We start from the raw sequence: 140,362 nt of genomic DNA, 5'->3' as shown, positions 1-140,362 counted from the left end.
CATGCATCCCTCGACAATCCGCACACATCTGCATAGTGTATTCTCTGTGACTGCACCTCATGTGATAATAACAGGCGCAGCGTATTCGTGTAATGAACATTTATGTTGCTTTGGATACCAGTTCCCATAATTCTGACGGAAACGGGTCAAGTCATCCCCCAAAATTGAAACTCTCAGTGGTCAAGTCGTCCCCTGGTCAAGTCGCCCCCCACTAGTTCTTACAAGTGTTGTCTGTGCATGTAATTTTCCTTTTAGGTGCATCAACCATAGAAGAGAAAGAAAAACAAGACAGAGACACATACATGTAATCACAGTTGGCATTCGTTCTATGCAGCCAGCTAGCTGGTGGCTTTTGAAATCTACGGTGACCAAGATGTGCCATATATATTTATTAAAAGGGGATGACATGACTCGGGGATGACTTGACCAACATTCATTCCAACTACTCCCGCTAAGATTATGTATATGTATAGAGACGTCTGGGAAATCTGTGGTCAGGGAACCACACTAGTCACGTCGCGGCTCGACCATTTTGGAAGCAGGAGGGAGGCAGCAATGTCAGGGTGCACTATGTCAAGCTAGCTGTTTACATACGTTTTAATGTTTGATAAATACGTACTTCAGGGAGTGCTAATATTTTGTGAAGATAGTATGGTTGTGAAGTTGTGAGACGAATAAAGTTTCTTTTTTCCATGCTGTTCGGGGATATATTTATTGTAAAATGGTCGAGCCAACCTTTAATTAGGCATGCATTTACAAATGTATAGGGGCTCGTGGCTATATGTCTGATTGCCTGTCTGTAGTTTTGATATCAGTTGATTGTTCAAGGTGGTGTTTGTGCCACGTACCAATCAAGCCAGTGTTGTCAAATTGTACCCCTAGAAACTGTGGGATCATTGTCTGCTGCACCCAAGATCAGTTTACAGATTAACTGCTAATTATTTCACCCGTTCAACCAAATAATGTTCTTTTATCATGCCGATTACCATTTCTTTTTTCCATTCAGAGGTTTCGCTTTTGTGGAGGGCTAGACTGCCCAGATTGGGTGCTAGCAGAAATTAGCATCTTATCCAAAATTGTGAGTATGATTTCCTTGAGTTATAATGTCAGTCTGAGAGGTTCAGTTAAAATAAAAAAAATTACATTTTATATAATGTTTTAAAAATAATGCAATTGAAATTACGGCATAGTGTCAGGGCAGTTGGTAAGAAGTAAATTAGCAGTACAGCAGTCAATGTATCCATGTTGCATATGGAAAGGACCATTCAAATTGTCTTGAAGTTTTGTACTCAAATTTGCCTTTAACTGAAGCAAGGACGTTCAAGTTAAAAAATTTGTAAACTTATCAAAATAGCCTTCAGGGTGTGCAAAAAGACATTCAAGTATGACTGTATCTACTAAACCTTGGTTTTGAGATGATGGCCATCACTGCAATTCTTATTATAGAATTTTTGAATAAAAATTATTCTAGAATTCCTTATTTTAGGCAGCCTCTAACCATTAAAACATGTTTTCGGTATCTTCTGATTTGCAGACGTCAGTGAAGATGAAGTTACTGTGTGCACAAGTCATCAAGGATCTGCTTGGAGATTGCATCGATGTGAGTTGTTACCTTTTTCTGAGGAATGCTTGTGATTCTATTTTGACCGACGAATTCTTAAGGTGTTGATCATTGTGAACATCCGTGACAATTCTATCCTAAAACACAAGTAATATCTTTAGATTTGTATCAAAAATTTGTAAGTGGACAATCCCCTCCTCGGTTCTTCAGTTCCAACCCTCATGTCGGTTTTTCTTTCATTCGTTCAGTATGAAAAAGTATACAAGCTCACAGCTGATGCAAAATATGGTGAGTCTCAGATTTGTTTTTCTGGAATAAAGTTATGAGTATTCTAGTAGTTTCTTGTATTCTGCGAGGTTTTTGTTCCTTATGAAATGATTTCATCTTACCTGACCTGGCAATTTTATGCCATAAATTCAGGTCCTGAAATCTTCCAAAATCCACCATTTGGTCTGGCATTATTTTGATTTATTCGGGACTGTATAGGTCAAGACCGCTTTTAGTCTACATAAGGGCTTGGTTTGATTGACCTACATGTACATAGAAATTCACCATTAGTTCCTTACACAGGGTTGTTTTTAAAGATGCAAGAATTTTTCCAACAGAATTGACCAGGACGTCATTGTGTATGAATATGAAATTACTTCATACAGTTGTCTCATTTGATTTTTTGGCTATCTTTAGAAACCGGTGATGTAAAAGCCAGCATAGCAGCTCTGAATTTCATCCTATCCAGTGCGGCAAAGTACAACGTGGATGGGGAATCTCTGTCCAATGAACTGCAGCAACTTGGTCTTCCCAAAGGTGAGTTGAGGGTGTAGTTAGACCTAGGAGACTGGAGAAGTTGTGGATCAGAATGCTCTCGGGAGTAGGGAGGTAGTGTAAGGTTAGATGTGTTTTGCTAAAATTGTAAAGCTAGGTGGTTTCTTAGGTATATTTCATATATGGCCCATATATCTCAGACAGAAATCAGAATATTAACCCTAACCCTCCTCAATCCTTCACCTGTTGGAGGACTGAGGAGTGTTAGGGTTAAGAATATCAAGAAATATGGTGATAGGAGGAATACAGAAGAGCTCTGTTGATACAGAGGTCTGGCAGCTTGGCTCATGTCTGATGTAGCCAATGTTCAGATCTTTCCTCAGCAGAAACTGTCTATCAAGCAATGTTTGCTTTAAGCAAGAATCAGGTGAAACCAAGTCCCAAGTACTGTCCATTGGAAAGACGTTTTGCTCAGCAGTTTTGTGTTGGGGGTGGGAGAGGGGTTAGCCACGTGAAATCTTTACTGTGCTTAGATTTATTTCCTCGCCATTCTCAGAGCACTCCGCAGCACTCTGTCGCTCCTACCAGGACAAACTAGAAGTGCTGCAACAGAGATTCAAAGAAGACAGCTTAAGAGGTAAGCATTTGGTGAAAAATGATCTTGGAAATTTTCAGAGCTCTTGAACACTATCTTGAGGAAAGGATAGACATTTTTTCATTGGAACCTGAAACGATTCTGTGAGAATAGGAGATAAACACGTAAACCGTGGATGTAATCTCTCCCCAGTGTCAAAGCTGGACAATGTGGAGTGGAGAGTGGACTACATTTTGGGTTCCAGCGAACTGAAAGATGTGAACGAACCCAGTGTGTGTCTTAGACTGCACATACGCAATCCGGACAATGGCTCTGTCAAGCCTACAAGCTTCAATATGTCGGCTGATAAGTTTAGGATCTTTCTCAGCGGTAAGTAGGTTAATAGGTCATCATTTGAAAGTGGAAAGAAGACTGAGAGAAGATTGGTGAGGGTGTACCATTTCATTTCTGAGGCCCTCATATTTTGTCTCTGAAGTAAGATCAGGTCGTCAGCTTAGAAGTCAAACAAAAATAATTTATAGGTAGACGCAATGTCTGTGGTGAAATGAACTTGACGCCATTCATCTCGTGAGTTTACTGAGAGATGATGCCAGTGAAATAAGTATTTACATTTATATATGTAGCAAGACATCTTTGACTTGAATACACCTAGACCATGTAACTTGCTAATCTGTTGCCAACTGGTAGCCATGATATAACAGTAAATATAGATCTATTCTCTTTTGGGATTGCCATGGTTGATATGATATTATGTTGTTTCATTTAAATCCATTCTTTTTCATAGGATGGAGTGGGACAACTCCATTTTTTTGGTGGGGGGTTATTTCTTGGCAGTTAAGATTTAAGACAAGAGGCAGTAATAAGAGTTTCTTTTCTTGGGTTTAGAGCCTCGGGTCCGTTGGAAAAAAAATCATAGAATGATAATGGGAAACTCAGTGTCCGAGCGGCATTTAAGTCGCTTCAAGGATATCCTCGCAGCCTGTTACAAACGACCATGGGAGTTATGTCGTGAGTCACCAAAACCTCATGAGTATCAAAGCTCATTTCCCAAGTGCTGTTATGCAGGTAGAATTTAACTCGAGAGTCACCTGATTGTGTTCTGCTTTCTCCTTGCAGAGCTCAGACAGACACAAAAGCTGATGGAAGGAATCACAACGTGATGCTGTATATTCCCAAAAAATGCATCTACCAATTAAGGGTGGGGCGTTTACATGTTTAAACAAAACAAGTTCCAAATCCATTGACAGATTTTCCCTAACATTTAAACGGAACTGCCCTTTAAGAGGTTTGACGTTTTGATTGATGCAATTTGTCATTTAGTTTTATCGTAAACAATGCCTATAAAAGGTAATCTGATTCTTGGAACACTTTTCCCTTTTGGCATCTATGTACTTGTCGAGAAAAAAGAGGATTCTAAAACACTAAACATTGCTTGTTTTAAATGCCCCACCATCAGTCTATATTGGTTTGACCATGTACATTGTTGAACTATATAATTATGCATAAATAAAAACTCTGAGGTAGGTGGCGGCAGCGTCTGGAAAGTGTTGGTTAAATGTTTAAATGGCATGGGAAAAATTTCTGACCATTTTTCAAATCAAACATAAATTCCCACCCTTACCACCAATGACTTTTTATAATTTGCACTTTGTTTGGAGATATGACAAGTGACTGTATATTCATCCATATTATGTAATCGCATGACTACAATTCTCTATGCTATTATGTAACTTTGACCATCAAATATAATTGCTGGTACGGTGTAGTAACCTCAGTGACATTGCATCTTTAGCCCTGACGGTATGTAATGTCATAAATGTAAGGGATTGTAAACAAACAAATCACAAGATGATTGTGAAATAAAATGAAGCTTCTTTATTTCAGGAGCAAAAAAACTTACAAAGTGCAACACTGTGATTAAAGATACATGAACAATCAAGCATAAAGCAAAAATATTCTTTTAAGTGGAAGCACGGATCTACCTTTGATAACTGATATATACTACAACACCTTGGTAAAGTTAACAATCTGCCCAGCACCAAGTGTTTCAGAAATGTATGGGCTATTATGTCAGGGGCTAGTATATTTTTTTCACAATACCCATCCTGCCTACAGGGCATTTTCCAACAGGGGACTTGGAATGCCGACAATTCTCTAATTGGGAACACACACTTTCCTGAGATTCCCCTTGTGACATCCCGACCTATTCCGCAGTCTGGTCCACTAGGAAGCTTGATCTTGATTACCAGCAGGAACATGTCTTCCTCAAAAATGAATCATTCCAAAAAGAAACAAAGTCAGTCTAAACTCAAAGCACTCTGTCCCAACATGACTTAGTTTGGGCTGTGCCTTGTTAATGTTTGAAATCGGCAATTTTTTTTCTCCTTTTTAACTGTTAAATTTTAACTCCCATTAGATTGATTAAGGACTGCTAGGGTTTAACATTATGCCTTCAGTAGTTCTTTACAAAAAAGGTCAGAAATGAATTTCTAACTGAAAAGGATGATTACTGTGCTAGTTTACAATAAGTTTCAGATAAATGGCAGGTGTAAATATGCTTATATGCTATTTGACAATGACAACTCCTGTCATTTGTATTTCTTCTTTGGCATTTCAGCACAAATGCATGCAGCTGGAAGGAAATCAACGAAATCTGGCAAAACATGCTGCTTTAAAATATTCTTTTAGTTACGGCATTAATCTGTCATTTTAGCACTCAGTAGCTGTACAGCTGGTAAATCCAAGAATTCAATAAATTAAATCCATTAAAGGAAGCTCAAAGCTCAAAGGAGTAGAAATAAAGCCCACATAATTCAAATTAAATGATACAGAATGGCAGATAAGCATTTCAGCTAACACTTTCTAATGCACAATTTCAAGCAAATCACACTTTTGTTGTCAAGAGTACAAGTAAAATCCTTGCTTTGAATTTTTTCAACGAGGTTATAACCAAAATATGTGAGGTTGAATAAAAACCTACATTTATTTTTCATTTTCAACAGCCCAGCAATTTTGTTTCCCCTCAAACTTTAAGACAGGAAGAAATAAAACTATAACAAATATTTCCGTCAGATTATTTGACCAATGCAGAATATCTTAATCTTTGCACCTTTTTTTTGTACTTGCCAGTTTATACTTCAGTCAAATGCAAAAGTGAAGTGCATTTGACGTCACAGACAATTTGCAGCAAAATTTTGCTCATGTTAAAGGGTGTTCAACTTTTACAAATTTGCGAAGCGAATATTTAGTCTGACTTCACAAATTTACTTTTATGTTCACTTTTACGTGAAGCATGAACCAACCTTTAAACTGTTGTGACTGGCCGACTGTGATAGTGGCGAGGATAGAAATATTTCAATTATACATAAGGCCAACATTTGTACTAGGCAGAGCTAAAATCATAAAGGGAACAAAAGCAGAAATGCTGCTTAGCAAAACCAAATGCCATTGCGATGTCCACAGGAAGCAAATTACAAGCACTACACTTTTGTAACAATCTGGCTGGTGGTTTGTATTTAGCAAAGTTTAACACCGCCTGGTCTTCTGCTTTATAAACAAGTGCTTCATACATCTTCACTTGTGCCAGTTCTGCAAATTAAAGAAACAGCAACACTTTGCCTTCTCATAGACATCCACAGACAATAGAGGGTTGCATGGCTGCCATCTTGCAGGCCAGTGCTTTTGTTCTACAGAATCAACACAAAGGAGGTTTCTCTGTGGAACAAAAGAAGTGCCCTGCAAGATGGCTACCACGCAAAGCCTCCACACTAACTCCAACAATAACCACACCTCATCTCATTACTTCACTTGAGAATCTTTCAGCTTGAAGCAACATGGCCAATCCAACGTCAAACAATGGAGTAGTGTCTGATTATAGTGTTGTATACTACTATTTGACTATACATTTCCAACACTCAAGGGGGAACCATAATGATAACCCAAGATTTCTACACTTTGACAACCTTGTCTTCCATTAAAAAAAGTCATTCTGAAGTATAAAGATACCTGTGGAGAATACTTATCACCGTGTTAATTGTACAATGCCTTACAATTTAAATCTGAACATTAAACTGGTCACTACTAATTTCCTTAAGAGAATGATTTAATATATTTTAATGCCCAAATGCATCTCAATAACGCTGTCAATTTAACAGCTGTCACTCTTGAAAAAGTTATAACTTGAATAAATTTCTGAAAACTGAGTTTGTCATCTTGTATTGACTACAATTCTATTAGAGATGTTTTTGCTATGTGATGCTTCTCAAAAAGCTATACCTTAAAAAGTTGTTTAGGATCTTGAGGTACATATAAACCACCAAGTACTTCTCAAAATGACTCATCCGGCTGTTTGTGATCACCTCATTTTATTCAATGAGGTGTCATTTTTGCTATCAGCCTGGATGAGTTTTCTTGAACGAACATGCCACCTCGGGGTATTGATTAGTATTTCAGTAATGACAGTTCTTTGTGTAAATGACAAATGTTTCTCACGAGCAATGATGAAAATGAGTAATACCTTGAGGTGACACAGAGATGAGGTAAAATGTTTAGGAATGAGCAACAATTGTTGGAAAGTGATAAAATTTGGTGAGTAAGCTATACTCAAGTGAGTCATACACTTGGAGTGAGTTTCATGTCCAAGAATGAGTCATCCACAATTCCCGTGCCGGGACTAAAAGTTGTCATATCCCGGCATGGGGAACTGTGCTGCAAAGTCCTCCACCTCCTGACGCAGTTTGGCGATTTGCTCTACAATATCCTTGTTTGTCTCCGCAACCTCATAGAAGGCCTTGTCATCAGCACCTACAGAACAAACAATAATATACATGTACTGGTCAAATCTCCTGTAAGTTTGCGCAACTTTCTCCAACCTCTGTAAATACACAGGACATCACTGCCAACAATCGTCCACTATTTTAAAAAGATAGAATCTGAAAATTCAAAGTTCTTGTCAATATACCAGAGATCTTCTTGGCATCCTGTCCAATACCAATGCTACGATCAATGAAATCAATGACTTGGATGAAATCGCCTTCCTTCAACTTGCGGGAAGTCAGAGCAGGGGATCCTATGAACCAAGCAAAAAAATGAATGGAAATAATGGAATGGATACAAATAACACCGATCATTTCCCCACAAATAAGTTGATCCTCAATTTTAAAATCAAAGGAAACTTATTGTATTGTGTCATTCTCAAACTAACACACCAGTCTTTCCAAGATTTGTAAGCATCAGGATTTTGATGACATAAAAAGCACTTTACTGTGAAACGAACCAGACCCGAAACACCCAATTCACTGCTTTGGAAGACAAGAAGTTTGCCTGTTTTCCATCAAATGATTCAGGCCGATGAGCCAGTGACATAAGATACACTGGAAGAAACTTGGGTTTCAAACAAACCCACATGACTTCTGCTTAGTGTCTTTAAGAACTTTTTAAAACAATATCTGAAAGCAGCGTGAATATTAACCCAGTCGGAGACCGCTTGGATGCAGGGCACTCTTGTCGCCTGGGCATGTGTTCTTGTTGACAGATATGGCGCAGAGTTCTAAGATGTGCTCTGCTTTGGCCCCGTCAATTCCTTTAGAGTGGAGATCCACCAAGACCAGATGGTTATCAGTACCTCCTGCATGAAAAAGGAACACCATGTCAATGCACAGCTATTTCGCGTCCTCTTCTTTTTGATGTTTTATTTGAGGAATCCTTTGCTTGATTAGTCTTCTGGAAGCAGACATGATTCTCTAGACCATGTACAAAGCCTTGAATGCACTTTTAACCTTAACGCGATTCACCCAGATCCAACAAAATCAACCAAGTTTGTGGGATTTTGACGGAATTAGGAAAGCTAAGTACTGCCACTATTCCTTTATGCCAGTGGTGAGTTTGGGAGAATTTAAGAATTTGTCTCGAGAGTTATGGTCAAAGTTTCATGAACCTTTTGGTACTTACCGGACACCAGGGAGTATCCCTTGGCAAGAAGTGCATTAGCCATGGCCTGAGCATTCAAGACGGTCTGGCGTTGGTGATCCTTGAACACGGGAGACATCGACTGTGAAAAATCAGGCAGGGGAGTTAGGATGCTTTCAAATCATTGAGGGGTTCCCAGCATTCACTTGTTTTGACTCCTTACGGGAGTCTGGTTCCTCGTGTTCACATATACTGAAGAGAAAGGGGAACTGTTTAAACAAGTTCGTCATCAGAGAATCCATGCACAAATAAAACACTTGACTACTTATTTTCATACAATTCAATTGATACGCATCCAAGCTGCTCCAAGTAGGAATAAGAGATGGCATGTTCTTGCACAGGAACGAATGACACCCCTTTCGTGGGAATTCAGAAACAAGTTCAGGCACCTCTGATGCGGGATGTGGCGACGAGCAAACACAACCAGTTTCTGCCGAAATATACAGTCTGTGAAATCTACTTCAACAATCAGCAGCCTGTCCGTATGTTATCAGGGGAGACTTCTACTCCGTGTAGATAGGCCTACTCATTGGGTGCTATGATGGAAATCTCCTTTTTCCACTGGAAAGAAAGTTAGGGGTGGAATTGGATTGAGAGGGAAGGGGGAGTGAACGTGAACCATCGTCAGTAACTTACTTGCTTCATGGCCACAGCAATGGCTCCAATGTTGTTGTTATGAGGTCCTCCTTGCAGAGCTGGGAAGACAGCATTATTGATTTTTCTCTCGAAGTCATACATGATGTCTTTGCCCGTCTTCTTATTGACTCCCTTCTTACCGCGACGGTAGAAGATCAAGCCCGACCTAGAACCCAACGAATTACACAACAGTGAGCTGGGTATTTGGAGACTTGGAAAAACGTCAATAATGCGAGGATAAGGATCAAATTCTTTTCATGTCTGTCAAATTGTGGGTTTTTTTGCTACCAAATTAGCACTGACGAATTGTTGCATGGTGAACTGACTATTTGGTTGCTCCTTAAATCTAAGCCTGACTACATCAAAACAAACACCACTTTCATTCTCATAGCACTACATTTTGAGGATGCCTTTCATACTCGAGCTCCACATTTTGTGGTATCCTGAAAATCCATCAAACATCCCACAAAGTATTTGAAGATTTGAAAAGGTTACGGGCAACTTGCTGAGCTATTAACATATTTTGCATTTCAAACAATAGTCAAAGATGGCAGTTATGATTTAAGCTTGAGATTTCCAGTGAGCTTGTTGTTACCTTGGCCCTCTAAGTGTCTTGTGAGTTGTGGTGGTCACGACTTCGGAGTAGTCAAACGGTGAGGGAAGAACTTTGGCCGCGACGAGACCGCTGATGTGCGCCATATCAGACATCATAATTGCCTTAACTTCATCACATATCTTAAAGAGTTAAAAACACGAAACCTACTTTGTTTTGAAAAATATTGCTAGAAGAAATTCAACAGTGATTCAAATGGGCATTCATATGGTCTACAGCCATCTCATTCTCAATTGTTTGCCATTAGCAAGTGCCAACTTTTGTCTGTACCCAGACTAATTACTATTTTATATAAAGCATGGCTTTATTTCCTTCACATGAAATAAATCATGAAATCAAATTCCCGTGATAGGACTCTTTTGATTTGAATGTATACTGTTTATTTTGCTATATCCATTTGATTCCTCTATGCTTCTCAAAAATACAACACCTAAACCTTAAAACAAACACCACTTTAACTTTTCAAATGTGCACAACTTGTGCACAAATGTCAACCATGTGTTTGGTCAGCTGTTCCACTGTACATGTACATGTACCCTGGCCAACAAGGTTATCATGCAAATACAGAAAATGTTGGATCAGGCATGTCCTCATTGAGTGTACCTCTCTGAATCTCTTGTAATCAATTCTACGCGGGTAAGCACTGTATCCAGCAATGAGGAGTCGTGGGCGGAACAACCGGGAGGTTTCTTCCAACTTGTCGTAGTCTATCAGACCTGTCTTGATCTGGAACAGCAACAACCATCAACAAGCACCTTTATGAATCATTATCAACCAAATGTCACCAGTGGGATTTATACTTGTTAACTTCTGCTTGTACTTATACTTGTTATTGAACATTTTCTGTCTAAAACTTGTCCTTTATCTTCTTTTTGAAATCCCTCTTCACTCATTTTATTCTCCATTCTCTTCATCTTGTACTTTCTAGTTTTAAATTTGTCTGTTGCCAAGTCCAACTCAAATCAAATTTTCCCAGCTCATTTTTTGTTGCATTCTTCAAGCTCCTCTTTCTTTATCAACATCCACCATTAGTCATTGAGAACAATTTAAAACCTATCTAGGTGGCTCCGATATTATCATAAACGCATCTGAATCAGTGTGTTTACCACGTTGACTGCCGTGCATAATGTCAAATGGGCACTGCCATTAATTGCCAAATGTTGTATGCATGCGTGCATATTTAAAAGGTACCTTCCAGGTGTCTGTTTAAACATGAGCATTTTATGGATGTTTACGCCCTCCACACTGCCAGCAGCACATTCGTTGTGATCTCGGTGATGCTGGTGTATTCAATTTACATAATAATAGCTTTTCCTTCCTATGAGTATACTCACAGGGGCAGAATCCAGTACACCTGTGACTACGAATACATGTATACTCGTAGTCGGCAGTCAACGTGTTAATCTCCTGATGGAAAAGTGGGCATAAATGGAGTTTTGCTTACATCAAGTCTGTAGGGCATGGACTCAAAAAAGATGGAGGTTGCTGAAATTCTAGCAGTGTCGGTCATAAAGCCATGTGTTAAACTGTAAGATTAGAAAAGGGAGGACAGACGCTGAAACAAGTCCATGTTTTGAATGGGTGATGGTTGACTCTTAAATGGCACATAAATTGCTCCATTTGTAGTGTTTGAATTCTGTGCTTCAAAGTCAATGATTACCCAGGTAGGGTGCTTGAATTACACAGACATGCATGTACATGGCAAGTTGCATTACGGTCACTCCGGGTGCAGTTCTCTGACTTACTGTCCTCCATGAGGGAGGTCCAGCCCCATGATGCGGTCGTGAGGTTTCAGCAGGCCAGTATACACAGCCAAGTTGGCAGGAGAGCCTGAGTAAGGCTGGACGTTGACGCCCCATTTCTCCGGATCTAGATCAAAGGCTTCTAGGGCACGCTTCTGGCACAGACGTTCCACTTTGTCAATCACTTCTGTTCCTCCATAATATCTGCAGACAAAGAGATGGTTTCAGTGTAAATGTACTCATTACCCGCCATGTGGTCATGATGGTTTTTTAACAGTCAAAGAAAATTTGACATTTCAACCAGCACTGTGCTTAGTACATTTTATTCTCATGTACTTAATGTTTTTCCTACATACTTTGAGGACCATTTTGAGAAAGAAACAAGAACAAAAACACAATGGATGCAATACTTCGTTGTTCCATCATTTTTGTGAAGACCAAACACTTATCAAAGCTTTAAGACCAAACAGAGAATAGCTTCTGTTTTTCATTTTTCTGGGTCACATATGAAATACTCCTGACTGACAATTTCCACAGCCTTCAAAGGCACTTCCCCTTTTGAAATCAATAATACTCTTTATGTAAATCTGTCCATGAATCAGAATGGTACGTGTTCTGTATTTCCTACGTGGGGGGTAACAGAGGGGGGAGAGTGTGTATTGTTACTTGAAGTTGGAGCACAGACACTAGTTACAGTAACAATGTCAGTCAACAAACATAGAAACAAGTATACATTACATGCTATGCTGAATGTGTAATAAACAAACGCGTTCAATTTGTAATATGCAATGTACGCTCCTGTTCTGCAACACGCTTAGAATGTGCAACGGGCATCCTGTCAAGAAAAACACACTGCATTTCCTGCATGAGTAATACACTCAAGACTGTTGGCTAAGTTATGAAGTGGTTTAGGACACTGCAAAACATAACAGGCTGCAGGAAAAGATAGACATCATAATGGTTTTCCTCTGCAGCATTTATCTTTATATGACTTCTTTTTCACTGAGTGGAGACCTTGACTTTCAAAAAAGGCTACATTGAAGTGGCTTTGCACTTCTTGTTTACGATAAAATGTATTCCAAAATCAATCACACACACTGTCAGGCAGTGTTATATCATATCAATTTGAGTTAGGATTGAGGAGTATGATTTTAGAATCATGTTCCATGATTCATAATACATATATAGTATATGTCAATGGTGTATTTCTACTTTTACGGCCAACTGCAAGAGAGCATTAGTTTACCCTCACTAAACAAAAATAGGCATGGAATAGCATAATTTGCTTTTAGAACAAAGTATCTGCACATCAGGGCAATACTGGATGCCATTTTATCATGTAAATAGGTACATCTGGAAAGAAGTTTCTATAGTTTAATCAAATCATCCTGAAAACTGCGTTTAAAAGTGTCCCATTTCATCCGTTCGTCATTAAGTGAAATTCAATAAGAAATGGCTGACATAAGAAAAACCATGTTAAGCTTGGATATGAAAAAGCTTTTATATAGAATGAATTTATTTTCTGTTGGATCTATCTTGGTGACACCTCTTAATTACCAGTAGTTCTGCTTTCTGCTACAACTGAAAACCTTCTGTCCTTCAAAACATCTTCCTGGAATTAATTTTCACAGTGAAATCATTTGTCACAAAATATCGCTCTCCTCATGAACCGATAAAAGCCTCTACAATTTGTTGAGTATCTACTGGATTCTCTGGGAACAAGTGTCACTTAAAACTTCAGCCTTATATACCCACTGGGGGTCACCTGATTGAGAATCTGTGGAAGGCAATGTCTGGATCATGGGAACAGGGAGACGGGGCACAAGTTCATGCAATAAACTCTTCCCTTGAGGGCCCTTATAATCTTTCCAGACAAGCATGGCTGAAGAACAGTTGGGTGCCCCTGTTCAAGGTTCATCTTATGAAAAGGGGTAATCATGAGTACATATCAGTTGGTCTTTCAATGCTAATGTTTTTGTGTATGTGTGTGTAGATCCTACCGGTACATGTATGTGCAGGTCTGTCACATAAAAAAACTGAATACATGTACCTTTCTCCTTCCAGATGTGACCAGAATGGTAATTCTTCTCCGGCTACATGTAAATTCGCTAATCAAATACAAATTTCTATTGATAATTGTTTTGTTGCAGCAAAAAAACTCAGGATGGAGTGGGGAGTGAGAGTCTGGTCTGTGTATTTTCATCAAAAGAATTTTTTGTCAAAACATTTACTCTTATTTTATTTACAACATGGGTTGCGCGGGCAGTGTGCCAACAAAGGCGCAGCTGTGTTTGCAATAATCAACAACCAACAAAGTCAGAGTTCCTATTCTTGTCTTTCCACAAAAACACGTGTAAGCAGTAAGTACATGTATTTAAATTACCTGTTCAGACTAGGCATTAATTATAATAAAATTACAATGCCTGTATATGTATATAATAAACAAATAGTTTTTGTTTGCTGGGACATGCAAACTGCCAGAGAATTGTTTTCCAATAAATTCACAAACAGCAAACTTTTAATTTTAAAATTAAAATGAGATTCTTTTTATGGCTTTGGTAAGTCCAAAATTTGTCCTGAAATTGTCTAGCTTTTGTCCTTCGTCGCAAAGCGTTGAACAAAGCCTATATGTCTAGATTATTTCTGACCATAAATAAACCCAGGAGAAAAATAGACAAACACTTCACGGGGTGCCACACCACCAGACTTGATATGAAACATGAAGCTATGTAAAGAGTCCAAAATACAAAGGTTATGACAGTGCTTCTCCTTGGTTACAGCCTGGGGTCATGCCAATTTTAATTTTGTATTTTTTTTTTGGCAAGACTCTCTGCCTGGTCTGATGGAAAAGTACCTCGGAAACTTCCAAATTCTTTCCACCCGCATGTTCCCAGGGTCTCCTTGGTGACCTTTGGCCCAAGTATATTTGGCCCTTAGGCAAGCAGTATCCTGACTATGGTGTAACCAATCAGACTCCTTGTCAGGAACAATTAGCATAAGTAGCACCGCTGCTTTTCTAAGCGGCTCTTTCATGACAGCGTCAAGGATGGATAGATTGGAAAACTGGAAAACAATTCCTAACTAAAATGTCAGTTTAGTCCATTAAAAAAGGAATTACGTTGTTCGCGGATACATTTTTATCTAAAGGGAAACTGTATGTTAGTGAAAAATAAAAGTCATCTGCACAACTGCAATTGTAAAAATGCCTGCATTACATTTTTATTATCATGAAACTGATTTCATTGGGAATTCTGAAGTCCAATGTCTGATGAAGTTCCAACTATGACAACAGAATGTAGATAAGCTGTTATTTGTTTTGCTTTTTTTAATACTGAATTTTTTTCAAAGAGGACAGATGTCCACCTGAGGGCTAGCCAAATGAATCATGTAGGGCCTTCATAAAGAATCATTCCAGGAGAAAACAGCTCTCATTGCAGGCACCAAATAACATGAAACTCAAACAAAAAGATTTTTGCATTACTTAAACTAAAAGTTGAGTACAAATAAGAACGCATTATAGGGAATCTTACTGAACATCATTCAACTGAGTTGGTCAAAGGTTACTTCAATGTAAATTATATCAGTAAATTTGTACAAATATGAAAATGTGACAATTTCAATTCAAACTCACCTGTTCCCTGGCAGGCCCTCTGAGTATTTATTATGAAGACAAGAACTGAGCACATTGAGACAGGCTTGGGTGCAGAAATTCTGTACAAAAAAGATAAGCAAGTATTTCACCATATTTGATACTTCACCTTTGACCTCTCGGGGGGGGGGAGCAGCAGGGATACTGATGTACATGCAGTAACAAAAATACATAGTTGATGTGTTCAACAGATTTCTTTGGGAAACTAGACCTGCAGGTTAAATGCTAATTTGAATTTGATCATAGAGCACCCAGCATCTGTACAACTACACTCAACAGCAGCGTAAAAGCATCCAGCCTGTGACTTCCTGAGCTGGTTAACAGGAAACTATGGAAAGATGCATATCTCATGTGTATTTTTGTAGCACTCTTTTGCCCGGAACAACAATAAAGACTGCTGGTTATAAGACTCTGGTAAATGTTGAATAAATGTTTCACTGAAAAAATCCTTGACTACATGGTTTAAATCTGAACGTACACAACATGACAAGTGTTCATAAACAAGAAAAATTTGGGGGCTTAAGGTAATTTAAGAAAATTTGCCACCCTAATTACAAAAACAAAGTAAGCCTATCCCTGAACTTGTAAACCTGCCTTTATTTGCTGACAAAAATGTCCGCTGACCTACCTCCGAGGCAATGAGTTCAAGACCTCGAACTTGTCGTCGTTTCTCCTCCCTGATCAGAGAGAGAATTTCAGGGTCCACCTCGGTGAGATTTTCCTGGCCTGTCCATTCAGGAACTCGCTCACTCTCTAGAGTTGCCTGTTGGCCATATGCTGCTCTGCATACCTGGGAGTAACATGCAGAACTCTTATTTGAAAGATGTGATCCCTACAGCTTTGACATGATATAGAAATTGTTCAACAGAAGCATCGCAGTGCATATTTGGTTGTCTACATGATCATTTTTATTTTGAGAAAACAATAAGATCTAAATATGAAAATTCAATTGTCAGCATTCAAATTTTTGGAACAATCCTGCAGTTTGATGAGTTGTGCATATCTGAGCTACTGGATTTAAAACCACCGTACAAGTGACCTAATGCCAAAATGCCACTAAACACTTTCAACAACAGAAACAGATGTTCATCGTGCATTTTTTAAACCGGCAGATTTACGATTTCAAAATACATAATCAGGCAAATGGCTAGGATGTAAGAAAAGAGGAAACATGATTTTGTAAAGTGTTTTGTAGTATTTGCAACAGCACCCAGGAATAATGAAAGGTAATCGCCTGATCAAATGAAAAACAATAGGAGTATATGACTTGAGAATGTAAGCAGTTAGGCCAGTTAAAAAAGCAGTTTCTTAGATTATTTAAGGGGGAGGAAAATTCCCTTTTGATGGCAGATTGTTCCAACTTCGAGATTATGGATGCATTTTCTCAACCCCTCAATACTTTTGTCTCCATGAAATATGAATATGCTTATCAAACAGGTTCTGAACTTGCATACATAGATTATCATAGCTCCATTCAGAATATTGCAAATGAAAAATACAAAGGATAAACTGAAGAAAAAAACCCCAAAAAGTAGGAAGGAGGGAACATTTGATGGAAACCCGAGAAGCGAAACAAATTTATTTCTCTACGTGACCACGATGTTGAGAGCAAAATGTGCCCAAGGAAAAATAACACAGACGCATCTCAGCCTGGGAGATATACATGAAAAGAAAAACTAATCTCTAGCACCTGGGCCCATGTAGCACATGAAAGAATTAAAGTCTGTTTGTTTTTAATGTGAAAACCAATTTTCAAAGTTTCAGAAATGTGACAACCAAATTTGTCATGAAAAATGTCGAACATACGAGTAGAAACCTCCATCTACAAACACCAAGGCAAGTCACAGCTACAGCCTATCATGTGTAGCATACGGTAATTCGACGGACTGCAGTCATTCGATGAAAAAGACAACTTACATTCCGTGCGGTAGGCACCACTGAGAGTAGCCGACTCAGCGAACGTGAGGCCATGATCCCTGCTCAGAAAAGCAATGTCATCAACGGAGCAAAATTCCACCTCGAGAAGCCTACCGTACCACTGCACTGCTGCTCAAGACGAAAGCGTGGACCGACAGCTTGCACGATCGGTCGGTGGTTTGTGCCGCTTTGCACGTTACGAAACAAACCACAAAAATTACACCGCCGTTTAGCTTATCCCGTACTAAATTCAACCATCAAATAACGACAGACCCAGAAATTGTCACAATCAGTGTCCACTCATAAGTTCACTGAAAAAACTAATAGCTCCCGATTCTCTGACCGGATAACTGTCAATGTCGGTACTATCCAGCAATTACAAGGCGGTCGCTCTTGCCGTACCGATTATTGTGCAAAATTGTAAATATGTTCGCGACGCATGCGATGTGGTTTTCGTTACGTGAGCGCGCTCCTTGAATAGTCAGGTTTCCAATAAATCGAAAACACACGTATCCAATGACGAGACGTTTGGGTAACAGATAAAAACAGCAGACGACACTTTCATGAGGATGACGACAATCATTGACACGTGTGACGAACCATATCGATCGATTGTTGGACGGGTCACCTTGACAGCTTTTGACCAACCAACAAAAAAAAAAAAAAAAACCCGCAAAGGATGACAAGGCATCACTGATGAAAACAAACCGGATAGTTCCGGTTCCGACAAACTCAGGTTCGTGGTATACCGGTACTCCACCTTTGGGCGTGGCACGTTACGAAAGATGTAAGGCCAGGGGTGGAGGCATTACATGCATTATTCCTCCTTCTAGACGCTGTTGCCATGACGCTGATTTTGTTGGAAGACCGCAGAAAAAGTCGACACGTTATTTCGAGGTTCAGGTTAAGTTACAGAAGAGATTACTCCCGTATTTTTTTTTATCCATTCCGAGCAATCGTTGACAGATTATTTTGCCGGATAAAAAAAAGTGGAACCACCCGTCGCGTTTTCAAAATATTTTGTGACAAGCTCCACAGATATCTTAAGTAAAAGCATGACTTACACATCATCAAACAAAAAAAAATAGGGCAAAAACAATTCGTATCCGAGGGTCATATATATAAACTACAAGCTGCTTAAAATTTGATTCGACGGATGCAAATTAGTAATGTTCATGCTAATGTCGTCGTTGTCGTTGTCCATTGACGCAGCACTATGTTTCAGCACGAGCCCGGTTGAGAACCCCCATCAGCCTGTTTGTCCTTTGCTGCTGAGGATGGACTTCAAACTCGTGGCGGATATCCGATACCCAAAAGTTGGTTGTTAGGTAAACAAACATTCAATTTAATATTAATATGTTATCTTGTTATATCACTATGGCATTACGGCGAGGGGGGGATGAACTCTAAAAGCTCGGAGACGTTATGTTGGTTGTCCCTGTACCGTTTCCTTCTTTTAATTAAGTCCGTATGTTCATGAAATAAGAGTTACTGGGCCATTTTCCCAGAAATGTATACAAACACTGGCATATAAGTCATTGGTTTTGTATGTAGTGACGACACATCCGTGATTACATCATCAACCGCCGGTTTCAGCACGGTAGCGTAAAAAACGTTCGATAGTAGAGGATTAATGAATATGCATGTGACGTCACCAGAATCATGATTAATACATGCCACGGAAAAACATGTATAATGCCTAGCAAGCAACGTGTTCGTTGTTCACGCGCACGGCCACCGTTTTAGCGACAATCATTGCTTTTCACAAGTCTTTTTTATACTCTTGCGCCACCACCGCCTACTGTCGCTCCAAAATAGTCATTGGGTCTACATTTGACAAGTTCTCTTTCTACTGTCGCCCCACTACCTTCTACTGTCGCCCCCTTAGCCTTACCCGTACGTGCTGTACAGTATGTGACAAGAATATAGACGTATGACGTCAGGGTCGTGCATATTCATTACGCTCTCTACTGTTGAACCTTTTTACGCTACTTCGCCCACGAATTTTGGATAGTTTACCACTGCTCAACGCCTGATGGCGCTATTCCACGATATTGTTGCGATTGTGGGATGAAGCGTTGGACTCACAGGCACAGTCTTCCACTTTTATTTTCTACACAAACCCTTTCAAACTGCCCTGCTTGGTTGGTGCAGGAAAAATAAACAGACTCATTATTTTTCAAATAAAATGCGCCAAAAATAAGGCCTTTCAGTGGCCACTCAAGGTGAGGGCTACAGGAGAAAGAAAGAGAAGGTGAAAGAGAAAAATAAGGCGCGTCATGTTCATCTTGAAATGATTGTTCACCATGTTCAAACCTTTTAACTGGAAACAGAATGAAGACAGAGAAGTAATTCCTAAGCAAAAGAGTAAGTAAACAAGAGCTGGTAGATTACAAGTTGAAATCGGCTTTGGGAATTGGTACTGCATGTAGACATAAGGTGACTGGAGTGAGGAGCGAAATACATTTGAGACAGCGTGTATACCGTGTTGCTATCGTGCGCTGTCAGCTCTCTGCGTGCTCTGTTGCTTGGGGCGGGGGTGAACAAGCGGGGAGGGGGGGGCACAGGGGGCCTCCCCCCACCATTTGAAATCTGTGCATAATCTCCTTTGGATGTATATAGCTATGCCGTTGCAGCTTATTTTCTTGTAGTGCCCATTGATGTGTGTACACCCGGGTGCCCCGGACATTTTGCTGCTACCGTTTGTGTTTTCCGTACAAAATGTAACAGTTACATTTCAAGCTTTATAGCAGAGGGTGTTTAATGAAATGAAATCAAGGTCTAATTAAATCATTATGTGATGCGAAATCTAGACGACAGCGGCCACACCCCTGCCCTGTATTATTGTGCTTAATGAGACTGCCTCCCAGCGTTAGCAGTATCATGGTAAGATGCCATTCGAGTCTAGTCGAGGCACGTAATTTTTATACGTATACTGACTGCTGTTTTCCTTGTTCAGAGTCATTAACTGAACACTTGGAAAGAATTAAACTGTGATCACTTCTCGAGCAAAAATGAATAATTTATAGAAGCTGACTTGTAAAACTCATGAAATTGAAGGCGAATGGTTCTTGAAACAACTGCTTTTAAGATAAATGGATACAGGTATTTCGATTACACTGCGATAATGGACAATAAAATTGACATCTGCTTTGTTTTTGTTGTTGTTATTGGGTTTTTTTGGGGGGGCTCTGCGTTTTGGGAGGTGGTCACACAGCTGTAAATAAGTTCTATTCGTCCTCACGATCGGGAATACACGTAGATGTACAATGTAAGCCCAACTTCCATGCCTCGGGATAATGTTGGGCACGATCGGTCAATTACTCGCCCCGCGCGATTGGTAAATCAGGGAGCAATTACGCGAAATGGGTAAATTCTATATGAAACGTTCAACAATTTTTTTAAAACAATGTCCCACAACCACAAATTTGACAGAATATGCGACTGGCTGATACCAGAATAATCGAAATCTCGAACAATTGCAAAGATCGGCCGATTCCGCTCAACAAAATATTCCGTGAAATGCAGCCTAGCTTGTCGATTACCATTCACTTTTATCCAGCAGCGAAATATTTTGGGTCCATATTTTAATCCTCGGCTCAAAAGCCATATTTACTGGCAAACTAGATCCTTGCTTCAATTCTTAAACCGACGTCTTCCTCACCATGCGATTTGTTATGCTGGATCCACCTGAAGTAAACTTCAGTATCTTAAGTGCACATCACGACGATGTGGATGGATCGAGTTACGACATAACCTACATTAACCAAATTAACCTGTGTGAAATTCGTACAACCCATTTTCAATCACAATTTTAGTTATATAACATTTATGCTACACATTACCAGCTGGTTATGACCCATAAAGTCACACGTACCAAGCCTCGTCTAACTCGTTCATAGCCATACGCGCTATATACTTTATTATATTGAAACTGCAGTTTCAAGGACGGAACCACTGAGCTACGGACACTTACTTATTAAGCGACTTACCTGACACGATCGAGTTGTGGGTGGTTGGTAAGATTTTGCTGGACTCCGTCCATCATGATTTCATTCCTGGTCTAAATAAATCACAGTTGAACCATGTACTGTGGCCTAAAATTAGTAGAAAGGGCAAAAGAAGGCGTACATAGGCCTAACAAAACACCTGTCCTCCTCAGTCGCACCCATTCCGCCCCGGCGGCCAGCCACACCTGAGCTCGATCCCCTCGAAGAAACTACATTCTAAACAACGATCATTTGTTGGCATTTGTTGTTTTTTCTATGAAAAGAGGATTAAAAATAATTTGACCTATTGGAATTTTTGCTTCAGTGGACATTAGCAGCTGTGATACATATATTTGGTAAAATGTTGATCATGTTCTTTGTATGTACATCACACAAAGTTGCCCCCCAAAAAGTCTGTATTGAGCGGTGGACGGCTTGAATAGTTAGTGGTTGTATAACAAGAAAACAGCCGTTGTACACATGCATGAATAACCGGCGTGTTCCCTGCGCACTGACCAATAGGAGCGTTCCTGAATAAGTTATTCATTGTTTGGACCAATCAACATCGCAGTACTTTCATTCATTCATAAGTTCCGACATTTCCATCATGCAGTGCAGTAGATGTGGCGCCACATCCAGCATGGAATCAAAACCCAGCTGTGAGCTCGTTGCGGTCTCTGTTGCTCGTTTGACGATTAAGGAGTTCGAACGTACTCTGGGAGCCTGTCAGTGTTATTGCTAACCGAGTTGTACATTTTTGTTTCCCAAGAAAATCATTGTATTTTCATTCTTATCGATATGAATGGACACAGGGTTATCAATTTTGCTGCCGGACCAGCTAAGCTTCCAGAACCGGTAAGTGTTTATACTTGGAATGGCTTGCTCGTTCGAAGCGCGCGCCGCACTCAGTCAGGCGGGCCTGGCTGCATCAGCTGTCGGCGCGGCCGGGATGTGTGTTGCTCTAGGCTAGTGTTGGCAGCATCCTGATCATTCTTATTCCCAAGTACGAGGCTGTTTAGGCTAATCCATTACGTCCCTACCCTTTTTGTCCCAAGCACTTGTCTTTGTTTTCTGATTTGAAAAGGAAAGAATTCAGTTTGATGCTACGTTGTACAGAATTTAGCTGTGTAATAACTCAAAATGATGACGACAAAAAACTTCTTAGCAATGCTGCAATGTGGAACTCAGCTTTTTAGCTAGTTTCAGCTTTTTTGTTTAAATGTTGAACCTGAATTTCAGAAGTATGGAAATTTTTTACTTTTCAGCTTTTTGCTAGCTGTTTTCAGCTTTAATTTTATTAAAGTGGCCACTCCTATCCCAGAGAGAAGAAAAGTTTAGTTTATTCATGTTCTGAAACTAAACTTGTTTTCTGTAGGTTTTAGAACATGCACAAAAGGAGATGCTAAACTACAATAACATGGGCCTGAGCATGATGGGTAAGAATATTCATCTTGATGTTGAATGTTGAAGAATCTTAATCACAGACACGACAGTAATATGAAAACACAATTTATGATTTATTTCTAGTCTACTGCCTAATTTGAATAGATTGCTGTGTAAACTGAAAAGATGAGTTTATTTCTAGTTGATAAAGACAAGATACAGTCTATCACATTTAAACTTTCCTTTCTGGTAGAGTATTCTAAACTTTGTCATCATTTTTATCTTAGAACTGAGTCATCGTTCGGCTGAGTTTTCGAAAATTGTCCATGAAACACTTCAGGATCTCAGAGATTTGCTGTAAGTATTGCGTTCTGTCTTTTGAAGGATAGAAAGAAAATTTTAAATTTGTCATTTCTCACTCTACATTTTATTTAGGCCTAGTCAGCAAATTGAAAATACATGAAAATGTTTAGTCTTACAAATGTTGTATCTGCAGAGATATACCAGACAACTACAAGATTCTACTTCTGCCCGGAGGGGGCACTGGACAGTTCAGTGCTGTTCCCATGAACCTGCTCAGAGGAGGTTCAGCCGACTACATCATAACCGGAAGCTGGTCGGCAAAGGCTGCTAAAGAAGCCGAGAAATATGGCAAAGTAAATGCCGTCTTCCACAAGCTGGACAAATACACCGGTGAGTCTGGAATTGATGGCTGTTTAGAGCATAGATATTTGATTTGTGCCACAAATTCCAGATTTGATCCTTGAATTGGATATTTCAATAGCTTTTGAAGATATCTGGCTTATCACTAACTCAAATAACTAAACATGAATTGTTTTTTCTATAATATTTCCTGAGTTTTTTTTTTTTTTTTTACTCTGAAAAACATCTTTCATGTGGTGTTGATTTCAGTAATTCCAAGCCAAGACAAGTGGAACTTGAATCCTGAAGCATCCTATGTCTATTACTGTGACAATGAGACGGTACATGGTAAGCACAGAATGAAATTCCCTAAATGAAAATTTTTTTGGTAAAAATACTCTGTGTAGCTGTGCACATTTCCTGCTACAATCGCATAATTGTTTGCACAAATAAATAAAACTGTATTCGTTGCAGTTTCTACTGTTTCTATTGGTCGTTGATGTTTATGTATTATTATCGGTCTTATACATTGTTCTTCTAATTAAACAAATGACTTAACAAATATATTTATTTTCCATTTCAGGAGTTGAGTTCCCATTTGTGCCTGAGACGAAGGGAGTGCCTTTAGTCTGTGATATGTCTTCAAATTTCCTTTCCAGACCTGTTGATGTATCAAAGGTGAATTTCCTTTATTTCTAGAGAACCATATCATAGCCAACATTGCTTAAATGTACATGGACTTGTACTAAATGAATCCATGGTCTATTCAAGTTAACTAAGGCTAGATTAGGGACACATTTGTGTGTTTTTAATATTTTTTTCTAAATGCCACACGTTCCAAGAAAAGAAATCTGGTATGTTTCCATTTAGAAATAAAATTTTGTGAAGTGTTTTGCTCTTTTTTTAGGAGGAGGGTTGGAGATGAATACATGTAGTATGATTCCAAATTCTGTGTTTAACTTGTGACTAACTGGTTTCCGATGTGATTTTGTGTTCAGTTTGGTCTGATTTATGCCGGTGCCCAGAAGAACATAGGATGTGCAGGGGTAACGGTCGTTATCGTTCGGGAAGACTTGATCGGCCATGCCATCAGGGAGTGCCCAGTTATTTTTGACTACAAAGTGCAGGTTGGGAACAATTCGCTGTACAATACACCACCAACATACAGGTAAGCCACGTTGAAAAACTTTGTTGTCAAGCTTTGAAATTGTTCATGTCTGTGTATCAAGCTTCACGTACTTTATGAAGTCAAGGGTGCCGTTGACTGGTTGTGTTTGTGTGTGAGTGTTCCTTTCAGTAACACTAACAGCTAGTTAATGAGCCATTAGGTGTGAATTAGTGACGAGGCGGCAGATACCAGCACTGTTATGTTCCAAGAGAGGGCACGTTGAAGTTAACTGTTAATATTTCAGGATGAAAAAATTGCTCTTTTTCATGGGCACGAAGTATGAACAGGATTTAGTTCTCATGTGATGTGCTTTATTTCCTCATGGAACTTGAGAAATTGGTGGAGTAGCTGACCTACATGTAATCCCTGTCTTAACTTGAGCTAACTTCATTCTTTTTTCCAGCATCTACATCATGGGTCTCGTCTTCAAGTGGCTGAAGGACCAAGGTGGTGCAGCCAAGATGGCAGAGTTCAGCCGCATCAAGTCCCAGTTGATCTACGATGTCATCAATAACTCGGACGACTTCTATCACTGTGCCTTGGAAAAATCTGCCCGTAGTCGCATGAACGTGGTCTTTCGGATTGGGGGCAAGGACGGCGTTGACGAACTGGAAAAGAAATTTGTTGAAGAGTCACAAAAACTTAACATGGTGTCGCTGAAAGGTCACAGGTAAGAACATTTACAATCTCTCCTACCTCAACCAAACCTTGTTTCTAGTATATAACAGTCAAACTTTGCCCCACGTACCACTTGGGCTGCAGCTCCAAATGTGATAGTTTAGGTGTATGAAATGCATGTTTTGATATTTCCTTGATCAGTAATTGATGCCTGTGCTTCATGGTCGATTAATTTTCTGTTTGTGATGCACATTTTTGTAAAAAGTCCATATGGATAAAAGATTTAGGATTTAGGATTTGTTTAGCAAACTGACAAGATATGTAACTAATTGATGATGAAAATTAACTTCAGACAGAAATACTTGGAATTTGAATAGTTTCCGGTGTACCTTTTGACACAATATTTAAGTATCACCAACAGAATGGAGAAGCCGTTATCATGAATTTATTTTCTTGGTGGCCCTGTTCTGTCGTACAGGTCAGTTGGAGGAATGCGTGCTTCGTTGTACAATGCCATCACTGTTCAGGAGGTCAACAAACTGACAGACTTTATGCTGGATTTTATGGCCAGGCACCGATAAAGACCCTCGCCCACAGAACTCTACTTGAACTGTTCAAAGATTTTATATCAACGAGAGGCCAAAGTTCCCCCAAGATGGACATCGAGAAGTTCTTCCAATCCTATCATCAGCTGTTTCCAATTCATTTGTTTCTCCACTGTTCTACAAGTTTTCTACGTAGCGTACATGCTGTTAGCATTTGAACAGTGCACTCTTCAGTTTATCAAAACCCCCCCCAAAAAAAAACTGTCAGCAGTTTGCAGCGTGGTATAGAGTCATGAATTGGCTACTCAGAATTCAACAAGAACCCCCCACCCCCATCGAAAATTGTAGTTGCTACATGATTGGAATGGATCGTCTCTCACTGGTTCATGCATTAACTTTTTTTGGCTGTAACAGTCACAAGACAGTCAAAAATTCCTTCCATTTGGTGTGCCGCAGTACACAGACACAAAGGGGTTATTTGACTGATAGGACAACTTTGTCAAGATTGCATCTTGGCATAGGAGGCTTTTAAAGAAGAAAAATTTCAACAACCAAAGATCATTTGCATTTGTAACTAAAGGTGTAGATCTACCCCCTGTATTTAATGTCATCAATTTCTTTTCGGCCAAAACGGCCAAAATACACTGAAAAATTGTACTTGCAGTTAAAATTTCTTAATTTATTCAAATGCAAGTGTTGCAGTGGACGAAGCTATGTAAGCAGTGATCGCTGACTCACCCAGTGTTGGTGATGCGATACCTTATGTTCTCGATACAGTCATGTGAGCACCATACATGGTTGGGGCGGTTCCAGTACTTTTCCAATCACTCCGGTATTGGATGATAACCAGGCCAAATAGCAGCCTGGAGCTAGCCAGGTTCCTGCGAGTTGTTGAACTCCGACCTTCCGGGACTGTGCTTTCCCTAGATCTGTCTCTTGCTACCGGGGCAGTTAGTGTTGCATTTGTGCATTATCAGTCAGTGCTCATACTTGGGGCGTCTTGTAAATAAAAGGTCACCCACTTTTATTTAGTATAAAAACGGCTTATGTTTTTAAACACGGTAGAGATAAGATGCTTTACGAATTGAGAACCGAACAAAGAAAGGATGGTAATGCTAATTGTATTCTACTCTTCTCACCCCATGGAAAACACCAGAGACAAATCAGTTGTGTAGATGTGAAAATGGCAAAATAGTACAGAATTGTAGCCAAAACGGAAACATCACCCACATTAATATGTACATATAGTCGTCGGACCTCAAACCTATTTTACAAGACAATAATTTATGCACGGTGCCTATAAAACTTGGAAAAGTGCCATAACCTTTGTATTAACCAGATATTGGACTATATACTGGTGTATCGAGTGATCCGGTAAAGGGGAACTCAAATATTGTACTTGATTCCAGTCCAGTCACAATGTTCTCGGTTGCTTTGACGCAAGTGTGAGTTTTCTGTAATAACTTGTTGAGCACTGTAAGAACCTGTTTGAAAATGTGGCTGTCATGATATTTTTAAAAAGTATTTGTGTATTATGTTATGTACATAATTCAATGAATGTACATTGTGGATGCTTTGTTGATTAGCAGGTGTGCTGGCTGGTATTTGTTAACAAGCCAAAAGGGTTTTTACTTAGGCTTGCGGGTTAAATGGCAAAGATTTCATGCTTGCTATCGATAAATCAGCGTGGCTGAAGGTTTGAGGTTTACATATATATAGCAGTTTTGTGAAATTCTATCTTGAAAAACAACAAACAGTTACTGCTGCTTCTAACTTACATAAGAATTTTGTACGCAAAATATGCTGCATGAAGTTTGCCATATTTTACAAGTTGATTCTAATAACTATTGGATGTGAGATGTGCTTTTTGATCCAAGCTGATCTTTTAAAAAGTAGCATCTTTCTATTTACAGCTATCGTGAAATTTGAAAAAGAGTAACATAATATCTGCCACAATCAAATTGTGATTTTAATATTTTGTTTCAGTCGATGTATTCTTGAATGTAAAAGATGTTCTATTTTTGGAAATATGGAGACGCGAATATTGCGTTGCTTGAAAGTTATTGTTGCAGGTGGCTTTGTATCTGGTTAGTTAACGTCGGTAGACACATTTTGCTTTAATTTGATTTGAACTAATTAATTTGATTTTGGACATGTTTTTAGATCTATACATTTAAAACTCATCAAATGGTGGAAATGAAAAAGTCTGATTTAATTAACCTGTTTGACCTGCACGCGTGTGGCAGCTCAGAGTATTTTCTATTCAGTGTAAAAAATTACCCTAAAATGTGGCATGATTTTGATGCGCACAAAAATATATGAAAACTATCGCAGAACCTCAACACTAATTGTTGAGTTATCACGAACCGACGCCTCTAACATCTACTTGTACATTGAAAGGTTCCACAACCTTTTCCAGGGTATAGGGCTTTTTCCCAGGCGTCTGACCTTCAGCTGAAATAGCCGTTTAGTGAGTTGACACATTGCACTACTTAGCAACTGCTATCGTTATTTGTATTTGTGCTAAGCCTATCGCTTTTTTATCGAAAAGATGGTTAATCACGATTCAGATGGATTTAAATCGATAAAAAGTTGGTTTGCGTAAAGGTAGGGGTTTGTTCAAACGACTAAGAACGAGCATGTTGCAATGTCCGTGTACTTCGTACAAACGTTTTGAGTTTCAGTATGCAGTATTATAGAAACGAGGAAACATTGTGAAAACTTGACATTTTTATTTTATCGGTGGGTCATAACTGTTTATAAAAAGTTTCAATAGAATGTGAAAACCTGATAAAATAGTTTCCTGTGTATGTCATGACATTGCGTCCCCGTATACGAGTCATCTCTTTATAAGACTTTGAAGACGACGGTACATGACATAATATGTACATTCATGTAATAATTTTATGGGAAATAAGGCGTCCCAAGAAATATTTACCCCACCCCCTGGTTCTAAAACCGTCCTTGAATTAGTTTGGATGTCCTACGCCTGTTTCCTGTTCACATTTATATACATGTAAATACTAGAGTTTAAAGTTCATGGAATCCAAACTGCTACACCTCTGAAAAGTTCTAGTTGTCGATGAAATAACTATAAAGCGCTTCTCGATGCTTTGAAGTTCCTTGAAATTTGTTAGAAGTTTCTGTCTCGCTACAGGAGTATTTCAACCAGCGCCCACAGAATTTCATCAAATTAGTCATCAAAATCATTTTTGTCCTGATTAATGTTGTAAGATCTTATCGACTCATAAAATTCACATGGTATTATGTCGACTATAGCGTGATATTTCGGTGTTGATGAAAACCGGCTGACCTCACAGCGTGACGTGACGGTCTTGTTCTCAGTATGTTGACTTCAACAAAGTTTTTTTCGCTAGTGGAACTTTGTCACACCATGGAACTGTGTTAAATTGCTCGATGGTAACACAAACCACGTTCTCCCACTGAGCTTTACAGTTCGTCCATTGATTTGGTTCATTGTGCAGTAAAAAATACATGTATGCTTCACGAATTTCAGTTGCAACACCCGATTTCTACGAGCGTTTATACTTGATATTCCAAGTTATTTCGCTTAATAAAAGACGACCCAAAAATTGAAGACCATTAAGAAAGTACAACCTCAATCTGTTATCCCACCTAAACTCTCTCGTTTTATTTTTATTGAAATTGAGTTGTTCAAAAATTAGACGATTTTTAATTCAATTTCAGATGACGATCGGAGTTATTTACACTCGTTAGAATTACGATGTGCTGGGTTGTATGGCTCTTTCTAAAACCCCTGCTGTGTTACTTTGAATGGCCTTCGCTAGCTTCCTGATTTTAGAATTTAACCTCTCGATTTGGAGAATTTTAGCTCAATACAGATCTCCTTTAAACTGTAGGAACATTAAATTGTGAAATATAGAGCCACGGTTTTTAGCGTTTTTGTTTGGTTTGAGCAGTAAAGCTCGACAAATATAGATGGGTAAAAAGCACTCTTTACGAAGCCGTAATTATTTTGAGAAACAGCATTGGGAGTTGAACAAGCGCCCTCAATTGTCTTGATTTAGCAAATCGTCAGTTCTATACAAACTTGACTGTAAGTTAGTGTTTGGTTTGGGATTTCGTCGCAAGATGTCAGAGGAAAGTATGCTGGTGTCATTAATTGACTGTGTAAATTTTGCTGCAATGAAGCACTCGAAACAGAGAAGAAAAGATCCCGAAAAGACGCCGTATATCAACCATCCCATTGGTGAGACTGAGTGAGAGAATAAACAATTGTCTTGACCGCTGACGTTAACTGGTTAAGGTTGGATTACACACCTGCGCACGTTGCGTCGATCATGTGTCGATAAAGTAAAGTAAAATGTTTGGCTAGTACCGATAGATGAAACATCTATGCGGGCTGAGTAAATGTCACCATGTTTATGATGATTATATCCTCACAAAAGAAGCTCAAAAGGTAGACCTACTATCACTACTAAGCGTATTTCAACAGTTTACAGTCACTGCTATGACGATCCCATCCAAAATCGTAAAAGAGGAATACTAACGCTACACTAACTTCGCCCCATCCTCACGTCGGCCCATCTCCACTTCGCCCCATCCCCACTTCCCCATTTCCGCTTTGTCGTCTGTTTTGAGTGTGTTACAGGCCTCTTCCAAAAATGATTGAGGAGTTCTGCTAACGACATGAAACAACATGTAGTTATTATAAGAAAACTCTACGGCATTAAATTAATGTCACCTGCGTTGTCCTTTATGGTGAATTAATGCATACGGTTGGACTAGCATCAGGGTTATTTCTCATCCTCTTCAAGTTTATTTCAAAGCGACACACACAATTCTGTTCACATCCTTCTGGTAATTGTCGATGCATCCAGACAGCGGTACCCGGGCGATCAGATAAAGCTCAGTGCGCAGGAAATTTGGTGGAAACACGCTCGCTTCAAGTACGAGCAAAACAACCTAAAATTGATGAAATAAATAAATACACACGTAGACAAGATTCTAAGAATTAATGTGAAGAAATCTTGCAAGCATTGATTTTTTTTCGATGCGAGATGGATCAGGTACACGAACGGTCGCCGTGGCATGAATAGACTGGTCACCACACTCCATCACGCATTCTCTTACAAGGGTGCGGCGCGCTTTGTGCTCGTGTTTTTACCACAGTGACAACAAAACACAAAGAAAACTTTTTTTCTAACTTGCCAATAAAAATTTTAGGGCCTTGCCAAATAATTTGGGTCCGGTGGTCGGGTAATCGGAATCATTGTTTAGGCCTTTGAATGTGGGATTATCTGATCATTATTTGGGTACTCAAACGTCGATGTTTTACTCATTGCATCTAGGCCTACTGAAGAACAGAATGAACGATATTCAATGGGGCGAAGTGGAAGTGGGACGAAGTGACCGACACCCATTTCAACAAGCAGAGATATTTTTGTGCTCTTTTGGGGACTTATTACATGTCCTAGGAAATTAAACAGATTGTCATATTTAAAACTTTCAGGTGTGGCGAGAATCCTTGCGAAGGAGGGAGGGATTTCTGATCTAGCTACCTTACAGGTATGGTGAGTTGATTTTAGAAATGATAAGAATGAGATTCCTAATATTTCCCCGACTTTACTAAACCTGATGATACCTTCAAATAAGTACCCACCTCAAGAAAATCTTTTTAAACTTTAGTTCCTCCCCCATTCCTCTAAAGTGAATGCACTGTATGGAGCAGCACAGACAGGCGGGAGTTTTACAAAATGGCGGGTAGCAACCATACCGCACCAATGAAAACAACTGCAACGAGTGCGTGTGTTGGACTGATCAAAGAAAAGATTGTTGCTGTTTTCATCGGCGGGGTACCTGCCATTTTGCGAGAATCCCAGATGTCCGTGCTGCCCCATATATAGCTTTTATAATGACCCTAAAAGAAATCCAAATTTTAATATTTCAATAATTATAAAATGTGAATGAGTTTTGTGGTTGATTTTGTATCGATATAAATTAATAGATAATAACGATAAGTGAATATTAATCTAGGTGGAGGTTGAATCTGGAACCTTGTGTAGGCACATTAGGCACACGTAGTAAAGAAGTGTTGGACTTGAAATAGCATTTAGTTTTGTCAATTTGTGTATGCTATAAAGTCCTTCTTTCAATAAAATTTTATCCATGTACAAGCAAACTGTTGCATAGTAAAGGTTTAGTTTTTCCTTTGTTTCAAGGATTTTATCACTAGCTCAGGTGTCACGAATTTAAGTAGTGAACTAGGAATAAGGACTTGGAGAAATTTGCTCGGAAGATACACTATTTGCCTTGACTATAGGGTTGGAGGGGATAATATTTTTAGATGCACTTATCTCTGGTCACTGTGATCCAATTTCTCAGGCTGCTGTTCTTCATGACACAGTGGAGGACACGGACACCACCTTTGAGGAGATCGAGGTGCACTTTGGCAAAGAAGTGCGCGACATCGTGGCAGATGTCACGGACGACAAGACCCTTCACTGGCAGACGCGTAAGGACCTCCAGGTCACCAACTCACCCTTCATCTGCCCCAAGGCAAAGCTGGTCAAGCTGGCCGACAAATTGTACAACCTGCGAGATCTCGAGAGAAGCAACCCGGTGGGCTGGACCAAGGAGAGAGTACAGACCTACTTTGAGTGGTCGGCCAAAGTGATCAACGGTATCCGGGGCACTAATGAGAACCTAGAGAAGGAACTCGACAAACTCTTCAAGAAGCGAGATGTTTTACCAGATGGCATTTAAATTTGCTGTTTTTGTGACCATATCTGTGTGATTCATTAACATTTAAATTAATTTTGAGTCACATTCCTTACGTACGTGCAACTGATGCACAACTTTTGTCGATGAGAAATTTTGTTTTCCATTTACATGTCATGTAAAATGGACTGAGAAATATTTTCATTCAACTGACACAAGGCTGTCATGTGAAGCATTAAAGCGAGCAACAGGCAAAAGATTTAAAAAAATATAAAACAATATTTTTTTATATTAAAATAGCTTAATATGGCTGCATATTTTTGTGGTGAATTCATTTAGGTTTTTAGAGTGGTAATTTTAATGACTGTTAAAGTGATAGGTTTTTGCTGTGTAAGCCATTTTTAATGGCTTATTTTAACAATATACATGTATTGCTCATGAATATGTGATAAAGGCTACTAAGATGCAAGATGCATCAGATGTACCAGTAATTTTATACCCTGCTGTGTGCGTGCTTTTTTGGACTGGTTTCATTTGAAAATGAATTAGGAATTCAACTTTTTTTTACTTGATCGAAATAGCGTTTATTTTATGAAATATGGCAGTAGGTTGTGGTAATTATTGGTTGCCTTGGAAATGTTGCAAGAGTGAACGACCTTTTTAGGTTTTTTCCGAGATGACAAATTTTTCAAACTTTGGATGTGGTGAACTCCGGCTGAGGTTGGGACATACAAATGTTGAATCTTGTTTCTTTACTAGAACTGAAAAAGAAGAAATCAAGGCCATGAAAATTATGCCATGAAACATGCTTAAGAATTTCTTCAGTAATCGGGTAGTTTATTTGTGAAGGACATTTTTGTCCCTCGGCCGGTTGGGTCTGTTCCCGTCTCTCCGGCTCCGGCGAGAAACTGTAATGCTGACCCCTTGCACTTGATACGTCCTGTATTCATGATAGCGCCCTCTCTGGATATTCTGTTTATTGGGCTGGGCACGCGTGATTGTGGTGTAGGAGTCCGATGTTCGCAGGTGAGTTCCGTCTTTCCCCGGAATGGTCTGAATTCTTCTGCGTTATCAGCACCGTTGATCTCAATTTTATGAAGGATCAGGGTACACGGAACCTACTACACGGCCTAGTGGTGGACACTTCAACTGGAAGCTCCACGCCATAAAAACGAAACACTTTGTTGGCGAGTCGTCTTGAAGTAGGCCCACTGAATCATTGAATGAATCGCACAGGTGGTCTGTCGTTAAGATCTGCGCCTAATACAGTCCGCAATTTGTCTCTTTGCTGTAAATTACGGTGCACAGCAGGTGGTTAGGCTGACTAAAAACGTAGAGGAATATCAAGATTACTTTCTGAAATTGTAGCAGCATTTACTATTGTGGTGAGTATATACCGATGCCGCCCATCAATTTCAGTGGTAGTGCATCCTTTATGCGTGCATCTGATTTCTTTTTCACTTTTCAGGGCCTTCTGATCAAATTGATGCCATTCGAAATGTTGAACACAAAGTACACATATGCTTAGGCTTACTTGGTCCTATTGTCAGTTTGCTTATGAAGTGAAGTCATGATGATAATTTGCACAAATTCAACTACAGAACAATTTGAGGGAAATTTATTAATTCTGCCTGTTTGAGCCTTCGAAAATTAATTTGTTTGGTATGACCTGGGGTTGTGTACGTTTAGCAATGATGTACTAACTCAGCTGGGTGTGGGGTATCTTAGATGAAACCCCAAAAAAGAAATTACTTTAACTGTGGATAAAATTGCTTGGGATGCATGGTTAGAAGTGTCTTAGGGTGTAAAGATCTTCTCAGATCTCCCCTGTGTTGCTTGTACATATCATATGTATGTGCAGTGAACCAAATCTTTAAATTGTTTCCTTCCTTTACCAGCATGATCAGCCTGCACGCTTACATTGATTAGAATGTCCTTTCACACACCGCAACTGGGCCATGTCAGCCTTACAATGTAACGTTAGATTTCACTCACTGTCCCTCCTACCCACACTGCCACTCCCACACATGAGTGTTTTTCTCTTGACATTTGAAGTTATTTGGAGAGAGCACTGCATTATTCTTTTGGATTCTTGACTCGAGGCCAAAGAACCATTCAGTAATAGCTGATGCATGGGCAGTAGTTAAGTGCCTAAAAAAGAAAGCATGCATTATAACGTTACATTAGTGTCAATGCGAATCATGAAAGTAGAAGAGTTGGGAAAATCCCTAAGAATATTGGGCTTTATGGCGCTTCCTGCCCTCTCAGCTTTTTGTCTTAAATAACTTGATGTCACTTGCAGCTAGGAGAGTTTGTGTTACATGTAGTTTTGATATTGATGACACTGTCGGAACCTTTTTCACTGAGGTATAGTCTGGCTTGCTGTTGTTTACATTGAACTCATAATGTGACAGGTTTGTTCCTCTCATCAAATGTATTGCCTTCATAGTTCAAGAACGCATGTAATGTTTTTATATTTTTGAGTGCCGCAGTGACACATGTCGTTCATAGAATCACATTAGCGGCAACTATTAAATTCCAACACTATAATTAAGGAGAAAAGAATTTGAATGGATTTTTATTCTAATACCTAGTAAATAAATAAAATACATGTTGAAAATTACATGATAAACAGACCTTTTTTTCAAAGAAGTTCCATGAATTCTCTGAATGAAAATGATAGAAAATGTACTTCTCACGGTTCCAAATGCTTTCAGCCAGTCTTTTTATTCTTTAGAATATGTATATCTGCCAACATCACTTTGAGGGTGAAATAAAAAAAAAGAGTGTAGTTTTTATTTGTCCATCTGATGTATTATAAGAATGACCCAGATTTGTCTGATGTACAACTCTGTCGCCAGCTTCAGGCATAAGGGGGGGGGACCACATCACAAGAACCAAATAGGTCTATATTTGTATGCTTAAGGTTTTACTGATGGTGGAAGGGGCAGCTTCCTGCTAGGGTGGCCTAGCCCCCATGGGGCCCCCCTTGGCAACGGCCCGCTGATGTACATGTAGCATAGTATGTCAGGCTATTAATGGTTTCAGCCTTTCCTCTCTGCTGTGGTGCTGTTAATGGTCAGACCAATTTTTTTCTGCACCATCTTTGCACCAAGCGGACATCGCACTCAATGTAGCAAAGCAAAGCGACCCGTGTGTCTATCCACGCCTAGTAGATGCAGCATTCCCTCATTATGCGACTGCAGCAATAAATCCAGTCGAGGGTGTCAGGCGAGTGGCTGCGATCGTGCCCAGGACCTTAACATGTGTCTTGCCTGCCAACAGTGTCACAGCTCCTGGATCCATTAACGTCAGGGGGAAACATTGATAAGCAATGTTTTGACCCTGAGCACACCCTTCAAGAAGGTCCTACAATTCATTAACGCAACCATTGCAGTGGAGACAATAAAGGGCTGTAGCTGCATGCTAATGATCCCATCATAAAAAAATTCACAGTGAGAATATTTAATTATCACTGACAGTTGGTATGTGCTTGGTGGTTTGAATAAGGATTTGAGTTGCTCAATCCATTTCACAACATGCAATTCTTTGTTAATTTGTTTATGTTTCATTATGGGGATACCTTACTCAAAACGATGTGCAAGGGAAAAGCTCACTGTAGAAGACTCTTCATGAATTGTCAGATTGACCACAACAAAATGTATGTGTTTGGCATGGACCTGCAGTGGTTTTTTTTCTGTTAGATTTCCATACCATATGTGGTAACAAGTAACAACAGCAATCTTTACAATCAAGTAAAAGCATCCATCTTCATTCAATGCAACTGCAACCCCGACTTGGTCCACTTGGAGTGATCTGCTTCTCTCTAGTACACTCCTGGTGAAGTGTTACAGAATCCTGACATCCCAGGTCGTCCCACAAAAGCAAAGGATTAGTTACAGTATGAGATTTCATGCAGAGCAACTTCAACTTTAAAAGTCGCCTTCTTCCCCAAGAGCGATGGAATTTCCTCCTCCACCTCAAAGAGAAATAAATGAAAGCACATTTTTTTGCTTCAGTGCTGAGTACACAAACGGAAAGTGGATTTCAATTTATCTCTGCATATATTTTGTGTACATATTAACAGTCTATTTGTACTTTGGTAGGCATCTGCGTACATGCCAGTTTCTGTGATATGTGATTCCATGTCATTTGGAGCTAATACAGTAGGTATTGCCAGTGGTATTGATTGATATCAATTAGTCAAAAGATAAGTTTGTCCTGATAAAAGTATATTGGACTTGTAAACTTGCACAAAGCCAGTGTACATGTATGTGTAACCACATGCAACTGCATATGTGCACCGGTACCTACATGTATGTACACAAATCATTGTTGAAGATAAATTCAGATGTCTTCCTTATACACAAGTACACAGATCCCATTAGATCCCAACTTTGCAGACTACCAAATTCTTACTTACTTTTTTACCACAGAAAAGCATTCACAACTGCATTTGTGTACCAGTATTTCAATATTGGACTGTTGCGTACGTGTACAGTATGTTACTGACTGCTAAATTGAAGTGCCTCTCAGACTTGGATTTGAATCTTACCCAGGCAAACAGGTACCGCACAGGTGGATCAATTAGCCTAGATTTTACTTTTTAACCCTTCTTGATGGGTTTTTTAATTTTATATGCCAGATTTTTCTGTATCGTAAAGTAAATTTTTTTATATTCCTGGCTGTTCGGGTCAAATTTTTGAAGAAAATCTTTGCTTACGAATTTGAAATGAAAAGCTTATATATAGCATCATTGTACACTTTTATTCATTTTGCGGTACACCTACGTGCATGTTCACCTAATAGGGAATTTCTGTCTTTGTGTGTGGGCTTGGCACATATGCGACAGTGGTTACTACTGACTTACATGTGCACCAGTCTAACAAACTGATCATCATGCTTGAAGTGCTCCGACAAAAGGGCTGTTACAAAAATTGTGAACAATTGTCTGCAGCAACACCCATTGGCATTGACGGAGGCCGTCTGTGAAAGCCTTTGAAGGGAATGCCGTTGTGCCATTTCCACGTCAGTATAAAAGACTAAAATATATACCACAGCAAATTCATCCATATTGTTACAGTCTAAAGTTGGACTCGTCCCACCTACTGTACATATCACACAACTTCATCTTTTGAGGAGTTAAGATGTTTGCTGGCACTACAGGGAAGGTAAAAATTGTTCAGCATTTTTGGAAACTAAACTTAAATAAACAGTAACTCTACTCACTGTAGACATAATGGACATGTAGCCTACAGTAACCACATAGTGCACATTTCATATTCATGATGAATCAAGGTTTTTCCTCGGTGTATGTGACCTGATACACACCACTTAAATTGTGACTCAACAGTGACTCAGTGACTTCACTTTGGGGCTTTGGATTTAGACAAGTATAGTGGTTTCAGAGACATTCATAATTGGTTCACATGTGACATGTGACAGGTACATCATAGGGCCCGTACATGCGCATGTATGTCATGCATGTTGTAGAAAGTCATGCCAGTAAATTGTGAGATGGAAATTTTCTGGGTATTTGCACGGAGTAGGGCTAGAATCACATGAGTCATTTTAAGTTGTCTTCAATTTCTTAAATGAAATGTAATTCTGTCAAGGACGGACATGGTCACATGGATGTGGATAATTGCAGATTGAGATTGAATAACCAAGGATTAGAAGTCATTTTGGAATCATACTTGGTACATGAAAGCATATTGACGTGGCTTCTAAATGGTAAGTGTGTAAACTGTACATGTACGTTGTATGTGTTGGTGTGATTTACACATTGGCCTTAATTCCTTCCAAAGAACCTTCTTGTTATTTATAAATCAATGCATGCACGCACTATGCATTTCAAATTGGCTGGTTATTAAACTTCTGAGTTTCATCAAAATACTGCAAAATCAGGCATCGACCATCAATTATCGGGTTGATTTAAATGTGGTTTCACCTGAAAGTACTGGGGATCTACAAGTAGACTGCATTTATCATTATTTGGGGAGGGGGGGACGAGATTTTTCTGTTTCTTTTGTCCCTCACCCTTTATATTTACTCCATGTACATGTACGTGTTAATCCTCTAGTGCGGCCGGAATTTATGCCATTTGTGAACACAAATGGTAAACCACCAGGAACTTCCCTTTAGAAGTAATTATTTGTGCATTCCAAACTCATTTATAAGACTGGTTCAAAATTAACAGGAAAGTGAAAGGCGTGTGGATATCCGGGCGTCAACAATAGTTTAGCGTCAGATTTTTTCCATTGTGCTGTTCAATCAAGCATGAACATGGTTAGGAAGTTCAAAGCACTCGGGCATGACATGTAAAAAAGATTTTTCTCTTCTATTCCTAATATAAGAAAAAGATGCAAGAAAGAAAGACAATCTTTTGAAGTAGGTGGGGTCAGGGTACATGACTTTACCTTTGCACCAGCCTGGAAAAGTTGAGTAAAGAAAAGTGGAGAAAAATTCCATGACCTAATGTACTAAAATCAGTTGAGAGATTCCTCAGAAGCCTGGAGGTCAGGTTGGCTCCTAACAAATGTTTACTGGAAATGAACAGGACATGTTAAAAGGGGTGCCCATGGAATTCAACTCAGCAATGACTGATGTTGCAGGTCAAGCAAGTCAACGATCTGCCACTTTATCATGTTGTAGTTATGTGGTGTAGCGGCTGCAAGTAGAAAGCAACCAATGCATGTATTGGACAAATGATAAGAGTAACCAAACAGTTGCATCCTGATGGATTTTGGCAAGTTCTGGTCCCAGTCTGGTTGACACAGGTAAAGTGCCGTAGTAGTTCAGAGTGCACAAAAAGCCATATTTTATTCCTGTTCTCAGAAGTTAATTAGTTAATAAAACGTTAAGCATGCTTATTCTTTTAAAAGCTAAATCACTCTGACTACATTAACCTTGGTGCTAACTACAGCACCTATGATATATCGAAACATAACATTTGGTTAATGTACATGTATTGTAAATTAGATAAAGTGGTCTCTTAACCTTTTTGGTTGGGCTACTCTACACTGAGATCAGGCAAATACATGTACAAATTATAATGTGGTTCTCTCTTCATACCCAAGAGACCTTTTTACTCAACGCACGCTATAGTGGATTTTGTATGGCTCAGTGTTCAACTATGTACATGTACATTACCGTACCATACAAGTGAATATAAGTACTATATGTTTGACCGGAGAGATTTTACCCAAAAAAACCCTGATGTTGTTTTCCTCTTCAAATGGGGAAAATAACTGGAATTATGAGTACATTTATAAATGTGCGTGCTAACAAGAATAAAATTATATTAAGCATGTGAACGCAGTCTATTTTTATCTGGTATAACTTGCATGTAAATAGGCATGTTTCATTGTCTGATTACCAAATGCAGATCAGCGTGCATGTTTGTCATAGCGTAGATTTTGTTGACACAAGTCCACAGTCCAATAGAAGAAGTCACAAAGGTGAATGCCGTCATTGTCAGATAAACTCGGATCGTTGTTTGTCAATTGGTCATTGTAGTGGCTTTTACAAGTCTCTCCAACTGTGACTCGGATTTCTCATATACAAATCCAATATTGTGTGAAATTATTTACTTCAAAACAGACCAGACCTGACCTAGGACAAGCTTCGATGTTTTGTCTGACCTCCCCTGTACTATTATAGATTTAGTTTTGTTATATAATTTAACGTAACATGCACAGTATGGCAGTAAACCTGAAACAAAATTATTACGGAACTTCCTTATGTAATTAAATGCAAATTTGAAATGAAAGCGAAAGATTTAACCCCTGAAAACAGTCCAACCATTCTTTAAAATGGAAGTGTATTTCATATTTTTTATGTTAGCCCAGTGGACTTTCTATGAAGTCAGACACTAATGCACCAAATTGCTATTGTTGAAACTTTCTGTGTGCTTGGCTTTACATGTATCTATGTGGTGGTTCTGGCCACATACATACATATTTCCATTTTTTCGTTTCAACTTTTCAGACTTCCCTATTCTGGCTCCATTAACGTCATGATAAACCAGTGTTTTTGTAAATTCTCGGTGCATAGGAGCTGCTTCCGATAACATGAGAAAGTACACAGACGTAGATTTCATGAGCATTCATAAGAAGCAAGTTTTTGTTCACCACGGAGTCTTCAAGTTCATGTGTGTTTAAATGGCCTTTAAACCCTTGGCATGGTTGTTAGAAATCTTGCTAAATCTATCATTTGTCAATCTCTTCCGGGGATATATTCATTAAAAATAAGTCATCAAGTCCCCAGAAAACTTGAGTGGCTTTGCTGCTCTTCCCTGAACCTATCCATTGAGACATTGTAAAGAAAAAACCAAATCTATTTGCTTAAGTTTGACAGGAGTTAGGGATGCAATGTAAGCTGTATTTTTTGTTTCACCCAGGAACAGTGGCAAAGTTTGAAACATTACAAATACAGCAACATCATAAGTGTCTCATGAATTGATCCATGCTGCAACTTCTGTATTTTTTTGTTTGGTTTTGGTTGTGATCGCCAGCATGTTCCGAAGTCCGTCATTGATGAAAAGGAAACACATTACGCACAGAGGGCCACGTTTGTTTATCTTACCGTCTGACACAGGCCTGTATGCATTTCTGGTGGTGCAAACAGAATAATTGCCACTTAAAGGAAACTGTTCAGGCATTGATTTGAAATTTCCTGTTTTGATGAGATAAAAAAATGTCAGTGAAGGGCAGTCAAGCAAGACTGGGATAGTTCTTCATCTCTATCATAATATCAGAGCCGATTGTTTCTAATAGGAAACCCAGCAGGACAGAGTATTACTGTACATGCCAGAAGGCTTGTGAGAAAAGGGTAAAAGTAGATCCAACTTCTAGCTGGAGAAGAGAACAACTAATATTTTTTAGAAATGATGTTGAAAGTGCATGCTACATTTGTATAGCAATCTTACCAATGCTCACAATTTTTATTTTGTGAGTTCCTTCTCCCGTTCCTTTCATGGTAGCCCTACAACCATGGAGGAAGGAAAACAGTCCTGTTATAGAACTCACATGTAGGCGCTGCTGTGTCCCCTTGCATTCTGTACAATACATGTATGTCTGGTTCCATTGAAATGTTTTTTTTCTCTCCTTTTTGGGGGGGGGCCACCTGCTGTTGTGTTGTCGCTTTGTGCAGATGAATAAAAGTTTGGCAGAGCTAGTTTACCTTCATTCATTTGCCCATAAAGAAACGGAAAAGCTGCCCATAAAGCCAAGTACAGTAATTCAGTTATTTGGAAGGGTTTTCCGTCTCAATGAGGTGACAAAATTGAGTGTGTGGGTGTTTGCAGGTGGACTGGCCACTCCTTTTTCGCAGGTGAAATCACGGTAAATAATTGTAGTTTTTTTCTTTTTTTTTTCTTTTTCATGTACATGTAGGTTGTGACTGTATGTACATGTATGCAATCTTGTTACCAGAAAGTGGGTCCACACATGCCTTACATTGTGTTGTCATGGACAACTTAGTCCAGATTTCCTAAATAAAATGTAGTAGAAATCTCTTCCACTATGCCAGTGGGGTCCTGCTTAGAGCACTTGACATGTACGTTAACATACATGTAATTACAAGTCCAGTCTTCCTCTAGTCCAATTTTAAACCCCAGGCCTGCACTGATAATATCAACCAACACTACCTGCTGGCCTAGCATCTGTAATCCCCACCTGTACTATGGTTCAACAGAACCCTGAAGCATTTTTACTTGGAGAGTTGTTAACAATAGAATAGCTTTTTGTTGTTTGTTTTGTTCACATTCTTCAGTTTGGACCTCCAGACTCTTTCCTTTCAGGTCCCCTTTCACAAATGGTCCAGCCTTCACATAAAATCAGTCATTTTTAGTTGTGTTTGGGGCGAGGTGGCAAACAGCCCTGAGTCAGAGGTTACATGTACAGTGTACAGTGTCCCAATGAAAATACATGTCCAGCAAAGTACCAGTCATGTGCATGTGCATGTATACAGTATACATGTATGTTGTTAATCCAAATCAAGGGATATGTTGGATCTTACTAGTTATCTTACAGGTGATCCATTTCATTTCCCCTTCTTTAAAGTCTTTATTTTTTCCCAGGAATCCAGCCATGAGACTGACAATTTTAGACCCACGTACATGTTGCATATTACACACTAAAGTAAAGGAAGAATATTGTCTGGCCTCGCAATTTGTTTATATACAAATTGACAAAATACGCATGTCCCAGCTTGGAACAGAATATTGGGAAATGGATGAAATGTACAGTACCGTATGTACATGTTCTCGTGTAGAATGCCCATTTGAAACTAGATTTAGCTGTAGGTACAATATGTTTTGTGTGAGTTTTTGGATTGGATGAGCTGCAGTACTTCTCAGTTATTGAGATTTTGGATTTGGTGATTTTGTTCATACCCAGTTTGATGCACTTATTACACACATCCAGCATTTTCCAAAAGCAACAGTGAAAAAAACAAGAGAATGTAACAAAAAACTGTTGACTTTGGGTGTGTGGCACATGACAGAGTCAAACTAAACAGATCCCTTGCATCCACCAACTAGTACCAGGTACATGCACATTTTAAAGTCTTACGGCTCTGAGTGTACTGGAGCATTTGCAGTTTGCTGTGCTCCATTGACATTCTTGAACTGTCTCTTTAGCGTGATCATGATTTCAATTTTGCATGCATGGTTTTTGTCCCATCATGATGCTTCCATTTCTAATGTGACATTCTTGCACCGCCCCTCCCTCCTCGCACCTGCAGGTTTATGTGGTATATCTCCTCCCCCCCACAGCCAAGCCTTGAGATTTCTCCACCGCTTCTTCCTTCTACCTCTCTCTGCCTCATCTCTTTTGTCCGTGACTGCTTCCGAGGAACGAACGTCAGGAGTCCAAAATGGCTGACCAGGTAGAGAGACATGCATCTTGAGGAGAGAGGACAAAAACCCAGAAAGCAGCATAACATTTGGCACTTGGAATGTTTGTCTGCCATTTTCAGCTTTGTTTCTGAGTCTCACTAATTTGGTTTTCATATTTTCAGTTCTTTTTCATTTTAGTTTGCACAATGCCAGGCTCGTTTGGTACCATGCTTCATTTTGCATCTTCTTTCATTTTATTCCTCCGCATGTTTCAGTCGGTCACTTTGGATGCATGTTGGTACAAACTCCTTCACAATTCATGCATGTATTTGATCAATTTTCCAAAGTTTTAAAATCAAGAGGTCCATATTTTCTCTTCAGATAGCTCTGTAATTGTCTCATCGATGTCTACATGTGCACACTCAGGTTTCTTCACACTAACCAAGGCAGCATTTTTTTCTTTAATTCAAGAATATCATGTTCATGATCAACAAACATCGGTCATTATTTTGCAGTGATGTCCACATGAATTCTAACTCTTGCACTCAAACCCAGATTTACATTGTAGGTTTAGATTTCTTGAACTAAATGCAAGTGTTTCAAATCGTCTTTCACTGTTTAAAGGGTGCACCAATTAAACAAAAATCTATTTTCAATAGTTTCACTTTTCGCACGGTTTGAGTATTGATTTATTTTTTTTATCAAAGTAGTGTCACTTCTTGTCAAGTTTCCAGAACACCAAAATGACTTGTTCATAATAAACTTGCAAATACTAATAAAAGACATTGTTTCATGTACACCATTACTCCATAAACACACTGCAATTTGGACCAAACCAACTTATCAGGTTACTCGAATGAATATTTTTTCCATTTTTTTTTTCAGAACTGTTGGCAAATTCGTTTGGAAGAGCTTTGGAAAGTTCCATGAACTTAAAGCATTTCTCTCTAAAGTACTGTTTAGGTTAATGACGAATTTGTCAATTTCCCAAATAACTTTGTTCACTGCTTTTTGCACGAAATGTGGATGTTCTTCTCTATTTTAATCACCTGTCGTGCACCTAAACTAACATCATTTTAGTCACAAGATTACTAATGTATAAGTTTTCAGTATGGCCACTACTGACATTTATGATGGACTTGGCCAGAAACCTGATTAATTTCATCTCTACTGCCGGTATATTTCCTCTCAGTTACAGAATGCATCCAAAGTGAATGTCCCATGATCATTTGTTCCAGTTTTTTTGCAGGTTTTTTTTTGTCCTGCTCTGAAAACACTAAAAAGCAGAGTCAGTGCAGTGTCAGCCTTCAAAGTGCTCCCCCCCCCAAAAAAAGTCAGGAAAGAAAGAAAATTAGAAAGGGCTTGTTGCTGTGTGCACTTCCAAAATGGCAGCAAAATTCTAAGAGTCTAGTACTGGTATAAGCTTAACTAAAGACGTCAAACACACAAAAAAGGAAGAAAAAAAAAGATGCAAGGTGTTAGAATTTGCCACTTCTTCGGACACCATCTCCTCCATTTTTACTTCAAGTGCCCTTTTATTTCCCTGAAGGCTCATGCAATAACTTGCAGTGCCAGTGGACCCAGTGTGAGTACTGCCTCTGCGACAGATGAGGTTCAATCAGCCGTTGCACTTCAGTGCTATTTGTGCCATGCTTCCATGCTCGTGTGCAAATCTGATGAAATGATGATGTGCCTAGGTTGTGCACATTCAGTTGAAAACTGGCTGTGTACCATTCCAGTCTGCAAACCAGTGTGCCTATACTGTTGTTCTTTATGCTGTCTTTTCATGCTACCTTCAAGTCCTGCGTAGAGTCTGCAAAAATGCATTTGTGTTCCATGAAAACCCACAACATAGCAATTGAGAAAAAGGTTGCTCATATGGGATAACATGACTGCTTGGAGTTGTTCTGGTGGTATAAGTTTGACAAATTGCAGACTGAAATCCATGTCTCAAACTGTTCAACTTTTGATGCAATACTAAGACTATTCTCCAATGCATTGTGGTTCTGCATGCCCCGTGTATTCACAGGAGCCTTTTCAGCATGTTGACAGACTCTGTCTTCCTGGCAACGAGACTTGATCAGTCGCTAGCAACAACACTGCCATTTGAGCCGTTTGGACAACTGAAAGCTTTAAGCAACTTCACTGTAGCTTGGAATCCTGGGAAGGGTTCCCACTTTGCCACAGAATGAATGACATGATTTTCAGGATGACAATCCGGATTGCATTTAGCTTACAAACAAAACCCTTGCCGAGATATTCCCTCCTCCAAGGACCAGCTGTGTTTCCTTTCATTACATGACAAACTCTCAGAAGAAAAAAACGCTTGTCTCGCCCTGGGTAGTTTTCTTTCTCTTGGTAGTGGTAAAACCATTCTCGCACCGTAATAATTTATTTGTTATTTATGAAACTGAAAGAACTCATGCTGTTTTACATGCCGATGCAAATGTAAAAGCTTAAAACAAATCCAAGCAAAAAGGGAAACAAAACGTGTCAAAGTGGTCTTCAGAATCACGTTTAGGGTTTTTAATTCATTTCGACAATGAACCAAAGAAAAATGGAAGTTTGACTTTTAAAAACAACTTTATTAAAATGTACAGCATTTTAATTAATGAAACATATTTCTGTGTGTTTGTATTTCTACATTGTATTTTTATTCACATGATTTTGAAGATTCTGGTATGTTTACAATCTTGTTTAACAGCTTCAAAACATGAAAACATTGGAAGGCCTAACCTCTTTGCCAACAACTAGTCAACAGAGCTAGAACACCTTGTTACTACAAATTTTTTTTTAAACCTACAATGGTAGGTTTTATTGTTGACAAGGAGTCAAGCCACTTTCATCCCAGTACCCTGTAGATTGCTCCAAAGACAGATACAATTTTAAACTTGTCCCAGCACATCGAAACTACTTAAACATATGCATTGCTTTGATGCATCAATACGTGTACCCTGCAAGTTTGAGTTTGTCAAATCAGAATTCCGGTATGCAAAAAGCTTTGCGCTTATAGACTCTGCATAATTTGCAAAAGAAATGCTGGCATTCTTATTTTTTCATCAGACAAAAAGCGATACATTTACACTTCTGGATATTGATTTGCCATCAGTGTCATGGAGGTCAGATGAATACAGGAAGGATTAGTCCGAGAGTAATCCTATTACGACCTGGCTACACCGGTCTAGGTCGGTGTTGATGCAGGAGGAGTCCGTTTCAGCCACAGACATGAAGGCATTTTCACAGAGCCGCTAATCAGAAATTCTGAGTTCAAGCAATGTTGCTTAGCAAAAGAGGTTTGCTAGCCAAAATGCTTAGCACTGTTCACCCAAAATCTTACTGTCATGATATATTTTGTCAGAGAGGCTATGTACGCCAAATGGCCAGCTGCTCTGTTAGCAATTTAATTTCCGATTGCTTCCACAAACCACATGGTTAGTGTAGAGCCAGTCTAGACGGGTTCAGATTGCTTGACACTTGAGGTGTCCCCGCACTGTCAAATGCCTTCTCGGGGGTGAATACAGGCGCATTGATACCCTTTGAATATGTTAAAACAGGAAAAAACGGATCTCTTGAAAACATGCTCACGTTTAACGCTACATTGGATTCCAACATTGGTCAGTGGCCTCTGCCCATTGAGCCCTCAACAAAAGCTGAATCAATATTGAGCTAGCCATGGCCTGGGAACGACAGGCTTGAGGCAAAGCTTGGAGGTCAATTCTGAACAGGATTATAATGAATGATATAATTTATCTCGTTACCACAGAATAATGGAGAGAACGCTGGGTGGCATGTGTAAAGAGGGTTAACTGTAAAAGTTAATGAAATGTTTAAATTGAAAAAGAACTTGTGGACATGGCTAGTTCTCTGAAATGTAAAAATTCAAAAAATGAAAATTTTTAAAATCCATTTTAATTTCTTATATTTAAAAAAAAAGTATGGAATTAACGCAAAAACTCCTGGGTGAGATGAGAAACAAGAGAATAGTCCTGCTTAGGCCTCAATGGGATGAGGAGATTCTGTAGGTCACTCAAGGGTAGATGACAATATGAAATGAATAAAAAATAAGATATTGACACATTGGCAATACTTGACTTGCTTATGACTTGACTTGATATGATTAATGCCCTGATTTTTTTTTTTTTGGAGGGGTGGGGAAGAGACTTGGCTCATTTTGAAAATTCAGGAGAAATGGTGGCAAAATGACCCAAGTTGTGCCAGATTGAAAAAAATGTGAAAGAAAATTCCTGGAACGATGGTGATTGACTTGTGAGTGAGAAACAGAAATGCAAATTTTGTGGTGGAAAGAAATTGTTGATGCTCTTTGCCTCAGTTTTCAGACCTCATCGCATACACAAGCTAAATCAGTGCGGTGTCCCTTGTACATACAGTTAACCTTTGTGTTAGTCTAAATATGACCCTGGCGATTGTTTGTCATGTTTTGTCCAACCTAAGCCTTGTAGAGAGCGAACCTCTTACAAGGATTACATATTGATCCACGGTGGTATTGAGTTTCCATGTTTGCAGACAGAATGTGTTATGGTGTCTACTTGTACAGTTAATGTTCCTCGACTCTGACATCCACTGCATTCTAAACATATCTCATGGATACAGTTCATGGGCTACTTTTATTAAGGATTTGTTTTCTTAGGTTATAATGGAGTCAGATGAGCGTCTGCCGTTTGAATATGTGTAAGTGACGGTGAGTTTATTTCACATGTAAGATTTGACTTTGGCAAGCATCACACAGGCAGGGAGCCAACAATTCATGTGCTTAATTTCAGTGGGGAACCAGCCACAGGCAATGTGAATGGAACAGCAGTTTTGGCCCGAAACCCTTTTTCTTTGGCTAAATCTGTAATTTCTTTGCCCAACCATTTTCTCTGCTTGACAGCTTCATGTTTACCTTCACATTGCGAAGGAGGTACTGTCGCATCAAAATGACTTGGCTACGCCTTAAATAATTGGCATACATGTACATGGAAGCCATTGGCTAGCGCTTAGTCGTAGCCATGTAACACAAATGCGACCTTTGCTTGGTTGAGTAGATGAGAGAGCACTCTCGGCCTTTCTTGCATGGACCCTGTGCATCTACATCAGCCAAAGGATTTGGACTCTGTCCGTTTCCAGCCTGCTGTTAAAATAATTAATGTTTCAGTTCAAAAATGTTGCCAACCACTTGACCTGTAAGAAACACAATACCACATGTCACAGTATTGTACGGTACCAGATCACAACTTGCTTTACTCTGGTGATTCATGGCTTTCATGCATTTCCCAAGCAAACCAGCAAATCCTTGAGAGATTGGTCAAGTTCAAGTTGGAGATTGATTTTGTTTTTCAAATCTTTGGTCTGTTGCTGTAAAATGGCCAAATGTTGCCTTTTTGTACGTGTGTTTCTGCTCCTGCTGCTGATTTCAAGATTAATCATGATGGTGCATGTTATCACGAAGTTCTCGATTCAGTTAGATTTCCAGGACTTTCTGCTTTCAAGTGCCCCTCAGTTTTCTATTTGTTTGTCGTAACTGTTCTAATGCATCTTGCATGTTATCCTTGTGTCTCCAGGACATGCCCGGTTTCCGAGGCATGCGATATTCCAAGTTTCGGCACGTGTACGGCAACCCGTACCGGCGTGAGAAATGCTACAACAACATCCCCATCACTAAGAACTCGCACGATGCGTTCTTCTGTGCCGTGAACCCCAAGTTTGTGGCCGTGGTCTTGGAGAGCCAGGGAGGAGGAGCATTTCTAGTTATTCCAATCGACAAGGTAAGATTTGGCTTCAGATCAGTCAGTAGTCATTTGTTTATTTTAGGCATAGTCTCAGTTGCTGTGCCATTCTATCCAAGATTCTGTAGAGTCCAGGGAATTTCACGACCTCTAAACATCCTGGAACTCTGAAAAACTCTTTAGAATTAAGTTTAAAATCAAGAGGATGAAAAAGTGACTGGAGGTTAGGAAAAATAAGGTAAGAACATAAAGAAATTTGGAAATTCAGGAGGTAAATTTTAATGCTTGTGAAAGTAAATTTTGGTTGTCATGGGAAAATGATTGGCACATCTACACCATTCAAACATCTTATTCAGAGGGAAAAATGAGGCTCAGAGGTCCTGGTTGAAGACAAAATGTATTGAGAATTTCATGTCAAACTTTATTCAGGATAACGTAATTTTCAAGGAGGTTGCGTTGTCCCTTTACATTCTGAAGTGAATGAATGGATAATTGACATCCCTAACTGCAGGAGGTAAAACATGATAAATTGTCGTTGGGAACTTTCTTTAGCTCTCAGTTATTGTCTCATGTTTTATAAATTGCTCTCAAGAAAGTCCGACCCCTCAAGGGGAAGTGGTATTTTTAACCAGCGGAAATTTACCAAACCCGAGGACATGCATCACTGGAACGTTTGAGTCATCTGTGATCGTCCGAGGCCAAGGGACATTACAGACTACGAGTCATACTGCCTCAAAATGCTAAAATATACATGATGAACTATGCATCCACAACACTGTACATTGAATAGTTCATACTTCCGGCATTGTTTGATATTTCTGTTGAAATAGTTCTGTTTCTAGTTCCTCCACTTTTGCAAAATCGTTCTGTCACAAATTTCTTCCTTTGGTTACCTTTCTGGCTGATTTTGCTATCATTTCCATCATGCTCTGTTATTTCCATGTCACTTGTTCTTTTAACTCCAACAAGGCTGTTGATAACCAGCAATGCAACCGTGCCCCAGGGTCTAGTTCCAAACGGTTGAATCAACTAATTCAACCATCCCATGTTCAAGTAGTGTTGGTCAAGCTATAGTTGACCATTGTAGATGCTTGAACTCGTCCTAGTTTGACAATTTTTGGAACAGTGCCAGCACTTTTCACAGAGCACTTTGGCACAGTTACGGGAGCTATTGTATTCATCTCGGCATGCACAAGTGCTCCTCTGTAGTTCACAAATGGAGAGGCAGAGGATGATGATCAAATGTTATTAGTGCTGTGCGTGTGAGCTCTTGGTGCTAGACTTTTTCACATGAACAAGCATGCAGTGCATTATGTTTTATTACAGGCCTCGAGCTGGACCAAGAGAGGGCGCAATTTCCCTAGCAATGGAGGCCCCTTTGGTAGGTACTTCACTTCACTGGTTCACGAATGACCATGAGATGCAGGCATTGCATACGCATCACTACCAACAAAACAAACACTGCCCACCAGCATGGCTCTTTTCAACCACTGAGGGGGTGCTTCTGCTCAAGGTGGATACCAGTGAGGAGAGAGGATTGTGTTTAACACTCTCCCATAGACCAACACAGGGTACAGTACTTATCAGTGAGGACAATCCACCTTGAGCAGAAGCACCCCCTCACTGGTTGAAAAGAGCCATATTGGTCAGGAGTGTTCATTTTGCTCGTAACACATGCATTTCATTGTCGTTTGTGAATCAGCGAGTTGCAGTTCCAACCAAAGGAGGCGCCGTTACTAAGAAAATTGCACCCTCGCTTGGTCCTGCTAGGGACTCAGAGACTGATTACCGAGGACAGGAAAACATTCCTCTGTTCCCTTTGTGTTCTGTCCTCTGTGATTAAGTGAAACATGTACATGTACACATTTGTAAGTGGTACGTCATCTCAAGGGTAATTATTTGACTTTTTTCCACTCAGCGAGCTTATATAGATGTAATTTGTTGGCTGCGATTATTGATGACGTTACAGGATATTAGGATAGGACATGCTTACTCCCAGAGATTCATATGAAGATAGCATCAAGTAATTCCGTCACTCTGGAGGACCTCTAGATAAAAAAAATTGCCTAATCTAACATGTCTCCGGGCTAATGACAAACGGCTGTAACTTCAACTTATCAATCTCATCGTTACTGGGGATATGAGCGAATCAACTTCAGTTCACAGAGGTCACTCCCTAGATGGGGCATGCATGTTAATGCTGAGGCTTGTTTTTTTATCGTTCACAATGACAGCAAGACACACTGATCTTTGCTGACCTTTCCTCTTGTATTGTCCAAAATATTCCACTTATAAATCAGGGTGTTCCTGTTTTGTTAAGCAGGGTTGGATAAAAGCTAGGAAAGGCAGAACAAACTCCCCCACGTAAATGGATTTTGGCCTTGAAAGTTATTGACTTGAGTTGGTCTTAAGCTCATGCCCACATTGAGTTACATTCTCCCCTTGTGAACATTGTCAAGAGATGAACTTTGCACATTTATTATTCAATTGAATTGTGACTGGTTGCACACTGCGTGCCTCAATGTCTGCCCAATTGACTCTGCATGTTCCCAAGGTCACATATGCCCCTCAACAACCCAAGCACATTTCTAATAAGCCATTGCCAATGAATTCATTGTACCAAGTGCCACTCACAAGTGAAGAATATCGTTTCAATCGAAAAACCTGTACTACTGTTTACATATCTGCAACCCCCCCAAATATACATGTAGCTGTCTGCATGTTTCTCAAAGCTGATGACATTTATTCTACATGATTGAGAAGACTGAGAAGTAAGGATCCAGGCTTGACCAGGATCTAGGGACCAAGAGGGACCGGTACAAGTCTGTTTCCTTTGAATTCTCCACTGGCTAACGCCTCTGATCTGTGCAAGCAAGTTTCCTTCCTGGACAGTTCCCTAGCGCAGCAATTCCAACGTCATCTCAGCGAACCTGATCCCTTTCCCCCCCCAAAGGTCCTGGCAGGGAAGCTTTGGCTTTTTTTAACAGTTTAGTAAAATGTACCTGCCATCCGACACACTCAGGAATGAACAAATTGGATATGGTTGAAAGATTCTTAGTCAGTCAGATAATTTAGTGTTGGTTATTATATATTCAAAAGCAAGGCTGTATTCATGTAATAGATGGCTTTCAAAGATTCTAAGAGCTACCAGTCTGCTTCCACTATGCAGTTAGCCATATGGTCTGCTTCAGTCATGTCTCTGATTAATTTTGTAGCTTAAGTATCATTAGGATTCACTTGTTACTATGGGAACACACATGAACAAACAGCAAGAGCTCTACAAAAGCAGTTTGTCTTGGTATGGCATATGGTTTATATGACCGTTTCAAGGATGAGTGGATTTGGGTAAGGTTACACCAAGTTCTTGAGTTTGGTTTATATGATAGACACATAAATGTGCACGGATAGTAGACTGAAGAATGATTCTCAACTTCTAAGCATTCCTCAGTTTTATGTGCAAGTTACTTGTGAGTTTTATTTTGTGGATTTGTTTGTTTGTTTGTCTCATGCTCTGTCTGCAGTATGGACGCCAGGATGCCCTCAACAACAGGCTAACAGGCCACAAGGGACCAGTACTTGACATCAAATGGAACCCCTTCAATGACAATGAAATAGCTTCCTGTTCAGATGACGGCACCGTAAGTACTTGGAAGAAGCACAAGGTCACAGTGGTGAAGTAGATAGCATGAGTCTGATTCCCCACCATCATGACCTGTTATCCCTTCCCCAACCCTTCAAAATCCATTATATGTAGTTTTATTGGATTTTTGTGGGTTCAGTTGATCCTAGCCTCTGTGATATAGTGTCTTGAGGATTGGAAGCCTTGGTTTTGAACAAAGAATGTCAGAGTAGGTAATGATAGCTTGCCGTGAATGAAAGCTGAATTTGCCAAATACTTCCATGGTTGTCTTTCGTCTTGTCTGAATAGGCAAAAGTGTGGTATATCCCTGATGATAGTGTGCCGACGGAGAATAATGCTACCTTGTTGGCTGATCTCGTTAAGCACACCAGGCGAGTCATTCAGATCGAGTGGCATCCAACAGCTTCTGGGATACTGCTCAGTGCTAGCCAGGACAACAAGGTACAATCTTAGACTATTGGTGGCCTTCTCCCCTCCTTCACCACCCCTAGCTGGGCCGATAACGTCCATTAGATTGAGTCTGTAGAAGCAAGCCTTAGCACGTTGCAGGAATGGAACTTTTCCTGGGGTCAGCTTATTTCCTCATTTTTAATTTCCCCAAATGGCCCTTCAGATTGAAAAAAAAAATAATATTGATGTCTTGTGCAGAGTGGAATTTTCTCCTTTTTTCCTCCTGGTCTCTCAACCTGATGGTAAACTGTATCTCTCAAATAGTTCATTGACTTCGAGATATTTTAGAAATTTTCACTGAAAGAAAATCTCAAACTTCTTGACCCTCATGTTTGGGAACTTGGTGCATTCCTCTTGGAAACAATCACAAGTGATGCACCGCATTCATATTGTGCCAAGTTGCTTTCTGTTGACACTTTTTTTCTCTTGAAATTGATACTGCCAGGACGTGGTCACACTTCCTGAAATTTGATAACACGTTTTGCTCACGGCTTCAATTTTGTCCTGATCCTACATCTTCCTCCTGCAGGTCAAAGGTGACCTGGTTGGAGAAAAACTAGGCCAGCCTTGTGCAAATTGAAAGAAAAAATGCCTTCCATCCAGTTTTGTCAACGTTACAAACGTTCACAAATAAAGGTTGTTGGCAGCGACAGATGGAATACATCTCAAATTTATTATCTGAAAAAGATGTGCATGGTTTTAATTGGCTCAATATATTCCATTGTCTGTTTCTCTGAAAATTCAAAATTCTGATATTTATCATTACTTTTAATTCAGATCATCATCTGGGATGTACAGCAAGAAGAAGTGTTCAAAATTATCGACTGTCACCGGGACAGGATCAACTGTGTGGCTTGGAGCTGGGTCGGCGATCTGCTCGCGACTACTAGCAAGGACAAGAAGATCCGAATCATTGATGCTCGGTCCGGAGAAGTCTTGAAGGTGGGAGTTAGGCTGTGAATTTAGTTTACAGTTGAAACCCGCTTGAGAGAGTTTTTCATGTCTCTCTGTTTCTTTTTCAAGCTGAAATGGGTCTGTTGGAGGGTTTCTTTATGATAAGGCTGCATTGCATTAGAAGAAGTATGACAGAGGGAGCAATAAATATCCAGTTGTCGAGGTTTGAGATGTGCGAAGGTCTTTCGGTAAGTTAGACAAAAGAAATGAAGGTCGCTCTGTGCTATGACGGTGATTGATGGCATCGGTATGTGCATTCAAGTGGGCTTGTGCCTTGATTTATACTTACTACCTGGACAGTAACGTGTCTAGGTGTTGAAAATGGTCAGAAATCCCATGCTCCATGTAATAAAGTTGTAATTTTGCTGTCTTCTTTCTCGGTGTTCTCTTGGTGTAGATCGGCGAAGGACATACAGGAACCAAAAGTTCAAAGGTGGCTTTTGCTGGCAACACAGACTACCTGGTGACAACAGGAACTGCTCGTAGTAGCACGCGGCAAATAGCTGTTTGGAAACAGGTGATTGCGAAGGATGTTAACCTTTCACCCCTGAATGTGGCACACATGAATGCTATTAAATAACAGAGCATAACGGTTTCTAGAATTTTGCCCTCGGATGAATGAGTTATCGAGAAACAAGCTGTGATTTTAAAAAGTGATTAAGAAAAGCTGTGTTTCCTATTTGTTTATATTAAGAAATGTAACCTTGAATATCCCAAGTGCAGGACGTTGAAAGCTTGTGAAATAACCTGGGATATCTTGGGTTCAGGATTTGAAGTTCTGTGAACATGCAACCTTGTTTGCGAGTCAGGGAACCTAAAGCTGTGTGATATGATCTGAAATGGAAGGTGTGAAACTCCTCAGGAGTCCTAGGTACATGTATATGACTGACAGAGTTAAGAAAATACCATGTGTATGATTGGCTGTTCTTGAGTCTAGTTCCTCCTCTCTTCTCATCTTGTGTGACATCATAGGATGACCTGTCCAAACCCATGGAGATGATGGACATTGACAGTGGCACGGGGGTGCAGCTTCTCTTCTACGATCCAGATAGTCGGGTTGCTTTCGTTGGCGGCAAGGCAGGTTTTTGCAGAATTAAGTTTGAAACTTAAATGGGTGTCTGTCCACGAGCGTAGTCCGTGTTGTTTGGATCAGATGGTGCTACTTCATTTGGCAGTGTTGGAGCTTAATATTTCCAAAGGCATTGGTATGGTCTTAGAACTGCTGTATTGGCCTGCTGATCGGGGGTAATAATGGCATTATGCCCTGCATTTCAATATTGCTTTATATGTGCACATTCATAGGAATCTTATTTGGTTCTCGCGATATGTTCCCGCAGTGTCACCAATAGTTTTTGCACATAGTCAAGAATCCATATTATTTTGACGGTTGCATCGCAAACTGATGTATTGTGCATAGTTGCTGCACCGTTAACTGACGTACCGCGTGTACAAATTCCATAGACAGTACGTCACTTCACGGTGCATCAAAACTACCTCGTACGTTACTTTGTTGCGAAACCGACGATTTGATCAAGGTGAAGTTCAATTAAGTGGAGCATTCAAAGCAGAAGTACTGGAACCAAAGGCTGCCCTCAAGCTTTGTAGTTCCCATATTTGTCTCGAGTACTTGTTCATTGTATTCAAGACAGACGACATCCAATGAACCTGTTGAGTGTGACATTGCATCCTGTTTTGTTGTAGGGGGACGGCAGTATCCGCTACTTTGAGATCAGTCCTGGTGAGGAGCCTTGTATCTTCCGACTGAACGAGTACATCACCTCGATGCCGCAGTGTGGTATGGGGATCATGCCTAAGCGTGGCCTCGATCGTAAGCAGTGTGAGCTGGTACGATTCTACAAGCTACACGTCTCTAAAGGTGTCTGTGAGCCAGTGTCAATGATCGTACCCAGAAAGGTCAGTCTCCAACCTCAGAAAAGAGTGTCGGCCCTAAAATATTTTGGATAGAATTTACTATTCGGGTAACCGATTCAAAAAGACTTTAATTTTGTTTAAATTGAGATTGCAAATTCTTCTTGAAAAGTGTTCAATTTCAGACGTTGTTGAATGTCTTGGTTACAATCCCTGCAAAAGCTTGATTAAAAACCACTGTTCAAGATACATAGGGATTTATAATTTCTCACAAACATCTTGTTCTATTTACATTTCAAGATTGAAAACACACCAACTAATTTAGACTTTGATTTCCTACAATTAAATTGTTCCTACTTACGACTTGCATAATGTAGAAAAGATGAACATAGCCCAACTGAAACCTGACGTATGTGATGAAGGAGTAGAGACGGTAGTTTTCCTTTTTTCTCGTCAGTCTGAAGCATTTCAGGAGGATATTTATCCCCCGACACCAAGCAATGAACCAGCGTTGACAGCCCAGTCCTGGATAGCAGGCATGGATTCTCCTCCTAAGATGGTTCGTCTTGAAGAGCATGGTACCTCCAGTGTGGCGTCAACTCCTGTCCGACCGTCCCTGAGGGAGTCTGTTATCCAGACTAAGGCCAAGGCCCCCTCGAAGTCAGAGGATGCAGGGAGGGGACTCTCATCGCGGCCCACGAAGGAGGAGGGAATGGACAGCAGTTACACCCCAAGCTGGTCTTCCTCGGGAACACGCGTGTCGAGCACGAGGCGCATCGAGCTGTCCTCGCCGAGTATGAGACGAGAGGAAGTGGAGAAAGAGAACGTCGTTCCTGCTGAGTCGTCCTCGCTACATTCGGCTCCACCACCAGCCCCTGAACCAGAAGTTTCCACCTTGTCTGAGGTGTCCTCGATATCAAGCAGTCACTCTGGGGGTTCTGAAGGTCATCCGTCCATAGCATCACGCATGGCCATGTTTGAGGATGGATCCAAACGCGGATGGAGACGAACGGGGTCTGTAGACAGTGGCATTCCCTCGTCCTCCACAAAGATAATCCTAAGGGACACAATCAGAGAGGACGACAGCTCTGTCTTTGTGCTAAAAGACAGTGGGGACCGTTCACCACAGCGGAAGAGTCCCAGAAGGACTTTCAGCACGGAAAGTAAGGAGGTGATTCGGATAGAGAGGGAACCAGAGAGAGAACGGGGAACCAGCATGTCCTTAGAGGATCAGATGATTCGCAGTAACGGCGATGGGAGTGAGACAGCGGGTAAGGCATCTCAGTCCGCCTCAGATGTGAACACAAGAAGGGACTTTATGACGTCCAAAGATCTGGGCATGGACCAGGTGAGATATTCAACCCAATCAGCCATTTTTATACCCCACCATCTATTGCCCTTGACCAAGTACAGCCCTCGCACAAATTGTTTCTTGGAGTACCCCACAATGCTTTTGGCAGAAGGGATACCTAACATGGGTAGGGGAATGATTTTGAACAGTTTGGGAGGTAGGTTAACATTATCAATTTTAAGAGAAAGAGAAAAATGCAGTATATGTACTGGGAAAAAGATTTTGTTAACTTTCAGAGGACAGTGGACAGTTTTCTGTATAATGGTTGTTGTTGTGTTAGATTATGCGTGATTGTAAGCGTCAATCTGAGCTAACACTCATACGTTTGAACTGCTCACATTTTGTCTTTACATTCCTGACAAAATATCTGTGTTTGACTCTTGTTTGGCATCCATTATGCCCCCTCCCCCCAACAACAGTTGTCTCCTGGAGAGGAAGGTACTATGGTAAGTTGAGTGCTGTGACCGTCTGCATGATATCACCCTTTAGATGTCTACACTAACCTTGTGTAAATACTTCCGCCGCTGTCGTAAATTTTCTGTGCTTAGTTTTAATTTTCCTTACGGAAAACCCAGAAACCCACTTATTTGTGGATTTGGTAATTTTGGTTGAGGGCCATTTTATTTCTGTAGAGTTTATAGTGTAGTGCGCTTTATTTGTAGGATATGTATTTTGGCATGTTTTTTGTACTAATAGTTCTGACTGAAAAATCCAACGATCCTTTTCTGTCATACACACAGGTAAGCCAGAGCCATTCTGTTCTAAGAAGAAAACACAGATTTTCTGTGTTCCTTTGCTTTGATTGAAAATCCTTTCAGGATATCTGCTGATAACCTAGTCATTTGAGTTTCTGCTTTTTATCTCCTGTGTAAACTTGAACTTTTTGTTCTGTTTATCGTTAGTGATAACAGTTGCACCTCTCTTTTGTTTGTCAACTATTGCTCTGTGTGAAGAGTTTCAAACTGAACTATTCAACTCTTGAAACAGCGCCCTGTAAATTCCTAGTGGTTTGAGTGACTTGCTCTTTCTGCTGTCGTTCATTTTGTTGACCCGCTGCTGTTGTTGATTGCTGTAATCATTTTCTGCATTCTCGCTGTTGTGACTCTTCGGTTGCAGTTTTGGTGTGATGATATCCGTGTTACTGTGTTGCATGAATCTTGTAGGTGTAGATTATATGATCACGGACTAACGGGTTTGTTCAAAAAGTGGAACCCTGGGAAAAGGACGGGGTTGCTGTGGAGATGCGGAGGCATAGATTGTTTTAGTCTGTCAAAATCTCCATGCTAACTTACTAGCATATAAACTATTCCGTCAAAAGTCAGGCAGCCGTTCATTTTCGAGACCGGGCATGAATGTAGGTTTGAAATTACCACACAGTTGCATACTTAAATACTTCATCACAACTGACTAGTTTGGTATTGAGTCAGAATTCCTTCCTTTGAATTACAGGCAGAGTAAAAGTGGAAATTATACATCATTTGAGAGAACTTGAACTAGATTTTTACAGCTCTGGTTTTCATTTGAAGAGCTCAGATGTTGTCAGCAATGTCTGTTGTTGGTTTTAGACAACTTAAGCACCTTTATTTCAGTGTGATTTTCTGTGCACAGAAATAGTGTTCTTTTAATCACAGAATTCAAACCTTTAGTATTGCTCTTTTGTGTCTTAATATTTTGTGTTTTTGGTGTTATCTTTCAACTTCTGTGTTGATACCTTGATGGTAACTGGTCCTTCATAATGCCTTCCTTGTTAAAATTGTCACAATTAGGTCATGCCTTCAAGCCCCTTTGCAGTACTTTCCAGTGTGCAAGGTTTTTGGATTTCAAATTCACATTTTGATTGATTGATTTAAAAAAAAATCTATCTTCTGGGATGATCTATTACAAAAGGCTCTCAGTGCTTTTAAGAGAATCATAAGTATGATTTTAATTTCAAATGAAATATCTGACAAGATCATGGAGATCAATTTTCTATGATCCACTGACAATTCTGGGCAATTCTTCCCCAATTATCACATTTGTTTAATTGTTTCTGGACTTTGTCCTTGGTGTCGCTATAGTTACGGAAAGCCTACCTACGCCAGCAAGAGGAGATCAAGCAATTGAAGTCTCAGCTGATGCTGAAGGACCAACGTATCCGGCAGCTGGAACGTGAGATTGAGGATTTGACCCTCTCCTCCGAAGCCTGAGGTCTATCTTAAGTCTCTCCCATGTGGCAGGCCACCAAGAGAGGGCGCCATATAGTTTGGCCAGTCTCGAAAGAGCGCCCATCATCCCAAACGTCTTTTTATTGTGTACAGAGTACAAATACAAAGAATGTACAGTGTCTTCTGTGGCCATACAGTCATTATTTGGAATGTTGCTGAAAGTGACGGCCAAATCAGTTGAAATATTGTCTGACGGTCAAGCGGACTTGGCCGAGAATAATTTGAGGCCTTTCTCTCGGCTCGCAAAACTCGGATTCCAGCTTTGAAAGTAAGCGTGTTTATTTGGTGCCTGATAGTTAAAGCAGGATATAAGTTTCCTTGTTTTGTCGTTTGTAAATTTCTGGCTTTTGACAGAGCTGAACGTATTTAATCTTTGACATCCTTGGGACCTTTCATAGAGCGTTCTAAGCAGTGAAATAATGCTTACTTGGGCAGATATCTGCTTAGCTGTAATAGGCTCCAAGGAAAAGAAGATAGGATCACGAGAAGGTCAAAAGTTGAGGATTTGAGTTTTCAGAGAATGAGTTTGCTTAGATGAAGAAAATGCCAATCTTATGGCCGTCTTATTTCTCAACTTGAATCACCTTCCAAATTAACGAGAAGTCAATTTACATTTTTTTCTTTCAGGAAAGTGTAACATTAGGGGGCTTTGTTGTCAAAATCGTAGGTTTTATTATGTTGAAGTAAAAAATTTCTGTAATGCCTACTTAAAAGGAAATTTATGTCTGATAAGTTGTAGTAAATGTTAGTATGTGTATAAATGATGCACAGGTCAAAGGTCATTTGCCTCAGAATAGGAAGAACATGGATTTAATTTTTTTCCTGTCAAAGCTCAGTTATGTGATGGAGTTGAGCAAATTCCTCAAGATAATCGGACCAAATTTGTATTATTTTGGAAGTGTTGTCTTTTTCAAAAATATTGTGGAACTGACGTCCACATACATGTATTTCCCCAGGTTTTTTAATCCTTTGATATAGGCAGACTTTACACGTCAGATTACACTGGATTCAGCAGGTTTTTCATTGACTTTTGTTGGCTGGAGTAAAATGTAGGAGTTTTCCTGGTGAAATCCTTAAGAGTGTTGGGCTTGAGACAAGTAAGTACCCGTAGGGTAGGAACAGCTTGAGCAAGTCTTTTTTCTTCTGAAATGTTACACTATAACTGGGACATCTAGGATTGGGGGGGGGGAATGGGAGGTGAAATATGAAGGGACAGTGTCAGTAAAAAGGTTTCCCACCTCTACATATATCTGGTATTTTCATTTTGATTTGAAATCTTTGATAATTTAGCGGCACTTCCATTTTGTTTTTATTAGAGATATCTAATGTCTTCATTGACAATTATTTGGAGTGCATCACTCACTGAATGTGAAGAAAAGGCTCCATCTCTACCTCTAATTTTTTGTCTATGCAATCTGTCTATCTGTCTGTACATCCACAACTTGTTCTCAGAATTCTGTCCTCTCAGTCAATGTTTTGTTGTGAATTCTAAAAAACAGGACTTCCTTTCAATTTTTGGTTGAACCTTAAAGAAACCTGGATTCTTCAGTTAAACATTGAGGTGAACATTTATGATATAAACCATCTGTTGTTACTAGTGCAAAATTTATGATTGTAGATCGATACCAAAGTGGGGAGTTCATCGACCATAGAAATGACAAAAGTTGCCATTGCATCCTTGGAACTCTTTTTGGCTCTGTTCAAACCGATTCTCTGACGTTGAACATGTTAACATAAATGTTGCAAGGAGGCATTTGTGAAGCACAGGTTCTTTGTTCGTCAGGGCGCAGTATAAGTGAAAATTCCCACCTCAGTGGTTTTGATGTCTTTTGTTGTTATTGCTAATAAAAACTTGTAAAATATCCTGTTTGTTTTTAATCTCTGGGTAGCTGTTGTGAGTTCAGGTGTGAAATAGTCCAAAAAGAACCTTTTCCAGAACTGAAGAACAATACCTGTTTGATCTTCAGACTCCAGTTTTTAAAAATCATTGGATTATAGAGGATGTGACTGTTGATTTTTGTATCAGACCTGGCAGGCAGTGTTACCAAAGATCGTATAGCGCTGCATAGTGGCGCAAGATGGGGAACTTCTGCGTGAATACGCGTAAAACGTTATCACATGGGCGCCATTCTGGTTGGACTACGCCTGCGCAGTGCATGTTAATGCACAGGTGCAGGCGCCGCCACTGGCATGCACACACAGTAATGTTCACACTCGAATGGCGCCCATGGTGAGAACACCTTTATGGCGGAATTACCCATCTTGCGCTGCTAGGCGGCACTATATAATCTTTGGTGTTATTGTGTTTTGTGACATGTTATCTGTACTTAATATATATAGGATAGAATGATATTTTTCCATTGTAGGAAAAGGCAATTACTAAATGGGCCCAATTTCTTGGCTCTGCTGAAAAGTGCTGCTCATTTGATGCTCATGGATCATTCTATGCTTACTGCAGTAGCATGAGAATTCTATGCCAAATATGTAAGCACAGTATCCCTCTGTTAAGACAGAATTTCATTCTATGAAAAATGGTAGCATTTCTGCTTTAATTAGTAAAGATCCGTCGCTTACAGTCAGCACTGCTTTGAAATTGGCCCTGATTCCCTATTTTAAGTATACATTTGAAATTTTATTGTAAATATAAAGGCTTCACGCGTGGTTGCAAAAACTAATGGCAAAGAATTTGAGGTTGTATTTTGTGCTGATAGATGTTCGAAAGATAATTTTAGAGGATTTATTGCAAGACCAGTCAGCTGAGGTTTGTTTTTGAGAAAGAAAACTAAAGGGATGGTTGAAAAAAGCACTGGCCATAGAGTTATTTTTAAATTAAAAAAAATTCATATAAATTGCTAACATTTTAACAGAGTGAGTGCAGAGGTTTTGTTAGTTTTATTTTGACAAGTGAGATACATATCTCAACAGCGGAGTGAAAACATGGACCGATACTCAGTTTCTAGTATGGCTTGTTATTAATTTATTTAGGTTTGCTTGTTTTGAAGATTTTAAGAATTTCCAGTCTTTCAGTTTTTCCAATTACATCCGATGATTTGGGACAGTTGTTTTTTTAAAGACAGTATGCTCAGAGCCACAAAAGATTGCTTAATAGCAAAAAAAAGTTGTGAAAGCCAAAAGGTTGTGCACAGTGTTGCGTTCTCTGTTGATAGTTAAAATATATGTATGATGGTTTGCTTAACAATGTTTCTTTATTATTTCCATAGCAATCACTCTGCAGTGCAGTTCATGGCTTCATCAAAGCCATTCTGCAGTGCAAAAGTACATATGTGCTCATTCATTTAGATAGATGACCAGTCTTTTTGGGTGTGGACTTGCAAGTCAATCACAGGTTAAATGTGATGTGGCAGTATGGTCCAATACATGCATACAGGTTTAGCTCTGTTTCCTATAGAGGCTTTGCATGGTAGCCGTCTCACAGGAGAGTTAAAAATGGTATACAGGTTTCCCTGTGGAACCAAGGGACTGCCCTGCATGATGGCTACCATGCAGAGCCTGTTTGAGGCTCTTGGTTTCATTGGAGTAATCACACAGCAAATAACATGATATAAATTTGTTCTTGATATTGGTACAAATTTTCTGTTTTTGCAAATACTGATCAACTTTGTAAAAGGAAATCTGGTGATTCCATTCATATGAAATCAGTTTTGTGCTATGAGGTCAGACAAAGGTCAGGAGGTACACAAATTGATGTTACATGAAAAGATCAGATGTGGGTCATAATCCATTCTGCAGTTTTCAAAAGAAAATGCTTTCTTTCATGTAGGTGTAGATATTATAGAGAAAGTAGTAAAAATTATGTTTAATGAGAAAACGTAGGTCTTTGTATATAATATGAAGTATTATGGATAGGTCACCAAATTGTTATTTGTGCAACAAAAAAGATGTGTGAATGTAAAAGTTAGCATTAGATCAAACAATTATGCTTGTATGACAATCATTAAAGGACGCCGTGTTTTTAATGATTGGTCAGTCACACTTGGCTAACTTGAGTTTTTTCCCCTTTCATTTCCTACTGGTATGGGGAACAGTCCAGAAGCATACATTGGTACGGGTAATGGCAATCCTTCTTGGCCTGATTGATAGTTTTGTCTGGACCTTAGATTTTTTGGAGAATCAACTTTAAAATGTGTTGCAGTTTTTAAAGGAATTGAAGTATAAGGGAAAAACGAGAATCGATGAGATTGATGAAATTATTGAATGTATTTGGCATTCAACCAAATTAGGAGTTCTCTAAAGTTGATTATAGGAAGAATTTTTAGTTTACAACCAAAACTCTGGAAACTGTCAATGAGAAAGTATGTTTTAAGGTCATCCTTCCATTTGCCGTGGTTTCTGAATTTTGTAAGAAAAACAAAAACAAACTTGTGCTAACTTATTACATTCTACTTTACCTCAAAACACAATATTGAACCAAATTGAAGACCCCAAATCATGGGTTTCTTAAAAATTTATTACAACAGAAGGAACATCTATTGTGTTGACAAGAAAAGTGGGAGTGGCTTAACATCCAAGGGTCACAATAGTAATAATGTACATCGTGAATATTCATCAACTTTCAACAGTATAAAGCCTGGCCGCCAGATAACATTTGGACTTAAAAGCTGATATACTACATACAGGTACACCATTCAGATGTAAAAACAAGAAATTACAGACGTGATGGAAGCCAGGCTAGTTGTGTTCTCACTTTTCAGAAAGGTCAGAGGAAACGGAACATATTTAAGATTTTGGTACCATTAGGTTATGCTGCCCTTCATTCAGTTTTTTTTTTGGTATGTTGTACGAATGCAAATTTAAAAAAAAAAAACCTTGAAAACAAATTACATGTACTTCAGAACATAAAACGTGGTTGTGGATTATATGTGGGCATGTCTTCAATCCAGGAAAAAAAATGCTGCAGTTTTTTTATAGAAAACTCGAAGTCTCACAGATCATGATCTTTGATCTCGCATCAAATTGATTCCTAAGAAACCCATGGTCTCCACTGACAAATTTATATTTTGAACAGTTTTAAAAACCATTCATATTCAATCAAACAAAAAGTACTATAACTTGACATTTGACAGCGTGAAGTGGTCCCACATCCTGGTGTCACCAGGACAACAGGAAAATAAAAACCTCAACTACAAAAATCAACTTTTTTTAAGAACCTCGACTGGCTGATTGTAATTTCATTTGCAAAATACTACCCACTACTTTTTAAACTATCGTTAAAACCAACTGCAACCAGTGTTAACATAATTACACAATTTACAAAAATGGAGGAGCTTGGGGTTTTTCTGGCACTGTTCAAATAATGCATATCTTTGGGATCCCGCAAAAAGGAAAAGCACACGGGAAGATTCATCTGGGTATTTAGAAAGCATGCATAAAACTGCACATATTCCGACCATTACCTGCATTTACTCTGCAGCTTTGAAAAAAAGAAAAATACCTGACAGCCCCATCTTTGATACAACGTCAAGAATGAACGAGTAAGATGCACTGGACTGGAGCCCCGCGTCCAAGATTTGGAGGGTGCACTTTGGAGTTAATGTTTCAGAGAAAATGGTCCTTTCCCCCATGACCGCGGAAGGGCCTAATAGAAAATCTGATCTTTGGCAGTTTTTGTCAGAGCAGCAGAAAGCTTAATGTTCCGCCGTTTCTCTGAAGGGATAAAGCTTCCTAAATGTACAAGAAAATCTTGTTCTGGTATTGGTCAAACCTTCCCTTTACTCTCCAGGTATTTCCTAAACCATGAAAAGTTAAGGTCAATTTTAATCCTAGTACCAGAAAATGATGACACCTGCAAGGTACATGTACTGGGCTTGTTTCCCAAACTTTCCTAAGTTTCTACAAAATGATACAATAGTATCTTGGGTTTTTATACAGGCACGCAACTCTGAAGTCTGAAAAGGAAGATCTCCTGTTTTGAAATAGGTTTGGTAATGGTGAAATTTCCAAGGAAGAAACCTAAACCGATCCTTGGAAAGAAATGTCTGTAAGTGGGTAAACCACCCCAGAAATAAGGTGTGAAACCACCTGTAATAAACAAGCATTTCTGTGATCAGAGAATACCTTCAGGCGGTGCGTTTTCTACATAATACCAAATCTTCTGCAGACCCTTTGACTAAGGAAGGCAAATCTAAGAGGAACTGCAACAAAGCCTGCCACTTCAGCTGTACCTACTGACAAAAAAAGGCCTGGCTTTTCAAAAACATAGTTTTACCCTGGCTACAAATGTGCAGATGATACATCAACCCCACAAAGGAACACCAAATACAAGCCGAATTTAAGGCGCTTATTAAATGCTCACCAACTGATTCTGGTGTGAAGAAGTAACTGGCCTGAATTTCTGACAAATCAACAAATCTTTTGGAAACGCTGCTTCATCAACCCTTCCAAAAGAAGCCACTTAGGCAATATCCATTTATTTATGAAACAATGTACAGTCAAGCCACAGTTTCAGGATAGTACGGAAAAGTTATATCAGTCATTTCAACTGTACAACAAAATTACTTCAGGAAAAAAAAAAAATCCCCACCCTAATCCACAATAACAACCCGTTTGAATGTTACTTACACGGAGATGTCACGTTAAATGCAAGCCTTACACAACGCCAACTGTTCCAATCTCTTTGGTCTCATATAAAAATGTTTACCCAGCCCAACCAAGGCGCTGATTTTTTTTTTTCACTGCTGTTTGGCTATGGGGGAAAGAAAGCCAGACAACGGTTTTAATCAGCAGAAAAATAAAAACCAACCAAATCACATAAATAAGACTTTAAAATAGACGACCAACAATTGATCAACTTTTTCAAACACATCATTTACTCAAATTCAAAGTGGCGTCTGTCAGTTGTGGATTTTTTTTTCTACTGTCCTAGGTGCAAGCCGAACTTGCAAGACCTTTGTCCGGTGGGTAAGCACATTTTCAATTCGTAAAAAATGGTAGTCACTCAACAATTACCTTGATTTTTAAATTCTGTCTTTGTACAAGTCCAAGTAAGCAATCTCCAAGGGGAAAAAAAATAAAAGAATTCAACAAAACAGTCACCGTTGCTATGGAAACAATTAGTTTCAGTCATCATCCTCATCCTCCTCATTGGGGTCTCGTTTCCGCTTCTGTCCCCGTTGCTCAACCTCAGCTGATTTACAATTGAAACAAAAATTGAAGATTACAAATCCAAGACACTAAGATTTGTGTTCAAGTGTATAATACAGTATGCAGGCCGCTAACCTTAAATACCTAGCGCGAACAAAAGATGTCCACACGATGCGGGAAAGGAAGACGTTCTGTGGACTTACAGACGTCCACCAGACGTTTCCCCTTCTCTGAAAAAGAAGTCTAGAGGCATTTTGGGGTTGGGGTCATCGTCGTAAAAGGAAGAGGAATAGTCAAGGAAACCTTGTACAAAAAGCCAGCTGAAAATGGTGTTCTCAGTTCAAGAAAAACGAGTATTTTCACTGAGTTTTCTTAACTGCATGAAAACAAAGGAATGTCCACACTAGGTATGTAAGGTAAGTGTGTGTGCACTAGCAAAGTCTTGGTTGTTCGGTGTGAAAGGTATTGATAGGCATGGTGGGTATTGATGGTTGTGGTGAGTATTGATGGTTGTGGTGGGTATTGATGGGCGTGGTAGGTATTGATGGGCATGGTGGGTACTGATAGGCAGGGTGTTGATTAATGGGTGCAGTCTTACCTTCCACACCATCTTCCTCTTCGTCATCGAGGTCCTCATCTTCGTCCACTTCCCCGTCAGGATTGAAATCATCCTCTTCATCATCGTCATCCTGAGAGATCAAAGAATGGGAAAGTAATCAAGTGAATCAAGAATTAGAACAAGGAATGAGATGATTTGGGCAAGATCAACGATACCACAGGTAAGCTGCACTGAGCAAAGGGATTGTAAAGCCTGGCTACTGAGCAAAGGGATTGTAGTGCCTGGCTACTGAGCAAAGGGATTGTAAAGCCTGGCTACTGAGCAAAGGGATTGTAGTGCCTGGCTACTGAGCAAAGGGATTGTTGTGCCTGGCTACTGAGCAAAGGGATTGTTGTGCCTGGCTACTGAGCAAAGGGATTGTAGTGCCTGGCTACTGAGCAAAGGGATTGTAGTGCCTGGCTACTGAGCAAAGGGATTGTAGTGCCTGGCTACTGAGCAAAGGGATTGTAGTGCCTGGCTACTGAGCAAAGGGATTGTAGTGCCTGGCTACTGAGCAAAGGGATTGTTGTGCCTGGCTACTGAGCAAAGGGATTGTTGTGCCTGGCTACTGAGCAAAGGGATTGTAAAGCCTGGCTACTGAGCAAAGGGATTGTAGTGCCTGGCTACTGAGCAAAGGGATTGTAGTGCCTGGCTACTGAGCAAAGGGATTGTAGTGCCTGGCTACTGAGCAAAGGGATTGTAGTGCCTGGCTACTGAGCAAAGGGATTGTAGTGCCTGGCTACTGAGCAAAGGGATTGTAGTGCCTGGCTACTGAGCAAAGGGATTGTAGTGCCTGGCTACTGAGCAAAGGGATTGTAAAGCCTGGCTACTGGTTTCAACGACCAACAAGTTTGGCACTGATCTCAAAAGTTGCAATTATCACCTATGGTCAATGTCGCGGGGCAGAGGTTAACGCCCACAGCAGGTTGGACTTCAAGAATTGTCAGTTCGTTGATTCACTGTGCAACTAGGAGTTTCTCATCTTTCCAATAACTCCTCTCTTTGTATGTTTTCTGAAGTCATGCTTTTTACAGCTCTTTGCATGTTAATTGACAAAAACGATTTGTAAGTGTACATGTAAGACTAAAGAAAAGGCCCACAATCTTGACGGTTGGCCATAATTGTTGAGGATGAAGTCAACATAACAACGGCAAGAACGCCATGACTATTGATGACCTGGTGCCTCTCTATCTTTCGTGATCTTTCGTGATCTTTCATGTACAAATCGTCGCAAAAAAACTTTCAAAAAACAGGATTTTTGTACAGTGCGATTCGCTGGAACAAATTTTCTCCCTTTAGGATTGTGCAAATTTTGCAATGACCAGAGGTCTGTGTGTAGTAAGTAGAATTTCCATCATAGCCGAGTTCGTAATAACGACAGCCAACTGTCTATCATCTTCAATTCACATCAGTGCCAAGTTACATACTCCTACGTACCACTAAGTCTGACTTCTGAAGGTATTCAAGCCCTGGTTCTGAGCCGCTGTCACTGGCTCCGTCATCCACTTTGCCTCCCGTTCCATCCTCATCTTCTTCATCTTCATCTTCGTCTTCTTCATCGTCGTCGTCATCGTCGTCATCGTCGTCGTCATCATCATCGTCGCTGACGTCCACGTTTGCATCATCATCTTCATCTGGTTGAGAGGGAACAAGAAAAGTCGAGGACAGCGACTACAGTCTCAAATTGGAAAAGATCTTTTTCAAGCCAGAAAAAACGTTTTGACTGAAAATCTTGATGTATTCCTTAACTCGATTGCAGCATACCTGCAATGAGATTTCACAAGAGTTTAGCATTAGTCGATTCATAACGCAGTGCCTTTCACAATTCCTGATACCGTGTCAAGACTCTGTAGAAATAATGAAGTCAAAATGTCAAATATCCAAGGCAAACTAGGTTATAGGATGAAGAGGCAAGCTACCTGAATCCTCGTCAGAGTCATCCTCCACGACCACATCGCTTCCAACATCACCTTCATCCTCATCTTCCTCGTCGTTCTCTGATCCGCTATCTTCCCCCGAGACGTCTATTTCAAAGAGACAGAGCAAAGAGAAAATGTTTTAGTGAAGTAACAAGAATTTTGAGGCATGCAATTTCTTGAGATCTTCGCCAAACATTCCCTGTCAATCTTCAGAGGTGAGAGTGAGTATGCCTACCTCTTTTGTTATTAACAGTGCAAGGTTGTATGTACAGCAAGTCAGTCAAGTGATTTCATTGAGTTTGAATCATCTGATTCATATCCCAGTGCTGGTTGTCATCCTCCTTGCTGTTACAGTTTTTAAGACTTGAACCAAGAAGAGTACTGATGAAAGAGCAAGTGATCCTTCTCTTTAGACATTTGCTAGGAACCTCCTTGATTCTCCAAAATCCTCCACTGTGTAAGATACCTCTCAGGCATTTTTTTACCCTAGGACTTGCCATCTTGCCCCAAATAAAAGTAATGTTGGCTGAATCCAACCATTCTCAATCCTATATCTTCCAAAACCTCTGGGTGGATTGTGAAGCCTCCGAAAGGGTTAACTGCCAAACTGTAATTTGACCTAATTCTAATCAGCATACCGTCGTCTAGTTCATCCTCCTCAGAATCATTCTCTTCCTTGTCGTATCTGTCCAGACCATCTAAATACTTCAACTGCGGAAGTAACTCAAACACCTTTTCCCTGTAGTTCTCAATGTTTGTGACGTCACAATGGTAGAGGTCGATTGCCTGGAGGTTTTCTAGCTTTTTCTGAAAACAAAAGAAAAGGAAATCACGATTAAGACATGATTTTGTCATGCTTACAATCAAGTAAACTTTCACCACTATTTTGGTTCAAGGTAAGTTTGTATCTTTTCAAGGTAAGACTGAGTATCATAGCTTAGTATTCTCTTTCAAACGAAGCTTTGTGCAAAAAACCAAACATAACAAACCTGTATGATTGATAGATTAGAAACTGAAATCCAATGTTTTACATCAACTCAATGCTTTTTGCAAGACTCTTCCAGATGTTTCCAATGACATTGGAAATTTTACGTTCATTACCAACTGAAAAAAAATCTGCTTACACGAATGCACGTGTGTGAAGTGCCAAAAAGCCCACCTTGGTCACAAAACCTAAACAACCAAACTGAACAAATTCTATCCTAATTCTCTGATTGGAATTTGAGTGGATTCAAGCAACTAGACTTACCAGGGGCTCTAACGCTTCCAAGTCTTTGATTTTGTTATTGCTCAGTGTTAAGTGTGTTAATTTGGGACAATTAGCCAGGACCCCCAGACCTGACGATATTCTGTTCTCACTCAACTCAAGCTGCAAGAGGAACACAAAGGAGATTTATCCAGTTAGAAATATCTCATACAAACTTTGACGGGATACAACTACGCATAATTGCAGGTGACTAACAATCAGAAAGTGCTACTTACAGTTACTATACCAATTGCAGGCACAGACTACAAGAGTTAATGGGTGCACTTGAACACTGAGAGGTGAAATTAAAACAGGACGGGAAAGTTACCGAGCAACTCACCTTTCTGAGATTAGGGAGTGCAGGGAAGTTCTTCAAGGTTGTAAGACCTGTGTTGATGAGGCTTAACACTTCCAGAGAATCAAACCTCTCACTGAGACCTTCAATTGCCCCCTTGTCGCTCCGACAGTTGTCCAAGTTCAATTCTTTGACCTGTGATGAATGGCACAAATGGAACTCCTTACCCAGTCTGTTTGTGCACCAAAATTACAGACCTCCAGCCATTTAACTGTCTGATGACATTTGATGAAAACTGTTCTTAAGTATTGCCAAGGCACTTAATGCTTCATGTGCTTGTTTTTACAACAAATAATGGTAAATAGGAAAAATACAAATACGTCTCTACAAGGTCACGAGTCTACACAGTCATTTTATAGGATTTAGTCCTTGGGTATTTATTCCCAACTTTTGAATTGATTGAATTTTTCAATGCTATTCAAATCAGGCCCAAGGCTATAAACTGGCATTATGCAAAAAAATTGTTGAAATAAGAAAATCATCAATGAAACCAACAACTTTTGAAAGGTAAACATTTTTTAGGGTCTATCCAAAAAGAAATCTTGTTTTCAGTGTGAGAATAAAAATTCAGTGGGTACATGTATCCTTCCTGACTTATTAGTCAATACACCTGTGGTACAGTAAATACACCTGCAGAAATTGCCCGCCAAAAGTGTTGCCGAACAGCGCCCTCTATAGGCGACATCGACACAGCCTCAGAAATTCGACATTCAAAGTTGTTTGTTGGCCAAATTTGTCCGTTTTCCGAGCGCATTCCCGGCCCAAAATGACAGGAACGGGTCCGACTCGGTCGGATCCGAAATTTCCCGTGGCCAGGCGTGGCGATCGGCATCCCAGCGACCAAGTTTTCTGGTCGGTAGTTGGTCGTGCAGGGATCGCAGCCCGTTCATTGGGCGCGTGGCTATTTGGAGCCCATAGCGCAGACCGCTGCGAGGTTGGCTGTGTGTTGATCACATCCATTTTGTCGTCCATACAAAACACACGCACACCACACAGCACAGGGCAGTCGGCCATCATGGCGTCGTGCAGTAGGGCCACACCGCTGCTCAACGACAACTCCCTCCATTTTCACCCTCTAGCGCCCGTCGTGCCGCCCGAAAAACACCACCACATCCCGGCTGGCACCGTTTTCCGGCTCGTCGGCACAGTTTGGAGGGACGGCGGGACCGATTTAGGCCCTAAATGGGCCCAACGTCACACGTTTTTCCGCGGTGTGGCATCGGCACTTAGGGATCGTCTCAGAAAGTCTTTGTTTGTCGATTGTTGTGTGTGCGAAGTGCGGCCCTAGGTCATCTGCTGGCTGTGGCATGCCACGCGGTGTATGTTTATTCATAAAATCCAATTTGAAATGCTCTTGTAGTCTTGTAAACGTTTTAGTTCACATTTGCAACAGTTTGTGCAGGCAGTAGGTAGAATTACGAGAGGAATATCCCTTGAAATTACAGTTTTCTTGAATATGACTTGGAAATCCAATTTTGGTAATAGGAAATCTGCCATGGATGTAACTAGTCAAGCTGGACATTGTTAAGCATAATAAGCAGATTATTTGCATAGGTAATATACCAGGTCAGAGTTGTCTCTGACTGAACATATCTAGCTTCATTCATTATGCTATCATCAAGGGGTCAAAATGATCAACTTTGCATGATGTAGGACTCCAAAGTAAATGCTTAACTGCTTTATAAATGCACCTTGTTTCATGTGTAAATCTAGATTGAACTCAAAGTCGGATATAGCATTAATTAATGAGAACTTGCATTCTGTTATTTGACACTTTTTGTATTCCTTTAGCTTGGAAAACCCAGATCCACAGCTCATGATACGGTGAGATTTGCCGCTTAAATCGCATGAATCTCACCGTGTCGTCAGTAAGCCATTGAGGAGCTGGGTTGTCCAAACTCCCCAAACCAGGCAAATGCATAGGAAACTTTTCTGGTGGTGCAATTTGTTTGAGTTTGACTTGTCAGCTAGTACAACTAACAAAAGAAAGTCAACTTGAAAATAATCCGACTCCGAAAATTCTTTTTGAAGAGAGTTGAAAGAGAAATAAGGTGTTGGCAGGCAGAAAAGAAGGCTGGTTGGTTGGAAGGAGGCTGTTGAATTCAGTTGATCTGCTAAGCCGTTGTTGACATAACTTTCTCTGCATAGTGTTGTACTTTGTAGAAAAGCCAGGACTTTTTCAACTTGTGACGTGGTCTTCAGTAGAAAAATCTGTTCTTCCACAAAACTTATGGCTGGCTGGTTCAAATTTAGAAATTGTAATGTTAATGGCATAGGCCCTAATTATAGGGTAGGTAGGCAGTCAGGTGTCAGAGTTAAAGGTCACAGGCGGTGATGTCTAATCTAAGCACACTCATGACAGCAACTTACTCTCGATCGAGTCTCGCTCATCATGTAAATTGAAAACATTTCCTCTTTCACAATTTTCACCAATCCAACTTCACAGGCACAGCTCTTGGCCTAATACATAACACGCATTGTTTGACAACACTGCTTCCTGGCTAAAATTCAAATTACGCCTAGGCCTACTACAGGCAGACTTACCTTCATGAGAACATCCATATTCTCACCACAAATGACGGAAATGTCACACTGAATTGAAACATTACGAAAAGTACCCGCGCACCGCCAAGGAGGCAAACACTCGCCCACATGGTCACTATATCACGCACCAAACATTATGATTATTCATCACACAATCACATTAACTTTGGCCCAGACTACATCAAAATCACACACGCCACGCTAGACACACCAGGATCAGGCAATTTTATCTCCTTGTGTTATACTCAATCCACACAACATGATCAAAATCTCCTACCCACGATAAATCTGGACCCACCGTTTCGGGACTGTTTCCCCGGCACTCCAGCTCAATCCTCCGGCCCATCATCGCTGCTCCCGTCTGCTCCATAATCTGACTCTCCCGGCAGTCCCAGTTCTCCTCGTGTCGAGTCAGTTGTTTGTTGGTAGCCGATAAAACCTGGCTGTGTGGCAGCGTGAATCGGTGGCACGTACGCTGAGGCTCTCACCCGAAGTATAAAAAAAAAAGCTCACCGAAAAGCCCGTCGTTACTCACCACACACAATACAACCTCAGATGCTAACAAGAGACACGGTCCAAATCTCCGGCAAATTTCCTCCCCAAGCGCAACGGGCGAATGTCCACTACCTGCACATGCACCGGCCAAGCCAAGTGAGCACACTGCTAGGTTCGTGGTGAAGGGGGAAATCAATGCACGCGGGCTGCCCCAGCCACTGGTAGGGGTTTGGGCTCGGGATTGGGTTATATCGCCAGTAACCCAACTTGAACAAACCGATTTGGCGCTATTAACATGACGCGTCAACTGCGATCCCCTAACACACCACCACCACCGTGCAGCAAGCCAGCATGCAGACGACCCATGTATTTATGCACTGCTGGGATATATTCAAAACCAGTGCTACGCTACACACAACGCACGCACAAGGCATTGGATAGGGCACGGCAGGGCAAAGCAACCAACGCGCCAAACCAATCATTATGCAGGGAGGGGTACTCACAATTGAGCAATACGGAGTACCCTCTCGCGCTGTTGCACGCATTGACTGCAGTCGCGCGTACACGCGACATGCAAATAATGTTCGGTTGATATAAAAATGTGCCATTTGGAACGAATATATGTTAGGAGCCGGAGAATTTTAGATCCATTCACATTATCGCTGAGGTATTTTAACATGTCAAGAGCATGCATGATAACAGGACAGGGATCAAAATAACAACGCAGTACTGTCAACAATAACGTTCGGTTCAGCAGAGAAGCGTATTGATCAATGCAAAAGTTTGACTAGACTGAGCAACAAAGGATACGCCCGACTGTCCATTTTGGCCAATTGCAATCTTTCATTTTGTTGAGTACATCATGAATATTTACAACTGATTTTAATATTAGGACGGCGGGGAAGATAAACAAGTTTGAATTTAGGAAAGGGGTTTGGACCTTGTGAATTACGCCTTACTGGGCACAGAATTCATATACTTTTCTATCTGCTTTTCCAAATGACTGAAAAGACATTGTGTGGACTGAAGTGATTCTAAAATAATTTGGTCTTACGTCACAAGATAAAGCACATGCCCAAATTATCTAGGGGGAATTTGTTCACGATAAGTTAATCGAGGATGGGAGGGATTCATGGATTTTCTTTGGAGAATTCTCGGGTTCACGGCTGATGATGTACCCAATCATAGGCATTGCCAGATATCTGGGGGGGGGGAGCATTCATCACTAAGGAACTGATATACCACGAACAGTGGAAGTAGGTCAGTATACATTTTCACCCCCCTTCCCATTTTGTATTTATTTTTCCCCGGGCCAAGTTGCTCCCCAGCGACGCCCATTTCTTCATCATGTCGGTCCTACAAGGACCGGATAGTTTGCTACGGTTTAACGTGCTATTGTGATCCCTATCAATTTGAATGCTGCCTTGTCAGGCCAATAGTAAAGCTTTGGTATGAATTAGACTGCAGTGTATGAGCGAATAAAACACAAGTACCTATCCTTGCTAAGCCTCTGTTAATCACAGTGTGGTAATTTGGTTTTCAATTATTGTCACCACTAAATCATTTACGGCAATTTATTTCAAATCAGTGGTTATAATGTTATTTTTTTTAGATAGAACAATTTATTTTGAAATTATTTTCGGTAACGAAGAAGAAAAAGCAAAATATGCTATCAGCTACTGCTTGATCTGTAAATTCAGGGGGCATCGTTTCCTCATTTACATACTCTCTGCGGGATTCTGTCCGATTAATTACTTGCTACCGGTCCCTACCTTTTAGAGGACGGCTGTTTGACGTCTGGAGACTTCGTACGGGATAGGGACCAGTCTATGTGAAATTGTTAATAGAACTTGCAAAACAATGGCGAAAGTATACATGTAGATGACACAGGCTAAGTCGCCAAATAAATTTTGAAGCCATTCTTATGTAGAAAGTAATTGTGATCTCATGCGACTTAAACATTAATCAAATTTATGGGATGATACAGTTCTAACGAGTCAGCTCCTCAAAACTCATTTCAGAGATTATGACGGCTATCAATTATTTAACGGACAACTGTCTCGGTTAAAATTAAAACCCAAAATTTGTCTGGGAGAGCCGTGCAGCTACACGATTATCCTTGCCGTCGGAAGTCGAGTCTGTTGGTGAAGACGACTCTTCGAGAAATCATCCACACAAAGTCAGTATTTTTTGGAGTAAAATTGAATATTAGTTTCATGCTAAATTCACAAAACGACAGCTACATCCTCCCGGACAAGAGACGCGCTGTAATCGGAAGTGGGCGGTGGCTCGGCTTATCAAAGGCATCAAGAAAAGTCAACTTGATCTGCAATATTGACGGTAGGGAGTCGTGCATAAGGGTTTCGGAATAGATGCTACATGGGTTTTTTCATCATTCTTGACCGAAAATTCAAATAGTCAAGGCCACTCCACTGTCTACAGGCGCCTTAAAATTCTAGTACTGAGCAAGCAGGTGGATTACTGGAGGCAGTTTATTCTTTCGACAAGTAGAAGTTAATTTGAGGTGGGTAAATCGGCCTTTTCTACGTCCAAATCCGAAGTGACATAGGCCTAGTGTTTTGAAGCCGACTGAGTGGTTTGAAAGTGAGCGTCACTTTTATGGCGGTGCGAGTTGACCGTTAAGATTACACATAGTGTAACTTGCAGGAATGCTGCAGTTACGTGTGTGGATGGATGGACAAGTTAGTAAAATTTTTATTAAAAAAATGCCGCCGCATGAACAGTTTGTCATTAATTAAATTAACATTAATGTAACCACCCCTTTCGTCATTTCTTTACCGCCAGTGCGCCAACCAACTAAAGATGCTGGTTTCCGAGGTAACCACTCTGCAGATCCTCTTAGGCTTGTCCTCTGCAGACATCCACGCAATCAACATTTTCTTGGTTGTTTTCTCGGCGAGCGCGCTAATTATCCGGTATGTTGCTGCTCGGTGGATGGAGTGTCCGAGACAATCTTTCCCGCCAGGGCCTAAGGGCTGGCCGCTGATTGGCTACACACCTTACCTCGGAAAATACCCCCATAAGGTTGGCGCCTTTTGCTGTCTCGATTTATAAATAATTTTTTATCATGGTCTTAAATTCTTATCTATTCCGTGGTTGGCTGAGATACACGTAGACAGGGGTAGCACAAAATAAGTTTTCCAGAACGACCCAATGCCGTCAGACGCTTCAATCAACTAAGTAATAGTATCTGTGAACTCGAACAAAACTTCACCGTGATGTGAAGCATAGGAATCCACTCTTAACAACCCAACTTTCTGCTTGCTCAAGATGAGAAAACGTTTAATGTCACCTTATTTTATTGGTTAACCAAGTTATGCAGCACACCGGCAATTATTAACCTAAGAGTTAGGGGCCTACATCCTGGGGGAAAAGTAAGTTATCACCTTTTGTTTCTGGAGGTAATGGCGCAACTTGGAAGGACGTATGGTGATGTCTTCAGCTTAGCTATCGGACCGCGTACGGTGGTCGTAGTGAACGGGGTCGGTGCGGTCAAGGAGGCTTTGGTGGTTCACGGACGGCATACATCGGGCCGAACACCACCAGCCAGGGCCGTTACCATTGACACTTCACTCGGTATACAAGTCAGAAGTTATCTTTTTTTTTCAAATAAAAAGTTACAAAACAAATGACTTTATTTTAATCAGGTTATATTCTCTAGACATTTTTTTAATGTAAAACATGCCTAAGCCTATGTTTCATTTACTCATAATTTACAGTTTCTTCCTGTTGGCGAACGTAAACTTTGGTAATGCTAATAATATCTTGTAGAAATCAACAATTGGCATAATATACAGTATTAATTCATTCTCGGAACCATTCGGGCAAGATTTGAATTTTGGCATCTGATCCAAAATGTTAATTTTCTCCATCATTCGGCTTATAGAGACTTTGCATGGTAGCCATCTTGCAAGGCAGTTCTTTTGTTCCACAGGGAAACTTTCTTTTTGCATATGCATACCCTTTTGAGTAAAAGAGCTTTCCTGTAAGACGGCTACCGGGCAAAGAGCAAGAATTTTTAAAGAACTAAACCAGAACATAACAAGTACAGTAAATTCCCTTTTAGGCTATTTCTGGTCGTCTGGTGACCTGTGGCGCAGCCAACGCAAATTCGGACACGGGGTTCTTCGTCATTTGAGCGGTCCGGGTCAGAAAAGCCTTCGGGCCGAGATCGAACGCGAGGCAGCCGTCTTATGCCATGAGATCGCCCAGCGGGGCCTACTCGGAGCCCCATTGGATGTAACCATCCTGGTGAACAACGCAGTGGCCAACGTCATGTGCTCTCTTGTATTCGGGAAACGATTCCAATACGACGATGCAGAGTTTCAACGGATGATGGACCTATCCGTTGACATCCAGCAAGGAGGATTCTCCGCTGTGGAGAACTTTTTGCCGTTTCTGTACAAGTAAAAGTAGCAGAGAATAAATTGCCCAAAGCCGATGGTTGTCATTCCTGTCTGCCAAACGTTTTGTCGATTGTAAAAACTCTGCTTTTTATTTTGAAAGTGTACTAAGGAATTCCAAGTCAGATATTGTAATCCCTTGGAAATGTTCCAACTGACTTTGTACTTTTGTCGTTTGTGTAACTGCAATTATTGTCATATCGTTATACCTATAACCGCTTGATTTATATATAGGTGTAAACTGCATTGATTGACACAAAAAGATTTGACAAAAAATATATTCATTAGTTTGCCGCACATCTAAAGACATTTTTCGTCTAACTTTATAAACGGTTAACTTCAAACACTTCTCAAAAATTCAAGACCTTTCATGTCCGATATTCAACAATTTCTTGGGTGACTCATCTGCATTTTGTTCGCAGAATTTTATACATATATTCCATTCTATTTCGTAAAAGAAAACGCATATTTTGTCCGTCCGCTCAATAGATGAAGCAATGTCATGATTCTCCTGATCGATGCAATCTTCCGCGTTTTAACGTTTGCATCTGTCCATTTCTACTTTAAACACGCGTATTGACTTTATTTTAGCATTTTTAATGTAGGTCTATAACATTAAACAAACATTACAACGTTAAATTCTTTTCCCATACTTACTGTCTATCCATTTATCTCTCCAACAATTTATGCGTCAACTAGTACACGAGATCTTAGGTAAATTAAAATGTATGCTTTCCATTTTATGCAAGAAATAAGTACAGGTCTCTATTATGAAAAGCAAAACGTTCTCACAATTTCGCATCTTTCAGAAAAAAAGTCATTTAAGTCTTCTGGTCCTCCAGGATGATTGCTCAGCCTTCAATTTCTCGTCTTGCAATACACTGTGGCAAATCTGTGCATGAATGCACATGCACCATTCGATAAATCTGATTGAAATATTTGTTAAATAGACTCAACAAAGAAAAATTCAATCCGAAATTGAAGTTAACCGTTTATGTACTGGAAGCGTATTACTACCAGCGAGAAAAACAAAACAAAAAATTATCTCGTTTAAACGACTTATCTAATTTAAACGACTTAAAATCTCTTTAAAACGACATAACTATCTCGTTTAGACGCGATATTAAGTCGTTAAAACAAGATAATTTTTTTTCACGTTGGCAGCAACATGCTTCCATATTTATGAATTTGAATGAAAAAGTTAAAAAATATACTTCAAAGCATACATCGGTGCCAATCCTTGCCTGTTTTCTCCTTTTCTGGGTTTAATAACCCAACGGAAGATTGCTGTAAATTTTTAGGGAAAGTTAACATCCGTTTGTGCTTTCTTTATTTAGGTTACCGTTTCTGTTCCGGCGATCCAAGGGAAAGAAACGGGAAATCTTGAGATTCATTCGGGACATGCTGTTCCGCGGTCGCGATGTGGTCAATCAGGCGCATGCGCAAAGTTTAGCGGATCACTACTTCATCGAAATGGACCGACAAAAAAAAGGTATATACGAGAAGTGTTCAGATTTACTTGTGCATTATTGTGGATGGAGACTGTAAACGCCCTTTGGGTGAAGTTATAAAAGTGGTATACAGTTAAAAAGTATTGAGGCGCATTGACTGGAGCAAATTGACTGATAGATGGACCGATCGATCGATAAATCAGTCCGATTGCTGCCTAAATGACGAACCAATCAACCGACCATTTATCGATCGGGGTAGGAAGATTGATTGATCGATTGGGGAGGAGTGGCAGCTTTTGGGGTGTGATTCAAGGATCACTAATAATTCCCCCGTCAACTAAGTCATCCATTATGACAGGATTACATTCATACTCCCTGCCTCTTCCAAAGCTCTTCATCATTTGCAAGGAATACGATATACCGAGCACCATGTTATCTCGGCCGCATGGGACATGTTCATCGCAGGCGTCGAGACGACTGCAGTCACGCTCTCGTGGGCGGTACTTTATCTGACATTACACGCCGACGCACAGAAACAGGTACATCTCCTCTCCCATCCTCGCAGCAGCAAAGAACACTGATGTTCTTAGCCTCTGGCAAATGTATTCATACATAACTTCGAGGCACCGGGTGATAAGTGCATGATTACAGCGTAGAAATTGTCGCGACAGGAGGCGATCAGTACTTTGATTACGAAAACCTCTTGCTTTTATTTCTAACAAAGAGAAAATATCCAACCAAATTTTAGTTGTGTGTTTATCACATCAACTCAAACAAGATGACTGTGTCATGATATCTAAGCACAAACTTGAAGAATGACATTGAATGGTACAAAATAGAAGTGCATCGAACTGGTTTGCCCTTTGGCGATTACCTCAGGGCTTTAAAATTGGATTTAGTTCAGAATGCTGTTGAAAAACATTCTGAAAGATTATATTATTGATTCCAGTGAAGTATTCACGTGAAATGCCCTGCGCGGTGCGTGTCTTCAACTGTACTCACGTGCAAACTTTCAAGTGAAATGCTTTTACTCTATAAAGACATACGAATGACATATTGATATGTTGCATCTCGGATTAGTTCCTTCCAATCGTGTTTTTTCCTCATTAACAGATTCAGAGCGAAATTGACGAGGTTGGTGGAGGAAACCCACCCTCCTGGTGTAATCAGAAGGACATGCCATTCACAAGGGCTGCCATTATGGAGATACAACGGTGTGCAAACATAGTGCCAATAGCTTTGCCACACACCGTGACAGAGGAATTTCAGCTGCGAGGCTACACCATACCTAAAGTGAGCCCTTTGGGGGGGGGGAGTGGGGGTTTGAAATTAGTTCTTCCTTTAAGCGTCAAGTTAAAAAACGACAAACACAAAATGTACTGGCTAGGGGCTTTATACAATCAATTTAGGGGTTGAAAAATGGAAAACAATTAAAAAGACTCAAGATTTCGACCTTAGTGTAGGAAATAATATTGAATAAGTTCTCCAAACGAGCAGGCCCTGCTCCCTTTTTGTTTTCCAGAGGCACACTGATTCGTCCACTAAGCTCCATCTTTCTTTGTGTCTTGTCTTCGGTTCCACAGGGCTCAGTTCTGTTCATAAATCTCTGGTCTGTTATGAATGACCCCACGGAATGGGATCAGCCTCAGGAATTCCGACCTGAAAGATTCCTGGCCAGTGATCTGAAGGTGGTCAAACCAGATGCATTTATGCCCTTCTCTGCAGGTGAGAATGAAGCAATTGGTGTGCTTTTGCTAAGGTAGATTTTCGACAGTGGATGGGTTCAGAGCAATGTTTGGACCAGGAGTAATGCTTACATTTTTTTTAGGGGGGGACTCAGGAAAGTTTCTGAATTTTTGTTTCTTTACCTTTGACATCCGTACTGAACTTAAGAACATGTTTACTATTTAAAAGGACATTTAGAACTCCGTTAAGATACTCCCTTTCCATATTTTTCTTTACCTGCATGAAATGAAGTCGAAATCAAGTCACAATTGATCTATTATTTTTAAATTTTTGGCAGGCCCACGGGTCTGCATGGGGGAACAACTTGCCAAGATGGAGCTCTTTATCTTCATTACGAGTGTACTCCATCAATTTGACTTGACCCTTTCTGAGAATGAGCCACACCCCTCTCTGGATCCCCTACCTGGCATCACCTGTGGGCCACCCCCTTATCGGGTGTGTGTGGCAAGGAGACAGGTGTGTCAATCTAATCGTGACCGGGCGGAGCAACTCTAAAAATAAAACAGCTTGGAACAGGTCCCGGTTGTTGTCTCTGACACATTGAATAAGTTTAATTCATACAACTCAGATTAATGGAGAAGGAAATTAAGACAGTTATGTCAATTATGACAATTCTGAAGTTTGGACAATTCCTTCAAATGCTTACAAGAACTGTAATAGATATTTCAAACACAAAACCCTGACAGTCCATAATCCTCTAATTTCAATATGATTTTACATACAACCCTAAGGGGTTAGGGTTAATTAAATTGTTAAATTTGAATACCTACCTGTTTCGGATTCTCCAAAAAAGTTCATTTAATTGCAATACCTTAATTAAAAAGAGTGGAATTCATTAAAATCGCAATATATCAATTAGCCTTTTGCACATTTAGGCTACACCACTGCCTTACTTCTTTTGGTCACATCTAAAGGCTTAAGTATGGCTCATGACAAGTGATCCATGACTAAAAAACCTTGGCAATAATGGAGATAATTGATAAGGCCCGTTAGCTTAGGTGATAGGGTATTGATACAGTGTTCTGGTGTGCGCAGGTGTGAATTCAACTTTTGTCCATTTTTTTGTTTCATTGGAAGTTCATTAGAAGCCAACTCAGTCAGATATGGCTTTTCTGGAAGTAATGCAAGTGGGCACAAGGACAGAAGTGTGACGACGACGTATGATTTTAATCAAATATCACTTGTTGCATTTCATCTTCCAATGTCTGAAAGGTTTTCACAACTCTTGTATTGATTCCTCTATCACCCTGGACACACCCCTTGCTCCACACCATCCCCGGATCACCTCACGAGGTACTTCAGCTTCTCTCCTTCCAGGTCAAAGGTCACAACCAGGCTTCGCAAGTCTGTGGGGTCCCTCCGGCACTTGATTTTCCCTGAGAGAACCTCTCCCTCCTTGAGTGGAATGGGCTTCCTCAGGAGAAACACAGTCTGTTTCCAGTGCGTGCGCTGGCTGCTTGGACCAGTCGAAAACATGACCTGAAAGGGGTGATAAAGATTACGGAAAAAGAGGGGTTGACAACATCTTTTAATGACAAGAACTGGAATGCATGTAACCATTGAAAATTCTTGATTCCGGCCAGGCTTAACATGTGGGCATGGGGCCCCGTGGTTTGGGTTTGTAGCTTCTGATCATAGGGTCAGGGGTTCGAATCCAGGTGGTGGCATGATCTTGTGATCCTGGGCAAGTCACTTTACCCCCCAAGTGCCTCTCTCCACCCAGGAGTAAATGGGTACCAGTGAGGGCAGACAGGAGGCATGTGGTAAAGTGGTAAGGGTTTGTAGCTTCTGATCATAGGGTCAGGGGTTCGAATCCAGCTGGTGGCAGCATGTTGTGATCCTGGGCAAGTCACTTTACCCCCCAAGTGCCTCTCTCCACCCAGGAGTAAATGGGTACCAGTGAGGGCAGATATGGTTGTTATGTTTAACCATCTGCACCTGACACAGCAGCATTGGGTTAGTATACTCCCCAGGGAGCTGAGATGGTTTCAGGAATGTTCAGATGATGTGAACCCACTGAGCAGGGATAACGTTAATAAGCACATAGAGACTTTTTAGTGTTATGCGCTTTGTAAGGACTTAACTATAATGATGATGACATTTTCCAGCATTAATAGGCTCTTTTTTGTTTACTAAAGCGTGTTAATTTTGACTGAACCATGAATGAATCTGAAACCCTCTGTACCAGATGGACTCTTCAGCTACCATGATTGGAAAAACTCCCAAATTCAATCAAGTCTGTTTGTTCTGGAATAGTAACGGTAAATATTTGCCATCAATTCACAATAGCATAGATAAAGTTGGACACAATCATAGCACAGACAATAACAAGGGCTCTCAGTAAAATAGTGGATTTTTAGTAAGAGCACCAATGCTGATCTGTATACATGTATAGCATTTATTTCTATAGCACAGAATTTATATAAAATAAAATTCAGATAAAGTTTAACTTCTTCTTGTGAATGTACGAATTAACAAGCAGAGAAAATGCTCCAACACTTTTGCCCTAGTTTCAAAAAGCTTTGACATTTCCACAAACTGCTGATAATCCCAGTGAGCAAATATGTATGAGAAATTTGCGCATGCATTTTAAGGATGACAATTACATTTGGAAGCATGCATGAGGAATTACCATCTACGGATCCACAGGGGCAAAGGGATTAGGCCTGCAATGAGTGATTGAGCCTAAAGATGGCTTGAAAGATTTGGCCACGGACCTGGATCATTTCCATCCAAAAATTTGCAAAAGAAGAACTTCTGGGTGTTTTCAAATTGACCGAGGAATTTATCGAACTGTTCAAAAAACAACTTACCATCCTCTTGCAGTTCTTCTCAAAAATCACATCGAAAAATCCAACAAGTGCCTGTTTGTTGAAGGGTGAAAATGACAAGATTGTACAATATTCCGTATGTCGTGCCACCCAATATGCCCTAAGGTCCAGGGAACTACATGGATATTTTCCCAGACAAGGCTACAAATACTGAACATAAGTACAGCAGCAATCTTACAGGGGGTGCTTTATTATTTCTATTCAGTAAGGTCTACTCAAGCCTATCCCAGTGGGATAAAATCCTTGCCCACGAAGGCTGTTCTGTCCACAAGCAAGGCATTTGACTACAACTGCCCCACCTGTTTTATAAGTTGCAGAAGTTAAGATGAACACTAGAGCGAGTCACAATCTACTCATAGGCTGAGCAACTGTGTTGCAAAAATGTTTCAATTTGAAAACAGACTCGATGTGTAGGTTTCAAAGTTAATCATCTGAAAGTCTGGTCATTGTTACTACTTTTTATATTTAACTCACAGTGCAGTCACCGTCTCTTGATGCTTTCAGTTTGAACTCCGTTACAAACTCTAAATCTTTAACGTTCACGCTTGTCACATCCAAACACTGGAATTAAAAACACAAAAAAGAATTGCATTTAAAAAAAAGGCACTTTATACCATCTTTGTTTTGCCATAAGGACCGATGTACAATATTTCAGAGGCCACTGTCTGACAACCACCTAACTCAAGTAAAAAACTGCAAGTTTTTGCTTCTGTAATGAATGCCAAGAAGTCATAAATTAAAACAGATATTTTTCCCTTTTTTCTTCCAAGTAGCTGTTATGGACTTGCATCAGGAAACACAGTTTAATTTAAACAGCAAAGAGATAATGCTCTTAAAAAAACATAAATGAGAGATATAAGCCAAAAGATAAATACACTGTCTAGTTAAAAAAGCTTTCCATTTGGTCATGTTTATTTACTCTGTAAGAAAGCCTTTATATATATGCAAATATTATACATTTCAAGAATGCCAACTTCAACCTAGGCCACGTCATGAGGGGTAAGGGAGAAAGTTGTTGAATCTCAAGAAGGATTTAAGTAAACTTGATGCAAATCTGTGACATTTCAGTTAATGTTATCCACCTTAACCATTGCCGCATCAGACATGACCTTCTCCGGACTGACGTAATCCACAGAGGTCTCCTCCAAGACGCAAGACTTCATACATGTCATCTTGAAGCCATACACCCCATCCCAGAAGGCAACGTGAGAGGCGTGGCTCTCACTGTCGCTAATGGCAACCACGCTCAGAGTGCAAAGATCGGGATATACTAGCAAGACAAAATTGAGTACATAAAGCACTAGAAAGTGAGACGAGAGATTTCCTCAACAGATTTTGAGCACAAGCTGACTTTAATCATAAAGAAAAACCAACAAACCAGCCACAAAGTTCACTTCAATTTACAATTAGCAGAACCTAGGCCTGAGTTCAAATTCCTCTTCAGTCAATTTGTTCGTCCTTGAGTTGATTCAATAAGGTTTCCAATCATAAAAAGACAGATGCAAATCTCTCTCTTCAAATAGACGTTATGTCACAGGAACGAGCTAAGACATGAATCAAATTATCAACCATTGGTTAACTTGATCACGTTCATTAAATCCTCAAGGTCGTCACTCATCAATCATGACTTATCCACAAAAGTTATTGATGACAATGTTTGAGTCCTGTTACTTATTTCAGCTTACCCATGCCGCCTTCAGTCAAGAATTTGTCTCTAGCATACAGTACCGTGTCTAGCATTGACTCAAATAGGAGAAAATAGCCCATCCATTCTGATATGATCACATCAACCTGAGACAATAAAAGCAGAACCAACAAATTTGTAAAATTCAAGCAGTTTTTGAAATTGACTGGTTCATTTGAAAACTGAAGATTTTCTTCAATAAGGAGCAGCAATCTGCTGGTTATTTCAAGCAATTTAATTTTGAACACATCGTCCACACAATCACCTTTTTAAATGTGGGCTTTAACCACTCCCTGCCGGGCGACCCGTTTTTGGGTACATAGGCTTTATATGCAGAGGCGGGGAGCCCGGAACTGGGACAAAAGAGTTGGGCCTCATAACAAAAGACCGTGCTCAGCACAAAAGACTGAGCTGCTGGGCATTACCCACATTTTTTCGCTCTCAATAGTGGAGATAATCCAGCCTTGTTTTAAAACAGTATACCACAGTTTGGGGCATTTAGAGCGAGCGTATTACCACTGGGGACAAAAGCTCTCCACCACCGCAGCGATGAGCCACACAGCACTGCTGCACGCTCATCTGGCCCCTATTGAAAAGAGGTCAGCAGTGCACTGTGCCAGTTTCGGGAACAAAAGAATCTTATGTAACACCGCACAATCTGGGCTCTTTTTCCAAGGCTGCAGGCCTGGCTGAAATATTCAGGAGTCAATGAAGGTTATCTGTCATCTTTAGAGTAGTACCCAAAGAGTCCTTCATGTGGGTATAAACGGCCATTAAATGAAATGATGAATTTTTGAAGAATTTTGAAAACGGAAAATCTTGAAAATGACCCAGCATCTTGTCTTACAGCAAGTGGTTAATGAGTACTGTAACACACATCTTGCTGATTCTTTATCCTGATTGGTCGAAGCACAGTCACATGGGGTTCACAAATATAGGATAGTGTATGACATATGCATTAATGTGACCAAGAGATCACAAGCACATAATATCCAAAGTATAGTGTCTTTTTGGGCACTGACTGGTTCTAGTGCCTTAATTTGGCCTTGGGAAAAAAGGACCCTCTTGACAAATCAAAGTGCCAATTATTGCCAAACCATACATGAGAATTTTAGCCCCTTTTGGTCTGCAAAGATGGAAAACTTTACCTTATCAACGGGGATGCTGATGTCTTCCATGCGGCCCTTTATCAGACTGATGGTATCATCAAGTTTATTTTGCCTGTGATATAAAAAAAAACAAGTCTCTTGTGAGTTGTCTCAAATACCAACGTCCTGTCGGATGCGGAGGCAGTGTGATGTGGCCTTTCACAAATCCCTGATACAAGCACACACACAGTCTTGACTTGATTGTGACGAGGCAAACGTCACGGCTTGAAAATATACACTGGGTTTGATTATACCTGACAATATCCATGGCCTGGTAAATGATTTCTGATTGGTCGACTCCTATCACCTGCTTGGCCCCCGCCCTGGCGGCAAACATGGAGAGAATACCAGTACCGCAACCGACATCCAGAACAACCTGAGAAAATATATCAGAAGCTGGTTTTTTTAGAAAAGTAAGAAAATTGTCACATAGGCTTCTGACAAAGTGACACACACAGATTTCAAAGTATACTCTGTGTTAAATAGTCCACAGATTCCGGACTGTTTTGACAACTTAAACAAGGAGCCTGGGAGATGGAGGAAATCTTGACCTTGTTCTTAAAGATGTGCTGATTGTCGTAGATGAAGTCCTGGTAGCTCTCTGTGCGAACTCTGTCTTTCAGCATCTCTTCGTGGATGCTGTAATGGGCGTAGGAATCAAAGTAGCACTGATCTTCTTGATGAGTCTTCCCCGAGATGGGCGAAGGGTAACCCTCTCCAACTGACAGTGGGGAGGCAACAAGTTTCTGTGCAAAGTCCCTGGGGTAGATTATGAGAGCATCAGAGTTAGAGAAAGTAAAGAACATCGGATAATGAGAATTTGCTGGGAGGTCACAGTCAATAAACATCACTTAACATTTTGGCTAGTTATGTGCTTAATTGCTTAGCAGAACTCTCGAGTGCTGTGCAAATTTACTCGATTTGTAGCTCAATGAAACTGACTTTCTTTCAAATAGACAAAGAATTTTCTCACGAGCTCACATAAGGTATTGAGTAGAACCAGAACTAATGCCATACCACTGTCAGTGGTAAATCTTCATCACAGAATGGACCTTTCCCATGAAATATGCAAAAAAGGTTGACGTGGGCGTGTGAGTACCACTGGTCGACAAAGTTGCTCAAATTTATGATGTAACAATACAAATCTCCATGCGCACAAAAGTATTAGCAATACGCCATTTCTGTACTAGCATAGTTTGACATGAGTACATAATTTAAGGACCAGGAATTGTTATTTTCCAACCTCAGGACACTGGCAACTTCATTTAGTTTGGAGAAAAGTGTGCTGACGTATCTGGAAAAGGGCTGTCATACGGTACTGACGGACCTTAGTGCCACACATGCGCCTGTCTAATTTGCATATTTCATGATAAAGGTTCATTCATCTGACAGATGCCTTGCTCCATCTTCTCTGTTCATCTTTATGGCATGGACACCACAGATAAATCCACTGAAACTCTTATCCTACGTTCATTTACTGCAACTGTCTGAAGCTCACTTGGCCATGTTAAGGTCCTGCAACGCCCTGGACAGAGACTCCTCGGCGAGTGTAGCCCTCTGCTCGGCGGACTGTAGTCTCCGTAGCAGAGCCTGGTATTTGCTGGCTGGTATCCTAACCTCTGTGAGGTTGTCCTGAGTGTCTGCCTGGGAAGGATTGGGCTGATCTGGGTCCTCTAAAGATTCTATGTCTGTGGGAAGATGACAAATGCGAACGTTGTGAACAAACTGACAGGGCAAGAATTGCTCAGTTAAATCGGGCTGACAAACGGATAAATTTCCAACATCGTTAATTTGTGGTCACTTTACCCCCATCCACATTTTTTAGTGCCTGTACACAGTTATTAAAAGCAACAGTGACAGGTAATGCTTATCGTTTGTACTTTTTCCTATCCATTTCAAGAAGACCACAAAGTAAGGTTTATTGACAAGAAAGCAGCTACTGACCGAACAGAAGGAGTGAATCGTTACTTAGTATGGGCCTCATATAATCGTCACAGTCCCAGGGTGCATCACTGGTAGAACTAAGAGCATTGATGTCAGAACTTGAAACATTCTAGAAAACCAGAAATGAAATCTACTTAAGATTTGAAAACAAGCTTCCCCATTTTACCAGCAACATAACAATCATCATCCAGTAACCACTTCGTGCCGGGGAGCCGGGTTTCGGGTACATTTTCTTCATATGCAATGCCGGGTTGCCAGAAATTGGACAAAAGAGCTGGGCCTTGTAACAAAAGACCGTACTCAAAACAAAAGACCGAGCTGCTGGGAATTGCCAACATTTTTTCACTTGTCAATAGTGAAGGAAATACGTCATTGTTTTGAAAGATTATACCACTGTTTGTGGCATTCAGCCAGCCGATTACCACCAGGGACAAAAACGCTCCAGCGATGAGCGATACAATACCGCTGCATGCTAATCGGGCCCCTATTGAAAAGAGCCGGCAGTGCACTGTGCCAGTTTTGGAAACAAAAGAAAATTACATAAAATCGAAAAAATCTGGGCTCTTTTTACAAGGCGCCAGGCCTGGCTGAAATACTCGGGTGTCAATAGATGTTGTCTGTCAGATTAGAGTGGCAACCAGACAGTCATTTGTGTGGGTGTAAACGTCCAGTAAATGAAGTTATGAACTTTTAAGGAATTTTGAAAACAGAAAAAAGTGAAAAATCACCCGGCCCAGCAGAATAAACGCGGATAAATGGGCCCAGCGTGGTTTAAATGAGGCCTACCAAAGGCTGCAGAGAGGATCAACCATCAAGTGAGACTACGGTAACTAAAATATATGTACAAAAACTGACTTGCAAAAAGATACTTCAATGATTGAAAATTAATGGGTAATCAAGTACCTACCTTTGCTCGAATAAAGTTGATGAATTTGATGTAGGCAATGCAATCCATATCTACAGAATGGAAAACAATGAATACTGGTTAATGTTTTAAGACTTTCACCAGGTCAGGTTAATTAGTCAGACAGTAAATGAAAATACAAGGATGATTCAAACATAAAACAAGATGACAGAAGGAGGGATAAACTGGGAAAGCATCAATGTGACCATGGAAGGCAATCTCAGAAAATGGAAAAGGATGTGAAACGGAGGCTTCGTCATGCTAGGACAGAAAAAAGAAAATGAACAATAGCAGAACCATACCATGCTTCCTCTTGATTTCCCTGATGTCAAATCTGTGAACGTCCATAGAGTGCTTGAAAAGCACCTCCTCAACAGAGGGCAGCATTGCCTGACAGAACAGACATTTTGCTCCTTGGTGTCCCATCTCAACCTCTTCATCATATTCTAACCAACCATCATCATCATCTTCCTCGTCCAAATCACGGACTGTTTCATCAACGTCTTTTTCACCTGCTTTGAAGTAACCAATACAAAGATGCAGAAAGAACTTCACGACAGAATCGTTTCATCTCTCACGTGTCCATCATCAGTTTCATTTACTTTGGCCTACTTTCATCTATCGACTTATATTGCCAGAATTTATGAGGGTCTGGTACCAAACAGGATTAGTCCCAACCATAGTGAATACAGCCCCGACTAATTGGGACAAATTAATCCGTGATGCTAGTCCTGCAATTAAACTTTGCCAAGAGAAGACTGGTGTATACTGTTTGTGTCTTTTGCCATGCCGTCACTTTGTCATTTGCCATGCCATCACGGTGGCAACAGATGCTTGTGAAAATTAGTTACAGTTTGTGTTCTGGATGAAACTTCAAATCAACATTATTTTGATGAATTTTGCCTGGAGAATTATGCCAAGCTGAGTCAAGGATAAACTTTAAAATTGAAATTTATTAAGAGGAGCCTCAGTAATGTCGGATCACATGAGGACATTAATGTAATGATAAGCCTAGGCGTATTTTGATGCATCACTTTGATATAGATCCCTCTAAATTCTACAGAAAAAGGGACCACTGTTGACTATCATTTCAATCTCTGTGACAAGCAATCTTGTGGACCAATCACAACCAACCCTTAGCCCCTGATGGTAAACGCCTTCCCTTCTCTTCACCTCATCTAGTCTTTCACCACACTATACATGCTATCTGTAGCTTAAATACCTACGCACCCACATCCCGCCCACATTGCAGACACGAGACAAAGACTGCTAGCATATTATTCAATGTTAGATTAAAAAGACAGAAGTATCAGGTTGGCCTGAGGTTTCCCGGAAGACGGTTGAAATTAGAATGGTAAACCATTAGTTCGAGGTTTCCCACAGACACTTTACCATTTGTTGACGACAAACATGTGGTTTTCATGGGATGCGCCATCTTGGTGGAACACATGACAGCATGAGGGCGCACTTGGTGAATTATATTATGTACACACAAAAAGATGGTGCTGGAACAGACGTGCTGCCGCGCTGTGTTGAGGTCAGAATTATTAAAGGCGAAGTTTCTCTCCTTTAAGCCAGACTCACACGCCTTTTCTGACTTTTAGTGATCTGGTATATCTGATAATTGTGTGTAGAACTTTTTTATTCCAAGTTCCAATTATCTTGACGGAAAATGCCGTTTTTTTCTTGGACGGGATATGACGGACTTGGATGACTCACCGTTTTGCCCATCGTGTTTACGCTGTTCGTCTAATCTGCCATAACAAAAGCCAAACCTTGGTCTGACAAAGTTAGAGTGTTTGGGGTTTTCTGGTTCATCTTTAACAGATCGGAACTGCCCACACTTTTGTTGATGTCACTAGCGTTGTTTGCTGTTAATGTAACATTTGTACTTCTTAATCCTCTTGATTTTGATTAGGCCTAGTTCGTTTTATTTTCGTTTGGTTAGTTTGTGCTGGGTGGGTGAAACTTGCCAGTATCCAGGTATCATCGTCATCAGACTTCTTGCTTTGGCTTGAGTTGGAATTTAGTATGTTTGTCTACTTAAAGTGGTCTTATTCCTTTCGATTTTGTGTGTTAGCAAGTACACAAAGTCATTTTCCAAATCTGATATCTGGGAAAACTAGCTGTTTTTTAGTATCTGTCATTTTGCCACTTTTTCACGACATTATCCTATGTATTCTAGAAATATTGGTCATTCAAAATGTGTTGAAAAACTATTAATTTTGGAACGGATACATTTCAAAACATAAAATGCAATGTTTGTTTTCATGATTTCCCCAAAGATGGTGCATGTATTCACTTGCGAGAATCTTTGATGGAATTTGTGTTTTAGGCGTGAAGAATGGTCCATACCTTTACAATGACACCTATTTTTAAAAAAATCATTCTTCACTATTCATATTCCTGACACCATGATATGAGTGAGGAAACACTATCAAAAGTTGTTCTTATTTATGCCAAGACATTGGCAGAGGTGTCAAATTTTCAACATGACATCTGGTCAGTCTTTGATTGTGGAATGAGACTTACTTATTTTTTTTTTCTGGGCAGCTATCGGCACAACCACCAACTTTAAGCTATCCCATGAGATGCACTTAAGCCTGTCCAAGCTTCGTTCCATCAGCGTTGCATTCCAAGCTCAACACAGCATCCGATCCTTGGAGGTTTGGTACCCAGAGACCTAAGGTGCCAAACATCGTTATCTAGGAAGGAGAAGAGGACTTAGCCACGGTCTGCAACAAGCTACTGAGGAAGACACTCAATCTGTTATTCGTTTGAGCCACTCAAGTCAAAAAAGGTGCCAGTTTTAACTAGCAACAAGCCAACTTTTTCCAGATCTGCCCGTGAGACTTTTGATTGGAATAAGGCCAACACGTGATAAACTTATCAAAGAATTTTTCCAAGAATTTCTATTCTCTCATGAAACCTCTCCAGTTGCTTCCAGTTGGCATTGTAAACATAGGTTTCAACTTCACTCTGAACAGACAAACAAACAGGGTGCTGAAGTTTATGTGTTCACAAGTATTTGCATACCAGGATGTCTGAAAAACCCTCTGGTGTAAAACTCTTGTGGACTTGATTGTCATTGATTTCCTTCCAGGAGAAGTTGCAGATTATCAGGATCGTGGAACCCAGACGGCAGCTGTCTTGGACGGAAAAAGAGATTTCGGCGGAAAACTCTTTATATTAACTGGAAAAAACCTTGATCCGTCCCCAGATTTATCATCATGGCCACCAGCCCATCATGGAAGGTGGGCAATGTTGATTTCAAAATGTCTGGAATTTGCCTCCAGTTGAGGCTGAGGATAATGATAATTTGAAGTAACAGAATTTTAAGGGAACTTCCCAAATAAACATTTCCCAATTGCTTTTAATGAGATTGGCTTTAAATGCAATCTCATCTCTGCGAAAAGAAAATTATGAACTTCACCTGGTTGAACCTCCTCAATTCTCAGGTCTAGATAACCATTCTTTGACTTTGCACAGAGACTTAATTCCCAAGACTCTCCGGGAGGGATCAAACCGTTCCGTCCAGCCAACCATCAACTAAACAGGGCAGCCAGCTTTCCCCCACAAAATGGGTGAGTACAAGGCTTGTCTGTCTGTCAATTTCATCCTGGGAGTTGACTAGTAATCCTAGCAAATCTTCCAACATCCTGAAGGGATCCAGGGGTCGGTAGATTCTCTGCAGTTCAACTTTCAAGAGGATTCAAGACCCATGTTACAAAATAATGGCTGAGGTCTACCTTCCTCAATCCTACAAGGATTTAAAAAATCCTGTTTTTGAAGAATTTCTCATTCACTATATATTTTCTCTTACTTTTTTCCTACAGAGCATCCTTTCGAGAAACGGGAATGGTTGAGAAAATGCTAGTGAGTGTCGCACCCGTGTACAGTCATGCTTTAATGTACCACTCTAAGAGAGATTTCTAGAATACCTCAGGACATATCCCTTGGCTTGAATTTGTTGGCTGTGTCTAATCTCTACCTCAGCAGATTTCTCTGGTATTGCTTGAAAAAACCCTCAGTATGACGATTTTTTCCATATTGGTGAAGGTGAGGAAAAGTAAACAATAACAGTGCAAATATATAAATCAAGAAATTATTATAGAATAACAAACACAAGAAATACATAAGTAAAAGGAAAAACCAATATGGGGGCTTTTTCAGAAGCCGGGAGGCTTGTATTGAAAAGCCCTGGACAAAACAAACTTCACAGAGAGACAACTAAAAGCAAGACAATTAACAACAACAATAAATTAACTTAAGGGAAATACGTTATGATGGAAATAAACATTAATGAAAAAGAACAATAATAAATTTGGTAATTTATGTTAATCATGACATGCAATAAGTCTTCTATTTCTTTTTTTCATTTGATGGCATTTACTTCATTTTACTGTGGTTATTTAATTCATTGATGACCAAAATGCTGACATTGTGCAATGACTTCCAAATGATGTTGGGGGACAGGGGCGGGGTTCTCTGGGGGGTAGGCTGTAAGATTGTCCGTAGACTGTTTGATGGTGAGAATTAGAATGCCCGTAACTGCTGTGTGCTGCCCCGTGGTTTTGAGGCAAATGTTCAACATTTTCACATTGTTTTCTTAACCTCCTCAGGGTTCCTATGGTTTTATCACGTGTTGTGACCGAGATGGCCGTCTATTTTTCCACGGAAGTCACTACGACGGAAATATGGAGAACCTCAAAGTTGGAGGTAAGCCAGCTAGACATGGATAAATTTTCCAAACTCTTTCCTGTTTGGGAGAGCTGGTTTGTAGTACACACGCCTCTAATACTTATGTTCTTTCTTTGTTGATCCCTTGGCAGACCCAGTAGAGTTTGAGACTGTCCCTGACTGCCGCACTGGCAAACCCATTGCTAGCAAGATCATCAAACTTAGCCCTGGCACTGTCTCCAACGAAGTCATCTCAGAAGAGATGTTAACGGGCCTTGTGGTGCTTGAAGCTAAACCAAGCAAGCAAAAAACAGTGAGTAAAACGCCAGAACCATTAGATTGGATTCCTTTGTGAGGAGCCTGATGTCATGCCAAAGATTTTAAAAGAGAGGAAATAATCACTCTCAGATGTTGAGGAAAAAAGTCAAATATTTCTGTTTAAGTTTGTGCCCCCAAAATCTAAGTTAATATGAAACATAGCAAATTTGCATGATCATGGCGGAAAACGAAATCATTTGGAGGAGAGAGATTTGAAAGTCCTTATGGAGCTTTTATTGTGTTTTCAGCCGGCTGGTTGCCCAATAACTGCCGAATATGGACGAGTAGCCTACGAAATGAACGGCGTAAGTTGGCTGCATTTATTTTTGTTTCCAGAGAATCATTCTGTCTTGCCTTATTGTATCTTAATCCAGCCGCCCTGGGTTCCATAAAATTGAGGAACTTATTTAGGCCCAAACTTGAAGACAGAATAGAGAAGACAATAAAGAAATGTTTCGGTTCGTATGAGTTCCTATTTGACAAATCTAAGATTTTAAGGACAAATGCCCCATCTTGTCTCACGAGTTTTCTCTCCAATATTTGACCAACCTCACGTGGGCATCATTCTGAGAACAAATCCTTTTCCTGGCACTACCAACTGATTATGGAATTCTTATCTTAGGAAAGCTTCTTTCTTGCCTACGGGATGGAGGACATGTACGACAAAGGACGTCCTCTCAAAAAAGGAGACAAAGTCTCTTTTTTTCTTGCCACTGACAAACGGTAAGCAAGACCTCATGACAGGCTCATTTTACTCTTCGTCTAATTCTCACATTGTCTGTTGGTCTAAGCTTAAAGAAAGGAAATTGAGAATAGAGAATGGAACTTCCGTGTTCCCAGTTGGGCTACTTAGCTCTTTTGGCATCTTGAACAACTAGGCATTCAACTACATTTTGAGATGGTTCGTCGTTAATTTCTTCATTTCATTTGAATATGAACACCTTCTGCCAGTTTACAAATGTAGGCTTGATACCAGTCGCTTTTACCAGTAAATTGCTGAAGAGATTTGCAATGCACCATTGCAATTCACATTATTGTATATGGTCATGTGTTGGAAATTCTGAGACGACTGTTCATCCTATTACATTGTTTTGAAGGAACGGCAACGTGCAAGCTCGGAGGATCCGGATGGTGGAGCCAGTTCAGGTGCCGAAATATCAAGGAGTCGTCTGCTCTATGAAAGAGTCATTCGGATTCATCGAGAGAGCTGATGTCGTCAAAGAGGTAAACATCGGCCATTCATATTGGTTGTGTGCATTATTGTTGAGGGCGCTGTGTTGTATACTCTTAGAAGTTTTGGCTATGTCTGAATTAACTGGCTAGGGCCAGCTGCAGCACATGTTTGTATTGGAAGTTAACCGCAGCCGCAAGCCAATGACTTTACCCTGGCTAACACATCATTTATGTCCAAAGAGGTGAAGTGGGACGGGTCTCGTCTAGCTGAACCGTAGTGCCTAGACCAGCAGGCGAGGTCACATTGCCGTCAAATTAGTCACTTTAGAGGCAAAGTATTTTGGCACCAAAAATGTAAGAACTTTTCTACTTGCTGATAAAAGATCACAACTTTTTAATTGAAGAGATAACTTTTCAATTGTCTCTGTGTTTCTTCCTTTCAGATTTTCTTTCATTACAGTAGCTTTACAGGAGATATCAATGACCTTCTACTAGGAGACGACGTGGAGTTTGAAGTTGGACATAGAAATGTAATTCCTTGTCAAGTGAATACCATTATCATATAAGTATGAGATTATGGAGTTTTGTCTCCTCCCTTCGTTTTCCATGTTGTTAGAATTTGAAGTTTTCCCTACAAATTTTAAATAGTTCAACACCCAAGTAGCTGTCAGCAGGCCTGACTTCAACTCTAATCTAATTCTCCAAACCTCTTAATTCAACCCAAATCCATTTGTTGATTCTCACGATGCAGGACAAGGAGGTTGCTGTCAACATCAAGAAGCTGGCGACTGGCACCGTCATCTTTGAGGACATCAGCGAGAAATTGGAGGAAGGCACCCTCTCCAAAACCATCCCTCGCTTCACGACCAAGAAAAGTAACGACCCGTTCCCCGGCAAACTCATCTACGTCCTCGATGACGGAGGGTATGTCACACAGATTTCCTTTTGAATCGCTGTTGTTCCTTGTGCTTTTCTGTTTGAAAGGGATTCCGTTTGCATTACCATGTAAGGTTTATAGTTCAAATTATCTCTGCTTTATAAAAGAAAGAATTGTTTCTGTGCTGGAAATCAAATTGTATGAAACAGTGAATCAACACGTTGTCCAATTTGGGCGCAACATTTACTCCTGGAAACAGTTTTGAAGTTAGCTTGTATTTTACACACACCCCTCCATTGAAACTAACCTCTCCCCCTCATGCAAGTCCTCTAGCTTGTTAATCTTACAATCCATCTCACAAATCCTTGTCATGATTTAATGTATTTGCAGCAAACGTGAGTTATCCTTCGGAGATAAAGACCTTTTGAATTCTTACACTCTATGCGTCGGCGACATAGTCAAGTTTAACATTGCCACCGACAAACGAGATCACCTACAGAGAGCCACCAACCTGGAACTTTCAGAGAAGACTTTCAAAGAAAAGGAAGCAACTGAAGTCAGAGAAACGGTACCCCTCCATGAATAATGTCAGATTATTAAAGGAAGTTAGGAAAATGGAAGGCATAGTTTACCTTAAAAATTTAATGACACAAAACTATAAATCCTTGTGATGACTTTTCAAGAAAGATATAAAATATCTCATGATTTCTTTCAACTAAACCCAAGATGAAATTGACGACTTGCACCAATTTTTGCCATGATCTGAGAAAACTGACTTGAGGAGCTTTGAACCCGTGACTTTTTGACCTTTAAACTTCCTTCCAACTTCAGCTGAACAATACTTTTCTCTTTTGCCATCTGACCTTTGACCTCAACCTTTTGACCTTTGATCTGACCAGGGTATCGTTGCTGCTGTCAAGGATGGGTTTGGCTTCATCAAGTGTGTGGATAGAGATGCCAGGATGTTCTTTCACTTCAATGAGATGCTTCACTCTGTAAGTCAAAATACAAATTGAAGACAAACAGTGGCTTTGACCTTACATCTGAAGCCATGAAAAGTTTTTATATTGCTTCCTAAATAAGTAAATCCCCATTTTTTGTTGTTTTTACTCTGGATTGTTCATTTTTTTCCCCTGTAGGGTGACATCCACATATCTGACGAAGTGGAATTCTCTGTAATGACAGTAAGTATTCAAATTGCTTGAAGTTTTAGTCTGGTACTTCTTGTTAGGAAATTCATTTCAGCTTAAGGCTGTTAGACTCCTCTTCCTTTCGTCCTAGCCAATTCTCTGCCATTAGGTTTTATTTTCTAGCTCATCAAGTTGTCTTTAATATCTGGTAGTATGAAATTCAACCCAAAAATTTTTGTTGCATCATCACACCCATATTTTCTTGGCTAGTTTCATTCCAGCCAACTTTGTCTCTCTGTTTGGTTTAGTTGTAAGTGTGAAGTTTTCTTTAAAGTTTACTTTCTCCCTGTCACCTTGCAGGATCCCACCCAACCCCAGCGTCAGATTGCCACTCGGATTAAGAAGCTGCCCAAAGGCACAGTCACATTCCAGATAGTCCTAACCAAACGCCTGAAAGGATTAGTGGACAAGCTGCCTGATAACCTGGTACGCTGCAAAATGCATCGGTATACAGGCTTTGCATGGCTGCCATCTTGCAGGGCAGTGCTTTTGTTCCACAGGGTCTATAAAAAGGACTTATGAGGTTTCCCTGTGGAACAAACGAACTGCCCTGCAAGATGGCAGTCATGCAAACCCTCTGTTAGGAACTAACTAGCTCTGTGGGAAGGAAACATGATTTTTCTTTCTTCAATTTTTCAATTTTGTTGAGACATTTTCTAGTATTTGGGGAAGTATGCCAAATCATGTTCTAGTCCGTATCTTGTCAATAGGGAGATGGTAGATAAGTAAAATTATATTCTATTAATCAGTCAAAATTTATAGCAAAGTTTTAATTTTTTTCCCAATAGTGGGGGCGCAGTCCAGGTAAAAATCGTGACCATACTCCAGAGCTGGGCAGCATCAGTTACCGAGACAACGGAGCTGCCAAGGTCATCAAATTTCATGCCAAAGACACCGATGTACGCATCCCTCCGGACCTGGGTGACGAGGTACGTAGCAAAGAGATATTTACTGGCCAAATTGGAGCAAAGATTTCACTCATTTGACATGATGTGCACAAGAGAAAGACGGATGATCTCTCAGAGTTAGGTCTGGCTTTGGCAATAATGAAACCTTTGTTCATAATTTCAGTGCTATATAAAATTATGGTTTTTCTGATTTTACGAAGTGAACGAGGCCTGATCAAACCCAGCTGGCAAGCGTTGCACTTCAAGTACCGCTGCAGCAAATCTTCCAAAACCTCAAAACTAAACCATAATGTAAACTCACCACCATTAGTGGCACCATCAATATCTAAGAAATCCTGTGCGATTCTGTGATATCCAACTCCTTCGATTTTTTGCAATTCACAGGTGGAGTTCAACATAGCTGAGGTGAAGCGGGACGGGTCTCGTCTGGCTGTGTCCATTGTGGTGCTGAACCGTAGCGCCAAGACCAGCAGGCGAGGTCACATCGCCGTCTTGAAGGAGAGCTTTGGCTTTATAGAAACAGAAGATCACGACCACGAAGTCTTCTTTCACTACAGGTAGGTGATTGGACACGTCAAGTTTGGGCTCATCTCTCAGGGCATTTTGATCAGAAACTTCCCTGAAGTGTTCCAAAGTTACCATGGCAGGAACTCAGTGCCATATATCCTGTGCCGGAACTTTCAAGGAGCAACAAGTCAGTTGTTAAGGAGTAGTGACTGGGCTCTGCCTTCCTCAAACTTGCAAAATCTCTCCAAAGCTCCAATGGATATTAGTTGAGGATTTTCTTGGAAACTTAGGGTTACTGAGACTCCTCACGGATGTCAGTTTGTTTGTTGTCCTTAACTCAAGTAGATCATATGTCTTTTCTACTTTTTATAAAAAAAAACCAGATTGCCACTTTGTCCAAGAGCAAGACTGTATTTGATTTGAAACAGTTCTGTATTATTTTATACCGTGCATTTGTTTTTGTCTCCCGTCACCGTCACACATGGAATGATCTTGACAGCTTTCAACCGGTTGATGTCACTCAGTCTGTATTAAATACTTGAAAGAAGAATATTTTACAATTTTGGTACCTTGCAGTGAATTTTCGGGTGACGTGAATGAAATTGAAGTCGGAGACGAAGTGAGCTACTCTCTGATCCGCAAAGGACCAAAAATCAGTGCTGAGGAGGTCACCAGGCTACCTAAAGGAACCATCCCTTCTATGGTCAATCACTCAATTCTTTCATGATTTCCCCCTCTCAAATCATTCTTTAAAATGAAATTTGAAGAAGAATTATGGGGCATAATCAGTTCACATTTGTGGAAAGGCCTCAGTGCACCTGTAGTTTCACTCAGGCCAACATACTGTACCTATGTTTGCAGTTTCTCCAGGGTACACTAAACTACCGATTCAGAGTTTGAAAAAAAGGGTCAGCTGTGAGAAGAGATTTCAGTTGAAGGGTTCAGCATCGGAGTTGCGTGCCCAGGTCCTCATCAGGACAACTAGAGTAGGCTTATTCAAACTTCTGCAAAATGCCTCATCTGCTCCATTGTGCGTTGTTTGCTACACAGACCAAGAAACCGGGACTTCTCCAAGGCAAAGTCATCCGTCCCTTGAGGAACATTGACCCTCAGCAAGCCGAGTATAACGGGCTCATCAAAGTCATCAAGGAAGGTAGGGTGCACTGTTCCCGGTGTTACCATTCATCTGTAATGGAATTTGATTTTGTTCTTGTTGAAGAAATTAAGAGAATAATTGTGGAATTTTACTCATTCAGTGTTCAGTTTTGCTACAGTTCTACCGAAATGTTTATCAGTTGTTGCCTTGTCTACATTCTTCAGATGACAGTGAGGGTGCCGTCTACCCATATTGCATCATCAGCCTGTCGGACAAGCATGATTTCTTACAGAAAGGAGACCCAGTGCAGTTTCAGCTGGGTTCATCATCTGATAACGGCAAGGAGTGGGCATGCAGTGTGGTCACCATCAGGAAGATCCTACGCACTCACGTGGACTGCATCAAAGGACATGTACGCACAGACTACAGTCTTGTTCCCAACTCTCCCAACCTTTGCCTCAACCATCAAACAATCATCACCTATCAGTCCATCAACCATCACTTCTCTAACCATCAAACCATCAACCATCAACTGTTAATCCATCAACTGTCACTACTCTAACCATCAAACCATCACCTATCAGTCCATCAACCATCACTACTCTAACCATCAACCATCACCTATCAATCCATCAACCATCACTACTCTAACCATCAACCATCACCTGTTCATCTATCAACCATCACTACTCTAACCATCAAACCATCACCTATCAATCATCACTTCTCTAACCATCAAACCATCAACCATCACCTGTTCATCCATCAACCATCACTACTCTAACCATCAAACCATCACCCATCAATCCATCAACCATCACTCCTTTTACCATCAAACCATCAACCATCATTCCCAAATTCATCAACCATTAACCACCAACCTATCAACCACCAACTAACCAATCACCTGTAACCCTGTCAGCCATCACTCCTCTAACCATCAACCAACAAACCATCCACCATCACCCTTTTATAAGGAGGTTTTCAGTTGAACATCTAAACATTTCTCTTTTGGACAGTTTGGCTTCTTGAACTATGACCCCGGAGATGGCAAGAAGCTGTTCTTTCACATGAGCGAGGTGCAGGATGGTTTTGACTTACACCCGGGTGACGAGGTGGAATTCGTGCTGATTCAGAACCAGCAAAATGGCCGACACAGTGCAATCAACATTCGTCGACTCAGGTGAGATTTGGTCACAATTGTGTATGAAGGGGCACTACATCTTTGATTGCCGTCTTTGAGTCAGAAAAAACAACTTGAGAAACTTGCTGAGATGAAGTTGCACCTGCTTATAGTTGGTAACATCTTAATTGATTGACTATTGAGCATTTTTAACAGAGAAGAGACAGTAGCTTTTTGAATTGGACATAGTATTTGAGCAAAACTATTCAATAATTCCAAGTAATGTCATGGGTAATGATAAGCTAGCAGTGAATAGACTTATAGGGTCATGTTCATAGCCTGCTTGATAGATGAATGTCTTCTTACGTCAACAGTGAAATCCAACGGCCAGGACATCTCAGCCGTCTCAAGAGTACACCAAGTGAGGAAAAAGGCCCTCGCATGATAGTTACGAGGACACCCAGAGGCCCAGATGGCACCAAGGGGTTCAACCTGGCACGCACAATCCAAAATGGAAACAACGAGAAGGAAATCTAAAAAGCAAATCAGAAAAGATACAATCTGAAGAAAATATCCAATTTGGTTTGGGCAAAATGGAACTTTCTTCTGCAGTGGCAGATTTGCGTGTTCGCTCTGGGGAAGTGTTTTAGTTTCCTTTCAAATGAGATGAAGAAAGTGGAAAAACTGTTGAGAACTTATTAAGGTTATTGGCTTTGCTGCAGAGAAAAAAGGACCCTCGTTTGACTTCGAGACTAACGTTGTGTTAACTGAACATGAGAAAAAGTGAAGAAAAAAATATTTAAATACCTGCGAAAAAGCAAAGAAAAGAAAAAAATAAAACAAAAGTCTGTGAAATTGAAAAAAAAAGGAAAAAAAAACTTGAAAAATTCTACCAAGAAAGTGAAAAAAAAAAAACAAGAAAAAAGTTAGATATTTACGATGAATTTGAAAAGAGGAAAAGAGAATTAATATGAAGACGGTATTAACCTGAAAAAGTATTAACCAATGAATGAATTACACTTTGCCAGAAATGTTTTTAAGATTTATATGCTCCGATTCTGCCAAAACAGTTGCACCAACGTCATTTTTGGTAAAGGTGCAGTAACAGGTAACTGTGTCATACTGCAGTTATGTAACTATGGTCTTGCTCCTGGGATACATGGATAAACTAATGTGTGCCCTTGGTCACGACATCATTGGCACCAATCCATTTTCATCCAAAGCCGTGTCTGAAAGTAGTGGCTGTGGCTAGGGATAATATGAAAACCTGTGGAAGTTGCCTGTCAGTGGCTGTAGCCACTTTTCATAGCTAGGTGTGTTGCTGTAAGCTACAGCCAGTCCATTTGGACACATCCTAGCTCGTGCACAAAATGACCCAACAGACTATAGTGTCTGTGAAAAGCTCAAATTGTCAGGCAAGACAAATTACTCTGTAAAAGTTCAATTCAAAAAAATAATAAAATAATTGTACTCTTGAAATCCATCTGCAGGAAAAAATGCTCAATGTAATGGGGCATAAGACATCAAACAGATTGAAGTATGTTGTCCCAGGAAAACGGAGAATATGTTGAAGATCGTTCGGGGAGTTGTAGTAGGAATAGATGACATATTAATTCTTTCAAGCCATCTGGAGTTGATAAAAATTTGCTCCCAACAAGGGGGAAAAGAAACAAATGCGAGGCCCAACATTTCAAAACCACTGGAAACGTTCTAAGTGTACCCAGTGGACACATTCATTGGAAGGAAAAAGCAAAGAAGTTAACTCAAACTGCCACAGTGGTCTGTGCAATACGTGTCAACTCCAAGTCCACCTTGCGTGCAGGAAACTATAGGTTAGTCTCTTCATCCGCAGTAAGCAACCTGAATATCGTCGGGTAGGGACTTGGAACAAACTTGAGGGTCAGTTGTTCCTAGCCCGTGCTTGTCCTCTTGAAATTAAGGAATTCTACATTAACTAGGCACTAATTTTAAAAAAGGTAACAGATGCTATGACCTGTGCACAAGATGGCACTGAAGCAGGCAGTGCAAATTGGATCGGATATTACAAAGATGGTTATTATGCCTGACCATTTTTGAATTTAGAATTTCAAATCCAGCACCAAAGTCAAAATGCTGCCATTTGATAGTGCATTATCATCGCAGGGCCTTTTGTCTTATCAAGCTAGGAAACTCAACGGAATAGAGACACCACTGGCTTGGTAGTCTTGGCTGAGATTTGGTTTTCCTCGCTTGGAAAATTTACAAAAGCACACTGTGAGCAGTGTCTACAATCTCACGTTGTTTCACAGTGACAACTTTGAAGAAATACCACTGTGGTGCGGAAAAAAAGATGGAAATAAACTAACAACTCTGTAACAGAAAAAATTGTTGTTTCTTATTGAATTATTGCTTTGTGTTGCTTGTCAAATGGTCAAAAATATATTTGGACTGCTATTTGAAACATTTGGATATGTTGACCTGGGGGGAAATCTAGTTGGTAAGGAAGTGCGAGTTTTCATTTACTATTTATCATTTCTTTTGAAAATGCATATAAGAGACTGCACAAAATAATATGAAAAACAATTTTTTTTCCTCTTTTTTTTTTCCAGAGTTTTTTGCAATGTTTGACTATTGCCGCGTTGCGCGCGTCTTGAAAAAAGGCTAGGGGGATATTTCCTTTGTGAAGTGACCTAGATGACCTCACCGGAAGTTAACTGTATCAAAGGGAGCCATTTTGTTCGTGACGACAGTTTGGCCATGTAAGAAGTGCTACGTGTCGCCTGAAACTGTGGTTAGTTTTACAGCCAGAGTAAACCTTGCAGTTTGAAATTGTGCTAATACTAGGTGTTAATTATTCATAAGTAGACTTTTGAAGAGGTGATTCCTGCCATTTCTTGCAATTTGGAGACGAAATTTCCAGCTAGATTTTGGATGAGAAATTGGGTTTTTTGGTTTGGTAGCTAGGTTCGCGTGTGATTTGTGTGCACGAATATCTCTCGTCGTGAGAGGTACCAGACTATTCTCTAAAGATTTCTTGGTCTTATCACTCGCGCTTATTCTTAAGTTTAGAGTGAAGCTTTTAAAGCTGAAGTGCACGTTTTTGGTGCATTTTCTTTCGGTTTGTACATATTAATGATATGTGGTTATGCTGAAGTGCCGCTTGGAGGAAGAGAAACGTTTTGGTTTCAATTTCAGGGAGACTTTTGGGGACTGACACATGACTGAGTAAGACTTAGCTAAGGCCTATTTTTGTTGACCAAAATAAACCCTGGTCAGGGTGGTGTAATTGGGCATAGAACTCCTTTTATTTTTAAAAAATTTTGCACATGTCTTATTAATGCCCCTCTGGGAGTTATTATAAAAACTTATATCGCACAGTTGTCACCTCAAATGTGGCCAAAAATCACGCCAATTACCATGATTACATGTACTACTTCCAGAACTGAAAGGTTTTCACAAACCATACACCAAGTTATAGATAGCACTGTACAACCCGCTTTAGCAAAATTTCAGCTCTTTTGCCAACTTACCTTGTCATCACAAACATTTTGCACAAAAAAGATTTCATTCCTCCTATTTTGATGAGGTAATATCATAACACATGTCAGCTGGGGAGGTTTATTCAGCTTATTTATTCTTAAAATGGTGAAATTCACATGTATTTTGCCCATATCCACATATCCATGTGCACTGTGTGTATATGGGGATATTGTACAAATACACGTGACCCGGCCCACTCCATGCACACTGCACAATCGCAAGCACTGCACAGGCGACACCCGCCGGCCTATCCAACGACTTAACAGCGCATGCCCAAGCCAAGCATTTTAATGTACCATGCAGTAATGTTAGTCTGGAACAAGTGCTCATCAACGTGTACGCGTTATTGGCATACCGAGAGCTCCACGTTTTTCATGCACATGGGACAATTGTATGGTTGGGGCAGTATTTTAACTAACACTGCAATGTAGTGTTTGCAGTTTAGTGATCCGAACTGTACATACATGATGATCGGGACTACCCTGATTAATTCTCACGTACGTTGTGTGCAAAATCACTGGCCTGGTCAGTTTTTGTGGTACGCAAAATGCCGAGGAAAGAACGGCTGCAGTCAAAACAGGCCGAAGCCTTTCGACACTCGGCTGCTGATTTGACACTTACAACTGACATGTTAAGTATAATTCGTATTCTACTTTTTCGTAGACCCTGAATCATTTTCATGCGATATAAACAAAAATCGGGATAGCATTAATGCCCAGAACTTTGGTACGCTGATGGCATTAATGCCCTCACGGTTGGCATTACTGCCCTTTATTTCAACCAGTCCACCAATGCCAAATTCAAGGCCTGAGCCTCGATTAATTGAGTTTTCTATTTTCATATCTGCATTTGTTGCAGGAAATGTTTGTGGCATTCTTGTTGCCACGGTAACTCTCTTTTTTGCCCATCTTGGCCTCTCGACCCAAACTCACAAGTGTCACCAAGGGGTATTGACTACTGTTGCCTAGCAACAACCATGGGAGCCAACAGCAGCAGCTTCAGCGAGCTGACCACCAATCCCTTCCTGCAGCGGTTTGTGGGCCAAGAGGTGGTGTCGGAGAAGGATCCCTTCTGGAACCAGTTGTTGTCGTACTCCTTCCGAGTTCCTCACTGTAGCTCAGACGCTCGCCTGTTGGAGGAATCCACACTGCACTTGTGCAAGATGCTTGGTGTGTACCTCTCACGTTCACATGGAGCTTACTCTAAATAAGACATTGTTGACAGTACACAGTCACTATTGTCCATCGTTGGAGAAGTCAGCAGTTTGTTTATTTTGATTCATGCACTTGGACAAAGACGTCATTCAAATAACATTTTTATCTTGTCAAATCTTAGAAATCAAATAAATGAGTTCCCTAGTTTTGTTGCGAATAAGAATTTTTTGCATAAAAGGAGACTAGAGAATTTGTCAGAAAGATGATGCACACGTTTGAGGAGATTTTTCCTGACGTTTTCCAATCTGACTTTTCTTGTTCTACAGCCCAAAACAACTTGCAGTCTGGTAACCTGTGTACGTTAATCAGAGTATTCTTGAAGAGGGTTGCAGAGCTCAAGACTTCAACACAGAAAGAAGAGTAAGATGTCTCACCAGAATTTGATCTGAGACCTTTAACCTGTACCTGTTTTGAGATATGTTGCTTCTTTGCTTCAAGGTCTTGTAACATTGTTGAATAGGTGCAAGAAGTGCCTTTTTCTGAAGCAACATGAAGGCAAAATATTTCGTTGGATCTTTTGTAGCTGTGGTTGATGCTCGTTTGTTGGATATTTCATCACCTTGTAATTTGGTGTCTTTTTGGTGAAATACGATAATCCTGCCTATTGTGGGTTTGTAATGGACTATACAGCAAATACTGTCTTTTCTCTGTAACCAATTTGTGGCTGTTCATAAACATGTATCATGGAAAGGCATCAAAATTACATAGCACGAGTAAAATTGTCATAACTTTCTGATTTTGAGTAATTTTTGTGGAGTTCCAAAAGTGTTTTGATAGAGCGTTGCAGGGGATAATTCTCACTGCCTTCCCTTCCTCGTTTATCTCCCCATCCCAGCCATGTCTTTGTCTGGCAGACGTACAATGCCCTCTTCATCATCCGGAGTTCCCTAAAGTACCTTCTGGAGAATTTCTCTGAGGGGCGTATTGTCCAGCACCTGTCGGTGGTGGTGCCCGACGCGGCGCGGACTGCCGCTTTTCTAGAAGATGGTCTGGATGGGTTGGACATGGCAGATAACGAGAGTAGACCTGTACAAACTCTCTTGGAAGAGTTCCTGCATTCGTTGCTGACGCTCCTGGTTGAAGTACCCGTCCTGTAAGTTATTTTGGATTCCTTTTTCATTTATTTGACTAGGGATTTGACCGAAATTATCAAACCTTCCAAGATCGTTCACAAATAAATCCACCAGGAGGTTTTGTAGGGCTCAGTATGAATAAAACCTATCTCCTGTTGCTTCTCATGGGATGGTATTGAAGTGCTAAGGATGTGCCACTGGTTTCCCACAGAGTGAAGGATTTGGTAGGACCCAGGAAGATTCCATCCAAGAACGTCTGGGGAATTAAGAGTCAAATTGATGTGTTTTCCTTGCATTGAACAAAACTAGGGGTTTTTTTAACCGAATCATGTGCAAATCAATCATGGCTTGGCTGATAACGACCCAAACCCATCCAAAATTGTGTAAGCACCTGTGTCGGATTGTTATAGATTAAGGGTTTGGGTGCTTACGTCTTTTCATAAATTCTCTTACCTTTCGGCCGCTGCAGAAATTTCAGCTACGTACTCCATCTTGAAGCCATCAACACGTTACTGATTGTGCTGTCAGTCCAGATGTTCATCCCAAGAATTGCCCACAAGAGCCTCTTCTTCGATTGCATGATGCAGGGCAACTGGTAAGATAGGTCTAAATGCATTCAGGGAGAACTCCCGCCTGGCCAGTTTGGTGATCTCGATTTTTTTTCTAGCCAGGGAGAATTTGACAAGTTTTCTGTGGCCTGATTGTACATGTTCTTGTAAAATACTTGTGTTTTTTCATCAACAATAATTAAGTTTTTTCCTTTGTTTAACAGAATCCTAGCTTATAATTATTATCAAGTCCCTTGCTTTGTCATTTTCTTGTTAGTGATTTGATAGAATTGGTCACAGGTAAATGTTGTGAAATTTGGACAAGGCTTTGTTTTTTGATGAAGATTTTTAAGGTGATGGAACCGGAGGAATATCTGATATGAGGTTTTCACAGCAGTTATCTCTCTTTCCTTCCAACAGTGCCAAGGATGCCCACATTTTGGTGAAAACCCTCCTGGACCATTTTGTGAAGCACGAGGAGTGTCCAGCAGAGTTACTGAAGCCCCAGGAATCGTCGCCTAGCTTCCTGTATGGAATCACGGCAGCCGTTGCAGGTATAGAATGGACTGTATCCAAGTTTCGGCCATTTTGAATTGAAAGGGAGGTTAACCTTTCATTTTCAGAACCTGAGAGTAAAAATAACTGCAACAAAATACCTTTTATTTCGAATTAATACCTGTTTACATTAAGAATCATTTAGAATTTGTATTAAATTGTATCTAAATGTTTTAAGTCACCTTGATACTGAAAGTGAGGTTGGTAACCCAAAATAGTCTGGCACCACCCCATTTATCAGATTACATTGAATATGATAGATTCAGGGAACACGACTGAAAATGGCTCCCCCCCTTGGTCTGTTATTTCCATGTTTTTAAAGAGTCTCTTAGTGATAGAGAGAAAAATTCCTTCCTAGGCCAGTTTTTGAACCTCTGGCATTGGCAGTAAACACCAGCTTTTCAATACTGAGTGTCCATTTTGGAACTTTTTTTCGTAAGCTGCACTTCGCCCAGAAAATGATCCAGTCATGTAAGAGACCATCTCAAAATGTGTTTCAATTGCTGTTATCAAGTAAGAACAGACGCATCACGCGAAATTTGCAGTTTCACATTGAAATTGCATTCTGGAATTTTAGATGCTTGTTTCAAGAAAAGTTTTGCAAATTGAAAGCGTGAACCTTAATCACTTTTTCCAAAATACCTTTCAACAGAAACACTAGCAGATTTGAATCATTTAGTTACAGGAATACATCAAACTTTGTTACTAAGAGCACTGTTAAAACAAGATTCTGCTTGAAACAAAGACATTTTTAGGGTCATAATACTTGGTTCTTCCTTGTTTTTATATCTGATGATACAAGGTTCCTGTTATAACAAGGTAATCTGTGAAGTCCGAAGGATTGCTTATCAACGAGGGTTTGAGTGTACTTTAGTAAGTGCTTGTTAAATGTCAAGGACTGTCTGGCTGTTTGTTTTTTCATGCAGCGGGCCTTTGGGCAGTCTTAACCTTGGGCTACGGGTCAAGAGGTCATAAACCAGAGCCTGAGGACAGGGGGCTGTTAGCCAATCAGAGCCTTCTGCTGCTGATGGTTCTGACCAATCATTACACACACGACAAAGGTGTGCACAACCCGTATCGGATTGCTCTCTGCATGTTTTCAAATTCGCAAGGTAAGCCAAGCCAGCCAGCCTGCTGTTACTTTGCATGTATATCTTGATGTCCTTGAACAGAAGTACAAAGAAAAATGGCATAAATTTATTTCCTCCGTGCGGTTAGACTTCGGTAGATTTGCAGAATCTCTTCGGCAAGTGTACTTATAGACGTACTTATAGAAATACGCTCAAATTATTATTATTTTTTTTGGCCATTGGTGTTTGATGAGGTCAGCTTTTTTTGCTCAAGATCGTCGTGCTTTTTTTCTTTCAACACATCAGACGGGGGTACACCAGGGGCTTTGGTGCCTCCGTTCAAGACCAACTTTGCCAATCTCTACGATGCTTTCTGTAGCCATCTCAAAGAGGACCAAGCCACCTTGCTCCTGTATTCCCTCCTGCATCAGAACCTGAACTTCAGGACCTACATCCTGTCCAAGACAAACATAGACCAACTGGTGAGCTCCGATTAGCCTCATAATCACCATGTGAATATTTGAAAATCCAGATAACATGAGCCAGTTCTCCACAAAATTTTCAAAGACTCCAGCTCTGTCCGTCTTTTTCTAAACTCCAGTCACCCCGAGAACTTTGTGCAATCAATTTTTACCGAGGAAAGGTTCACCATTTAATATTTCAGGTTGAGCATCTTTAGTAGCAGAGAAAGTAGAATGATTTTTGTGGGATTATTTGGTGTAAAAAGTTATTTTCCAATTTAAAGTTGGGCAACCGACCCCAACAAGCTTGTCAGTTGAGTGGTAAGACATCTTCTTCATTAGCGAGTAGGAGGTTGTGAGTTTGAGTTCAACCCAAGTGAGTTTGCCCCCAAAAAAGAGTGAAATAAACTGATCTTCTCTAATGGGCAAAACCGTACTAGTTTCCATGTTTCCATCTCTACTTGTCTTTTGTCACCGTGTTCTTGATGCAGGTGATACCCCTTCTAAAAATCTTGTACTACGCCCAAGATCGCAACTTTCATCACATTTACATGGCGCTCATAGTGCTGCTTATTCTCAGCGAAGACGACGCGTTCAACAAGAGTGTTCATGAACTGGTGAGTGCATGGTAGTAGGTTGTGGTATGAGGTGGCAGTGATGTAATCGAGTCCATCATGGGTCCAGTCACCAGACCAGTTACAAGTCCAGTCACATGGGTGGAAGATGGCAGAAGGATGTTTTTGTCACAGTTTGTTTGAATAGGGGCTTTGCGTGGTAGCCATCTTGCAGGACAGTTGTTGCGAGGCAACCTCCTTTGTGCATACTTGTGGAATAAAAGCACTGGCCTGCAAGATGGCAGCCATGCAAACCTTCTATAGCTTGTACCTTGGCTGTAGACTGATTTGTGATTTACTGGTAAGGACTATTGATGGACTTGACCACAACACAGTGGTATGGACAGCACACGGGAACTCTAGAGGAAACAGTTTGGCTTTCTGTACTCTGGATAGTCAAAGAATTATGTCCAATGAGAAATTTAACCAAAGGGGGTATCCGCCCAACATGTCCAATTGCTATACACACTCTGGACTATTTTTACCTAACACATCACCCCCCATCTGAAAAGAATTCCTCAGATTCCAGTGAGACAATGACCAACACAAAGCGGGGGGGGGGGTTCTTTCCATCTTATAATATCATATCTTGCTTCATATGCAAGGAAGATCACATGAGTGCCTAGTGTGATGTGTATGTATGAGTAACACAGTGTTTATAGCGGAATGTGCACAAAAGGAAAGTCGAGGAAGAACACGTCAGTGCCCAGTGGGTTGAGTATGTATGAGTGACAACGTTTTTACAGCAGAATTTGCACAAAAGGAAAGTCAAGGAAGAACACGTCAGTGCCCAGTGGGTTGAATATGTATGAGTGACACAGTGTTTACAGCAGAATGTGCACAAAAGGAAAGTCGAGGAAGAACACGTCAGTGCCCAGTGGGTTGAATATGTATGAGTGACACAGTGTTTACAAAAAGAGTGTCTGCCGCCCTACAATTGTACAGTTCTACCTCTTGCGCATCAATACTATTTGGTCCCTGCTTTTACCTCAACCAGGTGGTCAAGAACATCACTTGGTACACAGAGCGAAACATCTCTGAGATAACCCTAGGGGGTCTCATCGTGCTGGTCAGTATTCGGACCATACAGTACAACATGACAGGCATGAGGGTAGGTACTTTGTCTCAATTACCAGCAGCCTCAGATTTGTTTAATTGACGGTGAACATCACAAGCTATCACGTCACAGTGATATGAACACAAAGTGGCAATTTTTCCTCAATTTAATATTGCTTAATTTGGACATTCTCTGAGAAGTCAATATTTTAAGCCAAAGTGACTAAAACATCTGAGATTTAGTATATGTGGCATTTTGTTACCAAGTCCAGACTGGGGTCATCTCAGGTCATGATAGGAGCCCGAGACTTTGACGCAAATCCAAAGTCAGAAAGAGCATCCTGTGGCTACGATGACTAGTAGGGTTACACAAGTAGAAATTATTCAGTTGGGAAATTGCTTGCTCATAGGTGGATTGTATTCAGGAGAGGGATCCATTGTCAAGGTAGATCCAACTTTGTTCCTGTCTTTGTAGTTCAGATTTAAGCCTCACCTGAGTCACCTTACTAAGTCATACAGATCTGTTCTGTATGACAGTGCAACTTACATGACTACTTTTTGCCAAATGTCTAGGTTATTTATACTGAGATTTGCAAGACACCGTGCTCATGTAATATTGCTGCGTGTTTGTGGTTTATTCCTTGGAAAAAAAAAACTTATGCCAGTGGATCTAAGCAAACCATTTGACAGAAGATTAAGTTGAAAAATGGTTTGTTTGAGAAGTGTATGAAGCCTTCATAGGAACATCCATAAGCTCAACTGTGAACTGAACAGTGAACACACAATCTCAACTGGTCTACCTTAGTTGGAATCGAACCACTGACACACATTCTGCATTTGAAAACACTTTAGTGTTCCAAGTTAGCTTTTCATCCATTGACAAAGTCCCTATGAAGAATTCATGGCTATCTGGTAGCCTCATCAAAAAATTCATCACACCTAAGTAAGAATCGCCTGTCACGGATTCCTGTCAGAAATGAAAGGAAGTGATTTTGGTTAATTACAAAGAGAGAAATTGTTCCATAGTTACAGCATTGGGCACAAACTGAGTCATGTTGTGAGGTGAGGGGGACTTTCTGAATGGATTATGGTAGGATTTTCTGTGATGGTTTGTGACAGATGCAAATCCTTACGGAGCCTTTTATGTAATTGTTGAACTTTATACTTGTCTTTCTGAGTTACTAAGGTGTAGCATGATGGCGAGCAATCACTTACAAACAGCACTAGTCATATCAAAGTCTGCGATCATCAAATGCAAAAATAATCAAAATCAAACCAAACAAAACAAAATACCCTAAAAAAAAAAAACAACCCTTTGATCGTTTCCTTCATCCTCATTTTTCTGTTTTTGTCAGTGTTTTAAAGATGTTGGCGTCGGTCGACATTAAAGCCAAGCATGTTGACGTCCTTCACATATTCCTTTGTGGTCTTGTTAATGTTTGAAATTCCATGTGTAGCTTTGCTATGACGAGCTTCCGTTGTTTTCCCAATTAGTGTGAACTTTGCTCCAATCTGATTAAGAATTCATTTCAGGCGCTTTTTTCTGGATGTTTTTCCAAACTAATTTCCAGCTTGTCAAACAGAGTTTCCCTGACAAGACCTTAACAATCTCAGTGTTGAGGATTGGAGGACAGAAACTACTGAAAAATACCAGAAAAAGTTAGTTTCTCGCTGGTGTCTGATTGTTATTTCTTAGTTATTTTCCCCCATTAATTGTTAAATGCAAGGCTTTTTTGCAGATGCCGTCATTTTGTTAGTGACTGTGAAAAACCTTCCCTTATTCCCCCCAAAAACATCAGAGCCAGTGAGTCTGGAAGAAAATGAGGTACTTCCTCCCTCCTTCCAGGTTGTTGAAAAGAATGTTCAGAATTTTGAAAAATGATCCACCTTTAGCCTCAGCTGTGAGGTGAACTCCCACCTCTCCCAATTTGTTCATATCATCATTGATCTTGTATTTCCGGTGTTTGAATGGATCTTCCCCTGCCGCAAACAGATCCAACAAGCACCCGAGGTCCCTGTTTGCGCCCGTCCAGACTTGGTGTCTCCAGTTGACAATATCATGATCCATTGCCCCGCTCCCCTGGCCCACCAGGTGACTCTCAAGAGAAGAAGGTCGGTGCCGTCGCCTGTCGTAAAAATGTTCCCATCACGTCAGCCCATGAGCCAGCCAGTCTGCTCAGGTGATTCGATTATGATGATTTAACCTCCACCGTGTGCGATCCTCTCTTAATCAGCTGGATTACGGTGCGCCCTTCCATCGGGGTGCACCAGTGTCAGACCTTCCTGTGCTAAGAGTGTCACCTCACAGCTACCTGCTCAGTTCTGCTGCGTCACCCTGGTGATGGGGTTTGGATAGTTTTCAGCAGCCCACCTCATCTCCAAGATCAGACTTTCTGACGGCAGGTTGTCAGGTGGCGTCATCGTTATCGTACCGGCTGTCCGGTTACCAAATTATTTGATCCGGGGGGGGGGGAAGATTGAGAAAAAATGGTGTCGTGTTATAGTAGCTTCTCTACTTTCTCCTGACCTCGTCAACTTCCATCTCTACAAGTTTCTTGTGGGCTGCCACTTGTTGATTACATGTGACTTGTCGTGTCCATTGATGGCAGATTTGGCGTAAGTCATTGGTCAAGTAGGTGCCTTGTCATTGGTTTTCATGCTTGTCTATGTTTAAATGTGATCAACTCATTAACAGTGGTCATTGATCAGTCACTAGGTGTAGGGATGTTGACCCTGCTGGACATCTTTGAAGGTTCTTTGGAAGAGAGGGTCTTGTAATGATAGCAGAGGATATAATTTATATCCAATCATAGGTGGAAACATGCAGGATGAAAACATACAGGGGAACATTGGATTCCCAAAAACGATATCCCGTGAAATTTGGGTCCCGTGAACAAGGAGAAAATGTCAGATGATGGTCTCTTCTAGTTAGGGCAAATTACTCCCTTTTCCAAAATCGTCAGGCAATCTTGCGGTTTTGATGGTCGTCTAAACCATTTAAGGGTTGGCGACAGTTGAGGTGGGGGGGTACTCCCAAGACGTTGCATCGGGGCAATGACTTGGCAGAGTTCCTCCCAGAATTTGTTAAAGCAGCAGTTGTTTGGTATTTTCATGACAGGAAAAAGTGTAAGGAGAAGCCTCGAGAAATGTTCAGTGACATGGCAGTGGGGAAATCTTAATTGATGTTGATGAAGATCCTCATGGAAACACAAAGTGGCTAGAACTTACTTCAAATTCTTGCTCAAGTTGGGTTCTAACTTCCCTCATGAGGCAGAGGAGTGGATTATTTATATACTGTTGTGCTTTCTTTATTCTTCTACGGAAAGCAGAAAAATGTTAAACTTGACTATGAACTGTTTCTTTTGAGAAGGTGATTTATTATGCCACCAACTGTTCTTTTAGAGATTGTCCAAGACACAGTCTTCAATCTTTTGTGTTACACTTCGCTTTGTTCACTATAATCTTGTCATGTTCATTGCGAAGTGGTTTTAGGATGCTAGGTAACAGCTTGCTTTGCCTTTAAGCCATGCCCACGACAGAACTGTGGGACGTTGGGTGGAATCACTTCTCAGTCACTGACGCAGACTTGGCGTCTTCTGCAGGCTTGTTAGCACAAAACTCCAAATGAGCTGCGACGTGCGGTTAATCCGGCTGGGATATGTGCGTCAGCTGGCTTATCGGGCTGTCTCTGTACATTACAGTCATTTTTCAGGTGTGGTACAGGGAGCACGAGAGGCTTTGTGTGACAACGAGTTACCAATCCAAACTGTAGGTAATGTAGTTGTCATGGAGACCACCCCCAGGCAAGTTGGGGGGGGGAACAATCAAAAGATTAACCTGGCTAGTATTTTAGCAAGTAGCAACTTTCCAAGTTGGCTAAAGTGTCAGCTTTGGATAATAAACTTCACAGAAGTCTAGCGGGTATCTGCCCATTGGAGGAAGAGAGCAGTTTACTTAGCGAGTCATTGAGTAATCAAGTTGTGACATGCAGCTAACCTGGCTGGGGTGATTTGTGCGTCTACTTGCTCATAATTGGGCTGTCTCTACATTACGGTCAGCTTTCGGGTGTGGTACACAGAGTGCGAGATGCTTCGTGCCACAACTAGGGACAGATCTAAGCTCTGAGTGATGTGATTATCCTGGAGACCAACCCTCAGGAAGATGGAGGGGAAAACAGCTGAAAAAACAAAACTGGCTTGTAGTTTAGCAAGCAGCAACTTCCAAGTTGGCGAAAAAGCAGGCAAGAGTGTTTGCTTGAAGTGAAAGACTCAGTCAAGGTGTCAGACCCGGTCAGAAGGCTGCACTGAAATCTATTGTCTGGGCTTTTCCCTTTTGAAAATACGCAAGCGACACATGGTCAACAGATAACCGATGCAGCCATAGCTCTGGAAGCCCACTTGGGACATGGTCTCATGAAAACATGCTAGCTACATGTACACAAGAATGCAAGAACTACACCAGCCGACAATCACACAAGCTTTGAGATAAATTTAAGCCAAGTATGGAGAAATGTGAGATGTTTTCAGATATTTGTAAACCAGGAGAAAATGCCACAAAAACAAAACTTTCTAACAGTCTCATCTACGGTTTTATGTTGCTACACAGATAAATTTTGATCATTTCTGTTACATGTAAGAAGACAAACCAGACAGGTCCACAAATTGAATTATAATTTTCATGGAAAATTGGAGGACGATTTTAGAATTCACCCTCGTCACAAACATTTTTTGAGAAGGCCCTGTCTTCATGCTCTATCAGCCAGCTGATAAGTTGAGTAACTCCCACTCCAGGGGGAGTAAGGCGGCCAACTTGCAAAGCCAACCCCAGTCACTCTTGAACGCCAGGGCTTCTGCAGATATGGCATTTGATTTCTAACTTCCTCCTCTAAATTGAGGGCGGGCCCCACAGCAGAGTACACTGCAACTTTGTGGGGGGGGGGGGTTGGACCGTCTATTTAATTTTAATGAGGCAAATAGTCTTCACCCTCTGACATTCCCTCCAGAGAAATGAAGGATAGCAGGAATTTCCGGTACGCATATGGCCTATTATGTAAGTGGAATAGCAGAGGGGAAGGCTGGTTTCAATGTTTCAAATTTTTATGTCAAATTTGTAAGAACTAACACACAAATCCAATCATTGCCTTTGTTTTTGAGTGTTCAAGCGGTCTCAACAAAGATTTCACACTATAATGATAGGGCTTCAAGAGAAGGATTTGTCCGGAGTAAATGCATTCAGAGGTTTTGCAAACACTGTCAATTCACAGTTTAAAGGGAAGAAGTTTAACGATACTCACTTCACAGGGTATCTGAAAATGCCACAAGCAAACTATTATTGTTGGCTTGATGAAAGTCATAATCCCATCGAAATATTCACGTGGTTACGTATTCTGAGAGAGTTCGTTGGGATCTTTAGGGATTTTTTGAGCCAAAAATAAACTCTTAAACATGTTTTTAAACATACTCATGAAGTGCATCTCAGTATGCTCACTTGAACGTTCCTTCTGTTTGCTCCGTCAAACATTGTATGTCGGTTATTGTTTTGCTGTGTCAATGTTACGTTGTTTCTCCAGTTTTGTAGCTTAACTTGTTTCTTAATCTTTCTAAAAAAGCTCCCTCATTATATTACTCCTTCCCCTCCCTGACAAAAAAGTTGATTAAAGAGGAAAGTACAATAAATACACCGAGGCGATAAAGAGAGACAGTGCCGCCCATAAGCACCAATTGAGTTATAGGTTTGTCTTCAGGCTCAAATACCATCGGGCTGGTGGGTGTTGCAGGATCAGTCTGTTCACGCCAGGCTGTCTTTTGCCTGGGGACGGCAGGGAAATGGGGGGGGGGGGCTTACCACATTGCAGGCACCTGGGGAATCATCACAGTTTACTCTGGTAATTAACTCCAGCTGGCTGAGTTAGCGCTTTAAAAAAAAAAAATCGTTTGCCTCAGTGTATGTTGCTAGTCGTTTCTTACTGGTAGCCGCAGTTTGTGGGACTGAGCATGCCAAGTTTGGAGGCAGAGAAAAGGTGGTGTAAAATTAGCTGTAATGTTGTGGGAGGGGATTAATTCATGTTGAAGGATAGTTAATAATTCATGAGTACAGTAGGCATAAATTTGCATATTTTGTCAGTTGAGGGATTCTGTAGCTGTTATTATAATGACCCCCTCACGGATCAAGGGTCGGCAGATTCCTTAAGGTACATTCGTAATAGAAACTCTTACCGTTGGTTGTTGGATTCAGTGTCTTCAGGGTAACGGCCATAGTATTGTAACACTTTTTCAAATAAGCCAAACGTAACGCAGATTTCGTTACCCCTGATTGGCAGGCTTATACTTTCCTTAATATATATTGAAGGACAGCACTGACGAGCAGGCAGGTGCTTGCCGTGACCAGCTCATGAGTATTCTCTCTAAAATATTATGTTTAAAACTGAAACCATGTACCTGACATTTTTTTTTAAAAGTCTGTGCAGCCACTTTTTGCTGTCAAAATTAATTTTGCCTTACAACTTGACTATGATCATTGGGAGTTTTCTTAGGTTCCAAGAACCTCTCCTCTGGCCTTGTGCGAGGGATGGATGTAAATTTAAGGAGTGGTTATTCCATAGGGTGGCTGTGAGGCAATGCCTTTGGCTTCAAAGACATTCTTGGCCAGAAGAGAAGAGGATTTCCTTCTGAAAGTTGAAAAGTGGTTGCCAAAAATGAAACAAGATATTGATATTAATAGAAACAATTGGTTTTTTTACTCTGACAGGATAAGTATCTCCACACCAACTGTCTGGCGGCGTTGGCAAACATGTCATCGCAGTTTCACTCGCTGCATCCTTACGTCACTCAGAGAATAGTCAGGTACCATGCCATTGACGGTATTTCATGTCACTGTCTTCTGACAAGAACTCTGACCAAAGTTGCCTATTTTGGTGACTATCATACTACTCGGCCTTTGTAGCTCATAACTCAGCCTGTGTTGCTCAAGACTGAAATTGTGACTCATCCCAATACTCGGTGCATGAGTTTGGTGCCTATGAAACAGAGGATTCAATTTTGTGGTATTCAGAAAAGTCAAATCACAGTCCACAAATCGGGATGGTTTGAGGGTCTGTCGTGCTTTTGACTGGACTGGATAATTGGTAGACATTGGGTTGTGACTTTGATGGCTCGATAAGCGAAACCAGTTGACAGAGATTTCCTCCCACTCATCTTGGCCCATCAAGGATGTCTCCACAAACTGCCAGACGTCGTTACTTGCAGCGTAATGTGTTCATAAATTTACCATGGGCTTATTCACTGTCAAACCTCTTCCCAAAAAGATGGGGATCGTTACTGTACCTTTCTTTTCCTGACAGTAATTAGTTTTCCACCAAGAGGAAGGGCACGACATCTGGAGAATTTGGTTTGGAGCTTGCTCGGAATTAAATCAGTGAAGTTGTCTGATCAGTCCCCCCCCGTGTTTGAAAGCTAGGAAATATGCGTGAATATGAAGCGAGATTTTTCCTTCTTGTTGATGTGTGTTATACAAGTATATGTAAAAGTGTAACTTTTTTAATAAATCGTGCCAGGTTTGTGATTTCGATCTTGGTGTCGAGTAGCAAAAGGTCAAAGAACTCTCTAGAATGGGTCTGATTCACTTTGTACTGACTCAGATAATTTATGCTCCATGGGCTTGGAAGGATTTCAGTGCGACCCCCTTCTCCCCAACCTGATGGCCGCCATTATTGTTCTAAATCCTTGGCATGCCTGTGTGTTGGCCAGCGTCTATAGTACTCAACCTTACAAGATCCCTAAAGAGGCAAAGTTGAGATTGAACGATTTGGGAAAGTTTGGACAAATGTTTGATGATTCCCTTTTTTTTTTCCGCAGCATGTTTGAGTCTCTGACTAAGAAGCATGATCGAATCGTTACCCAGCTTCGGGAGCGAGCAACAGAGGTCCAGTCTATGGAAGAAGATCCTGAATGCGAGATCCTGGTGAGAGAAACGTCCAATCACAGCCTGACTTCTCCCCGTTTGTCTTGTATCCCGTGTACGGGAGAAACTCACAACTTTGAACAATTCAAAGATCTTATTTAATCTTTTACGTCCAAGAACAACAAATGATCCAGTTTGTAAGTGTTCACGTAATGCTGCAACCTGTTTATTTTTTTGCTGCGCAGCTTAATTCTTTCTGAAATTAACAAAACTTAATAAGGCCCAACAGGCAGGATTAACAATGACCCCGTGCCCTCATTGTTATGTTCTCATTTTAAACACTACATGTTGCTGTCTTATTTCTCTGGTCAGCTTTCCGATCTTGCTGTCTTGGAGGATAGCATCCGCATGGTCTTGGAGATCATCAACTCCTGTCTGACTAACATGTTGCCCCACAATCCTCACCTCATCTACACGCTCCTCTACAAGTGCGAGAGGTTTTCTGGGTTCAAGACGCATGCCAAGTTCTATGACATCATCCAGAATATCGACACAGTAAGTTGTGAAAGTTCGTGTCATCTTTGATTGTATTGCAACCGAATCATCTTGAATCAAATAGCACCTGACTGACTCGTACAATAGATGTGATAGTGTGACTCACATAAGACAAATCCTCAGGAATTCTCAGCATCCATCCTCAGGCAACGTGAATTTTCCTGTATTTTAGAGTGATTCCTCACATTGCTACTGCTCTCGACATAAAGTTATAATTACACACATTCGATTCTGAGCAGTTATCCTGATTTATATTTTCTTGAAACAAAAATGTCAAATTTCTAGCTCCGAATTGTCCGAATACTGCGCCTTCAATTTTGGCGTTTTGCTTTTGTCCGTCCAGGTCCTTGCCTATTTCACGCAGAGACTTGAGCAGAATGAGCACCACAACTTGACGGTCCACCAAGTGCTCGACATCATCAAGCAGGGCATACTACAGTGGCCTAGAGACCGGCTCCGGGTAGGTGGCATGGAATTAGGGAGTAGCATGCTTGATCACCTGAACCACAGAGACTCTGCAGTAGTCTGCCGTGGTTCATTGAGATCGAGTGACTTTGAAGGAGGAACAGGAACAAGTCTGTGCACCTGCCTCGTGATGAAAATACCAGTGACAATGATGCGCATTTCTCTAATCGAGGTTGTGAGCAAATTATTCAGAGTTTGCTCAAAGTTGTCTTAGAAAAACAAAAATTACAATGTGAGAAAACAAAATATAGGTGTAGGTCCCCCGGGACTGCTTTTAAGAATCATTTTTCATTAGAAGCAGTGTATACAGAGACAAAATGACCTTTGAAAACAAAATGAATGCCTTTGTTACTCGAAATCTAAACCTTTTGGAATGAAAATTTCTTCTCCCTTTTTCTCCCAGAAATTTCCAGACCTGAAATTCAAATACGTGGAGGAGGACCAGCCAGAGGAATTCTTCATTCCTTACGTGTGGTCTTTGGTTTACCACTCCTCTAACCTATACTGGGATCCAGACAGGATTGAGTTATTCACCCTGAACTCCAGCTAGGATACGGTCCAAACAAAAGCAAGATGTGATACGAAGGAAGGTAGGTGACCAAACCTACTCTCTCTTCTTTCTGCAACGATGTGATGTGTTTAATCATTTGCGTTTGTGCTGCGGACAGCAGAAAGCTTGAGTTCCCCCAAATGGAATTGGCGGGTTTTCTTACGACGGCTTTTGTGTGTATCGGAATTTGTTGGGAGAATGTATTTGCCATTTGAAGGGCTGCTTTAAAGTGGGCATCTTTGGAGAAGATTGTGTCAAAAATGGAACCGTCGAGGATGTTGTGCTTCTTACAGTAGTCAAGAGATGAAAGGATGCACCTTTGAATCTGGTGAGGAACGTGACAACTTGTTTGCTCATTGATGAGAGTGTTATCAGAACTTCTGCCTAGTCGGGCATCAGAACAAATGTCGGCAGGATACAGAATTATACATTGGCTGGATGTCATGTGGATGACACAACCTTTGTTTCTCTATGCTGCTCGAAGTAGCCGAGGATTTTGACATCCGTATTCAGCCCTGTTTAATCTTTTTATTTGGCACGGAGACTGAAATTGACGCGACTGATGACTTAACCTGGCTTGGCCTTACCTGTGCAAAGCAATCAAGTCCGTTGCAACATGTGAAAAAAAGTGCTTGGAATGTGATTTGTAAGCACAGACTCTGATATCGGTTGTCCTGTCATGGTGTGGATTCAGCAGTGTAAATAATCATGATTAAAGTGCACTATGAACAAAGGTGCAACACAGGTGCAACTTGAAATTTTGATTAGTCACAGAGGAGTGGTTTGTGACAAGATTCATCAAACAGGAATTTCCCACGAGGAGAAAGGACACGAAAATGAACAGCCACTTATCTTGAATAAGTACGAAGAAAAGTAGCCTTTTGGAGGTATTTTATTCCTTTAATATCAGCTGCTCTGGTTGGTAATGCCACCGCTAAGCATTTTCATCTGTTCAACCTTTGACTCGTGAACTTGAAAACACCGTCTCAAAGATGACAATGATACAGTGTAAGCAGGTGGAAAGAGGTGGCGTTGGTCATGCAATTAACCAGCCACCTTGCTTCCACTTGCTAATGTGACTGAAGAACAGCCCAACCTCTTGACCAGTGCAGGAGACTTACAAGAGGTCCAAGTAAACAAACGATCAATGAAAAGAGCCGTGCAATGAGAAGTAATTGTATAGAGCAGCTTCAGACTTACAGAATGCCATGGATTTGGCATCATCTTCCAGATTTTTGTTGGTTTCTTCTTTCTGAGAAGCCAATCCAAAATGGTTTTGATGACGACTTTTGTTTCTGATACAAATGTAGTGTGTGTTTTCATTTAACATAAAGCATCACTGTGAGTGATATTTGTCTGGTGCGAGATTCTTCAACAGTCTTGAAGCCTTAGTCCAAGATTCTCAATTTGCAAGGGCAACATAGACTATACAGACTCAAAATTCCATTTTGTAATATAAAATCCTTGCTCAGCATTTTCTTAAATTGCTTACTCTGGAAATGAAATTCCAAGTCGCTTTAGGTTGTCTTTTCCTAAAAGTTCAAACATTTGTGCATAAATCCATGGAATATTTAGTTATTGGTGTGTGAGCCTATCACAAGTCATTCAGTTTTAGCCAATTCACAAGCCATTGAAATGAACCGCGACAGAAGCATTCCTTTGTTCTTGTTCATCCTGTCTTGTGAAGTTGGAAAGAGTTCGTTTAGAAACCACACAAAAATGGAACTAGGTTAAAAAGCACCTCTAAGGAAACATGTTTTCAACTCAACGATAACAAGCTAAAAGGGCTTGCATGCCAAACACTGGCTACATGCATTATTTGGTATGCACAGGGTCAATCCACTACGAACACAGGGCGAGGGCTCCCCTCGTTTTCTCTGTTTTCTCCAAATGACGCAAGCTACATTCAGAATTTCGCATCTTGGCATGAACAGAAAAAGCCCAATAGCTTGTTGAGTTCTGAAGACAAATGACACTGCATTCTATTTGGATGCTTCCATACTTATTTGAACAGATAAAATCAGAGAAAGCATGTTTTCCTAAGAGGTGCTCTTTAAATTTATCATATCTCAGTGTTCAACTTCTAGATTTGCTTGAATTTTGCTCAGCTGGAAAAAAAATAGTAGTATTTTATGGTGTAATAGGTATTCTACAGAAAGAAAGTCATTGACATAGTGTGTGGCATCATTTGGGGAGAAGTTTGTTTTGTAAGTTTTATAGTGTGTTCTATCAATCAGAGTATACTTTTGTCACTCTTTAGCTGTTGCAATTTCATAAACTCTGAGTTATGTCTTCTGTCCATGTGCATGTATTGACATGTAAGTGTTATTTTTGGAGCATGCATGTACATATCTGTAAATGCTGTACCATAGTAAATGAGTGCATTTGGCAATTTTTAGAATGTTGAAGAGAAAACATTCCTCCCTGAAACTTGCAGAAATTTCTAGTCAAGCTGACTGCGTTTTCAACTGCAAGGGAGCTGTTGAGTCCTAGCAGTTTTCAGAATTTTATTTCAGATTTTTTTGTTCATGGGACTGTTTTATTTGCATTTAATACCAGATATGTTTTTTGAGCTTCACATACTATTTTGGACTTCACAGATTGTCTTGCCTTATGTATGTTATCACAACTGTGCTTGTTAAAGAACATTCGGTTTATTAAGTTGGAGCTACTTTAAACTGGTAATTGGAACATATCTACAGATTACGCATACGACTTAAAACATTTGTAAGGAAGTAGAACTCTCATTGTTGGAAATTATTGCGAGCAATATAAGACTGATATGGTACATGAAGAATCCTTGTGATGGGCTGATGTTCTTTGTCTTTTGACTGCATTTTGCTATGGTCTTACCTTTTTGGGTTGTCACTGTTAACAGTGAGGCCAATTTCATAGAGCTCCTTAAGCACAAAATTTGCTTAAGCGTGAAAAACCTTGCTTGACAAATCAGGTTAGCAGCCAAAACTCCATGTGATGTTGTTTTGGAATGGTATTCACCTGTCGTTTGGTTATTACATGACAATCACCTAGATTTGGAGCTGGTAACCCTTGTTTTTTAAGCAAGGTTTTTGTGCTTAAGGAAATGTTGTGCTTAAGCAGCTCTATGAAATTGGCCTCAGCTGGCAGGGACAAGATCAATAATGCAGCAGGTATACTCTGTGTATCTTCTTATCTTTATCATTGCCAGTATATCTACATATGCAGAGCATGGCTTAATTTCACAGGGCTCTGTGTTTGAAGAGAGCATAACAGTTTTAAGAGCTTGGGGATTCCTTAGCGTATATCAACTCATTTTCTTCAGATTTGGAAACAAACTATCCACTTCCCCATAGCTGCTGGTTCTCATCAACTTTTTGTGTGTTTCACATTTTTAAGTTGGTCTGAGGTTAAGTGACATGTTCACTTTGCGAAGTTACACTTTGGAAATTCCTTTTTACAGAAGTCTGAAAATGTGACACAAATCGCCAGCACCCAAGTGGGGGCGACTGGTTCCATTCTGAGGTGGTCCATTGTTCCAGTCGGGTACATTTTAGCCCAGGGAATGTTGTCATCGGAATTAGAAATTGGCCCTACCCCACTCTCCCAATGACAGTCTGTCAAATGAAGTCATGTAAAGTTGGGCTAGCATCTTCCCCATGAACATGGTACTTTTACACTCATTGGATCTTTTTCTGGCACAGGAGAGGGGAAGAAACGAATTTCTTTTTCCTGGCAGTGGGGATTTTTCTTTGGCAGTCTTTCCCTGTGGGTGTACCGTAATGCTACGTAGGACACACAGCCTGAGTCATAAAAGGTCTATGCCTAGCGGTTTGAGGGAACGCCACCACACTGTCTAATGTTAGTATGATCTCGTTCCTGATAGAGTTACGGCTGGATTTCCTGGTTTATGTAAACTAATTGCCTCTGGGGCGGCTGGCTGCTTCTAGGGCTCTTGGATTCCTGCTGATGCAGCGGGTTGCGGCCTGCTGGGTCTTTGAATTCCCACTTAGCATATTGCCCATGTGGCTGCCCTGAAGATGAATACACTTACATGGTGTTCGTTGTGCAAGATTACTTCTGTGCTTTACAGAAGTACAAGAAAAACACTTTGAAAATGAGCCAGGCGTTTATATTTGTTTCTTATTGCATTGATATCAGAAGTGATTGTTGGAATTACAAACTAACAAGAACTTCTGCAATCTTGAAACAAACTTCTGTGCTAATTCTTATGAGATATCTTTGGGGTAACCCCTCACACACTACCCATTTTGACTTGGAGTGCCGCATGTTGTGTTATGAATGTTCTGGTTTCCTGAGTATCGCCCCTGTGATTATGATTTATGGAGTCTTGCTCCCTCCCCACTTCTGCAAGTTCCCTTTCCAATATCCTTATCTCCCTCTAGACCCTCTTTCTTCACTTCTCTGTGATGAGTCGTTACCCAACTGCCCCTGACAAGGGAGGGGGTTACTGATCAAGCTATTTCTAATTCCCCCAAATTATTCTGGACTCCACATTGTCGGGAGCTGTCAAGGCCATCAGATTATTGCATACCCCAGATCCTCTCTACTCGTTTTCATTAGTGGGGTTTTTTTTTTTTTGAGGGGGAGTGTAAGTCTCACCCTTAATTAGAACGTGACTTTCTTGAGGTGGGAGGTTTCTTCCTCTGTCCTCCTGCCTAGGGTCAAAGCTTAACCCCCCTTTTTTTTGCCATCCCAGCAGAGGTCTGGTTGTGACTTGGAAGTTTGGGAAGAGGGAAGGATCTTGGAGATTGATTCCCCCACCCTGAAACTGCCAAATCCTCCCAGAGAGAACCGAAGCAAGTGACTTGATAAAGTTGTTGCATTCTTTGAGTTGAATTAGCCATTTGCTTGATTCTTGAAGTTTGTGACGATTGTGCTGGCAACGATATGGACTCATGGAGGAGACATTTTATGGCTGCCTTCATGCACCACTATGCCTAGGACTATAAGAAATAATAACATTTGAGGAAAGGGCTCAAGTTTCGGGCAAAATAGGCAAAGATCAGCGTTGTAGTCGAGACCTCTCAAGACCATCACAACACCAACACAAGACCATCACAACACCAACCCAAGACCATCACAACACCAACACAAGACCATCACAACACCAACACAAGACCATCGCAACACCACCACAAGACCATCACAACACCAGCACAAGACCATCACAACACCAGCACAAGACCATCACAACACCAGCACAAGACCATCACAACACCAACACAACACCATCACAACACAACACCAACACAAGACCATCACAACACCAGCACAAGACCTTCAGTCTGATTTAAACAAAAGCATTCCTTTGTCATTCTTCATCCTGTTACTTGTGACTGGTCTTGTACCTGGTTTTACGAAGGGTCTTGTGGTGGTCTCAACTACAACACTGGCAAAGATGTGACAAACAAATGTATGGACAGTAAATTGCATGCGTTAATCTGCCCTCAACAAAAGACGCAGGACATGTGTATTTTCTGAATGTGTTTGTTTATCTCTTCATGTCTAGTCCTTTATCTTACTGTTTCAATGAGCCTTTTTTTAGTTTTTTTTTTCTTTTCCTTCCTCATAGGATTCCTCAACAGACCATCTCATTCCATTGCTTCTGGTGTCCGTTCCACGAGTGATGGCAGAAAAGCAGCCTCATGTTGCTTCTCTCTAGCAAATTGTTTGATTTCTCCCTGCAGAGATCTATGTAAACTGTGCCCCTACTTTCCTGGAACTTTCCACTGTCCCTGTTCTTCATTAATCTTGTCAGTTCTTTTCTCTTATCGTTGCACCACAGCCTTAGTAATGTCTCCAGAATGAATTTGCCAAATTAGAGCTGTAAAATAAGAAAGACAAATAAAAGAGATAAGTAAAATTTCATTTCAGAGAGGATCAGAGATCATCAGAGTCAGTATCGCTTTCTCCTTTCTTCACCTTGAGTTGACAAAGTTCTCACTGTGCCCTAAGACATTTGAAGATCCCATGAACTCCCTGTAGGCTGACCTACATTTCTGAGGCTGGCAGGCAGGCAGGCTTTCTCTTCTTGCTCTAACTCTCAACAAAGTTTCCTCCCTGGTGGATACTTTCACACTTGGGGTTGTCTTTACTGCTGAAGGTTGCTCCTAACACCCTGGCTGTTGACAGATGAGGTAGCTGATGCTAGTCCAGCCTGGTCAGCCAGTACCTTGGCTGTAACCTCAAGCTTGTGATAAGTGGCAGTTTCCTGAGTCTCTTTTTTTCTCTTTTACCCAGGGTGCAGGTTTGTTTTGGGAGGTGTTGCAGTCAGGGTAGGGGTTTAACTGGAATAGGGTAATTAACAGAGGTGCCACTGGGGTTGTGTGTGGGAACCTGCACCTGTACCTGCCTATTAACCACTTTCCAATTCTGGCCCTAGGTACATAACTACCAGCTACAAACTCACTGAATTTATTGAATTGTTAAATGAAACCAAGGGCTCATATAGTACATGTGCTGAAATTTTTCAAGTTTGCGTCCAAAGGTTGATGAGCATTTTTGGTTGGACAAATTGGCAACTTGAATGGATTTATCATTTACACAAAATGAGGAGAGGATTAGAATTTGGTTTTGAGGGGAAATGCCCCACCCCCCCTAGAAACAGCTAAATAGATCAAATAAACTGTGAAAATGGACAAGCTACAGATGAGGGTTTGCAATTACAAGAGTTTGTTCTTAACACAGTCCAAGTTTCTGATCCTGAAAATTGCAGTCCTAAAAAACAGCCAGCACATCGTAACTTGTTTCCTTTACATCTCTGGAAATATTTTCTAGTGCTTTCTGTCCTGGGATAAAGACACACTTTTGTTGAATTTCTTTGATTTGGTTAATTTTTCACGTTGATTTGTTGTTTCTCTGTTTTGAACTTGCTGTTTTCTTTTTCTTTTCATCCTTTCTGCTTTAAAATTTGTTATTCCCTCCCCCTTCGGGCTAACAGGCATGTGTAACATGACATGATTCACACAGCCCTAGAAGTCTTGCTTGGGGTGGCGTCCCTTCCACCTCCCCAATTTGCCCTCCGCTTATCTCGCCCCGCAAATATGGCCGCTTAGCGATTGGATAATGTGGCTGGCACCTCTGTGCCAAATGGAGCTAATTTCTACCAATTAAGTTTAATTTGCACCGCTGCCCGAACGACTTAGCCACTTAACCCTGGCAGAGGCTGGTCGTGACGATGTCTGGGCTGACAGCAATATTGACGATGACAATTATAGATATCAAACTCTTGTAATTATGATGATACAACAGTTTGCACTGTCACCATAAGTAATCCCTTCCCCCCCCCTAAAAAAAATCTGACAGCGTTATTTGTCAGGGTTTTTAGGAAGCATGTTAATCCCTTCATACTTAACCCATTTCCTCTTCCAGAAAAGCCTGGCATAACTTGCGCCATCATGTCCACTACAATTTCAACTGTGGCTCCAAATTGTTTTGCTTAATTCAATCGAAACGACAGTGACTCATGCCAGCCATCCACCCCGGCATCCATACCTCATTTTCCCCCCCTTCACATCACCAGTAAATTAACAGCCAAGTAGATTTACAAACAGAGGCTGTATGCTGTCACAGATAACGTTAAGTTTCTTCGCATTTGTTGAAGCCACGCCCTAACAGATGGAGTTATGTAATTAAGATGTCCTGGTGTGATATATGCATTTCAAGGCCAAAAGGACCCAGAATCTTTTCTTCAGGAGTATTTTATTGATGGCCTTGTAAACATTTTTGCTTTGAATAGATTTATGGCACTGCTACATTTTGTATTTTTCTTCTGTTTGGGAGAGAATGGTGTCATTCAAGATGTTTCACCAGGAATTTACATTTTCCAAAAGGTAGAACTGTAACATTAACAGCAACCGGAGACAGTTTTCTTTGGTAATCATCAAATGTTGGTTTTCAAAGGATATTTCTTTATTTTGGTTGGGTAATAATTTTCTGAATGAAAGATTGCCCAGTTTTGAATGCAGTATTCGTGATACAGTAGTTTAAAACCCAAACTCCCTGGGGTGTATGTAAAATCGTATTGAAATCGGAGGATTTGGGCAAGTTACATGTTACAAAACAACATACATGTATTTACATAAGTTCTTTTCTTTAGGCTCTTTTAATTTTTGTGCCCAAACTTTAATGCAGTTTTTATTTTTTTACTTTTTTGTAAACATAATTCCGTAAAGAAACAGTAGGGAACTCAAATGAACAAATCAAACTAATGGCAGAGGGCGCTCTATGCATGCTCCACGTAGAGCCCTGTACATAGAGAGTTGCGACATGAGTGTCAGCATTGTTGGAGACAAACTGGCAGGTGTATGCGCCAGTGCACATGGACAGTTGGTACACAATAGCTTCACGCTCTGCTGTGCGCATCATGAACTGCCATTTTGTTTCCAAAATCCATAGGATGTGCTACTCTCGCTAAATACATGTCTGGCCCCACATGGTTTGTTGTCTGGATATAGCGTCCGAGTGGCTGGTTGGTATTATTGTTTTGACACACTTCAGTGCAGTGTCAAGACATGTGGAGCATCATATTCATTTCTGTTGTAATGAATTATTCACTGTTGTTGATGGAATTTTTCTCTTTTGAAATTAGCGGGAGCCAATTTTCAAAAAGTGGTACCCGGATTTTTCCTGGCGGCCTTTTTGACATCTCATGATTAATGATTTGTTACTTAGTCTGGAGTGTGCTCAGCTTTTGATGAGTTTGGCACCAGACCACCAGACCATGAAATGATGATTTCTTTCTTTTTTTTTTCAATTTTTTTTTAACCCATAAAAAGTCTAGAAGTTCATGATTAACCATCTGGTTTGCTTGCATTGGTAGGATCTACACAGTTTTATAACTGTAGTAAGTGCCAATCTTACACACATGATAAAGTTCTTCAGGAGCTTCGAAAGTTCTGCTACTGTCAATCCTGTGATTGCTCAAGGATCGACAATTCCATTTTTGCATCACAATTGGCATTTTTATTGAAAATTAGTCGCTTTTGTTTGTTTGATGGTCGTTATAAATTTAGAACCTGTCAACAGCCCTACAAAAGTGGTATCCTATGTACGAGGCAATTTTTGACCGGGCTTTGTTTAAAATTTTAGTGATGAATTTTCAGCAGGAGTCGTCTTGAGCTCAATTCATGACTAGCCAATACCTTCATTCAGCAGTGAGGCACAGAAATTTGCTTACTGCAGAAAATATATACTTAGTAGAAACAGGTTACCAGCTAAAAGTTTATCGAAAATATGTTGCTTCATATGTTACCAGCTAAAAAATTGTGTCATCTATATTACTTTGTACCAGTAATGTTACCAGCTAAATATGAATATAATATTGCTTCACTGTTCCCTGCCGAGTTTGGTTATCAGGAATTCTTGCATAGCAGTTCAAAGAAGTAGGGTCCAATGTCAATTTCTGATGGCATTATGGTACATGTTGTTTATTTGGTTGGCTGTGTTCTTCTCAAGTGGCCATGTGGAGACAGCAATGTGTTGCATGATCAGAATAGATATGTCGGTGTCGACATGTTTTACTGTCATGATGGATTTTAATTTCCCCTTGTCCCTTTCCTCAGGACAGTTTTATTTGGTTGTCCCAAGGAAACAAACTACATATATACACCTCTTTGATAATGGAATGAGCAATGTCTCTCTTGGACCATGGAATTGATTGACCTGCTCCTGTAATTGTTGCAACATTTGTGTGTGAGATATGGCACAGTTCTAGGGCCATTGGAGTATGTGTGGCATGGCCGTAAAGTAAAATCAAATAGTGCCCCTGGGAGTGGTCCCTAGGCAGTGATCTATAGTATAGAAGCTACAGCACCATGGCCTTAGATTCACCCTCCCTCTTCCCCTCACTCATCGTCTCCTCCCCCCACCCCCACCCCTAGGGGCATTTGACACTGGAGTTGACATTGAACTCTCATTAAGAGCATTTGCACAAGGCGAGACACTCCAAGCCTTCGTAATCCCTTTCATGGTTACAACTTGATTGGAATTAATTTAGTTTGTAGGAGTATGACACCCGGTGCTGTCCCTGAGATAAGAAAGGGCCTGCCCTCCCTGGTGGGGGGGGAGGAGTTCACCGGAGAAGTTTCAGAAGGGGCGTTGTCAGGATCCTAGGGGAACGTGAACCAACTGGGCCCTGCACTTTCAGAGATAATCCAGTGTCAGGTCATGTTTAGGGCTTTGGATTGACATCTTGAGTCTCAAACTATTTTTTTTTTGGGGGGGGACACGTTGCTGAGGGTGAGTAGTGTTTGAGGAGTTCAGTTGTTGGCATCAGTTGTTACAAAAGGGAAATAGTAAGGCAGTGATGAAGAACACAGGATGAATGAGACCTTGGCATTTGTTGAACTGATCCAGTGGTTGTCGTCAATTCTAGCGGCTCCAATCCTATCAAGGGCACTCTGGGATTGCCCTACTTTCTTCTGTACCTAATTTAAGTGTCTTTACTCACCACTTTGTGACTTTTTGCTCTGCTTTTTCCCCTAGATGTGTTTGCATTGGTTACATTGTCATGGTGTTGGAGATTGCTGTGCCATGTAACCTGCTTTCGCTCAGCATTTAAATAAAAAACAAGTTCAGCAGCCTTGTAGATGAACTGATGGTGGTTCCCAGTCTACCAATTAGCCTCATTTCAAACCTGAACTTTGGATAGGGCCAGTCAGATCGGCAACCTGTGCTTAATTTCACTGCAGGACAGTAAATAATGGTTCAGTAAGTGTACATCCGGTGTCAAAAATTGAAAAAAAGAAAGAAAGCAGAACAGGCCATTCCACAGGGGTGCAGTTTTTTGCTGTCGTTCTTTAACTGACAAGCAGGATTTTTCTTCCATGCTCAGTGACTTTGCCTGACATTTTCCCCAGTTTGTACTGTAGAGTCGCTGATGTGAAACCGGTGCCCGGCTTCTCACCCTATTAAAATAATCATGTTTCTTTGTACAGCATGTTAATCGTTGCGCTTGGCAGACAGCGGTAACAACCATCTAAAATATTACTCTTTTTGGACCCATTTTTTTCATTTTCTTTTTGAAGATTGCCGTGTAAACATTTACAGATGAGTTATTACTATATTTACAAAAGAAAACAAAGGAAATCTATTTATGGTGGATGATATTTCATGTCACAGATAACTGAACATTCAAAGCCTGGTGGGTTTTTTGTTTGTCTGCACATGAATACCGGCATCCGTTTCCACACTTATTATACTTTTTCCCTGATGCTTCTGAAAGAGAAGAGAGGGCTAAAGAAATTGATCGTTTTTTTTTTTCTTTCTGGAAACAACTTGACTTGGAAAATGCTGAGATCTCACAAAGAGCCCTGTGTGCTCTCATTTGCTTGTGACCTTGCTTTTCTGCTCTTGCCATTTTGAAAAGTTTCATGATCAGAAAGATTTGGAACTTTCCTACACGTTGGTGTTCCTCACCAACTCACAAGTGATTCTCCTAACTCCAGACACAGTGCTTAGCAAGTTTAAGCATTCCAAGAAATATTTGATTTGCTCTGTGACACCTGTTTATCTTGTTTGTATCATTAATTTCCAAATTGCCATGGCAATAGATGGGAGGGATTATAGTTGGATGTGAACTTAGAGATCTGACTCTAATAATGTCATTTCCTTGAGCTTGCCACATGCGTCAACATTTTAGACTTCAAATGTTCATGGCATGCATCGGCTTTGGGTCAACACAGGTGTGCCTTTTTAAAACCATTGCACACATATGCTCCTTACGCGGTTGTAATGTTCCTACAAAGATGGGGTCCTATCTGTTAGGAATGACATTATAATTTCATATCATCCATAGAGTTGCTCCAGTACTTGGTAATGTGAAACTGTTTATCTACCTGAATGTTCGTTGCGTTGTGTAATAGCTTACTGCTTCTGACGTCATGATGCTAGCTGTTATTCTGATGAAATGCGAGGCAGCTGACTTGGAATCTCTTAAAAGGGACAAATATTCAATGTAATGCTAGAGGGACTTTGCATGGGAAAGGTGTAATGACATGTAAATATATGACTGCTGGCAAACGTTGTGTAAGAAGTCACACATTCTCGGTCTCTGCTGTGCCCGTAGGAAAGCATAGAAGGCGCTAAATCGATATACGCACATCACCCATGTACATGGAGTTATTACCTGGATGCAGGAAATGTGTCGGAAGTCTCTTGTCCCCTCCCTCCCCTTGCGCTTTGTAACAGTGACAACAAGAGCGCCGATGACAAACGGTGAAACTGGTTGTACGTGAACATTGCGCGTCATGCACAAAGTGTAGCTTTATTGTCAATTTGTATGCAAGGCTTACTGTCCAATATTGCGGCGGGTGAAATGGTGAGCGTTAAGTGGGTGTTTTATTGCTCGGAAGGCACCACCTTGAAGAAACCTCATACATTCCCATCACACCTTTCCAGTCCGATAGCGGAAAATGTTTGTCTCTTACAGGCTGCAGTATTTAGGAATGCAGGCTGCAGATGAACCAGAACATCTGAGAAGTAGATCTGATTCCTGGAAATTCTTGACCCTTCATAAATTAATCCAATAGTCAACCCCTTTTCCAGTTATTTGTTATACTTTAGACAGACTCACAGCATTCTCTTTAGCGATTAGAGTGAAAAACAAACTTGTCTTTATATCTTACAAATGAGGAAAAATAGCACTGTTTTAACTTCTGGAAATGTGTTTGTTGGTGTTTGTGTTGCCCATTTCAACTTCTCCGTGTTCTTATTGGCTCAGCCATCATACACATCGACGGTGTGTGTGTTTTTGTGGATATGTAAATGAAGTTGACCCTGCAGGGTTAGGGACATGCTGGCCAATCTCTGGCTGTTTAGGGAGACAGGGGCCCTAGACTTCATTTCAATTTCACGAGAGGAAATATAAGTGATTAATCATTGGTTTGTGCATGCGGCAGATGTTGTGTGGACGGATACTTTTGAGTTCTCTGTTTGTTCAGACTGAATGCTGCCCTCTGTTGAGGCAATTCAAGCCAGTTACCAATAACAACCTTGGTATGTGCATGAAGTGAACAGGTCAACATACAAAGGCTAAAAATAACCGCCAAAAGATGATGTCAAATATGCAGAGAAATAAGAAGCTTGACTCTGAGTGTCCCTTTGTGTAATGAAGACACATGAAAACTCTTTGTTGATGTAGAAAGACTGTCGACCGAGCATTATAATAGATGTTCCTCACAGCAGGTGGGGGATGTGACAGTGACCTGACTCTTTCCTCCCCCTTCCCCACTTGGCTGCCCTTTGTCATGCTCCAGCGATCTCACATGACCATCCCCATCTTTCTCCTCAACTCTCCATAGACTCGCTGTTTTGTCCGACTTCTGGAATGAAAATCCATGTCGTCTATCTTGTCAGGTTACTTCATGTTGTACAATTACATGCATGAATAATTTGTAAAATAATGGCTTCAAATGACATTTTAGGGAAACTCTCCTTTTGAAATTTGCAACAACGGTGATTTTCATTAAAATCGAGCTGGCTCCTTGCTAATCTAACTGCTGGTGCATTGCGAAATGGAAACGTTCACTGACGCCAGAGAGATATAAACCATTAATCCCCAATTAAAAAAGCGTACTATTGTTGTTTTGTGTTTGTCTCTGACTTTCACTTGATACTGGTGGTTGGCATTTCCTGGTTGAAGTTACACACAAGCTTGATATGATTTGTTCCAATCAAAAATGTATGATATTGCAGTCAAGCTCCCGTTAACATTTGCTGGAGGCTTTTCCAGCTATGAGCAAACTTACTTTTTGTTGGCAAAGATGGCAGCTAAACCTTAGCGTACATTTACATCAGAAGACACGTTTACTGATTAAAATTCCCTGTTGAAAAGAAATGCAATGATACACAAATATTCATAAAAATATTCATGATTTTGTAGCCAAACTCCATTTGATAGTAGCTGTCAAATTATCACATGTACCCAAATTACTTTCTAGAATTGCTTTAACGTCACTTTTTTTTTATATTACAGCAGCTCAGGCATTAGGCATTGGCCTTAGATTCTCTGCGATCTATTTTTCCCGTCTTACAATCATTAACAGTTAGTCTAAATTGTCAGTGAAGTGGAGAGACGTAGGCTGTCGATCCTTTCTCTGTCCTGGTCAGAAAATTCGAAGTCTCAAAGGACCGTGACAGTGCTTTGCATAGCAAAATAAACTTGTGCTTGAAAGTTGGACATGTGCCAGTTCTGTCTAAAACGCTTTGCCAGTCCAATCTAAGGTGCAAAATGTTGGAGCAAATGTCAATTCAATTTTGCTTGTGAAGTATGCCGACCTGTCTGATTTCACATTCAACATGACAATTTGAAGTTCTTTGGCAGGTTTTTCTGCTCTTACGGTCTATAGTGCTATTAGTCTGTGAGTCTTGTGTTAAACCTCAGAATGTCATCTCTGAGTCTTTTGGATAGAGGATGCAATTGTGTGCCTACATGCACATTACACTTGCAACATTTAAAAGGATTGGTTTTATTTATGAGCTTAGAGACTTTTTATTTAGAGACTTTTTTATTTTTACATGTTTGTAATTCCTACCTAAGAATGATTTTTTCATGACAAAAGACCCACATTTTTTTAGCTGTAAAAAATGCTTTTTGGTGAGTTGGTTCATTGTACTGTTTAGTGTCAGTCTGAGTTCATGTGAACCTAACAATTTGAATTCTCCATAGGAAAGATACTGTTGTTATACTTTGTGATTCAGGGTAAGCTTTTGCTTAGTTACATAAGAGACGCCTTGCAACAGTACACTGTTCTCAATGGATAAGAAGGACACAAAGGAACCTGTCCATTCCAGAGATGGTGGTCGCTATGCAAAAGCTTGCCCCGAATCACAAGGTATAGCAACGGTGTCTTTAGTTTGCAGAATTCAAATTGTTATGTTTATGTGCAATCAGACAGCTCAGCATATCAGATTTTATTCACGTTTAACTCGCAAAAGGCTTATTGGGTGCACTACAATTTATGCGTGTGATAAATAATCCATAGTGTTGCATTAAATAAGCAGGCAGGTAGTCCTGAACATAAGACGGTAGTCCTTTCACTGATGAACACTCGGACACCGGTTGACTAAATGTAATGAGACCATGATTGATGCTACACGGCAAAGAAATAGCTCATTTACATAATTCCCGTCCCATTCTCGGAGGAGGTCAGCGAGGAGAGAAAGAGGGGGGGGATGGAGAAGGAAGCAGAGTTGGCCACGTCATGGGTTCATTGCTGGGCATTGGCACGTCCAGGTTGTTTTTTGTCGTCATCGGTCGGCAGAGTGGATGAATGAATAGAGAGATAGGACCGTCGGCTCCTATTGGCTCATGGGTTGATATTGCAGTAATGTCCATGAAAGCGTAAAGGCCATGTCTTCTGCTTGAGCGAATCCATTTTGTGTGCGTGGCGTAATCAAAGATGTATCTGTTTATGCCCTCTTGTGGAAAGCATTGTTGTTTTTTTTCCTCACACTTTCTCCTTTTTTGTTGTTGATGTAGCTTTGAAGCATAATTTCCCCCCACCCTCCATTTGAGCAGGTTGAAATATGGGTTACAACACTGAAGGTTGAGTTTAAATTGTTAGAAGGAAAGATTGAAAAGACAATCAATCTATCAATCCGAGTCCAAGCAGTCTGGCTGTTTTTGGCCAGACAAAAATGGGGGCAGTTTTTTTTGAATTTCTGCTGGTTGGTTGATTGTCCAACTTGCAGTTCATTCACCTGGAATATTAATGTCCAATGTGAGAATTTACGATGGTATAATATTAATTTGTATGCAGCGGAACTGGAAACGTGTTTTTGAACTGAAGTAGAGTAAGGTGATATTGAAAAAAGGAAGCACTTCCCAAAAAGGAGCATGAATTGACTTGATGCCTTGGAAGTCTGTCTCCTAAGCTGAAATTCATAAAGAGGTGCCTCCCCAAAAAGGAGCATGAATTGACTTGATGCCTTGGAAGTCTGTCTCCTAAGCTGAAATTCATAAAGAGGTGCCTCCCCAAAAAGGAGCATGAATTGACTTGATGCCTTGGAAGTCTGTCTCCTAAGCTGAAATTCGTAAAGAGGTACCTCCCCAAAAAAGGATCATGAATTGACTTGATGCCTTGGAAGTCTGTCTCCTAAGCTGAAATTCATAAAGAGGTGCCTCCCCAAAAAGGAGCATGAATTGACTTGATGCCTTGGAAGTCTGTCTCCTGAGCTGAAATTCGTAAAGAGGTACCTCCCCAAAAAGGAGCATGAATTGACTTGATGCCTTGGAAGTCTGTCTCCTAAGCTGAGAACTGGAGTGGTTGACAGTAGAAATAAATAAAAAATTCCCTGTTTTTCTTGTACTGAGAGCAATGCACATTTTTTGAAAGAAAACTTCGAGAATTGCACTATGTTTTTGGAGATTTGATTTTGTTTCAAAAATGTGGACCATTACTTCTGGTGCTTAATGGTAATTCAACCAAATGGGAGTATTTATAAACTTCTTTAGTCCCCATTAGAAAGGTTAATGGTCATCAGAGTTGTCAAAAACCCTCTAAGCAATTTTACTTTGCTTTTCTGGAGGCCTGCATCGGATCGCATAATGGCTTAAGGTGAGGAAAGAATGAAAAAAAAATAGTATTAGAGATCAGCGCCACCCACTGCTGACTTTAACACCATCGTGTGACAAATGGCCACTTGCACACAGACAGCCAGTCGCTGTGGAGTGTGAACGGGTCTGGAAAAGTGCACTGATGAAGACACAACAACTCTCTCCTCCACTAAATAACAAAAAAAATTGAGTTGTAAATCTCGGGGGCAAATGTTAAGAGCTCTGGTTTAAGTGTCAGTGTTTGGGTCATAATGTTTGATCTTGTGATACAGGCTGTAATGGGATATATCAAGAAGGGCAGCTGAACTTCGTGTCTTGTTTTTTTTTTTTTTTGCTTTAAGGTCTGTATGTGTCAAAATGTACTTTTAGGATTTTTCTCTTATTACCCTCTCGCACTCGAGTAGTACTAGTACGAGTCAAGGTGCAAGACATTGTTTTTCTCCACAGAAAAATGCAACATTTGATGACAGTCAATGTTTTGGTGAAATTGAGCCCCAAATTTTTGGGCCTTAAAATATGACACTTTCTCCCATTTAGAGTTTCTCTGTGAAAATAGTTTGCAATCCTGCTGAGATCAACCTTGTTTAGTTGTTAGTGTGAGAGTTTAAAGTTCAAGCCTTCGCCAACTACCGAAAGCAGAATTTGCAAATTGAAATCTCCTGGAGTAGGCTTGTCAAATGTTTCATGCCTGTGCCAAGCTGCTGGTTACATTAATTGACAGGAGTCTCGTGTTAACCCTAACCCACATACCATTTCCAGGCAGAAGTTCTTTCCGGTGCCTCAATCAGCTGCAATATCGTGACCTTGTAATTGTCTCCCGCCTCTCTCCCCCAATAAATCAGAATCTGTCATAAAGCTTTGGAACGACATCCCTGCGGACAGGTCTCTGTCTCAACTGACGTTAATCCAAACGGTCAGTTATGATGTGGCGGGGGAAGGGTTGGTGTTAGGTCAGATCAAAATTGGCGTCAGCCTGACTGGAGCTGTTGACCATTTGTGGGACTGCATTTTGGTTCTTCGCCAATTTGCTTATTACTTGGTACTGCTGATACATAGAGAAGGTGAAGGTGCTGTGTTATCTACTAGTTATGTGTCTAGTGCCTTATTTTGGGGTTTATTTTTGTTTTCCCCTCTAGTTTCTGTCTTCCTTTCAAGGATCTGAATGTCTGACCCTTAGACCATATTGCTGACTTGCAGACAGCTAGAAGATTTATTTATGGAGATGATAAGCTGGGCACAAAGTCCTCCTTTGCCGGTTACTTTGGTCTGCATCATCTTTGGAGCATCTGTTGTTTTTCCTTCTCGCTGGTCATTAGGTGCACTAGTCTTTAACTGCTCACCTATTGATTTCCACTGGCAAAGGGTTCGCGGTTTCTGTCTGATGCACTTTATCAAAATTGCCAATCACGTTCTGTTTTTGAAACAAAAACGTTCAAAATGTACAGTTGTATTTCATATACAACATGTCTTAAAATTTATTAAGAAGAAAAATGTAATACCAAACTGCTGCAAACTGCTTGCTGACTACGATGACCTAAAATACAAATCACAAAATATGGAGGGCCTGATGTTTCGATTCTAGCGGAATCTTTGTCAAAGGCAAAATGACAAGTGGACAGGACAAACAAGCAAACAGAGAATCAACCAAGCATGGATGAATGCAAGAGGACAAAAGGAAAGGTCAAGAAAGCTGCAGGCTGGATAAAGGGGAAAAGGTTAAAGGTGACTGCATGAAAGGCATGGTTGAGTAACAAAGGCATGTGAGGTGGGAAGAGATCAAAGAAAAAAATACAATGGATGGAACTGGACCCCAAGTGGGAGGGCCCTCCGCCCACCTGGGGTCATTTTGCCTGTGAGAAAGATTCTGCTAGGGTTGAAACGTTAGGTCCTCCATATTTTAAGAAGAAAAATAGTGCAATATCAAAGGAGTTTTTGTCTCAAGGCATCTTTGGATGATGCCTTAGTTATTTTCACCGAACAAGAATCACGAAACCACAAGCATTTGAAATAAAAACCTTGTGCCTTCTTTTACATTGCAAAATTAACGTGCAAGATAGACCGTGAGAATATTTCAGGGAGATTCAATTACGAGGAACCACCTTAACGCGGCTGAAGCTGGGAGAGGGGGGGAGGAGTTTAAGAGGGGGGGATCATGTTGCTGATAAGCATTTGGCTCAGTTTCTTTTGCAGTCAATCGAACCAGAAAACCTTCTTTGATGAGGTCCGTAATATTCTGGAGACCAAGCGGAAATGCTGCTTTGTGGTCTCATTTGGTCAGGACCAAGTGTGCTACTCCTGTTATACAGAGAGGCACGGTTCATCAACGTATTAATGTGCGAGGCAGACAGTTGGTTTGGAGAATGCCACCACAATGTCCTTTGAGGCTTATGGTCTCTCCCTGTCCATCTCTGTATTCATTGGACAGTCTCACATCAGGTGA

General features: G+C 40.5%; 10 protein-coding genes across 26 annotated transcripts in view; 7 read left to right on the top strand and 3 right to left on the bottom strand.

Moving 5' to 3' along the window:
* Positions 1-5,500, top strand: part of commd4 (COMM domain containing 4) — a 6,010-nt gene extending 510 nt beyond the window's left edge. For all 3 annotated transcript variants that reach the window (XM_022226734.2, XM_022226726.2, XM_087139613.1), the window contains exons 2-8: positions 1,007-1,078; positions 1,535-1,600; positions 1,810-1,849; positions 2,246-2,365; positions 2,880-2,960; positions 3,111-3,287; positions 4,035-5,500. In XM_022226734.2, the coding sequence (XP_022082426.1) occupies positions 1,007-1,078; positions 1,535-1,600; positions 1,810-1,849; positions 2,246-2,365; positions 2,880-2,960; positions 3,111-3,287; positions 4,035-4,078 (600 nt within the window). In that variant the 3' untranslated portion in view covers positions 4,079-5,500. The remainder of the gene's footprint in view (positions 1-1,006; positions 1,079-1,534; positions 1,601-1,809; positions 1,850-2,245; positions 2,366-2,879; positions 2,961-3,110; positions 3,288-4,034) is intronic.
* On the bottom strand, positions 4,771-18,059 carry shmt2 (serine hydroxymethyltransferase 2). The gene is made up of 12 exons (XM_022226699.2): positions 17,443-18,059; positions 16,154-16,315; positions 15,508-15,587; positions 11,880-12,080; positions 11,579-11,660; positions 10,738-10,860; positions 10,117-10,256; positions 9,522-9,687; positions 8,868-8,967; positions 8,389-8,544; positions 7,879-7,986; positions 4,771-7,721 (listed from the first exon to the last, which is right to left on the bottom strand). The coding sequence occupies exons 1-12, from the start codon at positions 17,494-17,496 to the stop codon at positions 7,591-7,593; spliced, it is 1,503 nt and encodes a 500-aa protein (XP_022082391.1). The 5' UTR covers positions 17,497-18,059; the 3' UTR covers positions 4,771-7,590.
* A 3,979-nt stretch (positions 18,060-22,038) lies between these two features.
* On the top strand, positions 22,039-28,605 carry psat1 (phosphoserine aminotransferase 1). 2 transcript variants are annotated; one of them, XM_022229835.2, is made up of 9 exons: positions 22,039-22,286; positions 22,807-22,867; positions 23,102-23,171; positions 23,311-23,507; positions 23,727-23,804; positions 24,040-24,134; positions 24,455-24,624; positions 25,028-25,294; positions 25,721-28,605. In XM_022229835.2, exons 1-9 carry the CDS (start codon positions 22,230-22,232, stop codon positions 25,821-25,823), a joined length of 1,098 nt encoding a protein of 365 aa, XP_022085527.2. In that variant the 5' UTR covers positions 22,039-22,229; the 3' UTR covers positions 25,824-28,605. The 2 variants fall into 2 exon arrangements, with proteins under 2 accessions (XP_022085527.2, XP_022085537.2); XM_022229845.2 differs by lacking the exon at positions 22,039-22,286 and adding an exon at positions 22,329-22,434.
* Positions 28,606-29,835: 1,230 nt separating this feature from the next.
* hddc3 (HD domain containing 3) lies at positions 29,836-32,985 on the top strand. The gene is made up of 3 exons (XM_087140128.1): positions 29,836-30,018; positions 31,282-31,337; positions 32,154-32,985. Exons 1-3 carry the CDS (start codon positions 29,901-29,903, stop codon positions 32,532-32,534), a joined length of 555 nt encoding a protein of 184 aa, XP_086996254.1. The 5' UTR covers positions 29,836-29,900; the 3' UTR covers positions 32,535-32,985.
* A 485-nt stretch (positions 32,986-33,470) lies between these two features.
* On the top strand, positions 33,471-63,514 carry LOC110976263 (coronin-2B-like). Of its 9 annotated transcripts, none has more exons than XM_022229385.2 (12): positions 33,471-33,874; positions 43,236-43,379; positions 48,891-49,094; positions 52,577-52,693; positions 52,984-53,136; positions 53,923-54,087; positions 54,497-54,616; positions 55,072-55,176; positions 55,801-56,013; positions 56,426-57,316; positions 57,739-57,765; positions 59,377-63,514. In XM_022229385.2, exons 2-12 carry the CDS (start codon positions 43,368-43,370, stop codon positions 59,503-59,505), a joined length of 2,136 nt encoding a protein of 711 aa, XP_022085077.2. In that variant the 5' UTR covers positions 33,471-33,874; positions 43,236-43,367; the 3' UTR covers positions 59,506-63,514. The 9 variants fall into 9 exon arrangements, with proteins under 9 accessions (XP_022085077.2, XP_022085130.2, XP_022085104.2 ...); XM_022229412.2 differs by lacking the exon at positions 33,471-33,874 and adding an exon at positions 37,463-37,660; XM_022229402.2 differs by lacking the exon at positions 33,471-33,874 and adding an exon at positions 37,778-38,222.
* A 459-nt stretch (positions 63,515-63,973) lies between these two features.
* LOC110976304 (uncharacterized) lies at positions 63,974-74,094 on the bottom strand. The gene is made up of 8 exons (XM_022229459.2): positions 73,585-74,094; positions 70,728-70,877; positions 70,391-70,510; positions 69,780-69,948; positions 69,142-69,246; positions 68,660-68,856; positions 67,223-67,313; positions 63,974-66,667 (listed from the first exon to the last, which is right to left on the bottom strand). The coding sequence occupies exons 1-8, from the start codon at positions 73,654-73,656 to the stop codon at positions 66,600-66,602; spliced, it is 972 nt and encodes a 323-aa protein (XP_022085151.1). The 5' UTR covers positions 73,657-74,094; the 3' UTR covers positions 63,974-66,599.
* Positions 74,095-74,357: 263 nt separating this feature from the next.
* Positions 74,358-81,914, top strand: LOC110974561 (cytochrome P450 2U1-like). 2 transcript variants are annotated; one of them, XM_087140127.1, is made up of 9 exons: positions 74,358-76,305; positions 76,587-76,826; positions 77,204-77,378; positions 77,869-78,208; positions 79,543-79,697; positions 80,047-80,195; positions 80,770-80,949; positions 81,240-81,381; positions 81,680-81,914. In XM_087140127.1, exons 2-9 carry the CDS (start codon positions 76,605-76,607, stop codon positions 81,895-81,897), a joined length of 1,581 nt encoding a protein of 526 aa, XP_086996253.1. In that variant the 5' UTR covers positions 74,358-76,305; positions 76,587-76,604; the 3' UTR covers positions 81,898-81,914. The 2 variants fall into 2 exon arrangements, with proteins under 2 accessions (XP_086996253.1, XP_086996252.1); XM_087140126.1 differs by having other exon boundaries at positions 74,358-76,826.
* Positions 81,915-81,925: 11 nt separating this feature from the next.
* prmt3 (protein arginine methyltransferase 3) lies at positions 81,926-91,409 on the bottom strand. Of its 3 annotated transcripts, none has more exons than XM_022228116.2 (13): positions 91,306-91,409; positions 90,216-90,425; positions 89,917-89,966; positions 89,010-89,118; positions 88,564-88,753; positions 87,617-87,824; positions 87,320-87,441; positions 87,066-87,138; positions 85,919-86,024; positions 85,316-85,503; positions 84,708-84,794; positions 84,216-84,266; positions 81,926-82,881 (listed from the first exon to the last, which is right to left on the bottom strand). In XM_022228116.2, exons 1-13 carry the CDS (start codon positions 91,361-91,363, stop codon positions 82,684-82,686), a joined length of 1,650 nt encoding a protein of 549 aa, XP_022083808.2. In that variant the 5' UTR covers positions 91,364-91,409; the 3' UTR covers positions 81,926-82,683. The 3 variants fall into 3 exon arrangements, with proteins under 3 accessions (XP_022083808.2, XP_022083791.2, XP_022083799.2); XM_022228099.2 differs by having other exon boundaries at positions 90,216-90,428; positions 91,306-91,378; XM_022228107.2 differs by lacking the exon at positions 91,306-91,409 and adding an exon at positions 91,144-91,286.
* Positions 91,381-102,325, top strand: LOC110975527 (cold shock domain-containing protein E1-like). 2 transcript variants are annotated; one of them, XM_022228086.2, is made up of 23 exons: positions 91,381-91,450; positions 92,467-92,713; positions 93,017-93,167; positions 93,403-93,497; positions 93,750-93,789; positions 94,536-94,632; positions 94,746-94,906; positions 95,160-95,216; positions 95,534-95,634; positions 96,009-96,135; positions 96,528-96,614; positions 96,836-97,008; positions 97,352-97,529; positions 97,861-97,956; positions 98,101-98,145; positions 98,452-98,577; positions 98,940-99,080; positions 99,444-99,616; positions 100,143-100,269; positions 100,617-100,719; positions 100,887-101,074; positions 101,682-101,845; positions 102,160-102,325. In XM_022228086.2, the coding sequence occupies exons 3-23, from the start codon at positions 93,144-93,146 to the stop codon at positions 102,320-102,322; spliced, it is 2,466 nt and encodes an 821-aa protein (XP_022083778.1). In that variant the 5' UTR covers positions 91,381-91,450; positions 92,467-92,713; positions 93,017-93,143; the 3' UTR covers positions 102,323-102,325. The 2 variants fall into 2 exon arrangements, with proteins under 2 accessions (XP_022083778.1, XP_086996246.1); XM_087140120.1 differs by lacking the exons at positions 91,381-91,450; positions 92,467-92,713; positions 93,017-93,167; positions 93,403-93,497; positions 93,750-93,789 and adding an exon at positions 93,855-93,972.
* A 2,126-nt stretch (positions 102,326-104,451) lies between these two features.
* LOC110976730 (dymeclin-like) lies at positions 104,452-124,161 on the top strand. 2 transcript variants are annotated; one of them, XM_022230275.2, is made up of 15 exons: positions 104,452-104,555; positions 106,163-106,473; positions 106,785-106,878; positions 107,354-107,611; positions 108,061-108,186; positions 108,560-108,693; positions 109,621-109,806; positions 110,071-110,246; positions 110,717-110,842; positions 111,837-111,950; positions 118,643-118,737; positions 119,749-119,854; positions 120,167-120,349; positions 120,693-120,809; positions 121,218-124,161. In XM_022230275.2, the coding sequence occupies exons 2-15, from the start codon at positions 106,281-106,283 to the stop codon at positions 121,362-121,364; spliced, it is 2,055 nt and encodes a 684-aa protein (XP_022085967.2). In that variant the 5' UTR covers positions 104,452-104,555; positions 106,163-106,280; the 3' UTR covers positions 121,365-124,161. The 2 variants fall into 2 exon arrangements, with proteins under 2 accessions (XP_022085967.2, XP_086996247.1); XM_087140121.1 differs by lacking the exon at positions 104,452-104,555 and adding an exon at positions 104,795-104,989.
* The last annotated feature ends 16,201 nt before the right edge of the window (positions 124,162-140,362 follow it).

This window comes from Acanthaster planci, linkage group LG08 (assembly GCF_054643075.1).
Source record: "Acanthaster planci isolate LZ-2023a linkage group LG08, COTS_SCS, whole genome shotgun sequence".
Taxonomy (NCBI): Eukaryota; Metazoa; Echinodermata; class Asteroidea; order Valvatida; family Acanthasteridae; genus Acanthaster; species Acanthaster planci.
The sequence above is the reverse complement of the archived record's forward strand: the minus strand, read 5'-3'. Positions and strand labels throughout refer to the sequence as shown.

Excerpts from the sequence above, each read along its gene's own strand:
- LOC110976304 (XM_022229459.2), bottom strand. The coding sequence starts at position 73,656 with ATGGAGCAGACGGGAGCAGCGATGATGGGCCGGAGGATTGAGCTGGAG. Across the intron at positions 69,949-70,390 it reads TGGAAGCGTTAGAGCCCCTG|AAAAAGCTAGAAAACCTCCA; the intron begins GTAAGTCTAGTT and ends TTTTGTTTTCAG. Across the intron at positions 69,247-69,779 it reads GGAGGATGAACTAGACGACG|ACGTCTCGGGGGAAGATAGC; the intron begins GTATGCTGATTA and ends TCTTTGAAATAG.
- LOC110976730 (XM_087140121.1), top strand. Across the intron at positions 108,694-109,620 it reads AATCACGGCAGCCGTTGCAG|CGGGCCTTTGGGCAGTCTTA; the intron begins GTATAGAATGGA and ends TTTTTCATGCAG. Across the intron at positions 120,810-121,217 it reads GGCCTAGAGACCGGCTCCGG|AAATTTCCAGACCTGAAATT; the intron begins GTAGGTGGCATG and ends TTTTTCTCCCAG.
- LOC110975527 (XM_022228086.2), top strand. The coding sequence starts at position 93,144 with ATGGCCACCAGCCCATCATGGAAG. Across the intron at positions 98,146-98,451 it reads TGGAATTCTCTGTAATGACA|GATCCCACCCAACCCCAGCG; the intron begins GTAAGTATTCAA and ends GTCACCTTGCAG. Across the intron at positions 98,578-98,939 it reads ACAAGCTGCCTGATAACCTG|TGGGGGCGCAGTCCAGGTAA; the intron begins GTACGCTGCAAA and ends TTTTCCCAATAG.
- psat1 (XM_022229835.2), top strand. The coding sequence starts at position 22,230 with ATGAATGGACACAGGGTTATCAATTTTGCTGCCGGACCAGCTAAGCTT. Across the intron at positions 23,508-23,726 it reads CAAGCTGGACAAATACACCG|TAATTCCAAGCCAAGACAAG; the intron begins GTGAGTCTGGAA and ends TGTTGATTTCAG. Across the intron at positions 24,625-25,027 it reads AATACACCACCAACATACAG|CATCTACATCATGGGTCTCG; the intron begins GTAAGCCACGTT and ends TCTTTTTTCCAG.
- shmt2 (XM_022226699.2), bottom strand. The coding sequence starts at position 17,496 with ATGGCCTCACGTTCGCTGAGTCGGCTACTCTCAGTGGTGCCTACCGCA. Across the intron at positions 15,588-16,153 it reads TTGAACTCATTGCCTCGGAG|AATTTCTGCACCCAAGCCTG; the intron begins GTAGGTCAGCGG and ends TTTTTTGTACAG. Across the intron at positions 10,861-11,578 it reads CCATGCCCTACAGACTTGAT|ATCAAGACAGGTCTGATAGA; the intron begins GTAAGCAAAACT and ends TTGCTGTTCCAG.
- prmt3 (XM_022228099.2), bottom strand. The coding sequence starts at position 91,363 with ATGTGTTCCACCAAGATGGCGCATCCCATGAAAACCACATGTTTGTCG. Across the intron at positions 90,429-91,305 it reads ATGTTTGTCGTCAACAAATG|CAGGTGAAAAAGACGTTGAT; the intron begins GTAAAGTGTCTG and ends GTTACTTCAAAG. Across the intron at positions 87,139-87,319 it reads CAGGCCATGGATATTGTCAG|GCAAAATAAACTTGATGATA; the intron begins GTATAATCAAAC and ends TTTATATCACAG.
- LOC110976263 (XM_022229379.2), top strand. The coding sequence starts at position 37,637 with ATGTTTGCTGGCACTACAGGGAAG. Across the intron at positions 37,661-48,890 it reads TTGCTGGCACTACAGGGAAG|GACATGCCCGGTTTCCGAGG; the intron begins GTAAAAATTGTT and ends TTGTGTCTCCAG. Across the intron at positions 53,137-53,922 it reads GTGCTAGCCAGGACAACAAG|ATCATCATCTGGGATGTACA; the intron begins GTACAATCTTAG and ends CTTTTAATTCAG.
- hddc3 (XM_087140128.1), top strand. The coding sequence starts at position 29,901 with ATGTCAGAGGAAAGTATGCTGGTGTCATTAATTGACTGTGTAAATTTT. Across the intron at positions 30,019-31,281 it reads GTATATCAACCATCCCATTG|GTGTGGCGAGAATCCTTGCG; the intron begins GTGAGACTGAGT and ends TAAAACTTTCAG. Across the intron at positions 31,338-32,153 it reads CTGATCTAGCTACCTTACAG|GCTGCTGTTCTTCATGACAC; the intron begins GTATGGTGAGTT and ends CCAATTTCTCAG.
- LOC110974561 (XM_087140127.1), top strand. The coding sequence starts at position 76,605 with ATGCTGGTTTCCGAGGTAACCACTCTGCAGATCCTCTTAGGCTTGTCC. Across the intron at positions 80,950-81,239 it reads GAGGCTACACCATACCTAAA|GGCTCAGTTCTGTTCATAAA; the intron begins GTGAGCCCTTTG and ends TCGGTTCCACAG. Across the intron at positions 81,382-81,679 it reads ATTTATGCCCTTCTCTGCAG|GCCCACGGGTCTGCATGGGG; the intron begins GTGAGAATGAAG and ends AATTTTTGGCAG.